Source organism: Humulus lupulus, chromosome 6 (assembly GCF_963169125.1).
Source record: "Humulus lupulus chromosome 6, drHumLupu1.1, whole genome shotgun sequence".
NCBI classification, from domain to species: domain Eukaryota; kingdom Viridiplantae; phylum Streptophyta; class Magnoliopsida; order Rosales; family Cannabaceae; genus Humulus; species Humulus lupulus.
The window spans coordinates 38,807,957-38,952,135 of record NC_084798.1 but is presented as its reverse complement, the minus strand read 5'-3'; the positions used below and the strand labels follow the sequence as shown (position 1 = coordinate 38,952,135).

The 144,179-nt window shown below is 36.0% G+C and overlaps 6 protein-coding genes and 1 long non-coding RNA gene across 15 annotated transcripts; 1 reads left to right on the top strand and 6 right to left on the bottom strand.

Moving 5' to 3' along the window:
- Window positions 1–45,334: 45,334 nt before the first annotated feature.
- Window positions 45,335–46,160, bottom strand: LOC133783969 (uncharacterized). The gene is made up of 2 exons (XR_009871052.1): window positions 45,887–46,160; window positions 45,335–45,565 (listed from the first exon to the last, which is right to left on the bottom strand). It is a non-coding gene; the product is annotated as an uncharacterized LOC133783969 (long non-coding RNA).
- Window positions 46,161–47,825: 1,665 nt separating this feature from the next.
- LOC133783968 (phospholipid-transporting ATPase 2-like) lies at window positions 47,826–49,132 on the bottom strand. Its single transcript, XM_062223535.1, has 3 exons — window positions 48,959–49,132; window positions 48,708–48,882; window positions 47,826–48,111 (listed from the first exon to the last, which is right to left on the bottom strand). The coding sequence occupies exons 1-3, from the start codon at window positions 48,992–48,994 to the stop codon at window positions 47,930–47,932; spliced, it is 393 nt and encodes a 130-aa protein (XP_062079519.1). The 5' UTR covers window positions 48,995–49,132; the 3' UTR covers window positions 47,826–47,929.
- Window positions 49,133–49,690: 558 nt separating this feature from the next.
- On the bottom strand, window positions 49,691–54,356 carry LOC133784992 (phospholipid-transporting ATPase 2-like). The gene is made up of 12 exons (XM_062224253.1): window positions 54,351–54,356; window positions 54,052–54,156; window positions 53,802–53,899; window positions 53,574–53,716; window positions 52,469–52,565; window positions 52,181–52,290; window positions 51,934–52,098; window positions 51,483–51,637; window positions 51,319–51,399; window positions 51,033–51,153; window positions 50,402–50,508; window positions 49,691–49,741 (listed from the first exon to the last, which is right to left on the bottom strand). The coding sequence occupies exons 1-12, from the start codon at window positions 54,354–54,356 to the stop codon at window positions 49,691–49,693; spliced, it is 1,239 nt and encodes a 412-aa protein (XP_062080237.1).
- Window positions 54,357–86,673: 32,317 nt separating this feature from the next.
- Window positions 86,674–87,360, bottom strand: LOC133783967 (uncharacterized). The gene is made up of 2 exons (XM_062223534.1): window positions 87,157–87,360; window positions 86,674–87,073 (listed from the first exon to the last, which is right to left on the bottom strand). The coding sequence occupies exons 1-2, from the start codon at window positions 87,253–87,255 to the stop codon at window positions 86,723–86,725; spliced, it is 450 nt and encodes a 149-aa protein (XP_062079518.1). The 5' UTR covers window positions 87,256–87,360; the 3' UTR covers window positions 86,674–86,722.
- A 213-nt stretch (window positions 87,361–87,573) lies between these two features.
- On the bottom strand, window positions 87,574–89,106 carry LOC133783966 (uncharacterized). The gene is made up of 3 exons (XM_062223533.1): window positions 88,874–89,106; window positions 88,695–88,785; window positions 87,574–88,614 (listed from the first exon to the last, which is right to left on the bottom strand). The coding sequence occupies exons 1-3, from the start codon at window positions 89,074–89,076 to the stop codon at window positions 87,871–87,873; spliced, it is 1,038 nt and encodes a 345-aa protein (XP_062079517.1). The 5' UTR covers window positions 89,077–89,106; the 3' UTR covers window positions 87,574–87,870.
- A 15,621-nt stretch (window positions 89,107–104,727) lies between these two features.
- LOC133782087 (uncharacterized) lies at window positions 104,728–113,060 on the top strand. Of its 4 annotated transcripts, none has more exons than XM_062221274.1 (3): window positions 104,728–105,089; window positions 105,391–105,441; window positions 106,065–106,176. In XM_062221274.1, exons 1-3 carry the CDS (start codon window positions 104,957–104,959, stop codon window positions 106,130–106,132), a joined length of 252 nt encoding a protein of 83 aa, XP_062077258.1. In that variant the 5' UTR covers window positions 104,728–104,956; the 3' UTR covers window positions 106,133–106,176. The 4 variants fall into 4 exon arrangements, 3 of the variants coding, with proteins under 3 accessions (XP_062077258.1, XP_062077259.1, XP_062077260.1); XM_062221275.1 differs by lacking the exon at window positions 106,065–106,176 and adding an exon at window positions 109,716–109,976 and having other exon boundaries at window positions 104,731–105,089; XR_009870334.1 differs by lacking the exon at window positions 106,065–106,176 and adding an exon at window positions 112,796–113,060 and having other exon boundaries at window positions 104,751–105,121.
- Window positions 111,406–114,126, bottom strand: LOC133782085 (mitotic-spindle organizing protein 1B-like). 6 transcript variants are annotated; one of them, XM_062221267.1, is made up of 4 exons: window positions 113,857–114,126; window positions 112,123–112,204; window positions 111,790–112,016; window positions 111,406–111,557 (listed from the first exon to the last, which is right to left on the bottom strand). In XM_062221267.1, the coding sequence occupies exons 1-3, from the start codon at window positions 113,930–113,932 to the stop codon at window positions 111,821–111,823; spliced, it is 354 nt and encodes a 117-aa protein (XP_062077251.1). In that variant the 5' UTR covers window positions 113,933–114,126; the 3' UTR covers window positions 111,406–111,557; window positions 111,790–111,820. The 6 variants fall into 6 exon arrangements, with proteins under 6 accessions (XP_062077251.1, XP_062077254.1, XP_062077255.1 ...); XM_062221270.1 differs by having other exon boundaries at window positions 111,406–111,503; XM_062221271.1 differs by having other exon boundaries at window positions 111,790–111,904.
- Window positions 114,127–144,179: the final 30,053 nt, after the last annotated feature.

The window sequence follows — 144,179 nt, the reverse complement described above, 5'->3', positions numbered from 1 at the left end:
CGCTCCTTCTAGCCATGTGACGATAGGGTCACCAGGGCTTTGATCCCTTCATAAGTTTGATTAGGATAGGTGCATGGTGAATGGTCACCAACATAACCTTCCTCCCGACCCTAGAGTCGTGCAATGGACAGCGTCCCTTGGCCATGTGACAAATAGTCACCGGGGTCATATACCTTGGCCATAAACATCTGGTCATAGACCAGGCAAGCGCTTATAGTTCTCATTGACCTTCCGGTCGGTCCAGCACTAATACCCCATATGAGTCATTCAATGCCGACCTCAATTGGATCCAATCTTTATTTGGCCCAGCGTTTACAACGCACTGCCACCTCTGACCCTTGGGTCGGTAAAGCACGACCAGTGCTCAGCCCGTGGTGAACTTAACTAATAAGTCACGGCTTCACAGATGGATCTGACACCATTGTCGATTCTGACTAATAAGTCAGTGCCATACACAGGTAAGCCATGCCACCAAACATATATCACATGTCCAATATCCATAAACAAGGTATTCAACATGCCTACTTAACAGATATTAGTACAATTAGGACTATGCATTAACACAGAGGCTCAAGCTCTAAACGATATCACACCCAGTATACAAGCATGTCCTAATCACATGTTTCTTATGCATCATATGCAATATATTCAACAATCCAACATGCACCAATCACAGCCATGCATGCACGTTTAATAGTCAGCCTACATGCACCAAGAATAGCCATGCATGTCATACATAATAATCAACCGACATGCATCAATAATAACCATGCATGTCATACCCAGTAATCAACCAACATGCATCATAATAGCCATGCATGTCACATATACACAGGGTGCAGTTTTCTTACCTCAAATCCAAGCTAGAACCAATATAAGAACGACCCTTGAGAACGGTCAACCTTTAAGCCCTTAGCGGTCACCTAATCATAACCAAATATGGAACACAATCAATAACATGATAACCAAAGGTTTTCAAACCAATATCTAGCCTCCAAGAGACCAGTCCAAACTAATCCAAGTAGTAGGGACACTCCCGAGGCCCGTAGCTAAGTTCCCGGGGTCAAAACGAGCAAACGGGGTGAAAACAGGGCAAGGGCTGCGGCCCTAGCACCTTGGGCTGCGGCCCCCAGAATTTCCAAAGGCAAGCGCCGCGGCTCCCCACACAAGGGCCGCGGCGCCCAGCAAAACAGAAAGGCCACCTGCTAACTCGAGCTAGGGCTGTGGCGCCCAAGAACAGGGCCGCGGCGCCCAACCCAGAACCATTCTCCAACGTGTTTTCAACACTTCAAAGTCCCCAAAAACACACCTAAACATTCCCCAATCATCAAAACAAAGTTCCCAAGCTTCCCAATACCTCAAAACCCTCAAAACCCAAGGTTCAAACAAACCGAAAACTCAACGATTCACAAAATCAATTCAAAGCTTAGAAACTCGAAATAACTCAGAACTTAAACTTCAATTACCTTTGATTGGGTTGTTTTCCGTCAAATCCTTCGACTAAGAAGCTTCTATTCTTTCCTAGGATCGCTATGCCTCGACCCTCGCTTGATTCCGACTCCTAGAACTCAAGATATCCTCGAAAACGCTCAAACGGTAAAACGGACCGTCGAGAGAGAGAACGAGAGGTTTCCTAACGTACGTTCTTATCTGACAAGCTACTTCAAGCTTAAGTAACCTCAAATAAAACCTAGTGCTCGGGGTCCCGAAAACACCCCCGGGGACACTATAGTCAAAACTTCCAGAATTCCATCCTGATATCAAATACTCCCAATCTATCACCAAATAAACATTTCTATTACCCCGAAATTGACCCCGTTATGACAAAACCGCTAATCCATTATGTATGACCGCGTCTCATGTCGAATAGCTCGAATATATCTCCATAATAATAAAATCTCATTCACAAATTACGATATGCACCCAATTTACAAATATGCCCTCAACAGGCCAAATTACCAAAATGCCCTCATAACTATAAATACTCCCATATGCATGCATTTAACACCATATAATAATATAATTCACATGAACATGCATATGATTATTAAATAGCATAATAGATCAATTATGGCCCTCCCGACCTCCTAATCAAAGTCCTAAACCTTATTAGGAAATTCGGGGCATTACAGAAACTAGAGTGCCCAACATGCGAATAAAAGCTTGATCCTCCTGCCCAACCACTTTGTTGGTCACAGGATCAAGCTCTAGATCCAATGGTTTCCCAGCTTTTTTCCTTCGTTCTTCAAGAGCATTATTACTAGCAGGGCCACGACATTTTCTTCTCGTCGGCGGGGCTTTAAAATTTATTAACAATAATCAGTATTAGTATTGATGTTATATTTATCTAACAATATAATTTCTAAAAATAATTTTGATATGCAATATTTAACCTGCCTCGCAAGATGATGGTACCCTAGAAGGATCTAGCGGGTCTTGACCCCCACCATCTCCGCCGTGATAAGTAGCTATATCAACTGACATTATACTTCAGTTTAAAATTTATTAGTTAGTAATTAGCATTAAACTAGAAGTATATCACATTGAATTCATAATAATAATAATTACAAAAAAAAATTTATTATATTTAAATATATAGTTTTGTTACACAAATAGAAAAAACTAAACAGAGTAATCACTATCATTACCATCAGTAATCGGAGACACATTTTCATCTTCACAAAGCTCAAATATCTTATATTATAATTACAAAAAAAAACTTCATTATATTTAAATACATAGTTCTGTTACACAAATAGAAAAAACTAATCAGAGTAATCACTATCATTTCCATCAGTAATCGGAGACACATTTTCATCTTCACAAAGCTCAACAACTAATTCATCTTCTGCATCTGCAACGTCCTCATGTTCTGACATATCAGCTTCGTCGTCACCATCTTCATCAGCTCCAACATATGCAGCAGGTTGATCAGATTGCATAATCAACTCACCGAGGTCCACAGTCAACACAAAATTTGATGAACTTGTTTCATGTACAACATCAATAACATCATTAACCTCATCAGAATTTTCCTTAATGTCCCAAATCTGTCGATGATTCACATCTTCTACAACTTTCCAATCACGACCTCTAAGTAAATCATCGAGATAGAAAAATTGCTTAGCTTGAGTAGCAAGTATGTACGACTCATCTTTGTACCATTCACCATTGACGTTTATACTAGTGATACTATTTTCAATGACTGTTTTCTTTATTCTTGGATTTGTATTGAACCATTTGCACTGAAATAATGCCACTGAATATGCACCAGTGAAAGAAAGTATCACTACTTCTTCAAGCGTGCCGTAATAATTAAAACCTTCTGCTTTGGCAACAGACACTCCACTATTCTGTGTGGTGTGCTTTTTGTCTCGATCGTGTGCAATAAATCGAACACCATTGGCTATACAACCTTGGTAAAAGGTTGACAAATGATCTGACCCAGATGCTAAAGCTAACAGTTCATTACCATTTTCCAAAGACACAAGAGTGCAAGTCATATATCTAAATACATAGAATGATATTAGATTCACAAAATATATCATTAATAAAATCACTGTTCAAAGTTCAAAGTTCAAAGCTACCTTTTTATGAAACTACGAACGAAAATTTTTCCTATGCAAACGATCATGATCACCATCTGGGTATTTTGTTTAATCTCTTGTAGGTGTTCGCTGTTAATTAGAATAGTGTTACGATTCTTGATAACAAAAAACTGATAATAACCACACATGTTCTAATTTATAAGAGAATAAACTTACTCTAAATATGGCTCAATTTCAGGAGAATTCTCAAGTATGAACCACTCAGCTATTTCACGAGTATTATGATCGAGAGTCTTCAAAGTTCCCTTTGTGAGTGGACGACATTGAGATTGGAAAACTGTAAGATTCCGTGGGATATAAGTTGCATCTTCATTTCGATCAAGACGGTTAAATCTTGTTTCAATGTCTTTGAAATACATTGAACAAAAGGTCAAAGCCTCATCTGCAACATAGCCTTCGGCGATCGACCCTTCAGGGCGAGCTTTATTTCCCACATAATTCTTTAATTTTTTCATGTACCTTTCAAAAGGATACATCCACCTCATAAATACCGGACCACCCAATATTGCTTCTTCTAGCAAATGTAATACCAAATGAATCATTATGTCAAAAAAAGCTGGAGGAAAAATCAACTCCATCTTGCACAATATCCGAATAAGATCATTTTGTGCTTCCTCCATATCTTTAACATTTAAAGTCCTCGAACATATTTGCCTGAAGAAATTGCACAATTCTGCAATAATGGTCGATATAGATTTTGGAAGAAACTTGCGAACACCGAGAGAAAGTAATCGTTGCATTATCACATGACAATCGTGTGACTTCAACCCAAGAATATTTGTATCATTCTCAGACACTTTCTTCTTCAAATTTGAACAAAAGCCATCTGGAAATCTAACTCCTTTTATAAACTGACAAAATTGTTGCCTCTGCGCTGGAGTTAACACATAAGGAGTGTGCGGCTTCATCAGCTTCCCATTCTCATCTTCATAAATCCACAACGATTCTCTCACACCCATCTTTTTCAAATCATGTCTGGCATTAGTGGTGTCCTTAGATTTATCATTGTCTAAGATGGTGCCAAGGAGACTATCACACACATTCTTCTCAACATGCATGACATCTATATTGTGTTTTAATTTGTTTGTACACCAATACTCAAGCTCGTAAAAAATACTTTTGTTCCTCCAATTACCTTCATCTACTCCTCTTTTACGTTTCACACCCCCAAACTGGACATGTTTTCCTGGAACTTGCGCTGCAAGAGCATTAACTTGTTCTAGTATATCCTCACAAGTAAACCGTCTCGGAGGACGTCTTCTCTCAACTTCTCCATCGAACTCTTTGTCTCTTCTCATTCGATGAGTACTTGGCAAGAATCTTCTGTGACCAACGTAAGATGTCTTACCGATCACTTGGATGGAAGTTGTGTCCTCATTACACGTAGGACAAGCTTTGTATCCCTGACCACTCCATCCAGACAAACTACTGCGAGCTGGAAAATCGTTCACTGTCCACAAAAGGGCTGCCCACATCTTGAACATCCTATTGGTCGTACTATCTCTTGTATCAACTCCGTTAACCCACAGATCCTTCAACTCATCCACCAATGGTCTCAGAAATACATCCATGTCCTTACCGGGTGATTTTGGCCCAGGAATAAGGAGGGTCAACATGAAATAATTGTCTTTTATGCACAACCAAGGTGGCAGATTATAGTTTGCCAACACCACAAGCCACATGCTGTATGCAAGGTTCATGTGGCCAAATGGATTAAATCCATCAGCAGCTAAGCCCAGACGAACATTTATGGGATCCCTTGAAAAATTAGGATGCTTGGCATCAAAGTCCTTCCACGCAGAGCCGTCCACCGAGTGTCGCATCACCCCTTCATCTTTTGATTTCCCGGCATGATGCCATATCATGTGTTTTGTTGTAATCCTTGAACTGTATAATCTTTTCAACCGAGGGGTCAACGGAAAGTAACGCATCACCTTGTGTGGCACTTTTTTTCCTTTCGTCATTTCGGAAGTAATCCATCTACTACTTCCGCATACTGGACATGTCTCTTTAGATGCATGCTCATTGTAAAATAAGCAGCAATCATACTAACACACATGAATGGACTCGTATCCCAACCCTAATTTTTTCAATCTCTTTTTCGCCTCGTAGTACGATCCGGGGATTTTGTTTTCCTTAGGAAATGCAAGCTTTAACAACTTCAGCAATTCATCAAATATGTTGTTAGGCATCTTCCCTCTAACTTTTAAATGCAATAACTTTGTTAAAAAGTTCAGGGATGAAATCCAATCACATCCAGGATACAACTCCACTTCAATCTCCTCAAATAACTCGTCATAATACTGACTCCCACCGGGATCCCTTTCTACTTCCTCAGTTGTCGGTAAAAGGAAGTCTTCCACAACGTGAATCATCTCATCGTCTTCATTCTCATCAACCACCTCATCAGCAACAATTTCTTCCACCTCACCATGAAAAATCCACTTATCATAAGCTTGATGACAACCCCTATCTGTAAAGAACGCCCTAGACTAATACTTACAAAACATTCGCATAACATAGTTTATAAAAGAATACCATTCATTATCAAAGTCTCAGGGGGACTTGTTTAAAACCATGCAAGTTGGCGCCATAAGTTTTAAAATAAAACATAGATTTTTATGCAAAGTTCAAAGAAACCAAAAAATTAAATAACAGAGTCCCATTGATAATTTAGGAAAGTCTCTTAAAAACAAAACATAATTTAAATGGCGTTCTACGTTGATCATTTTTCTGTCCATAGGATTACCCCACGCCATACACCTCATGATGATAGAACTCCTCACGTCACCACGCGTGCCATAAAGAAATCCTATTTGCTACCTGGAAGGAAAGTAAGGGGGTGAGCTAAAAGCTCAGTAAGGAAGTACAAATAAATAAGCAAGTAAGAATACAACAAAAAACAAACACTAACGTTCATCTAAAACATAATCGTAACATATCATCATATCATAACATAATCGTAACATATCATCATATTATAACATAATCGTAACATATTATCATATCATAACATAATCATGACATATCATCATATCACAAACATACAGCATACATGATGAGCATGGATCGCTAGTTGTCCATGTCACCCTATGAGGTAAACAGGAGATCACTGGTCCTTGAATAACCTCGGCGCGTCCGCCCTAGGAGTTACGTCTCAATGTCCTTAGTAACTTGTTCGATGTATCTGACATTGTAATCTGTTTGATGTATCTAACATCGTATTCTATTTGATGTATCTGACATCGTAATTAGTTTGATGTATCTAACATCCATACACATATCACATTCAACATATCATCACGTTATGGCATTCATAATTCATAACAATTCATTCATACAACAGTCTTACAATTAATAGCATAAAATCATAGAATCTATCTAACTTCCTTACCTCAGGTCCAAGCTAAGAAATTTCACAATCTTTCAACGAGCCTATATCATAATCAAAATAACATTTCTTAGGTTCATAAAATTACTATTTTGCCCTTCCACACAACTTATGTGTGCATGGGCCATGCACACGTAATAACAGTTACACAAAACATGCAATTATCGCCATAAAAGAATAATGCTCGTTTTACCCACTTTACTAGCATGATCGTTTTATAAAAACCACATAGTTGAATAATAAACATAATTTTGGACGTAAAAGTGGATTTGCATGTAACATGCATACGTGGGAACATTGTGTAATAGAGACGTTTTCAAAAACGATAATTCTACATTTCTTACTTTTATTATTTTAAAATCAATAGACATATTACATGCTTTATTTTTCTTAAAATTTCTAAGTTGATTAAATTTCTCAAAACATTATTTTATTTTAGCTCAAAAATAAAATATGTGACAAATTTCATTAATTAATCTCAAATTACAAAGAATTAACCAAAAAGCTTTGATTTAATTAAAATGCCTATTTTTTAATATGTTTCTTTAGAAAAATAAATTTTATCATTGTGATACATAAATGATGTAAAAAATATATTTTTAAGTGTGGAAAATATATTTTTATTTAAACTATTTAAGACTTAGTTTTATTTAACAAAAATCCATATGTGACAATTAAATAACAATTTTTAACCTTTTTAAAACAAACTTTCAGCCACCATTTATTTTCTTCAAAAATCACAAATAAATAGAATCTAAATATTTTTCTCAATCAAAATAAAGGAAAAATCATAACTTATCAAAATATGCATTCATACCATTAAAAATACAATTTTTCAATATTACCATAACTTAGGAAAAATAATTTGTTCCAAAAACTCATCACATTCATTTTAGTGAAACTCACTTCATATTTTCTTACAAAAATTCCAGCAACTATTTTTATCATTAAAAATCACCATAATCAATTTAAAAGTTCATATTTTCTCAAAATTCAATAAAAATCCTGTAGGTAATTATTTGAGTCAAATATCATTTTAATGAGACTTAAAATCCCATTTTTAATTTCATAAAATTAACATAACATCAAGGACATTACTTATGCATGCAAATCATCTTTTTATCAACTTTTACCCAATTATTTACAAAAAAACAGCAAGCTTAATTCCTCATGAAACTCATCTTTTATCCCAAAAATTTCACATAAAATCATACATGTCCAAAATCTCATCATACTCTTATTATATACATGATTCTAATATTACTAACATATTCACATGAAATCTTATAAAACTATTTTTTCTATTCCATTGAATCTACACATGAAATCCAACAAAACACTAACAATAACAATAACATACATTAATTCATAAGCACCATATTCACATATGCATTTATATTAACCTAACATGTTTCTATCATTATTTTCATGCATCTTATAATTTACTCATTGACAATATAACATGCATCCTATCAAAATTTCATGGATCCAACTATCAAGATTTCCAATTATCATTTTACCCATATTACATAGGTCATAAAACATGGATCTAATATATTGAAAATCATACAACAACAAACAAAATATCAAGATAATCCTTAGGTATGCCTAGGCCGAAACCCCATATTCGCATTCATAAATTACCACTAATCATTATACATAGAAAAATCAACATCATAACCCTTTTCAAACAAATCATATTCTCAAAAATATACAAATCATAATCATCAATCCTACAATAATCAACCATTAGCATCACCATCCAAAACCTCAAAGATAAACCCATCAAAACCAATATATAGGCTAAGAAAGACCATTACCTCTCTTGATTGTAAAATCAAGAACACTTTAGCAAGAAAACCTTGTCACCTATAGAGGATTTCCAAACACCATATACCCAAAGAAAGAAACCACAAAATTAACCTTAGAGTAGAGAAGAGGAGAAGATCCAAATGCACATATATGAAACACTAGTTGATAGATTCTTACCTAGGGTTCGAAACCCTCTTCTTCTTCTCCTTCTCTTTCATTTCTTCTTCTTCTTCTCTAGACAAATATGGCAGCCCTTGCTTTCCCTCTCTCTAGCTCGCCTCCCTCTCTCTCTATCTCCTCTCTAGGTCACGGCCAAATGGCCTAATCTCTTCTTAATCCCCTTTTTAAATTCTCAATCCCATAAAGCCACTATCAAGAGGAAATGGTAAGTTTCCTTTCTTCCCCATTTTCCTTTAATTCCCTTTCATTTTTCTTTTAATATAATAGATATAAAATAATAAAGGGTGATCACATTCCTATCCCAAAATAACTAGTGTCTTCAAATTTTGATTTTATTACTTAAAAAGAAATAATCCTTTTCCCACTACACACCACACACTACACGTCCACACTAGCCATTTCCTTTATTTATTTATTTATTTATTTTATTAACTAAAATAAATCTCATAAAGGAAAGAGTGTGTAGAAAATCTACACATGTGCACCTCATTACCATGTACTAGCACACACTAAAACACTAGAGTGCATTACTATCTACCATGCACCTTAGTGCATTCAACCATAACTCACATAATTACCTCAATTGTCACATTTATTTAAAATGTAACACTAATAGTAAAATAACACATGTTACACACTATTCACTTATTAAATTAATTAACCAAACAAACAATTAACAAATTTAAATTCCAAAGATTATACCAAACAATTCTAACAATTAAATAAAATAATAAACAATCAAATAAAACAAATAATCAACTACATAAAATAACAACACTTAAATAAAACAATTCATCACACTTAACATTTAAATAAAATAAATCACAAAAATTTAAATAATCAAAAAAAAAATTTGGTGCACTACACTATCAAATACGTGTGCCCGAACTACATCTAAAGATTCAAATCTATTATTATTGCATCTCACACACGGGCACCTAATTCTTCCATCAGAACCTTTATGTTCCGACGCCACCCTTAAAAAAGCTTGCAGACCATTCCAATATTCTTGACAACCACGATTTCTCAATGTTGTCCAAGTCTTGTCAATCGCCATCTAAAGTGTTATAAGAGTGTGAGTTTTAGTAATGTGAATAGAAATGGATAACAAAGAAGATTTGTTATCATTTTTGAAATCTTATGCAATATTATAATATTTTATGCTATTTTATGATTTTTTATTAGATAATGTTATTTATAAATTATTAAAAATTGAACAAAAAATAAATTATTATTTATATAATTATTTATTCATAATTTTTAAAACTTTTATTAAATATAATTATCAATTTCTATATTCACGTAATTTATATTAAATAATGTTATTCAATAAACAAATTAAATTAAATTATTTAATTAAATAATATTATATCAAACTTTTATTATTTAATTAATTAAATTATTAAAAATTAATCAAAAATAAATTATTATTTATTCTTAATTTTTAAAACTTCTATTAAATATAATTATCAATTTCTATATTCATGTAATTTATATTAAATAATGTTATTCAATAAAAAAATTAAATTAAATTATTTAATTAGACAATATTATATCAAACTTTTATTATTTAATTAATTAAATTATTAAAAATTAATCAAAAAATAAATTATTATTTATTCATAATTTTTTTTAAATTTTATTAAATATAATTATCAATTTCTATATTCATGTAATTTATATTAAACAATGTTATTCAATAAACAAATTAAATTAAATTATTTAATTGAATAATATTATATCAAACTTTTATTAATTAATTAATTAAATTATTAAAAATTAATCAAAAAATAAATTATTATTTATATAATTATTTATACTTAATTTTTAAAACTTTTATTAAATATAATTATTTAACTAGACAATATTATATCAAACTTTTATTATTTAATTAATCAAATTAATAAAAAACAATTAAAAATAAATTATTATTTATTCATAATTTTTTAAAATTTTATTAAATATAATTATCAATTAATTTATTAATTTTTCCTCGAGAATCTTAATATATTTATCCATTAATATATTTATTAATTTTTCCATTTAATTGTTTTTTATAAAATAATATATATATAAACATTAGTGAAATAACTATTGTTCATTGAAAACAATTCATCAAATGGTTTCCTATATTCTTATTTTTTTTAAACAAAAAATAAACAACAATATCAAAATGTCTCAAGTCTGTGTAATACATATTGAATATAATTTCTTAGAAATTGTATTACTTACAATTCTCAGAGCACAGAGAATTTTTTTTTTATAAGATCCAACCAATACATAATTGATAAAAGTTCAATTTTAGAATCTAAAAATTATAAAATATAAACATTGAAATTTTGTAATAAAAAATAATAATAAAATTCCTTTGCAACACCCAATTACTAACTGAGAAATAAAAACGAAAAAGAGAGGAAAATGGACAAACAAATCAATTTGACGATACATACATATTATTAACATATATCCTTCATTTCTAGAATGTACTTTATATATATATATATATATATATTATCCTATATCAGATAACACTATAATTAGAGTCAATGTATTTGAAAAATCTGTCAAGAAACGTCCTACCTCGAGAAACTTGAAGTTTGGCTCCAAAGTGAAATAGATGCCCTCTTGAGTCAATAAAGAACGAATAACAAAATAAAATCTCTCTGCCACAGATGACACTAATTTTAACAAGGGCATTATAGAAATAGGAACTATGTAGCAACTGAAAATGAAATTAACTTACGACGAAGGCGGCAACTGTGGGTGTTTCTCGGCGGTTTCGTCTGGTTAGAGAGAGCAGACGGAGAAGAGAGAATGTGAGAGGTGAGGAAGAAGGGATGCGATGAAATTTTAAACTGCTTAAGAGCATTAGCAGCGAGGCTCGCCGCTATTATTAGTCCCCGTGGCTAATATTATTATTAGCGGCGGGTAGTCCGTGGCTAATAACAGTAATTACTTGCCGCTAATGTTATAAGCGGCGGTAAGTCCGGGGCTAATAATAGTAATTACACGCCGCTAATAATAATTAAAAAATTCCTGGGCTTTTTTTATTACGTCTATTGGCGGCGGACTATACGCCACTAATAATCGTATGTCCGTCGCTAATAGATATAAATATAGATATTTTATATTTTTTTAAATACTCAAATATTATTAGCGGCGGACACCCTTGTTCGCCGCTAATAGTCTCTCTAATGGAGGCGGACTGAGCCCGTTGCTAATGACTACGCCGCAAATGCCTATAATTGTTGTAGTGCCAACGCGCCAGTGACTATGTTATTAAAGAACTAAAGCCATTCTTCTAATAATTAGACTTCGATATCTTCTTCTCATATTTCTTAATCTTTCCCTTTTTTTAACTTCTTCTCCCAACGTTATTCGTTTTGGTATGATGGTTTGTCTTTTTCAACTAGATGTTCTTTGAGGTGTAATTAGTCAAACGCAAGTCAATCATTCACTACATCTAAAGCTCATATCTTGTCCATAGCTTAAGGCATTACAAGAAATAAAAAATGATTGTCCTTAGACATGTCCTTAATATGAAACATCAACCTTGAAAACTTCATTATGTATTCTAAAACAGTCCCTAGCAACCTTAAATTTCTCAATTGATGCCAAGCCATGTATGCGACATTCATTAGGAAAAAATATCTTCTCAAATTATTCTTCAATTCATCCCATCTAGCTATGGTGTATCTACCATTTTTTATATCATCGTACTTCATTCTCCATGACACCTTAATTTCCTCAAAGAAGTACATGAAATCTATTGAATCATTACCACTTTCTAAATTGGTCAATATAGCTCTAAAGTAGTACTTCACATCAAAGAAAAAGTTATTTAGCTCTCTAGCATTCCTAGTGTTACATTCATACAAATTATTATGTGATCACGGTGCAAGATGCATGCAAAACAAGACATTTTTTTTATAAATAAATGTGTGGCAACCACCTAGCCAAGAGAAGCTTAGTGACTAGATAATTGTTTGCCAGGAAGTAGCTGGGTGGCATGGTACTTCAAAGTGTTGGGGTTGTTATGAGAAGTTATTTGATAACAGGTACCTCAAAGGTAAGAAGCTGGGTGGAGATTTTCTTGGGAGTGTTGAAGTACATATGCAATTGGGAAGTCAAGTAGGCAATGATATGTGTTTACTGAGTTTTTCAAAAACTAGAAATATAATGAGAAATAAGAGCTAGGAAGAAAGGATTGTAGATCAAAAAACAAAATTTTTACGTGGTTAGGGCATTAATGAGTCTTAGTCCACGAATCTCTTGTATTAGATTTTAGAGAGCTTTTGACAATGGAGTTTTCCGCAAGTTTGAGTAGAGTAATTGCTTACAAGAGAAAATATGGGATCCCCACTACAGTGCACAACTGGTCCTATTTATAGGCAGTCAGGTGCAATGGGCTTAGGTCAGATTAATCCCGACGAAATAGGGATGTAATCATGGTTTACTCGCTAATGGAGTCATAATACAAAAGATATTGCTTAATAAAACATATTAATCAGGGCCCATTGGGCTGGCTTGGGCAGAGCTAAGCCTTACAGCTACCAATAGTATGTAACCTCAGACTGGTCCGTAGGGGCTTCTAAGGGGATCATGGGGACAGGATCTATCAGAGTAATGGTAGTACTGTTTCCTAAGAACAGCATGTGTTCCGTGCGTAACATCTTCTGTAGGTTAGTTAAGGAGACCAACTTCCGTGTGTCTTAGGGACATGTCAGTGTCAGGGAAGATCAAACTTTTCCTATCCGGACGTCTGGTCCGGGTTCCTTTACTAATGTCTTGGTTCATTTACTGGAGTCCTGGTTCGCTCACCAGGATGGGTTCATTCTTGACAAGGTCTATTCCCAGACTTGCGAGCCTACTACCTCTATTGGTATCCCGAAGGATACAGATAGGTTGGGTTCGGGAAGACGAGTTGGGCCTGCATCTTGGTCCCGGTTCCCTTGTTATGGTCGCGCACATCGAATATTGTTGGGCTCATTGACTATTGGGTCGTTAGGACTTTCTTATTCCCTGTTCTTCGGCCTCATGATGAGCCTGGATCTCTTTGAGGGAGCCCATCGACCCATTGCACCATGCCACGTGTCCCGAGGGGAAAATAGGGATAACATTTACCCCCCAAGTCTTTATCCGTGTTTGCATGGTGGAGACTTGTCTCACTCTCCCGGATCAAATCCAAATATCCCGGTTTTTTTCCTAGAAGACGGGTTCATTTACTTGGGGGCCAATTGGGCGATCCCCGTCCCTTTGCATTCACAATGTTTCGCACACGTGTCTACAAGTTGATGGTGCATCGATACCACTTGTGCCTCACAGATCTGGAAAGAATCTTTTGATTGTCCCAGTGACCGATGGATGTCAACGTAATTTCCGAGGCATCCCATGTTGGGGTTTTATGCCCTAATTAAAACACATTTTCTTTGTAATCTCATTTATTATCAATAAAAGAATAGAAATTATTTTTTGACTTGTTCAGTCACTTTGCTCACATGTTTTATTTTCATCAATATTTGTTTATTATAAAATTCTATTAAATCATGAGCATATAGCTAATCATATTTATAGTGACGTAATCACAGTGGAATATAAATATGATTATATGTTCAAAATAAGTTATTCTTAAGATTAGTCAGTGCATAAGATTTACACTAACTTGCCAATCTATGATATGTTCTACTTACAAATCATAGTGTTATGTTCTTTCCATAACATTAGCAAAGTAGATAAGATCGAATGTATTTGTTTATCGGACTGAACCGATATTGACAGTAGATAGGATAAGTAAACATACTGTTATTATCTATTCTAGTCATATCATATAGTTGACCATAGGTCAATTCAATCTCAATTCTGAGTGGCTAATATTCTAACTGGTTGTATAATTTGAGTTATTTGACTTATTCATTACTAGCTTACCCTACGGACTAGCCTATACTTACATCTTGGGAACTCAGTAGTATAATTAAGTGGGAGTGTTAATCATAGATATGAACATCTATACCTTCTGGTGAAGAAGTGAAACGATGGTTTCCTTTTAGTTTGGTTCATCGTGCTAAACGATAGAGATCTCATTTCAGTAATTAATATTAGTTTACTGAAATATCATTTACAAGGAACTAAGTGTTTTAAGGATAAAATACAATTAGGGGTGAAACAGTATTTTAGTCCCATCTCGTTGTAGACCATTTATAGAGGATTGAGTGACAATTGTGGTTGTAACAATGGATAATTAATAACGTATCTATATTGCTTATACAGCATTCTATGAATTCAAGAGTGCAATTCCGAGTCTTTAGTGGAGTCGCGAGGAATTAATAAGTTAGTAAATTTATTTGTTATATTTATGGTTACTCATTAGAGCTTGATTTCATAGGCCCATGGTCCCCACTGTACCTTGGATAAAATCATCTAGATAGTCTCAATTAATTGATTTAATTATCAATTAGAATTATAAAAGTTGACCAAATCAATTTTGGATAGTTTCACAGAGTTGTACAATTTAGAAAAGAAAAGAGAAATTAGGGCAGATTTATTAATTATGATAAATTGGTATCTAAATTATTAAATAAGTTTAAATCAAGGTTCAAATTATAAATAATTAATTTGATTAATGATGTGAACAATCATTTAATTAATTAAATCAATTAAAAATAATACATGCCTTGATTTTAGAAACTGAAGGAATGACTCATTCATTCCGCTGCATATATTGTAAGTGTTCTTATCATTATTTCTCTTTGAACTCAATTTTAGAAACATCTTCTTGGTTGTCTCATATTAACGTGTTTAATATTAGATCTACATGAAAATAAATAAATATCATGTATAAGTTTTCCCCAACAACAGACCTTACAGCCTTTGGTAATCTTTATTTTCATGCATGAACTTGGTAAAATTGAATTATTTGATGTGTTGAGTAATTGGGTGGATTTCATATTTTTTATGATGCATATTGAATTTTATGTGATTATTAGCATATTTGAGTTATTTTGTTGTGTTTTCTTTGCAAATAATTATTATATAAATGCTTTATTTAATGTAATAAATCATGGTTAAAATTATTTTATCAATTTTTTTTTCTCGGGCAGTGGTTACGGCTTGGGTAACAACAACTAGTGGTCGCGGCCACCATGAACCTCTATCCACGACCAGTGCATGAAAAGTGCCCAGAATTATCGTCTTGTGGCTACGGCCACCCACTTTCACTGGCTGCGGCCTCTGTTAATTTTATTTTTCTTAAAATTTGATTTTTGAATATATTTTTAATAGGTTAATACAAAAATATCATATATTTTCTATTATTTTAAAATATCATTTTTGAAATATGATATTTTTGTTGTTTGATCTTATAAAAATAGATATTTTCTATAAAGATTCAAATTCAAATTTAAAATTAAGTTAACTAATTAATTTTAAATATTTAATATATTAAAATATTAGAATTAAGTTATCAGATATTTAAGATATATTTTTTAAATCTGATATTTGAAAATAAAAATATCTAATTATTCTATAGAATTTAATATTTATATTATTTGAAATTTAACAATTTGTTAACTAGATATTTTTATAGACATTTGAATTTGTTTAACTATTTAAGATATTTTTTCAAAAGCAGCAAGTGATATTTTTTAAAAAAATTTATAACTGGTTAGTTTTTTTAAAATACCACGTTTTTCAAACTAATTAATAAAATATTTTTTAATAAATGGGATTTAAATTAACTTTGGTTAATTGTTGATAAATCCTATTTAAATTAAATTAATATTTTTCAAATTAACCTAAACCAAGTTGATTGTTGATAAATAAAATTTAAATTAACTTTTATAAATTTCATTTAAATTGGCTTATTTTTTTGTAAAAATTTAATTAATTCGAATTTTTGTTAAATTCTAGATAATTAATTGTTGTATTTTTGCAAATACAATTAATTGTGGTATTTTTGCATAAATTCATAGACTTGCTCATATAGTAACATGATTAGGCCCATCCAATTACAACATGTCTGTTTGCACTATATGTGATATTTTTGCAATTGGGCTTAGATGCATATAGTGACCCATATGTTTGCTAGATATATAGATTTTTGCCAAATAAAATATTCATAATATGATAGGTTTTATTTGGGCCCATTAGAAAATGTAAAGTTTAAATTCCTCTCTTGTGGGTGATTCCATTTGTGAATGCACATTTGCTTTACATGACTATAGTGGGCCTAATCAATTAATAACAATTAATAAAACAAATGTTTAAATTCCTCTCTTTTGGACCTTGTATGGAAGTAATGGGGCCTTAGTAGTGGGAACGGCATACTGGACCCAGCCCTCCTCCATACAAGCCCAATTGTTAAGGCTCATTTACCTGAATTGGACTTAATTCTATAGGTTCATTATATTAGTTAAACCTAAATATTGATTAGCAACAAATTAATTGAATTTGTTTCAATGTGACACTTTAGAATTGATAGGAAATTATAGGATTTTGGTTTTAAAAATTTAATCTTTTCAAATTTTAGGATAGCCATAGTCATTAATAATAAAAATACTATTTTATAATGAGCTTATTTTATAAGAATAATATTTGATCTCCACCGTTGGCTTAACAAGGTCAATAGCTTAATGGGGTCTCGAGACGCTTTGATTCGTCCCCCTACGGAAGGACTTCATTAGTTATTTTGACAAGGTTAAATTTCGAAAGATAGATAATTATAGGTCAAATTCTACTAGACTCACCCTACAGTGACTACTAGGACTAAAAATACTAATTTAATCTTTTTAAATTTTAGGAGAACCATAGTTCTTAATTTTTTAAAATTAATAATAAAACTAATATTTTATAAGAATAATATTCGATCTCCACTGTTGGTTTAACAAGGTCAATAGCTTAATGGGGCCTCGAGACGCTTTGATTTGTCCCCCTACGGAAGGTATTCATTATTTATTTTAACAAGGTTAAATTTCGAAAGATAGATAATTATAGGTCAAATTCTACTAGACTCACCCTTACAGTGACTACTAGGACTAAATCTATTGATTATCGAAACCGTGGGTCAAGCTCATAAAATAAGAGATTTTATTTTCTTATTTCGATAAATTAGTAGGTTGTTAATAATGGTGTCCATTATTAAATAAGCTTACAACTTTATTTAACTAGTGATACTTTTGACTCTCGTCAACCAGGACAAGGATATCATAGATTATTTAAAAACCTAATAAAATAGAGACATGATTATTTTGGTATTTTTTTCTCATATCTTACATATTTTTGTTATATGTTGTGCTATTTCTTGAAAATTTGTGTGAATAGGAGTTTTATTGAGCAAATGTGATTGATTTCTATTTTATTGATAATCGGTAGTTTTTAGTATGGTTGTGTCTACTCCCATCCTTTCTCAACTTTCGATGGAGAAACTCACTGGAGAAAACTTCCTTAAGTGGAAGAAAAATATCAACATAGAGTTGATTGGTGACAACTCCAAGCTCTTCATGACTAAGGAATCCCCAGAACAAGCACCGTCTTCGCACGTTCGTGATGGCACCGTAAATGCTCGGATAGCACCATCTCCACACGTACATGACTGCACCATGAATGCTCGGATGGCACCATGTCTGCACGTTCATGATCAACTCAACTATGATCTGATGCAGCTCATGAACGAGCTTAAGATTTTTGAGCCTATCATGGGTGGACCTAGTAAGGGAGAAGAAAATAAGACTACTGTTGATGATGCTGATCCAGCTAAGGCTGAAGCTAACCAAGCTTCGTCTTCGAAAGCTGGAAACAAGAGGAAAGGTGGATAAAACAAAAACCCCAAGCCTGCAAAGGCTGCAAAGATGGTGCACAACCAAATGCACAAACACCTAAAGGGATGAACAAGAAAAACAAGAAAGGTAAGGATAAGTGCTTTCACTGCAAAGAGAAAGGGTCTTGGAAACGAGAATGACCCAAGTTTCCAGCAGCGAAAAACAAAGGTAATGATTATAGTTCATTTATTTTAGAAACATGTGTTTTAGAGAATGATAAATCTATTTGGATTATTGATTCTAGATCTAAGAACCATGTTTGCAACTCTTTACAGCTTCTTGAATTATGGAAAGAATTGGACAAAGGCAGCTTAAAGCTTAGAGTTGGGAATGGAGCATTCGTTGCAGTCCAAGCTAGAGGAAGAGCTCGTCTGAAGTTTGGAAATAAATTTTTAATTTTAAATGATGTATTTTTTATTCCAGATTTTAGTATAAATTTAATTTCAGTTTCCATGTTGTAATTAGAACAATTTGTTATGACTTTCACAAGTTCTAATATATCTATTTCCTTCAATGGATCACAATTGTGTATTGCATGTTTAGAAAACGTGCTTTATATTCTGCAACCTAACAAACCCCTCGCTTTTAACAATGATTTATTCAAAGTAGCTAAACCTAGGACCAATAAACGTCAAAAGACCGATAACGATAATATGACGTATTTATGGCACTTGAGACTAGGTCACATTGGTTATGATAGGATTCAAATACTTACAAAGGACAGGACTTTGAGGGAACTCACCTTAGGTGAATTACCTGTCTGTAAATCTTGTATAGAAGGCAAACTAACCAAGCATACATTCTCTGCAAAGGGTGATAGGGCCAAAGAACCACTTAGACTTGTGCATTCAGATGTTTGTGGACCTTTGAATGTACAAGCCAGGGGTGGCTTTGAGTATTTCATCACTTTCATTGACGATTACTCTAGATACTCATGTCTTTACCTAATGCATAGGAAATCATAAACATTTTCAAAGTTTCATGAATTCCTAGAGACGGCTCAAAACCAATTAGGTAAAACGTTAATGATCTTGCGATCTGATAGGGGTGGAGAATATTTTGATATGCAGTTCCGAGATCATTTAACTGAACTTGGGATTTTATCGCAACTTACTGCCCTAGGTACTCCGCAACAGAATGGTGTAGCGGAACATCGAAACAGAACTTTATTGGAAATGGTTTGATGCATGCTTAGTTACTCAACTCTACCAACTTCATTCTGGGGACATGCAATTGAAACCGCTAATGAAATTCTCAAGGTCATGTCATCTAAATCAATCCCCAAAACACCTTTAGAACATTGGAATGGTCATGAACCTAGTTTACGTCATTATAGAATCTGGGGGAGTCCTGCCCACGTCCTAAGGAGAAAGGAAGGAAAGCTAGAAATGTGAACTGAAGTTTGCATGTTTGTTGGATATCCTAAAGGTACACGGGGTGGAATTTTCTATAATCATTCAGAAAAGAAAGTGTTTACTTCTACGATTGCTACTTTTCTGGAAAATGACTATGTCCAAAACTTCAAACCACGCAGCAAAGTAGTTTTAGAGGAGATGGTTAAAGAATTGACTCCAACCAATGTTTCATCATCATCAACGTGATTTGATGATGAAATTCCCACTCTTCATGTTTAACCGATGCAAGTTGATTTAAATGAAGAAAGTACCACTGTTCCTGAGCAAACAGTCATGGAGCCTCGTCGTAGTGGGATGGTTTCTAGGAACCCAATTCTCTATGATTTGGATGGTGAAACCAATATGTTTGTTGGTGACACTAGTGATGATGACTCGTTGTTTTTCAAATAGGCAATGGCTAGCCCTGAAAAGGAACTATAGCTCAAAGCCATGAAACAGGAAATGGAGTCCATGTACTCAAATTCCGTCTGGGATCTTGTGGAAGCATCTAGTGACTTTAGGGCCATTGGGTACAAGTGGATCTACAAGAAGAAATGAGGTGTTGGTGGAAATATCGAGACTTATTAAGCTCGATTGGTGGCAAAGGGTTATACTAAAAGAGAAGGTGTGGATTATGAGGAAACTTTTAGTCCGGTAGCCATGCTCAAGTCCATTCACATCCTCCTATCCATAGCAGTTGCTCTCGACTATGAGATCTGGAAAATGGACGTCAAGATAGCTTTTCTTTTTGGAAAGCTTGATGAAGTCATTTATATGGATCAGCCATAAGGATTTAAAGTAGCTGGACAAGAAGGAAAAGTTTGCAAGTTGATTAGATCCATCTATGGACATAAGAAAGCTTCTCGTTCCTAAAACCTTAGGTTTGAGGAAATAATCAAAACCTATGGCTTTGAAAAAAATATTGATGAACCTTGTGTTTACCAACTGAAAGCAAATCAAGTAGTGGTATTCCTGGTTCTTTATGTAGATGATATCTTACTCATTGGAAACAATGTTAAGAAATTGTCAGATGTGAAGAATTAGTTGAGCACTCAATTATAGATGAAGGATTTGGGTGAAGCAAGTTATGTTCTAGGTATCCAGATCATCAGGGATAGAAAGAACAGACTGTTAGCTATATCTCAAGCAGCTTACATAGATAAAGTGCTTGAACGTTTCTCAATGACAAATTCCAAGAAAGGAGGTTTGTCGTCTCCTCATGGAATTCATCTTTCAAAGAAGTAGTCTCCCCAGACTCCTGAAGAGGAAGATGTAATGAGAAAAGTTCCTTACACATCTACAGTTGGAAGTATGATGTATGCCATGATGTGTACTATACCAAATATCTATTATGCAGTGGGAGTAGTGAGCAGGTATCAGTCAAACCCAGGATTGAAACATTGAATAGCAGTTAAGCATATCTTGAAGTATTCAAGGCAAACTAGGGATTATATGTTAGTCTATAAGGGTGGTGTTCTGAACCATGTAGGCTACATCGATTCATATTTTTAGACTAATGTCGATGACATGAAGTCTACTTCTGGAATGGTGTTTACTCTTGCGGGTGGAGCTATGATATGATGAAGCGTAAAGCAGTCTACAATCTCAGATTCCACCATGGAGGCTGAGTACATATTCGCGTCAGAAGCAGCTAAGGAAATAGTCTGACTAAAGAAGTTCTATTCGAATTTTGGTGTTATTCCAGAAATGGATAAACTGCTTGTGTTGTTTTGTGACAATACAGGAGCGATAGCCAACTCAAAAGAACCTCGTAGTCACAAGAGGAGTAAGCATATAGAAAGGAAGTATCACATAATTCGAGAATATGTGGCCAGGGGAGATGTGAAGGTTATGAAGATTGCATCTGAAAACAATCTTGCAAATCTGCTTACAAAGACATTACCAGAAGCTATATTTGATAAGCATATCAAAGAAATGGGATTAGTAGAGTTAAGGCATTAGTTTCAATTAGTGCAAGTAAGAGTGTTTTGGGATTTTATGCCCTAATTAAAACCATTTTCTTTGTAATCTCATGTATTATTAATAAAAGAATAGAATTCATTTTTTGACTTGGTTAATAACTTTGCTCACATGTTTTATTTTCATGAATATTTATAGTGACGTAATCATAGTGGAATATAAACACTACAACAAATTTGATTAAATATTACAGTAAAATATTACACAATTTGAAAAGCGTTATTATTGATGATTAGCCAAATAGAATAAAACACGGAAGAGAAAAAAGTGGCGCAAATGAATTTTTTTGTTAAAACGCCCGCTTTTACTTTTTCCCCACTCTTAACTCACATTTTCATTCTCTAAAATCATAAAACAAAAGCAAATGCTCTCCCCTCGGTCTCTCTCTCTCTGAAATGGGTTCTCTCTACCCTAACCTTCTCGCCTCACACCTTTCCTCTCAGTCTCTCTCTCTATCCTTTCTCTCTCTCTCTCTCTCTCTCTCTCTCTCTCTCTCTCTCTCTCTCTCTCTCTCTCTCAGATGGCTGGCGGATGAATGGAAGGGTGCAGGGGCTTCTATGTCTCAGTGATGGGCTTCGGATAGGGACTTTATGGCGATATCATTCTTCAGCGATGGTAACTATTTCCCTCTTTGTCTCTCTTTCTCTCTTTGAGATATTCTCTCATTCAACCTTTCTCTCTATTTGTTGCAGGTGTGCTCTAGGGTGGTGGGCTCTTGCAGCTTGAGGCGTGTGACAGGGAGACTCAGCTCGTGGGTTCTATAGGGTGGCTTCCTCGTGGATGCGACATGTTCGACTTCGATGAGGTTGTACTGCAACAAATGGATTTTATGGGTTTGGTAATTGTTTTGAATTTTGTTTTGATTTAGTTTGAGATTGAGTTTGAAGAAAATCAATACAGTTCTAGTTTTTTTCTTCCATTTATCTGGATTTATGACTTGATAGAGATGATAATGGGTTTTAAGTCTCAAATACAGTAATTTTAAGGAAAAACTGAAGTTTAGGTTTATATTTTTGCATTGAATAGTATTTTTATTTTTTTCTATGAAGTTTCAGGAAAGATAAATACAACATTTAAATTTGTGATTAACTTATTTAGTTCTAGTTGGCCAAATTCTTAGACAATTCACAGTTTGTGGTTTGATTTTTAATTTGAAGATATGTATATATATGCTCATGCTTGCTGATTTTTGTTGATTTTGATGTTTGTGGTTATTTTTTATTTAAGATATATATTGGTTTCTTTAACTTTTATTGTGCTTGAATGCATTCTTAATTGAAATCAGAAGTAATTAACTAGCCATTGATTCTCATGGTCTTCTAAAGTAGCATCTTTCTGATTATAATGTAATGTTATGAGAGTCTTTTCTAGTTTCATGGAGAATACTATCATTTATTATTCATTTATAGAATGCTTTTGAAAATAAATTTATTGATGTGGAAGAACTTGCTTGCTTTTGGGTGCATAATATAAATTACAAATGACTTAGACACTTAGCTATGCTTATTTCTTTCTGTTTTGCAGGTGCACCAGTGGCTGTGAGGTTTGATGGTGGCAGGGCTTGGAAAGGCGAGGTGTAGGCTCGATGGTACGCATCTCTTCTAAATCTCTCTCTCTCTCTCTCTTTTGTCTTCTGATTTTGTTTTCCCTCATAGAGAGGAAGGATCCTATGCCATTTGTTCTGATCAATTTCAGGCGATTCAATTGTATAAAGTTGTTTCTGTTGTTTTTTTTGTTTTGGGAGAGCCTTATTTTCTGTTATGTTATTGGTCTCTAGTGTCGTGGTTCATCTTTGACCTATTTCTGAGTATGGTATTTTGATTGTTGTTTGATAATGGTATTTTGGATCATAAGACGTCTTGCCAAAAGTTTTATTATAGTTTTTTCATTAAAAAAATATGATTTATTAAGTATTAATTTCAAGTCTATGTGTCCATGTCACAACGTGAAATTTACTTTGCAGTTGATATTTGAGTTATTTGATTCTCTTTTAATGTGTGCAGATGGAGTTTTTTGACCTCATATGGAATGTCCATCAATTTATTTTATTTTCATGCTTTTTTTGTTAAAGAGTCTTCATTGATTTTTTTTCTTTTTCTTTCTAAATATTATTTTCATGAAATTGTGACTGTTTGATTTGGTTGACTTTTACATTTATAGTTGTCCCGATGTCGATATTTTTACTTTAGCTTTAAAAATTTCATTTTGAGAAACTAACTTTGAAATTTTAAATTCGAATGAGTTCTGATAACATGGGATATGTTGTTAGTTTTATTTGGATTTTAAATTTTATTTGCATAAACTGAGATGGGGAATTGTGGTCTGAATATGAGTTGTGTGCAAATTGGTGTTTGTGTATATTGATTGTGTTCAAATTGGGTATTAATTATGATTTGCATAAATTGATTTGAATCAATGGTCCAACTATATTTTATTTCTTTTACTCTGAGTTTTACTTTTTACTTTTTTTTTTATTTTGAATTTTAAGGTTATTTGTGTTCAATTTGTTAGCATATAAATGGTGTCCATTTCTACATGTATTGATGTTGATGTAGGTTTGGCTTTTGTTATCATTATGTTTTGTATACTGATTCTATAATTTTGTTTTATGTAAAGATGCTTTGTTGGTAGACAAGGTTTTCTAAGATATTAAGATCCGATTGGTTTCATTTGTCTATATAATTTTAGGTTTATAGTATCCATTTCATGTAGATTACATGAAAAGTTTATGTATTTGTGATATAGATAAACCTTATTTGTGGAAGAGTAGCTCATGTTTTTTGACAAGAGCATCTAAATAAGACTGGTTAACCAAAATCAGTACATGTCAAGTAGATCTTTATGCTCAGGCTCCTATTAGTGGCATTTTTTATGCTCTGCAACTAGTTTTGTTTTCTGTTTTTATGCTCTACATTTTGATCACATGATTTTAACCTTTGAAAAATGGCACTACTAAATTTCTTTTTATTTAAGTCTTTTAACTCTAAAGCTAAAATGGTAGCTACAAAAGGGATACCTCCCAAAGACTAGGAGCCTAAGACAATTGTCATCTAATTATGTATCTGAATGCTTTGTCCATTTTCATTGGTACTATTCTATTATGCAATGTCCTATCTTGCTTATACATGACAAATATATTATGCATTAAGAAAGTGAAGAATGTTGCCTAATTTTTTTTTTAAACCTAGGAACTTCTATTTAGTTTTCTGTGTTATGGGATTGGATTTCTTGTGTTTCTTGCGTAACTGTCAATACATATAAATTTAGGAAACCTTCTCTTGATATCTAATTCTTTTGAACTTTAATTCTCTTGATATAACTGTGTTTATTTGAATATGATTGCATTATCCCTTCTGTTCTCATCAAAATAAAGGTGTTGTTTTTGGTAGAATATTTGGTTTGCTCTCTTAGCCACTACATGAAAAATTGTATTAATTTCTGAAAAGCTTGTACATTACAATCAATAATTAATTTTATAATTACTCTTTTGGATTCATAGTCACAATACTTCTTTAGCTTGATCTACTTGCCAACAATGTCTAAAAAAAACAGATTTCATTATAGAGACTTGAGATTCGTGTTTAGCTAGCAAATTGTGCATCTACCTAAAGTTAACCCCACCATATTTTAATTATATAAATATTATCCTTAATTATTATTGATATAATTAGATTTTTTCCCTTCAAACTATAGTTTGATAAACACCAGGTTTTGCCCCATTATAGCACTTCAAACTAATGGGGCCTAACTAGCAGTGTTTGGATGAAGTGCTATAAGAGTTTTTTGATATTTTGATGACCTCCCAAGTTAAATTACTAAACAATTATGTGTTTTGGAAGTTGTAGTCTTTTCCAATGCGGTAAGAAGTTTCCATGCAAATGATTTTTTATATTTTGCCATGTCTTTATCTTTTATGAAAACGAAAATTCCAACTTTTTTCTATTGATTCACCTTCATCTTTTAACATTTTTTCTTTTAAGAATTCAAACTTCATTGATGGTTCTAGTTTTAGTTTTATTCTTCTTTCAAAACACATTATCCAAACTATATTTTAAATGTTATTGCTATTTTCCTTTCTATATTTGGAAGCAAAATGTACAAGTTATTCCAACTGAACTCATAGCAAGAATTTTTTTTCCTAAATAATTTTGTGAAGATGTTTTAACATTTAGTGTTGTATTTATTATTATTATTATTTTATATAAAGTAGTTACCAAGGCATGAGTAAAATAGTGCTTGTTGTCTGTGGACATATTTTTGAATCTAGAAGAGTGAAGCATATAACAAAATTTGGGGACTGGTACTGAGTATATCTTTTCCTTTTACTTGGTGTTCAGTAAATTACAATATTTATAAAAAAAAAATTGTGTATATTGGCTAATATTTCGACCTATACAAAAAATCTAGAATTGAATTATAGTAGAATTTTGATTTCTGAATTCTGTTTTGTTCATATTGATTATAGTCAGTAATGATTTGGATACACACAACTGTAGTTGCTAATATATTAATTAAGATGTGGATTCTCTTGTAATTATTTTTGGGATTAAGATATGGATGAATATGAATCATATAGAATTTTTTGCTGTTATGTTAGTCCAATGGTGGCTAATGTTTATTTTGCTGTACAGGTTAGTCAGCTTGGTGCTGCAGCTCAAAAATATCAAACAGCTACTCAAAATGCTTCTTCCAATCTCTCACTTCCAGATGCAAAATAACTGTAATATGTAGGTTTTTGTACAGTTACCCATATGATAAATATATTTTATTGATCAATGTTAACTTTTGGCAGTTAATGAATAGATTTTGACATTTCTAAATAGGGCAAGTATTCTTAGCGTAGTTTTTGTTTATAGAATAATGCATTTGATAATGTTTTTCTGATTTTTCCCAAGCTCCCTTGGGTATATTACTTAATTCTGTAGTAGGATTATTTATTTTGACATATTTAGGTCTTAATGTGATGTAATTCTTGCTGCTTTCTATATTTTCAGTCTCTGTGTTGCATAATTTTCACACCAATAAGGGTCACATATTTATTTAGATCATTGGTGTTCAATTTGTTACAAATCCTATGCATTATGACTTTAATGATTTGACTTGACTTTAAATGTCCTGACTGGATTTAAATGGAGCTAATTGTATGTTAGGTTTGTGGCATCAGCTCTCCAATTGGCGAAAACTTTGGAGGTGCCGTTGGTGAATGATTTAGGCTATACGAAGAGATACATACGTTGCTTGCAGGTAATTTTTTCTTTAAAGGAAAATGTATATCATTAGTGTTTCAGTTTTTGTTTATGATTATGACATTTAATTATTTGTGGGTGTGTTTTGGGAATCTGCTAGTTTTTGGTGAGATATCATTAAATGTTATCAAGACACAGTGGCAAAAAGTTTCACTTTCACCTTTATGTCATCTTTATAGCACATTAATATTTCAAGTAGTTTCTTTTCACAAGTTTGGAGTGTCCAAACAATATCATATAATATCTCATATCACTTGTATTTTAGTTACAACCATCTTTCCAAATAGGTTTACATTTGTAATACTTTGTGAATGCATATTGAGAAAGATTTAGAAATGTTATAATATATGACCAGACTCAACTCTAAGACAACTTTTACATTAGTAGCTTATTGGTTATTGTTTTATTGATCTTTTGTTCTTTGTTTTTTCCCCTCTCTTTTAAATTCTAATTACATTTATGCTTGCCTTTCAGATTTCTGAAGTAGTTAATAGTTAGAAAGACTTGATTGATTACAGTCGAGAAACAGAGACAGGACCTATGGGTAAGTTTAATGCAATTTAATCCTATTTAGATTTAATTATCTATTATTTTTTTTTGTATGCATAATTTTTTAAAGTTGAGATCTACTTTGGATTACCTTACTCCACTTTTCTTTTTATTTATAAATTAAGCTTATAACAATGTGCAAAGAATTTGGTTGCAGAGTAGAAAGTTTATTATTTATGTTACGTCTGCCATTTGCATGTCACATTTCCTTCTTTTTTTTTTTTTGAAAAATACTGTCCAGGGATTTGTGTGAAAGTTAAATAGCTTGGGAATTTGAGTCAGAAAATGTCCTCGTGAAATTTATCTGTGGTGCATTGATAAGTTTTAGATAACTACTATGGCCAACTCTGTTACACAAATGTTAATGTTAGTTTACAAGTGAAGTTGCACTAGTGGCCAACTCATCAATTTTTTTCTTGGGAAAAATGTCAATTTTTATACTCCAACAAATGATCAACTGAATAATCTATTAGCTGACTATCATGAGTGACTCTCCTCCACATAATTTAATAATAAATAAACAATAAAAATTCATGCAGGCTTCCCTCACAAAACATTAACATGATATTGTAATCTCTCAATGTCTTTTAACAACATGAGCCAACCATGTTCATCCAGTTATTGGATTATATTTCTTATGAGAATATTTTCATTCTTGTTAGCATGTAGTTTTATATTTGCTTCTTATCTTTCTCTATTTATTTTTCAGAGAGTTTGAACAAGTTCCCTAGAAGGACTAGCGCACCATTTGGGGTTCACAGTCAAGCACAACAATCTGAAGAACAGCTACAACAACAGCAACAGCAACAACAGCATCATCCAAACTATAGTTTGAAGTAAAAAATGTTCAAGATTATAAAACTTTTTTATGTTATGCTTTCAAATTTAAGTTAGAACTAAGATCTCATGAAGTAGACACATTCATGGTTTGAATTAGTTATTGTTTAATGTAATACTTATGGTTTATCAATCTATTGAGTATTACATTTTATGATTAATTTTGATTTTGTTTATCAAAATACAATAATGAAAATCTTTTAATTAAAAAAAACCATATAAGTATGCTTATCAAAATAAAATTTAAAATATATTATCCACACTAAAGTAACAAAATTGTATTACTATATGTTATGATTTAAAAACATATTATAAGCGTAACAAATCGTTATGATTTATATAATATAACAAACTAAAAATGTTATCAAAATAATCAAATGTAACAGTTGAAAAGTGTTATGCAAAAAGTATAAGATTAAACTTCAAATTTATAACCAAATACTCTAACTAAATGTTATTATTTGAATATTATAGCAACCAAAAATGTGTTATTGAATAGTTTAAGATAACATCGAACACAACATTCGAATACTGTTATAGAAAAGACAGGACTTTTAATAACAGGGGCTATGTTAGCATTTTCAGAAGCGTTATCAATACTCTCGGTTAGCAGTTTTTAAGTGTTATGAATATTGTTTTTTCTTGTAGTGAATATGATTATATGTTCAAAATAAGTTAGTCCTAAGATTAGTTAGTGCACAGGATTTACACTGACTTGCCAATCTACGATATGTTCGACTTACACATCATAGTGTTATGTTCTTTCCAGAACATTAGCAAAGTAGATAAGATCGGATATATTTGTTACCTTGGACTGAACTGATATTGGCAATAGATAGGATTAGTAAACATACCATTATTATCTATTCTAGTCATATCTTATAGTTGACCATAGGTTAATTCAATCTCAATTCTGAGTGGCTAGTATTTTAACTGATTGTATTATTTGAGTTCTTTGACTTATTCACTACCAGCTTACCCTACGGACTAGCCTATACTTACATCTTGGGAACTTGGTAGTATAATTAAGTGGGAGTGTTAATCATAGATATGAACATCTATAGCTTCTAGTGAAGAAGTGAAACGATGGTTTCCTTTTAGTTTGGTTCAAGGTACTAAATGATAGAGATCTCATTTCAATAATTAATATTAGTTTACTGAAATATCATTTACAATGAACTAAGTGTTTTAAGGATAAAATACAATTAGGGGTGAAATAATATTTTAGTCCCATCTCGTTGTAGACTGTTTATAGAGGATTGAGTGACAATTGTGGTTGTAACAATGAATAATTAATAATGTATCTATATTGCTTATAGAGCGTTCTATGAATTCAATAGTGCAATTCTGAGTCTTTAGTGGAGTTACGAGGAATTAATAAGTTAGTAAATTTATTTGTTAGATTTATAATAACTTATTGGGGCTTGATTTCATATGCCCATTGTCCCCACTGTACCTTGGATAAAATCATCTAGATAGTCTCAATTAATTGATTTAATTATCAATTAGAATTATCAAAGTTGACCAGGTCAATTTTGGATAATTTCACAGAGTTAAACAATTTAGAAAAGAAAAGAGAAATTAGAAAAGATTTATTAATTAAGATAAATTAGTATCTAAATTAATAAATACGTCTAAATCAAGGTTCAAATTATAGATAATTAATTTGATAAAGGATTTGAATAATTATTTAATTAATTAAATCAATAGAAAATAGTACATGCCTTGATTTTAAGTCCAATGGCTTATAATCAAATGGGAAATTTCACGGGCCTAAAGCCCATGATAATTTCGACCTAGGGCTGATTATTGGCTATTATTTTATTTATTTTTAACTTAATAAATGACCTAATTGAGTCTATTAAAGGAATGTTAAGTGAGAGTTGAAAACATAAGTCAAAACACAAGTTTAATCACTGGTTTTCTGATAGTTTTTATATTCTCTCTATAAACATAAGTCTTTTTCTAAGCCTCATTATTCTTTTCTCTTCTTCTTAATGTATCTATCTCATGTGTTGAGAATTGTCCACTCTAGTCTAGGTGATTCTAAGGATACTTTGGTAGGCTGGGAAGAAAATTGTCCACTCTAGACTTCTCGGAGCAGTTTTAGGAGAACCCCTGTACCTTGACAAATATTTTGGGTTTCAGTGCTAACTGCTTGGCTTTTGTTTACTTTATTGCTTGCATGTCCCTAATCATGAGTGGTGGTGTCACTCTTCATCTAGAGGACTTCGTTCAATTGGGCCCCATAGTCTTGGAAGGGCACAAAATTCCCACGGGCAATACATGGAAAATGGATGGGGAGAGGAACGAATTTCGAAACTATCAAATGTTGGATGCCCTGGAGAAACATCTGGGAGTGGAGTCGACTCTAGGGATCTTCTACAATCGACTGGCTTGGAAGGAGGAGAAGGCCCATGCCGACGTGGGTGAATTCAAGGCCTGGACTATAGGCCACATCTGTGCGGGAGCTACTCTTCCGCTCTATAATTACTTTACGCGATTCCTTAAGTTCGTGGGGATTGCGTCATTCCAACTTCTGCCCTAAGCATACAAGCTGCTCGTGGGATGGCGCATCTTCTTCGCGTTGAAGAAGATCTTGGCACCTACCCCTGCAGAGGTGCTATATTTTTACAAGTTGGACCTGTAGTTTAACTCTAAGGACAAGACCCAAGACGAATTTTACAAATTGAAACCTTGTGGTAACTATATGGCTCCATTCAGCACCTGGAAGCACTCGCTGGATGTCAAGCATTATTGGTTTATGACATTTGGGTTCCTCCTGGAGAAGAACCCCACATTGGTGCTGGACTTTCAGCGCATGGGTAAGTCATTTTTCTTCTTTATTTACTTAGTTTTTTAGTTTTGTCTGTTCCCCACTCACGTTCCTAGAAAACAAGCCCGTATGCCCAGACTCTACTCACCAAGTCCATCCTGGACCGCAAGAAATACTACGCCACCCTTAGCGCCGAGGAATTGGACGTAGGAGGCTTCGTGACCACAGACAACCTTCGGCTTGTCGGAATGCTTGCCTCCAACCAGTCAATTTATGCCCCTAGCTTCCGGGGGCTACAATGTGAGAGAGATCCCACCCTGAGGGAGGAGCTGGCCCTGGTTCACATCGAGGTTGTGGAGGTCACGACCAAGGCGGACACGGAGAAGAAGAAGAAAGAGCAGCCCGACAAGCAGAGAGGGCCGCGTCCGAAGAGATGGATGCCCTTCTCGAAGAGAGGCAGGCAAACATTGGAACTCCCAGAGCTAACATTTCAGGGCAAGGTAACTCGCCTCTGATTTTTAACTTATGCTCCTCATTCTGAGAACTTAGTTAGGAATAGGCTATCAGTACCGGGACTATCTGGCCGAGACCATCAATAAAGTGGGGATTCCTTGCCCTATTGTCATAGATTCACTAACCTTCATGTACTCGTCTGGGTTCTTACAACACGGTAACTTTTTGGACCTGGATGACATAGGGGACCGAATTCATTCTTTCTCCTTAGGGGAGTTGAGTCATGCCCGTTCTTTAGATAAGGGTTCGTCCCGGAGGACTTTAGACTAATATTTCCCTTGTTTTTTTTACTTCTATCCTCATTCATATATTTGGCTTATCAGTTTGTTTATCTATTTCAGGTGATTCGGAGATGTTCAACCCTGTGGCCAAGATGAAGGAGATGATCGAAGCCAGGGCAATCGTGGATAAGGCTTCGGCGAAGAAGGCCACCAAGGGCCCGGCCAAGAAAAAGGTGATAGATTTGATCCTTGGGGATTCAAGGACATTCTCGAAAGTTTCTGAGAGGGCTCCAGCTGTGAGTTTTCGCCTGGTAGCACCCGCCAAAACAATCCCGCCCCAAGTTGCTCCTCTCCAGGTTATTAACTTGGAACATGAGCCATCTGAAGGTGGAATGGTAGAGAAAAGGGTAGTGGACTCGGCCATCGTAGAGTCCCCGAAGCGGGCCAAGAAGGTCAGGACCAAGGATCTTGCCTTGGGCGAGGAGCATTCCTAAGGGGAGAGCCTAATCATCATCCAATAGCTCCAGGATGCACCCAGGCTCCTCGTTAACCCAACCCTTCCTAAGTAAGGGGATCTGGTCCCCAGGAGGAGATGATGAAAATGGTGTCCCGGGCTTGGGATGATGGCTGGGACAAACGGGATGAGGCTTACTGGGCCTTGACCATCCGACGAAAGGTGGAGTTTTCCAATCCTTCGGAGGCTTTCAATGCTCCCCAAACCATCATGGACTGATTGGTAGCTGAGACTGAGCTTCAGCCTAAGCTGGGTTAGGACACGACTCTGTTGGCTGCGGATTTGCTGGCCCAGGTGGGAACTACCATGTCCACCCTCCAGTTGAAGCAGTACACTACCTTGGCCAGCTAGGATGCCCTATTTGTCTCCTAGGCCATTCGTCACCAGGCCACGCAGTAAGTCACATGTTCGTATAGAATTTTATTTTACCATACTTATTGCCTGTATATTTTCTAACTTTGGTTTGTTCCAGGACGCCCTGTTGGCCCATAGGAACGTGGATCTGGTGGCTGAAATGGCAATGAAGCTGAAGACAGATCAGATGGAGCTAGAGGGTTCGTTAACCAGCGGGAAGCTGCTAAGGAGGCCTTAGCCAAGGAAGTTGCCCAGATTAAGGCTGACCACGAGGAGGCTGCCCAGGTTCAAGCTCAGCATGAGGAGGCTTTGTCCAGGAAGGACATCGATCATAAGAAGTTGGTGGAAAACCTGGAGGCGGAGCTGCATCATGTTCGTGGCTTCGAGGCATCGATCAAGGCTCTTCTGGAGGCAGCTGAGGCCCAACTTTTCAATGAGCGGGAGAAGGTAGCAAACCTTTAGTCCCGGAACCAAGCCTTGGTTGGCATGGTTCAGTTGGAGATGAAGAAGAGCGAGGAGGCTTGTCAAGCAAATGAGCAGGCAGATTCATTGCTGGAGGCCACCTTTGATAAGGCCATTTACATGGCCTAGCTCTAGGATAAAGACATGAACCTCCGCGTCTATCTGAATCCGGCTGCAAAAAGAGCTGAATTTGAGGCCAAGGAGAAAGCTGATGCGAAGCTTCTTGCTGGGGACGAACTAGATGAGAATACTTCGGGTGTCCTAGGTCTGGGCGAAGCCTAGGCCTGTGCCTTTGTATTTTAATTAGGGCTTTCTTCTTGATTTTTTTGTAATTGTACTAATTTTATGGACGCAGATGCTTCCCAGACAATTTTCTTCATCTGTATTGTTATATATTGACTTTATTTTCCGCATAATGATTTCCCTTTTACATTCATCTGTTTTTACTCGAAATTCACTAAGTATTTTATCACTCTACATGAATCTGGGTCAAATGTTAGGTCCTGGTTCCAACGGCCGGGACCACTAGGGAAATGTTGTAGAAGGTATTTAGCCTGTCCTGAGACCCATGTTCGAGTCTTGACGGCCTGGACCGTTTTAGACTTATCAATATAACTTAACTGATTTACCCTAACTTTATAGTTTAGGCTCCAACGGTCTAGACCGTTAGAGATTTCTTTTAGATATGACTTAATTAGCTAACTCATTCTAAACCTGATGTTTAGGTTCCAACGGCCTGGACCGTTAAGGAGTTAATAACTGTCGTCTAATTTATTTTTCCTAACTCTAGTGTTTAGGTTGCAACAGTCTGGACCATTGGAGATTATTTGATTAGCTTATTTCGAACCTAAGGTTCAGGTTCCAACGGCCTGGGTCGTTTATAAGACTAATTTTAAACAACTTAAACCTAAAACTCATGTTCCAATGGTTATGGGCCATTATAAAGGAAACATGAATAGGGATTTGGTTATTTGAGACAACGTTAGGTCAACCAATTTTTAGGAGTTGTGTTTTGAACCTCCGGACCATATAGGTCTGGGTTAGGGCTGGGCTTTGAGCCTTGCATCCTATTGGGTTTTGAACCCCTTAGACATGTATGTCTGGGTTAGGATCGTGTACGTCCGGGTTAGGACTGGGCTTTGATCCTTGCGTCCCATTGGGTTTTGAACCTTTTGGACCATGTATGTTCGGGTTAGGACTGGGCTTTGAGCCTTGCGTCCTATTGGGTTTTGAACCCTCCGAACCATGTATGTCCGGATTAGGACTGGGCTTTGAGCCTGGTGTCCTATTGGATTTTGAACCCCCCGGACCATGTACGTCTGGGTTAGAACTGGGCTTTTAGCCTTTATCCTATTTTGTTGGGAGTTGGGTTTTGCACCCCAAGTTTATACTAGTCTGGATCAGGACTAAGCTTTGAGCTTTGCATCCTGTTTTGTCTTTATTTCTGGACTTACTTGTATAGATGGTCGTACCCCCCAAGTGATCGAAGAGTGTAGTCTTCGGTCACTTGTTTGTGTAAAAAATTGAGATCGATGTGAACTTTTTCTTTTCTTACAACATTTCTTTATGATGTTTTGTTTACACCATTTTTATTAAATAAGAAATCGCCTTGGGGCATACATTGTTAAAAGGAAGAAAAATTAGGAAGGAAAAACAACAGAATCAGATCCTCCCGATTACTGATAGTACTGGCAGAGGTGTTCTATGTTCTGGCTCCTTGGGACCTCCGTTCCGTCTAGTCGCCTTAAGCGATACGTTCCCGGACATACTTCATTTTGGATTTCATTGGGTCCTTCCCAGTTTGGTCCTAGAACCCCCACTCGTGGATCTTGGGTTGCAGGGAAGACTCCTCTAAGGACTAGATCACTGGTTTTGAATTTCCAACTCCTAACTTTAGAGTTAAAGTGCTTGGCGATCTTTCCCTGGTACAGCTTCAGCTGCACCTGCAATTCTTCCCGGATCTCTTCAATGAGATCTAATGATTTTTGGAGTAAGGCATGGATCTGGGCGGGATCATATGTGTCCCGTCTGTGAGAAGGGACCGTCATTTCTACTGGGATGACCGCTTCACATCCGTACACCATTGAATAGGGACTATGTTCGGTTGACATTCTTTATATGGTTCGGTATGCCCATAGGACACAAGACAGCTCTTCCGGCTACTTGCTCTTGCAAGCTTGTAGCTTTTTTATTTAATGTTCCCTTCAAAATCTTGTTCATGGACTATGTTTGCTTGTTTTCTTGAGGCCTTGTGACTGCGGAGAAGCTTTTGATGATGCCATATCTTTCACAGAAGTCAGTGAAGTGGACGCTGTCAAATTGCTTCCTATTTTCAGAAATGATTTTGTGAGGGAGGCCGTATCGATAAAAATGTTATTGATGACGAAGTCTAGGGATTTTTTTGGAGGTGATGGTGCTCATTGGTTCTACTTCGACCCACTTTGTGTAATAGTCGACGGCCACAATAAAGTGTTTTACTCCACCCTTCTCGGTCAGAAGCGATTTTACAAGATCGATTCCCCATATTGTAAAAGGCTAGGGAATGGTCATCAGGGTTATTTCCGTTGGGGGGGCTCGCAGGATCTTCGCATACCGTTGGCACTGTTCACATTTGTGGATGTAATCAACACAATCCTTCTTCATTGTTGGCCAAAAATATCCTTTCCTTAGGATTTTCTTGGACAAGCTTAGTCTGGCCGTGTGATCTCCACAAAAACCTTCGTGCACTTCGTGCATGATTGCACTCATTTCTGTTCCAGATAAGCATCAAAGATATGGCATGGACAACCCCCTGCGATAGAGTTTTCCATCCATCATGACGTATCTGGGAGCCTGGTACTGAAGTTTCCTTGCGGCAGCCCTATCTGCGGGCAATCCCCCCGTGGTTAGGTACTGGATGAGAGGGCCCATCCATGACGTGGAGTAATCTATGGCATTGATGATTGTGGGGGTTTGAATACTGGGTGCGGGAAGATGGTCGATCTGTAAAACCCGAGAGAGTTCTGCTTCAACATCCATGGCTAATTTTGCTAATGTGTCTGCAAACACATTATGTTCCCTGGGGACTTGGCAGATAAAATATTTCTTGAAGGATTGGAGTAACTCTCGGGTTCGTGTCACGTATGCGGCCATCTTTTCCCCCTTCGTTTGGTATTCCCACAAAATCTGCTTGACCACCAGTTGGGAGTCGTTGTGGACTTCTATATTGGTTGCTCCTACCTCACGGGCCAAGCGTAATCCAGCTAGCATGGCCTCTTGTTTGGCTTCGTTGTTTGACGCTTCGAACTGGAAGCGTAGGGCGCTCTACAACTGATAACCTTAGGAAGATATTAAGATGATCTCGACCCCGGCCTCAGCCCCGGCCCCGACCCCGACCCCAACCCCATTTTCATTAGAGGCTCCATCTACGAAGACTTTCCATAGAGGCATTATGGGGTCGATGGGTTCTTCATCTTCGGTGATCCCGGTGCATTTTAAGATGAAGTCGGCCAGGGCTTGTCCCTTGATAGAAATCTTGGCTAAGCTCCATGGCCCACTTCAAGAGTCTTCCCGAAGATTTGGGTTTTTGTAATACTTGTCGTAGGGGATGGTTCGTCAGTACCTTAATGGCGTGGGCCTGAAAGTAAGGTCTCAGCTTCCTAGAGGCGGTCAGTAAGAAAAATGTCAGCTTTTCGATTAATGGTTAACTAGAATCTGCGCCCAACAACCTTTTCCTCACGTAATAGACCGGGAACTTGACCTTTCCCTCTTCTCGCACTAAAGCGGCACTGATGGTGTGTTCTGACATGGCCAAATATAGGTATAACAACTCCCCATCCACTGGTTTTGACAATATTGGCGCTTGGGCTAGATGCTCCTTTAATTTCAGGAAGGCCTCTTCACACTCGACCGTCCATTCGAACCTCTAGCTTTCGCGAAGTATATTAAAGAAAGGGATGCACTTGTCGGTGGATTTTGAGATGAAGCGGCTTAAAGTCGCTATTCTTCCCATCAAGCTTTGTACACCTTTGTGCTTCCGTGGTGAAGGAATCTCAATCAATGCTCGGATCTTGTCCAGGTTGGCTTCTATTCCCCTTGAACTTACTATGAAGCCCAGGAACTTCCCGGACGCCACGCGAAAGGTGCATTTTTTGGGGTTCAACTTTATCCCATACTTCCGAATGATGGCAAATGCTTCTGCCATATCACTTGCATGTCCATCCGAGGTCTTGGATTTGACCAAGATGTCATCTATGTAGACCTCCATGTCTCCTTCCCAATTGATTCTGAAACATCCTGTTAACCAGCCTCTGATAAGTGGCCCTGATGTTTTTAAGCCCGAAGGGCATGACGATGTAGCAGTACACACCTTTGTCTATCTGGAAGCTGGTGTGTTCCTGATCTGCTACGTTCATTGAGATCTGGTTGTAGCCAAAGTAGGCATCCATGAAACTCAATATCTTATACCTGGATGTACCATCCACCATCTCGTTGATCGGGGGCAGAGGGAAGAAATCTTTCAGCCAGGCTTTGTTAAGGTCGGTGAAGTCAGTGCAAGTTCTCCACGTCCCGTTCGGCTTTGGTACCAAGACCAGATTGTCCAGCCAAACGGGATACAGGGCCTCCCGAATGAAGTTGATCGAGGAAAACTTCTCAAATTCTAATTTGAGGGCCTCTACCCTCTCCACCCCTAAAGGTCTCCGCTTCTGCCGGACCGGAGTTTCATTTACGCCAATGTTCAGGGAGTGACATATGACGTTACGGTCGATCCCGGTCATTTTTGAGTGAGACCAAGCCAAGACATACTGGTTCTCTTTTACCCGGGCAATTATGGCAGCCCTGACCTTCAAGTTCAGGTGCCTCCAAACTCAGATTACTCTGGTTGGGTTGCTGTCACTAATGCACACCTCGTCCACCTCCTCCATGGGTTCTAATTCCCTATCTGCTCCTACCCACAGTCCAATTCGTCCTCATCCCGGATCACCCTCCGTGCTGGCTGTGGGGCTGGAATTGGATCAGCGTTTTCCTCTTCAAGAGGCTCTTGACAAACCATGTTGATTGGTTATGCGGAGATGTGATAGCACTTCCAGGCGCTCTTCTGATCTCCCCGTATAGTCCCCACCCCTCCATTATCGCATGGGAATTTCATGCAGAGGTGGCGGATGGAAGTGATGGCGCTGAAATCAACCAATGCATGACGGCCAAAAATAACATTGTAAGCAGTGGGGTAGTCCACCACTACGAATGTACAAAATTTGAACGAGCCCTGAATCTCATTCCCCAATGTCACGGGTAGTTGAATCTTACCCATCAGGAGCAATGAATCCTCATTGAAGTCATAGATCTGCATTGGGCATGAAGTCAGATCTGCCTCGGTCAAACCAATTGTGGTGAAGGCCAACTTGAACAGTACATTAACGACGCTCCCGTCATCCACCAACACTCAAGATACCATTTTTTTGGAAATTTGGGAATTGATGACCAAGGGATCATGATGCGGGAAATGAACGTTCTGGGCATCCTCTTCCGTGAGCGTGATGGGTAGGTTCATTAACTTCAGGCATTATGCTGGAGTCTAGACCAAGGCGCATACCTCGTGGTCGTGATTGAGTTCGTTGAGGTATCGTTTCTAATTTTTCTGGGATGGCCCTCCTAGATGCGGGCCTTCTGATTTGGTGGCCACGTGGCCATCTACTCGTGAAGGCGCAGTTTCGGGAGGATATGGCATTTCGGGTCCAGGTGCCTGCACTATCGGGGCCCCTTAAGGGGCCTGTTCTCCCGAACTTGTAGCGTGCCCTCCTTGGGGAGGTCGGTACGATTCAAGTGCACCTATGGCCGGAGGTTGTTCGAGAACTGCTGGCAGTCCCGGAACCCCCACTGCCTTTCTGACCCATTGGTGGAGATGTCCCAGCATGATCAGGTTCTCGATCTCGTCCTTCAGTTGACGACACTCTTCAGTCGTATGACCCACATCCTTGTGGTAGGCGCACATTTTGCTGGTGTCCCTCAAATTCTTTCCCCCTTTAAACATGGGGGCTTGCTTTCGGTAGTGGTCTACATTGCCTGTTGCTAGATAGATGTTTCCCCGGGTGTCAACCAAGTTGGTGTACTATGTGTATTGGGGTTCATAACCCCTTTTTCTCTTTTTTGAGGATTCTGACCTTTGCCCGATTTCTTTCCTTGAGAAAGATTTATACTGGCCTCAGCTCCCCCGTTTCGGAGCGATTGGGCACCGCCGGGCGCGACATTGTATTCGGTGGGCGTCGCTCCATACCCAGAGAATGGGGCTGACGAAGACGGAGCATACCCCGTTTTCGTGGGCTCATAGACCATCGGGGTCATGAATGGCATCCCATGGGTACCAGTGGATCCACAAGCCGCCGGGGGTGCCGAATAGAAATTTGTGGGATACTGCATCCCTTATCTGGGGAAGGATTGGGCAGTCGAATGTGTTGTCGGCTGCCACTCGAAGGCTTAGATTCGAGCCTCCTCCCAGTTGATGAAACCTTGTGCCCTCCTGATGAATTCCTCAAGGGTGGCCACCTTGTTGCACTGTATGTTGTCCCAGAGAAGGGATCCAGCTTTGATCCCGGACTGGAGAGCCACCAGGCGTTGTTCGTTGTCCACCTTAGTTTTCAAGGCTTCCTCCATGAAGCGATGTATGTAAGCAATGAGGATCTCAGTGGGATGCTGTTTGACATTGGCCAGCGCGCTGATTTGCATGTCCATTTTCATGGTGGCTAAAAATTTCTTACGAAACGTCGACTGCTATCCGGACCAACATTGAATTGATCCCGGCTTGAGCCTTTTCCACCATTCTTCTGTAGGTCCAGCCAGAGTGATCGAGAAATATAAGCACTTGTCATTATCACAAACATGAGCCACAATCATCAGGCAGTTGTAGCGGGACAAATGGTCCCTGGGGTCCACGTTCCCGGTGTAGGCGGGTAGGTTTGGCATTTTGAACCCCTTTGGTAGTACCACATCTAGGATGTGTTTTGTGCATGGTTCATTTTCCTCCTCTTCGGAATCGGAGCCTCTGCCTTCTTATTTTCGGACCAAGCAGTCTGTCACCTTCTTAAGAGCGACTAATTGTTTCATGAACTGTTTGGCCATTCCATCGTCCAAGGGGACTCTCTCGTTAATCCTGTCATTGAGGTTATTCCTCAAATCGCCTCCTCAGTAGTAAATCTTTACTTTGCAGGCCCGCTCCTTTCGGGCATTAAGGTCGTCACGCAAATCCACTTGGGAAGTATCGTCTCCCAAACTGATGGCTTCCAATTCTTATTCACGTTTGTGCCCTCCGTGATCTTTCTTCACGAAGGCGCTGGTATAGAAGCGCCGTTCCTGCCCGTCCTATCTAGGGACATTCTGGGGCTTAACACCCTGTGGGCGCTTCCTCTGCGGATCGTTCAGATGATCGTGTCCTGGGATAGGATTCATCCGTTCTTTTCTAGGGAATTTCCCTGGGTTAGCCCTGGTTTTTGGAACGGGACGATCTTTCTTCTGGGGGTTTGTTTTTCCCACAAGATCGGCCACTATGGCTTTTCCTTTCTCCTGAGCGGGATTCGACAGGCCGGCTCCGGGATGTTGTCCCAGAGGAGGGATAGGGCTATTGTTGTTAGGTATGTCCATCCTGATAGGTGGGACAAGCGATTGTATTCCTGGAGGCGGAATGACTGAAGGATTGGCTGCCAATCCTTCGGCGGCAATGAAGTCCTGAAGAGCCAGGAAGGACTCTTGCATCTGGCGGGTGGCTTCTTTTTGTTCAATTATCCTGGCTTCTTGATCCAAGACCTACTATCTTAAGTGGACCACCTCTAGATTCTCCTGTTCAGCCTCCATATTCTTTTCTTCAGGATCGACGGGGTTCTCGGCCTCATGATCTTCGTATTCCCCTTCATCTTCATCATAGTAGCCTTCGTCATAATCACCCCCATCCCCGGAGTTCTAGGAGGCATCGGTAGAGGCCCCTAATAAGGTACATTCTCAAGTTGGTCTTGAAGAAATGTTTGATTGGGCAATGGTTCTCCATTGTTTGTTGTTGCTGGAGAGCAGGATCAAACACTGTATGTCTAGTGTTTACCATTTCTGCAGTTGGTTGTGATTGACTCAAGCTTCCTTCAGCTCTTACTGAGTTTTTCAAAAACTAGAAATATAATGAGAAATAAGAGATAGGAAGAAAGGATTGAAGATCAAAAAACATAATTTTTACATGGTTGGGGCGGTAATGAGCCTTAGTCCACGAGTCTCTTGTATTAGATTTTAGAGAGCTTTTGATAATGGAGTTTTCCGCACGTTTGAGAAGAGTAATTGCTTATAAGAGAAAATATGGGATCCCCACTACAGTGCACAACTTGTCCTATTTATAGGCAGTTAGGTGCAATGGGCTTAGGCTAGATTAATCCCGATGCAATAGGGATGTAATCATGGTTTACTCGCTAATGGAGTCATAATACAAAAGATATTGCTTAATAAAACATATTAATCAGGGCCCATTGGGTTGGCTTGGACAGAGCCAAGCCTTACAGCTACCAATAGTACATAACCTTAGACTGGTCCGTAGGGGCTTCTAAGGAGATCATGGGGACAGGATCTGTCAGAGTAATGGTAGTATTGTTTCCTAGGAATAGCATGTGTTTCGTGCGTAACCTCTTCTGCAGGTTAGTTAAGGAGATCAACCTTTGTGTTTCTTGGGGACATGTCAGCATCAGGGAAGATCAAACTTTCCCAATCCGGACGTCTGGTCCAGGTTCCTTTACTAATGTCCTGGTTCATTTTATTGGAGTCCTGGTTCGCTCACCAGGACAGGTTGATTCTTGACAAGGTCTATTCCCAGACTAGCGAGCCTGCTACCTCTATTGGTATCTCAGAGGATACAGATAGGTTGGGGCTGGGAAGATGAGTTGGACTTGCATCTTGGTCCCAGTTCCCTTGTTATGGTAGCACCCATCGAATATTGTTGGGCTCATTGACTATTGGGTCGTTAGGACTTTCTTCTTCCCTATTCCTCGGCCTCATGATGGGTCTGGATCTCTTTGAGGGAGCCTATGGACCTGTTGCGTCATGCCACGTGTCCCGAGGAGAAAACAGGGACAACAATATGCATATGGGTTAGGTCATTTAATGGGATGCTAGCTTCAGCAAGGTAGCTAGGCTAGTAAGTCACATTTGAACCTAGCCAGCAACTTGGTGGCTAATAGGACAATCAACCGGTGGGTGATTTTGCACCATATGATGTTGTGTGTGTGCGACACATGGGGAGTAGCCAACAATTGCTTAGGCAACTTATGGGTGAGAATGCAAGGTTTTTCCTATATATATGAGCAACGCGTCTACCTTATTTTAGAAAGAGAACCACCCATTGCAATTTATTTAATATGATTTGTATGCCTTTTTCATTTTAATATAAATAACTAGTACATTTGTTGAATATTTTTTTCTTTTCTTCAGATTACCTCAAAACCTAAAAAATACACCTATCACATTGGGTAATAATAGATTGATCTTAGTGGAAACACTTAGATTCGGGTGTTTTTAGTACTCTTTAGTACTCAAAGCGTGTTAAATGGTATGAGAGTTGGTAAAAAAAAAGTTTGTGTTGCTTGTGATTATGTCTAGTTCATCTACGACAAAAGTGGCAAAATTTTCAATAAAGAAGAAAGTCGATCTTAAAGATATAGTAACTGGTTTAGACACTGCTCTAAAGACCATGGATATGTATATTAATGGTTTGTACTCTCGCATTGGTGAAGTTGAAACATGGTGTAATAATTTGGAGGCCAAAGATGCGACTATACACAAAAACATCAAGGACCATGTGAAGGGCTAAGGTGATTCAATTCGTGTAAAAGTAGGTACAATACATGACCTTGTAGTCAAGGAATTGTGCACCATGCAAAAGACCCACCAATCTAAACCTATGGCAACGATGGATGAGTTTAAGGAAGTACATGCTGAAGTAGCCTTGTGTAATAAAGCAATGGCCTAGACCACACACTTTCATGAGCATTATAAGTTCAAAAGAAGAATACAACTTTTGTTTTGGGCTCCAACAATACTTTGAGGCAATGGGTGCCATTGATGACATGTTGAAGATCTCAATATTGGCCTTGTACCTCACTAATCTTGCTATACTTTGGTAGAGGTGTAAGCATGCCAATATTAGGTGTCAACTTTGCGTGATGCAAAGCTTTTACGATTTCAAAAGGGAATTGCAAAAGCAATTCTACCTTAAGAATGTTGAGGATGATGCAAAGAGCCAACTATAAAAGTTGAAGCAAGGGGTAGCATAAATGACTACGTGCAAGATTTCATTACTTTAATCCTTAAGATTCATTACCTCTCATACAAAGACTCATTTTACTTTCTTGATGGCTTGCAACCATGGGCTTGATTGGAGCTTTGACGATGGAATGTTAAGGATCTATCATCAATAATTGCTATTTCTGAGAGCTTGATGGACTATTCTAAGGATACAAATTCCTTTATTAGGTAGAAAGCCTATAAACAAGGAGAGAAATATGATGGCATAGCTAGCAGAAGTGGTAGCACTTTAGCATAAGAAATGAGAAGTCGATCTATGCTAGAGGGGGTGCCAAATGCTATGTGATGAGTGTGTGTTTGGGTTTTGAGGTTATTTTAAGCAATGATACACAAACATTCAACAAATGTAATGGTTATTTATATTAAATTGAAAAGGACTTAGAATTCATAAAAAATATATTACAAGGGGTGGTTCTCTCTTAATAAGGTAGAGGTGTTGCCTATATATGTAGAGTAAGCCTTGCATTCTTAGCAAAAAGTTTGTTAATTAGTTATTGGAAACTTCCCATGTGTGGCACATACACAATGCACATATGGTGCAAAAATTCCCACCAGTTGCTCTGGCTAGGTTTGAATGTGACTTGATAGCCTAGCCACCTTGCTAAAGATAGCATCCAATAACTAAGAGATCTTGTCAAATGACCCAACCCATGCGCACATCAATGCCTACTTGAATTCTCACTCATGTGTTCGTCAACACTCTCAAGTAGCTCTCCACCCAGTTTCTTTCCTTTGATGTGAGCTTTCCATAGCATCTCTGTTAGGAACGAGTTTCCTAATACGCAGCAGAATGGTGGTGGGGCACTACTACAAAATTGGGCTTTCCCGACACCCAACCACGACAATCAACTCTATTGACTGTCGTAGTTACTTAGCGGGACTCTACACCGACAGTTAAAATCTGTAGGCATAGAGACCAACGTCGACAGCTAATAACTGTCACCGTTGCTTTTGACTGTCGCTATTGACCCCAACGTCGACAGTTAATTTGCACTACAAGAAAAAATGCTTTTAATAACACCGAAAATGTGTTATCAAAACATACGATAACACTTTCGGATGTGTTAAGACCGACTATGTTATCGTAGGTCAGGGTACTTTACATAACACTTTATCAGTGTTATACAGATGTGTTATTGTACTGTCAACGATAACATAATTTCTGTGTTATTTTAATATATAGATAAGTGTTTAATTATGTTATTTATAGTCGATTATATAACATTTTTTTTGTGTTATACTACACTTTAGTATAACACATTTTTTGTGTTATACTACACTTTAGTATAACACAAGTGTTATATTAGCTTTGAGAAACATAATCTGTTTTTACTTACACAAAACTAAGAAAACATATATGAAAGTTGAAGCCAAATAAGGTAACATAAATAGATTTTTATTAATTACTCAAATGTAATTACAATATTTAGTCTACTAGTCTAGGCTTAAGAAATTATATTACAACATAATTTATGCCCAATTCTGATTCCTTTATCACTAAATACAAAACAAGAAATGTATACAAAAATTAGTGAAATACATTCTTCCATTCTAAAGGCCTCAACTACAAATGTTGTCAAGAATTGCTCCAAAGAAATCATCTCAATATACCTGCACATTGTAAAAAAAAATCCTTTTATTATTAAGAACATAAGACTTAAGCTAGTTTCCACCTGTAAGCATATACAGTTTAAATTAAATTTGTAATAACTCCAAAACTTGATGAAACAGCAGGGTATAGCAAGATGTACTACCATGCAAAACGACTGAAGCAACAAAACATGCAACTTAAAACAATAAGCTAAGAGATGAACGAAGAGAAAATTCCACTGCCAAACAGATTACTCTATCAATACCTAAAACTTAATGAAAATGAAAGAAACATTCAGCAGCATAATTCTAAAGCACAACAGAAGACTTTCTTCTATATACCTTGACAAGGGCTGATGAAAGTCATCTTTTTGTTGGTAGTTCGTCTTCTAACATGGTCATATCAGCCTATTAAGAAAGAAAAATCTAAGCATATGAATTTCCCACAAAACAAACAGTTAAATTCAGAAATGAAAGTGAATGAGAAACTCAGAGAGGATAAAGAATGAATGAACTGAACTTTATTGAAATATATTGAAGTGTTAAATAGAAAAAGAGAATACATCACTTATAATGAGCTAAAAATTAGAGTAAGACTAACAGATTCATAGAAAACCATAACAAATCTAGCAGCTACCACTTAATAGATAAAATTTGTAGTAATAATAACCTCAGAGTAGTCACTATCACAAGATTTCATTCTATAGTTGCTAAAATCATAAATGATGTTAAAGTGGTTACAAGATACTCTACAAAGATTACTTACAAGAGTCTCTATCAATTATGTTTTCATATTAAAAAATATGATTAAAATTGTTTCTTTTGTGTTTTATTTGATCATTTCATGACAATCTGTTTCAATACTTAACTATATATATACACATGTAAGACATGAATTATACTATGGAAAAAATAAAATAAAGGTAATCTGGCTTCAGATTACCCTAGGGATGTCGTCCACTTCCATAGTTATGAAGATTTAAAGTAACAATAGCTCTTACACTAGAGGAACACATAATTACAAAATGAGATTTATAGAATAAGCATTGTGCCTTTTTTCCAGCAGGGTACATTTACATCAAGATACAAATATCCAAATAACAATTTTAGTTCTAAACAATCATTGGTAATAGTCCGTAATCACAAGACTTTTCACATAATAAGATAACAAACCAGACCTTATTAGAAATTGGTCCTTGTGCCAGGTAAGGTTTCTCATTACGTAAATGATGAAAGCCGTAAGCCACCTTAGCATCCATTCCTGTAATATAGATCCAAAAAATAAGGAGGCTTGTGTAGAATGATAAAAAATACAGCCCTGGTCTGCTTCATATAAAACTAAGAGGGAGCGAACCCCACACACACACACATATACTAATACAGAATAATTATCAGCTCTTAGACAAGTCAAAAATCACACAAACATATCTATGCTAAAGTAATTATAAAATACTCCTTCATAACAAGTCTTTTTCTCAGGCAACTCCCCTTCAATCTCCAACCCCTGCATTTAAATACATTTCACCTATTTAGGTTAATTTGTTCACATGAAAATAAATAAATTTAATACTTCACATTTTACAAAGACTAACACAAAACATATTCTAACTTTAATATGCAGCACATCAAAGATTTCAAAACAAAGTTCATTTTCTTACAAGCAATTAAAAAAATAGCTTTAAAAAAAGTTAAATTTTCCATGTTTATATTGTTTTATATATCTTGACGATTAGAATAAATCTCTCTAGATACAAACACTAGAATGAAAACAGGAAAAAAAAACAATTAATTACATCAAAACTTCAAAAATCCCATCAACTAGCCTCTACAATTTTATTTTTCTGCATGAATTATAAGATTCAAAAGAATGATGCACAAGAAATTTCCTAATGTCACATCTAGCATTATACACAATCCAGAGCAGAGCAATAGATTATATGCTATAATGCTATATAGTCCACCTTCTCACTGATTATTCTTACTTAAAAAAAAACTTTTGTGAGGATTGAACAATATGAGAACCTAATATTTCATAGCAGAGCAACAGCACAGATATTAGGCCCAGAACGCAACCTGATCGTTATAACTTCGCTGCTAACATACCTGAATTTGAAACCAGTAACAGTGAATGAAAACGGGCATAGGCAGTGGAAAGAATATATCAGGAGTTAACTAATAACTATATGACAAAAACAGAAAATATAATTTGAACTCAAACAGTAAGAACTCCACTAATCCTATGTGTTGTTGTTACCGGAAGAACTTTATAGCAAGAATCGGACCCATCCCTGCTGCAACTATGAGCTGTAATAAAAAAAAAAGTAAAAATAGTTTCTATTAGAATATAAAACTGCAATGCCAACAATGGCCTTGACTTTGACTTCTCTATAATAGAATTTTCAGGTTACCAACGATCAGATGTTGCATCAAGGAAGAGATTAAATGAACCATAACAACGACAATTTGAAAAACAAATATAGCTCCAGTCAACTTGTCAATCATAGCATCCATAGCTGTAAGCTTTGGTTCAGGTATGCCCCTACTCATACCCAACTTGGTTTCATTGCCTGATAAAAATAAGAATAATTCACTATGTAAACTCGTTGAGATAACATTAATATATACGTATATTATGATATTCTAACATTACAGCATCAATCCTCTGGAAACTTCCATAACTAAAATTGGTCAGATTGCAGAGAAGGTACAAAATTTGTAGGCACTGAAGCCATCAACCACATGACAGCCTTTAAAGAGACATATATGTATAGATAGATAGATAGATAGATAGATAGAGAAAGAGAGAGATAAGAAGTAGAAGAAGAAGCATGACTCACTTAAATTTGTGATATTCCCATCAATCAGAAATACAAGTTTTATCAATTATTATTTCTTCAGATACAGTAGCAATTTTGGGAGGTACTAAGATATTTCCCTTGGCATATTGATGTTGATAATTAATATGAAAGTTGTCGACTTCACCAGCAGATGTCATGATTAAAGTACAAAGTTTCATACTTTATTCATATACTGCATAAGGTCACTTACCATTTATGAGAACTTCCCTGTTCTTATTGCTTCAAAACAAAACAAATATGTGCATGCATGAACAGAGAGGTATGCATTAAAATATGTCCTTGACAACTAGAATAAACAAACTTGCCTGTATAAACAGCTACTCCACATGCCCATTCGGTATTCCGCAAGTAACATGACTGAAGAATTGTGTTTTTAATGGTTAATGGGCACAGATCATTATCAATAAAAGGAGGAAACAACCGTAAATTTACATCAAATCTTCTAATGTCCTTGTCAGGAACAGGGCACTCAATCACACCCTGTAGAGAGAGAGAAATGCATCATCACTTATTAAAGTGAAATAAAACCCGATAGAAATCTTCATGGAAAGCTTACCTTGATTTTGTGCAAGACTTCTAGATCAATCCCCATGCAAGCTGAGGGAATAAACCTGGTCTTTAGATTAGTTTCACCATCTAGAGCAGAAGTCTGGAGGAAGTTACATTATCAAGTTCTTGACATGTTTAAGCAATTGTAAAGGTCAAAAGGAAAATAGTTACAGGATTACAGAAAAAGAAACACAGCCATTGCAATAATTCTATGATATAAGCATGATTATGAATGGAAATTTAATGTACTATAAAGTTTTTGCTTCTTTAGAAATGAATAATCTTCTAAGCATGCAAGCAACACCAAACAATGTCAGAGAAAAGAAACCCCGAAAGTGCAGAGGTTTAGGTACCCCTTGCGGATCAGATGTCCCAATGAAAACCAGATCACATGGCACTTCATCATTCTCTCGGAGCCATACTATATTACCCACATGAATATCCTGTGCTTGAACCTACAAGTGAATACGACCAGTCAGTTTGTCACAATAAAAGAAATGCAACCAAAGAGGAGTAAAGAAAAGAAATGTCTATACATGTTTCTTTATGCCCTGCCTCACAACCCAAACTTCTTTCTCATTCGCTTTCTTGTCTGAAAGAAATCTGTGGTAATCATCCCATGCCTCTTTTGTTGCAGAGATAACAAAAATGAAAATAAGTGGACCCCATGTACTGGCAGGATTTACTGGAGTAATAGGAGACCATAACTGAAGGCATGCTATTAGCAGAAAGTACTGATTCATGAAGCGGCTGAAAACATATTCCTGAACCTATCAATCATGTCATGTTCCTGAACAATAAAAACTTAAAAACACTAACCAACACATAGATACATACTACAAGTTTAGCATAAATAAATTTCTTATAGTTAAGAAAAACAGGAATGCTATAAAGTAAATTATAATAACAATTCAAATCGACTAAATTACCACAACCAATACTATATCAAGCAATCGATAACATCAAATCATAAATCACCTAAATTGTTCCCATAAATTCTTCGGTAGGAAGTTCAACAAATTATATTTTGTGTTCGAAATGCGATTGGCACAATACAGATCATGTGAAGATTCATCATCATTGATGTGGACGTAATGCTTCATTGTTGAATTAGAAGCATGTGACCATGCTCAGCTACTTGTGCCAAGTTAGCAACAAGGATACTAACGGTGTATAGAATCCTGTTACATGCCAAAGTTAGTACACCAGACATTTAAAAAAGAATAATATACAAGATTAGAAGGAATAATGTTTACATGTCAATTATAAAAGATATAAAAATGAAATTATACTTATTAACACACAACAGAGTGAGCTTGAAAGAAACTTAAACTGTCTAGTATAAGTATAACAATGAACTTTTTTCAACATTTTGATACAGCCTAGAATGTTAATAATGGCAAATATAATCTAAAGTTGATTTCTCACAACTAGGAGCTATATAAAATACCTTAGGTTCTGAAGTTGTAATCCTCATTGTAAGTAAAACTCTCTCTAAACTTCTGCTGACTTCATCTTCTGTTTTGCCATTAATTAATAGAAGCTGTCCTTTTGGCTCTGTCAAGTCAGAAAGCATAACATAAAGCAAATAATATATAATGAAAATTGATAATATTAAAGAGAGGGAAGAAACATATCCCTTACAGAGCTATGGAAGGCAACAAACTCAAATCATTAAATTAAGCAATAGAGCCAGGTAGAACACACCATAGCAAGTTAAAGTCATCTCTCTATTTAAGCCACGCAAGTCAATCTTTAGCCCCAATACTTTTTTGTTATTTTACCAATTACATAAAAGGGAATTGCAGAAAGAACTAAAAATTATGAAAGAAAAAAAACAGACACCAAAATAAAAAAATCAATCAAGTGAAAAAATTGATAAAGTATTTGGAGCAAGGTAATTATCTGAAACAACTAGAGACATTAAGGCCAAGTGTCAATCTCATTTCAGATAATCCACTCCATTCTCCTTTGTTCTGCTTCTTCAGTCCAAGAAACAAATTTTTCTGCTTAAATAATTAGGCTGCTTCAAACAATAAAATGAACAAAACACAAGTTAATAATCCAATTAGTTTGACTACCGGGTGAAACAAAATTGCAAGAAAGAGCAATCTGTATTGCAGTATTCTGCTTGTCACCAGTAAGCATCCAAAAATTGATTCCTGCTTTTCTTAATGCCTCTATTGTTTCTGGTACTCCATCCTGACAATTACAGTTTAAAATATCACAACTATCAGTATCTAGTACAATCCAAGCAATAGTATCCCTAATCTAACTATGTTTCCCCTTCTACTGAGCACTCTACAATTAGTAGAAAATATACACACATATATATGTTAGAAAAAAGTAATAAGTGCATTATGTCACCTGTAAACGGTCTTCTATTGCGGTAACCCCAAGGATCACAAGATCATGTTCTAATCTTTGACAGACCTCAGCTAGTCTCCACTGCACAGAGTAGTGAAGTAAAGGGAGTGGATAGACAAAAAACTCATGACATGTGAATGAGTTTGTGTGCTTTAGGTGTTTACCTCTCTATCAACCATTGTACTACTGGCCTCTTTAAACATCGAAGACCATTCCTGATACTCATCTTCCTCCAAAATACACCAAGCAAGACAAAGTGTACGAAGACCTAATTGAGCATATTGTTCCACAGCTTCAATAAATGTCCTTGTCTGCTGCCCTGAGGTACATTGGAAACCATCAAACACCAATACGAGCAATATGCATTAACCATATATTTCTAGACATCTAGTAGCATATATAGCAGTAAATAATTGAGAACTAATATACATGAGCAGATAAAAAGAATCAAAACCTACTCTGTGGGGGCTTATATTAAAATGAATTATAAAAAATCTATTAGTGCGAAGGTTTCAACAAGAAATATATCAATCCCCTGAGCCAAGAAACTCCAACATACTTCACCTTATAGGTGACTAAGAAAGGGAGGTCATTAAAAAGTACAATTAGATTTACCTGAACTTGCATACGGAAGAATTACTTCATCTGCACCCTTTGATAAAAGAATAATATTCCCATTTTGGCAATCCTTAACCACAAATGACATTCTTTTCCTATCCGAAGTAAACTCCAGAGTTTCCAAAACCTCATATCGAAGTGTAGAAGCATTGAACTTGATCTCTGTAATATATTGATCAATATCAAATAGCCAAACCTAAGATCAAAACAAAATATCCAAATAGAAAAGAACAAACCAGCGTACCAAGAATATTTCCACTTTTATTGAAGAAAACCATATGGAATTGAGCAGCAGCTTGGACAAGTGCATCCTCATCCTGGGACTGCGCCTTGTACATGATAGCACCACTTTTGCTACAAAGAGCAAAAGAAATATGCAAAGATCTGAATCCGTAAATAATTGCATTTATTTTTCTTTCATATCTCCTACATGCTATCACAATAAATGGTAGTCTTCTTAATCTATGGGAAAATCAAAAGATTGTAAAACCATCAAAAATAAAAAATAAAATACATATAGAAGCAAAATCACCTCTGTACTGGTATTACTGTATTACATATTGCCATTATTGTAAGGAATTGTATAACATAAGGAGAACCGCTTGCAACAACATTGAGCAACCTTGCATCTTTTTATCATAAAACAAAACTAATCAGAAAATAAAGTTAAATTATAATCCAAAACAGTCCTATAACTGTCAATGATATCAAATGAATGACAGAAATAAATTAGCTAATCACCAAGCCCATTTAAAACAAATACTACATTTTCTTTATTATTTGACTTTGAACCTACATATTAACACATGAGCAATTGAACTATGAACATAATTACATAGCCCAACATTCATAGGTCTTAAACAAATCATTCAGAGGTCCTGTTTGACATGGCTTTGAAACTTTTCCAGAGCCTAAATGTTACTTTTTTAAGTGTTTGGATGAATTTTTTTCTTTTTTTTCTCTTTTTTTTTGAGGAGTGCTTGGATGAATTTTCAAAAGTGTTTTATGAATTTTCAAACTCTACGAGGAAGTAAATGTCCATTAACTTCTTCATAAAGATCTTTTGAATAAATAAGGGAAGTTGTTTTCAGTTTTAATTTTCTTTTTAAAAAAAAAACTTAGATTACATATTTTATCCTTAGTCTAATTAATAAAATAAAATTAAATATAATAAAATATTTGTTGTGATTTAAAAAAAATAAAATAAAATAGACTATCCAAACCGTAATTGAAAAAAAAAAACTTAGGCCTTTTACTTCTCTTCTTCTACTATATAAAAGTAAAAGCAAATGATATGTCAAACGAGCACACTATATACAATAATATATGATCTCCATTACTTTTGCTTCATGCCAGATGCCAAATACAAGGGCATTCAGGCATGGGATGCCACAATAGATAATACCTCTCTAATTCACCAAGAATTGTTTCATCACTATTACTTTCTATAGTAACAATACTGAACATCAAGACCAAGAATCTTTGCAGCAGAATAAACCGCTAGGGCATATACACAAGGGAATTATCCCCAAAATACATTTTTTATGTAAGGTCAAATCAACACCAATTTACAACCCCAAATTTAGTTAATAACTACATAAGTTTAATAGAAATATTTGTTCAGAAAAACACCATACCTTTTAAGGCATCTCCTATCTCATTTCCATAGAAAATGCCACTGATACAGCACCTTCTAAAGATCATCTTATTTTCTGTTAGAGTACCAGTTTTGTCAGTCAAAATGTACTCAACCTGGCCCAAGTCCTCGCTGATTGCTGTACTGCCACATATTATATAAACCTCATATGCATATATTCAAAGGGGGGGGAAGCATTGACAATTACTACAATACCAATTACACTCACTTTGTTGCATGGGCTGGAGTAATAGTCTCATGGTCAATAATTTTATCATCCCAATCAATAAACTTTGCATACAAGCTCTTCACAAGGTCAAGGGACACCTGCCAAAGATATAACAGTTTACACTAGAGACTATCAACCGCTTTCAAACAGAGAAATTCTAACTTTTGTTAACAAAAGCATTGTTGTGTCTTTTATTCTTATAATGATTTATGTACCACAGTTTCTCACACATTTTTATACAGAAGGATACCTTAATTGATATGGGGATCATGTTTGAACAAAGTAGCTCAAAACGAAGTGGAATGACCAACAGTTCATACCATGGACCTTCGTCGGAATACTCGACATACCATTGCTGCAAATTGCATTTATCTAATATTTAGCCTATGTGCTTATAGTATATATACAGAGAGGAGGGGCGGACGGAGAAGGAAACCAATTTGCAGATTATTGAGGGACACTCTAAGAGAAAATTTTGTATTATATGTAAGGAAAATTGGACTGAATAAAATTACATAGAAAAAAATCAAACCATGCTTCAAAATTCACATCCATCTCAATTCGCTATGACCAGTTAATTCAGTCCAAGACACAAAGAAAGAAGAGAGCTGACAGAACCTGTTGGAGGAGTCCCTTCCTGCGCCGTTGCTAGTCAGAGAGAGCAAGCCGAGAGCCTGTTGGAGAAGTCGTCGTCGGTGGGTGCTCTGCTTCCTCCGCTGCTCGGCTTGCTGGACTGTCCGTTGCCGAGAAATATGGAGAGAGAGGGAAACAGAAAATCAAACAACCCATTAGATTTATTCCCAAATTAAGCTCGATTAGCATAAAAAACCAATGACCCAGATCAATAACACCTAAAACTATATATCCTTACCCAGCTTGCCAAGACCAAAGAGGAGTGAAACAACCCAACGAATGGAACCCTACTGACAGAGAGATAGAGAAAGACGAGAGAGAGATGGAGGAGATATGAGGGATGGAGGAGATGTGAGCTCAGATTTGAAGCAGGGATGATGAAACTGAAGATAAAGTTCAGACTTTGCTTAGCCGAAGAAGAAAATGGTGAGTCCGTGTGATTTTTTCTGAAAAAAAATGTATGAGTGGCGGGCTCCCAAAATATTACCGCCTTTTTATTTTGCTACATACATAACATTTACCATAACTCTTTTTCATTTCTATTATATTCATGTGTTATGGAAATGGGTATTTGGTGTAGTGTCGAGACCAATGCCGACAGTTAAAATGTGTCGCTATTGACCCCAACGCCAACAGTTAATTCTAGACCAGTGCTGATAGTTAAAATGTGTCGCTATTGAGCTCAACGCCGACAGTTAATTCGAGATCAATGCCGATAGTTAAAAGATGTCGCTAAACGTCGACAGTTAATTTGAGACCAATGCCGACAGTTAATAGGTGTCGCTATTGACCCCAACGCCGACAGTCATAAAATGTCGCCAAAATTCAAATAAAAAATTATAATTAATGAATAGTATAATTTTAAAAATATAAACTAAATTATGTAAATATATATTTATAAAAATTATGTATTTACTAAAAACTTTTAAAACTAGATTTTTTTGTTTCTAAATTTTTTATTTACTTTTGTATTTATAATCATTTTTATATCAAAATTTAAATTTATTATTCTTTAACATATTTATAAAATTAATTATATTATTAAATATATTATTCTTTAACACATTTATAAAAATTTGTATTAGTTAAAAAAGAGTTGTTTTTATTAATTGGAAAAATATTGTAAAAAATTTAATGAATAGTATAATTTTAAAAATAAACTAAATTATGTAAATATATATTTATAAAAATTATTAAAAACTTTTAAAACTAGATTTTTTTGTTTCTAAATTTTTAATATTATTATTTTTTGTATTTATATAATAATTTTTATATCATATTTAAACTACCCGGGTCGGCCCAGTGTACAAACAAATTTTTTTGTAACATATTTAAATTACCTTTAAATACGCGGATCCATTAATATACATACATTAATCATAAGCAAGTTAATAATAGAAATCATACCTCTTGAAGCCTATCAAGTGTTATTGTTATCTTTTCGTAATAAGAACGATCTTCCTATCCAAGCTGCTCCCAGGTACTCACACCAAGATCTTCCACAGCGTTCTCTGCACCTCAAGAAGTGTGTGGGCACTTAGAGAATGAATGATAATTTATTTGTGATTCTTCTTGATGTACTCAACACATGAGATCAAGAGAATAGGCCTGAGAATTGGTTCTTTATTTTTCAGGGAGAGAAAAGTATCGTTCTATTTTTCACAGAGTGAATTAGACTTAGTTGTCTGAGTTATCTTTATATTTTTTGATTAGTCATACTTAAAAGAAAATATTCAAATTTAAAAAATAAATTTGTAACCAACTTACAATTTATTAATTAATTATTTTATTAATGAAAATATCCAAAAACTAATTTTTTGAATTATCCATTGATTAAGTAATTAAATAAATAAAAATAAAAAGCATATCCCTAAAAAAATAGCAGTACGCGCCACTGTGTGTGCACGTGTACCACTCCTATTTTAGGAATATTTTATTTTTCTATTTTTATTTAATTATTTATATTCAAACTACTTTGTGAGATAAAAATCGAACAACCTGATAACTAATTCAAATTTAAATTAAATATATTTTTAACTAATTATCAAATATAATTAATTATTTAAATAAATATTAATCTTCTAAATTCAAATCCAATTTGAACTTATCAGATTATTATCTCCCACTCAAATAAAGATATTTAATTAATTCTACCAATTAATTAAATCCAATATTTTCGAAAATAAATATTTAATTTATTATAATTTCGAAACTTATAATTAATTAATTATTTAATATAATTTCAAAAATTATACAATAATTAAATATTAATTAATTTTTTTAATTATAACTAATTTGTAATTAATTAATTAATCACTATTATCATATAATTGCATATTTGGCCCGAAGAACAAATTTCTTCTTAAATATGTCTTTAAACTATTTTTCCTTTCATACCAACTCTTACCTTGAATAGTGTTGATAGAGTCGCTGTGGGGACCTATGGACCTATAATTCCAAGCTCCAATAAATTTGAGATTATTAATTAAACTCTTTAATTAAATAATCTTAATTTATTAATCCCATGATTTATTCTACTTTAAAAATGAGACTGCACTCTTGTAATTATAGACATTTCATTTACTGAGTACTTTATAGTTATAAAGCATCCATTGATATAATCATTGCATACAAATTGGCCCTTTAATAATGGTTCATAATTAATTAGGAATAAAATTACTGTTTTACCCTATTAATTATCTCTTGTTTCCTTAAGTACCATTGACTTTACTAGTGAATGTTAATTCATAACTAAATTATGAATTTGAGCTCAATAACCATTCAGTCCCAAAAGTCAACCCTTAAGAGAATCGTTATTCAATCTCTTGCGAGAAGGCATAGATTCCATATCTGTATACTATGTCCCCAGCCATCTACATTAATGAGTTCCCAAAATAAAAGTTTCTAGCCTGATCATTCTGACAGACCCTAACGAGTGAATCAAAGAACTCATATAACATAAACAGGAGTTCATAGTAACTTCAGGATTAAGATCTATTTGTATATGATCATCAATTGATATATTTAATTAATACTTCGAAACGGTATTTAACTAAGTATTAATAAACATATCTGGTTCAGTTCTATATATTCTCTAATATATAAAGCACCTCCACTAAAGTGTCCTACCACACTAGTGATCCGTATCTAGATCACATGTATTCATAATACTAGTGGACCGTACTTGCAGTAACTAATCTAAAGATTCCATAACTTTATTTTACTGCGAACTATTCAAGTTCATTTATCTCAAACACAATCCCCCCGTACCAATACGTGTTTGAGATCACATATATGAACTTAGGAATTTTTCTGTTATTTACATAATATTATCACAGAATAATATAGTCCATAAAATATATGCATAACAAATTCAATTTATTTATTTATTTCATAAAACAATGTCTACTACAAATGCTTTCAGGACACAATTCCCAACAATCTCTCACTTGCCCTAAAGAAAATGAGGCTTCTCTCTCATTCCCATGTTTCTTACATGCTCTTTAAAAGATGTTATGGATGATGTCTTTATGAAAGGATATGCAAGATTATGCTCTGAAGCTATCTTCATAACTGCAACATCTCCTCGATGAACTATCTCTCTAAGCAAATGATACTTCCTCTCGATGTGCTTTCCCCTCTTGTAACTCCATGGTTCATTTGATTTAGCTACTACCCCATTATTGTCACAGTATAGGACTAGTGGCTTATCCACATCTGGTACAACTTCCAGATCGGAATAGAACTTTTTGAGCCACACAACCTCCTTAGCTACTTCACAAGCCGCTATATACTCGACTTCCATGGTGGAATCTGCAATGCTAGTTTGTTTAATACTTTGCTAGACTACCGCTCCTCCTCCAAAAGTAAACACTGGTCCAGAAGTCAATTTCTAACTATCTTTGTCTTATTGAAAATCAGAATCAGTGTAACCAGTGGGGTTCAAGTCTCCACCTGAATATGCAAGCATATAATCTCTAGTATTTCTACGATACTTGAGAATATTCTTCACTACAATCCAATGACTCAGTCCAGGATTGGATTGATAACAGTTGACTATCCCTACTGCATAACAAATATCAAGTCTTGTACACAGCATGGCGTACATCAGACTGCCTACCGCTGAGGCATAGGGATATTGTCTCATGTCTTCCTCTTCCTGGGATGTTTTGGGACACTGCTCCTTGGAAAGGAATACTCTAGAATGGGTTGGAATATCACCTTTTTTGGAGTTTTGCATATTAAAGCGTTCTAGCACCTTATCAATATAAGTTGCTTGAGATAGTGCCAAAGTTTTGTTCTATCTATCTCTAAGAATCTTAATGCCCAAAACATACTTGGCTTCTCCCAAATCTTTCATTTGGAATTGTTCATCTAACCAGTTCTTTACCTTTGATAATTATGTTACGTCATTCCCAATCAGTAATATATCATCAACGTAAAGAATGAGGAATACTACTATACAATGTTTGATCCGTTTATAGACACAAGGTTTGTCAACGTTTTGTTCAAAACCAAACATTTTAATTGTGTCATCAAATCTAAGATTCCAAGATCTAGAAGCTTGTTTGAGTCCATAAATGGACCTAAGAATAGCTTGCAAACCTTTTGCCCTTGACCTTTTAATTCGAACCCTTCAGAAAAGTTGTTTTGACATCCATTTGCCAAATCTCATAATCCATGCACGCAGCTATGGACAAGAGTATACGAATGGATTATAGCATGGCTACAGGAGAAAAGGTTTCTTCATAGTCAACCTCTTCTTTCTGTGTGTAACCTTTGGCTACAAGCCTTGCTTTGAAAGTCTCTACTTTCCCATCCGCTCCTCTTTTCTTCTTGAATATCCACTTGCAACCAATGGGTTTGATATTCTCAGGTGGATCTTCAAGAACCCAGACAGAATTGGAATCATCGATTCCATTTCTTGGTTCATGGCTTCTTGCCATTTGTCCTTGTGAGAATCATTCATTGCATTCTTTAAATGTCAATGGATCATCTTTGTTTGTGTCAAACACAAGCATTTGAACTTCGTTTCACAGCGTTTGGGTTGCTTATTAACCCTCCCACTACGACGAGGTTCTCTATTATTCTGACTAGAACTAGCAGTTTCCTCTTGCCGTTTTTCACTGGTTGTTGCTGGTGACTTTGCAAATTCATTCGAGACCATCTCCTCGAGAACAACCTTACTGCGAGGTTTGTGGTTATTAACATAGTCCTGTTCAAGAAAAGTTGCATTTGTCGATACAAGTGTTTTGTTTTATTTTGGACTATAGAAAATTCCACCTCTAGTGTCTTTGGAATATCCCACAAACATGCACACTTCAGAGCGTGAATCCAACTTTCTGGTCTTTCCTTTAAGCACGTGTGCAAGACACCCCTAAATTCGAAAATGGTGTAAACTAGGTTTATAACCATTCCATAATTCTATGGGTGTCTTTTGGATAGACTTAGATGGAACAATATTCAATATGTATAGAGCACATTGAATCGCATAGCCCCAGAATGATTATGGTAATGATGAGAAACTCATCATTGATCTAACCATATCTAACAACGTTCTGTTCCGTCTTTCTAAAACACCATTTTGTTGTCACGTTCCAGGTGCTGTGAGTTGGGATTGAATGCCATGCTCACGTAGATGGTCCTCAAATTCAAAATCTGAGTACTCTCCTCCTCGATCAGATCGAAGAGCTTTTAGTGATTTACCTAATTGCTTTTCAACCTCTGCTTGAAATTCTTTGAACTTTCCAAAAGTTTCAGATTTTCTTTGCATTAAGTATAGGTAACCATATCTTGAATAATCGTCAATGAAAGTGACGGAGTATTCATAACCTCCTCTTGCTTGTACATTAAGTGGACCGCAAACATCCGTATGTACTAGCTAAAGTGGTTCTATGGCTCTTGAAACTTTAGCAGAGAAAGGTCTCTTGGTCATTTTGCCTTCTAGACAGGATTCGCAAACAGGGGGATATCCAATAGATAGTTCTCTTAAAGGAACATCCTTTACAAGCCTATTTATTATGTCTAGACCAATATGGCCCAATCTCAAGTGCCACAGATATGTTTCACTATCGGAATCAGTCTTTTGTTGTTTAATAGATCTAGGATTAGCTGTTTTAAATAATTCATAATTATAAACAAATTTCTCTTTAACTTGTAGTTTATAAAGCCCATTGATAGATTTTGCAAAAAATATCTTAAAACCATATCTTGAAATAACAATTGAATTATAATTAAAAGAAATTTTAAAATTTTGTTCATGCAACATAGGAACAGAAATTAAGTTTCTAGAAAATCCAGGAATATAATAAACATTTTCTAAAACAAGAAATTTATTCTTCTCAAATTCTAAATGGGCTATTCCAACTGCTGCTGCAGAGACAATCTAACCACTGCCTACCCTCATAGTCACCTCTCCATCAGCAAGCTTTCTTGTCGAACTAAGAATCTGTAGAGAAAACAAGCATGGTTAGTGGCTCCTGAATCTACTATCCAGGATGAGAAATTGTCTTCCACTAAACAAGCTTCTAGCACAAGTAAATCAAATTTACCTTTCTTTTTCTCTTTGAGTTCAGCGAGATACTTTGGACAGTTTCTCTTCCAGTGACCATCTTCTCCACAGTGAAAGCAAGTCCCGTTTGGGGTCTTCTTTTTGGAGTTTTTAGTGTTCTTGTTCTCTTTGCCTTTGGATGAATTTTTAGGCTTCTTTGTATTCTTATCTTTCTCCTTGTCCTTGCCATTTCCATTTTTCCTCTTTTTGGTTTTAACCTTTGAAGAGGATGGGTTAGAATCAGCAACATTTGCTTCTCCCTCTTTCTCAGAACCTTTGTTAAGAGATTCATAAGTTTGCAACTCATTCAACAGTTGTGTCATGTTATATGATAATTTGTTCATGGCATAATTTGTTGTGAAACCTTTAAAAGCTGGGGAAAACGATTCAAGTATAATGCTTACTTGAGCCCTTTCATGATTTCCCCATGGATAATGGCATCATGCATTATATTGATCATGTCTAATACATGTTCTCTCACAAAAACTCCTTTCTTCATTTTCTTGGTCATGTAGGATCTGGTGGCCTCATGCCTACACTGGTCTAACTGCTGTCCAAACATATCTTGAAGGGTATCCCAAATCTCATAATCATTTTCAGTGTTCTCAAACCTCTTTCTGAGCACATTGCTCATACTCGCAAGCATATAACACTTTTCTTTGTTGTTTGATAAGATCCAATTATCAAACTTTTCCCTTGCAGTTTTGGCAGCAGTAGCGGGAGGGACTTCAAGACATTCCTCAGTCAAGACAAATTTGTGGTTCTCACATATCAATACAATGTTCAAGTTTGATATCCATTTCATGTAGTTTTCACCAATCAACTTTTCATTAGCAAGTAAAGAAGATACAGGATTTGAGCTAGACATAATTGCTAAAAATAAATAAATAAACAAAATAAATTTATGCATATACTAAATATCAGTCATTTTTGGAATAGTAAATGTGATGCATGAATGTAAAAATTAAATAACACATAAAAAATAATTACTAATTCAACGATTAATTAATTTGAACATTAATGGACCAGCCTTAGGGTAGGTCAGACTAATTCCAAATTAATTTTGAGACAAGTTCTCAAATTTATAAGTGAAAACTTAAATCAATATTTCTCTTTTGACTTATAAACAACCGATTGTTTGGTCAAGAATACACTAGTCCACTCGAAAGCCTAATGTACATTGTGAGTGTAACCCATTATTTTAGATCAATGACTTAACTCAAGAGTGTGCCTTAGAGTCAGTCAAACTTGCAATACATCATTAAATTCTATTCTTGAAAAAGAAGTTTGCATTGAGAATAACACAGTCGGAAGCCTTCCTTAGGGGGACACAAGCAATGGTGCCACGAGGCCCTCTCCATGCTACCTCGGTTCTAACTAATAATGGAGACCATGGGACTTATTGCCATAACTCCCTCTCCCACTCATTATTTTAAAATGTATTTTCTCAAAACATCCTATGCTTTTTAATTGGTTGTAAAAATAAAGTGATCTATTTTTACCAAATGATATTCTAATAATTACTAATCAAATTAAGCAAAATTAATATTATAGAACTATGCCCTAATTAATTTAATTTAATTTGCTATAATTACTAATAATATCATTTATAATTTAATAAAACAATTTTATTAAATACTAGAAATTAAACAACTTTTAAAATCTATTTCCGCTCTTGAACTAGTTAAAAACTAGATTTATTATTATATGGTTCAGCATATAATCACATATGACAATCCTAAGGCATGTTTCTACTCATATGAGATGCATGCACAATTTTAAATATTGTGTGGGTTATATGTATGGCATGTCAAAAATGCATGATAAAGTATTAAACAATTTAATCACATTCAAATATTTAAATAAATAAATAAATGCGGGTCGGGTGTTTTGAGTATTTCTAGAAAAATTACAACACTTGCAAAATTATACATAAAAATGTAAGAAACTAAATAAGACCTAAAGAGATCTTTATATTTAACTTTGGGCCTTCACAAGTAGTCTTGATCCATTAAGTCACTTATCCATTTAATTTTGAATGAAAATAACTTTTAATTATCTTAAACAAATTTTAAGAATAATTAACTTGGGCTTTAATGCCCGATAAGTTATTAGGCCCAGTTTTGAATTTGGGCTCATACAGTTAATTCAAAATAAAATAATTTTAATTATGGGCAAAAATTAATTAAGCCCATAATTTAAATGGATAAATTTTAGATGCAAGCCCTATGGTTCAGAAACCCTAGGGCGGCTACATATGGTGGCTCGACATGGAGCACAACAGCAGCTTGGAGGTGCAACTGGGGCGCACGGGTAACTGCTGGGTGCACTAGCGAGATGCGCAGGGGCGCGGGCGTGTGGCCGGGCGAGGCTCGGGCTTCGGGGCTCGAACCTTACTGAATTTTTTCAAATAATTTAACGCAAAAACTTAAATTACAAAAAATTCCTATGCCCCAAAATGGCTTAAATTTTTCATCTAGAACTTTAAGAACAATTCCTAAACCCAAAACATCATATAATTAACGACCCTTAAGAATAAACAATAATCATACAACATCCATCCATTAACATATATTACAATAACATAAGAATGCATATTATGCCCACATAGTAATTAATGTATGCAGAGATTAATGACCGCTCTGGTACCAATTGTTAGGAACGAGTTTCCTAATACGCAGCGGAATGGTGGTGGGGTTGGCCCAGTGTACAAAAAAAATTGTAACATATTTAAATTACCTTTAAATACGTGGATCCATTAATATACATACATTAATCATAAGCAAGTTAAGAATAGAAATCATATATCTTGAAGCCTATCAAGTATGATTGTTATCTTTTCGTAACAAGAACAAACTTCCTATCCAAGCTGCTCCCAGGTACTCACACCAATATCTTCCAGAGCGTTCTCTACACCTCAAGAAGTGTGTGGGCACTTAGAGAATGAATGATAGTTTATTTGTAATTCTTCTTGATGTACTCAACACATGAGATCAGGAGAATAGGCCTGAGAGTTGGTTCTTTAATTTTCAGCGAGAGAAAAGTATCATTCTATTTTTCACAGAGCGAATTAGACTTAGTTGTTTGAGTTATCTGTATATTTTCGGATTAGTCATACTTAAAAGAAAATATTCAAATTTAAAAAATAAATTTTTAACCAACTTACAATTTATTAATTAATTATTTTTTTAATGAAAATACCCAAAAACTATTTTTTTGAATTATCCATTAATTAATTAATTAATTAAATAAAAATTAAAATCCTATCCCTGAAAAAATAGCAGTTCACGCCACACACAGTCCATGGACTGTGTGTGCACGTGTACCACCCCTATTTTAGGGATATTTCATTTTTCTATTTTTATTTAATTATTTATTCAAACTACTTTGTCATATAAAAATCTAACAACCTGATAACTAATTCAAATTTGAATTCAAATTTCAATTAAATATCTTTTTAACTAATTATCAAATATAATTAATTATTTGAATAAATATTAATCTTCTAAATTCAAATCCAATTTGAAATTTTCAGATTATTATCTCCCACTCAAATAAAGATAATTAATTAATTCTACCAATTAATTAAATCCAATATTTTTGAAAATAAATATTTAATTTATTATAATTTTAAAAATTATAATTAATTATTTATTTAATTTAATTTAAAAAATTATACAATAATTAAATATTAATTAATTTTGTTGATTACAGCTAATTTGTAATTAATTAATTAATCACTATTATCATATAATTGCATATTTGGCTCGAAGAACAAATTTCTTCTTAAATACGTCTTTCAACTATTTTTCCCTTCATATCATCTCTTACCTTGAATAGTGTTGATAGAGCCGATGTGGGGACCTATGGACCTATTATTCCAAGCTCCAATAAATTTGAGATTATTAATTAAATAATCTTAATTTATTAATCTCATGATTTATTCCACTATAAATATGAGACTGCACTCTTGTAATTATAGACATTTCATTTACTGAGTACTTTATAATTATAAAGTGTCCATTGATATAATCATTGCATACAAATTGACCCTCTGATAATGGTTCATAATTAATCGAGAATAAAATTACCGTTTTACCCTTTTAATTATCTCTTGTTTCCTTAAGTACCATTGACTTTACTAGTGAAGGTTAATTCATAACTAAATTATGAATTTGAGCTCAATAACCTTTCAGTCCCAAAAGTCAACCCTTAAGAGAATCATTATTCAATCTCTTGCGAGAAGGCATAGATTCCATATCTGTATACTATGTCCCCAGCCATCTACATTAATGAGTTCACAAAATAAAAGTTTCTAGCCTGATCATTCTGACAGACCCTATCGAGTGAATCAAAGTACTTATATAACATAAAAAGGAGTTCATAGTAACTTTAGGATTAAGATCTATTTGTATATGATCATCAATTGATATATTTAATTAATACTTCGAAACGGTATTTAACTAAGTATTAATAAACATGTCTAGTCCAGTTCTATATATTCTCTAATATATAAAGCACCTCCACTAAAGTGTCCTACCACACTAGTGATCCGGATCTAGATCACATGTATTCATAATACTAGTGAACCGTGCTTGCAGTAATTAATGTAAAGATTGCATAACTTTATTTTACTGCGAACTATTCTAGTTCATTTATTTCAAACACAATCTTTCCGTACCAATACGTTTTTGAGATCACATATATGAACTTAGGAATTGTTCTGATATTTTCATAGTATTGTCACAAAATAATATAGTCCATAAAATATATGCATAACAAATTCAATTTATTTATTTATTTCATAAAACAATGTCTACTACATATGCTTTTAGTGCACAATTCCCAACAATCTCAACACTCCAAAGCACCACGGCACCTAGCTGCTTCCTTGCCCAACAAGTAGCAGGTCATTAAGCTTCTTTTGGTTGGGTGCTTGGCACACAGCTCTTGCCAAGCAGCCACTTATTCGAAAAAAGGACTTGTTTGCATGCCTCTTGCATCGTGATCGCATCTACTTGCATATGGATGTAACACTATGCCCCGAGGCTCGACCCTTGGATGCTTAATTCGTAGTAAAGGCTCTACGAGTTGAGTGGGGAAGGGTGTTTTGTCCCTATGCAAGTTGACATGCTCACTTGAATGATGGAAATAAAACTATTAATTAAAAAAAAAATAGATGCAACAACAATTCTAACATACATATAAAGCATAAAACAAACATATATATAAATTATAACACTACAAGAATTAGGGATATTGGCGGCGGGCAGGTCTGCCGCTAATAAGATTAGGGTCCGCCGCTAATTTGCAATAGCAGCGGGGCTCCACCACTAATGCTCTGCCGCCAATTATTAGTCGCTAATAAGGAGAATTAGCAGTGGACTGACACACCCGCCGCTAATGCTACATTATTACCGACAGAGACTAGCGGTGGAACCCGCCGCTAATACCTGTGTTAGAGGCGATATTATTTGTCGCGAGGTTCGCCGCTAATAATGTTTTTATGATACATTTTAATAATTAATGTTAAATAAATTAATATTTATTAAATTTAAATATTTTTTAAAATAATTCATAATAAATTTTAACAAAATAACCAATTAATTAATTTAAACATAACTAACATTAAAATTAATTTATAGTTTTAATATTTATCAAACTAGCTAATATCACTATTATCATTAAAAATAAATACATTGTTAATTTAATCAAAATACATAAACTATTAACTAAATAAAATCGTTAAGGTTAATATTGTAATTATCCTCATCTTCAACATTTTGCTCTAGCTGTGGCGGTGACAGTGACGGTGAGGGCGGCGGTTGTGTCTGTGGCGGTGAAGGAATATAAGGCTGCTGTGAAGATCGTCCAAGCGTGAGGTCTCCAAACTGATCCTGAGGATGTGGATGTATCGGGGTGGATGAAAAATATTGCAGCTGTGACGAACCTCCAACCTCCCCATACCTAACATTAGGTAGCGGATGCTGCATCAATCCTCCTTGAAAATCGGTAAAGTTAAAATATAGTGGAGGAGACTGGGAAGAGCGTCCAAACATGTATTGATTTTGATACTGTGGAGGTTGTTGCAATGAAACATGTGGCAAATACTAAGGAGGAGGATGATACTACTGCTGTGGTGGTGTATGAAGGTCAGAATGGGCAGTGTTACTCTGAGAATACGTACCACCTTTAGATTGTGATGGCAAATACCTCTGTAGAAAACTGTCAAACCGTGGGTCATACAGATTACTGGGCTGCTGAGGTACCACCATCTGAATCATCTCACGCATTGCCTTCATCATCAGAGCCATAGTAGTCATATCTTCATTAGGCGTAGGAGCAGTATGTGCTCGGGACTGACTTTGATCTGTAGAGCTGGAGGTTGTCTTTCTCGCTTTCCCTTTCACCCTATAACCCAGTCCTCTTTGGTAGTAAAATCTCTCCCTGAGTACATTACTTAGTATTTCGTATGGATCGACCGAGGACGAATCAATGCCAGATACATTAAGAGACCCCTCACTCTAATGTTGAGTCTGCCTATCAAGTTGTGACCTCTGAAGCTCTGCCACCATTTTTTCTTGTATAAAGATAATATTATAAACAAAATTTAGAAACATTGGAAACATTAGAAACAAGAAAACAATACTATTCACTTACATAATCTTGTTGAGCGGCCTCGTTGACAAAAGTTTTTGTCAATTTTTTCATATGAACATCTCTCCAAGTCTCAACAACATGCGCATCTGGGTTCTCCTATACAAATGTAAACAAAATTTTTTAGAATGTGTGTTATTTTATAAAATTAAATTAACATTTTGACTTACATATTCGTGACGCTTAGCTGCCAACGATTTTGTGCCTTGTGTTGTTACATACTTCATTTGTTTTCTGTTTGCTTGGTTTTTAGCGGAACGAGCCAAAAATCTTTTGCTCAAAAACAACTCACAAATATTTTTCCATGTCTCCTTAGTGCAATGGTCAGGTGGCTTAGAGAGGAAATTCTCCCAATCTTCTCGTCCAGTGTAATGATTTTTGAAGTGTTTATGTCTGATGTTCTTTCTCTAGCGATATATTTCGCCCATCTCCTTATAAACAATTGCCAGAACTGACTCACATTTTGGATGACCGTCTATATTATAGTAATACTTCATTAAGAAAAAAAATTATATGACTATGTAAATAATAGAAATAAATAATGTAAAGTATAAGATTTGTAATTTTTTTACCCTCATACGATCAAGCACTTGATCCTTAAACTGTTGAAGTAAATCAGCAAAATCCAAGTAATGTCCCGGACACAAAATTGTAACTTGAGTGCCCAATATGCAAATAAAATCTTGGTCCTCCTGCCCAACCACTTTGTTTGTCACAGGATCAAGCTCTAGATCCAATGGTTTACCGGCTTTTTTCCTTCGTTCTTCAAGAACATTATTACTAGCAAGGCCACGACCTTTTTTTCTCGTCGGCGGGGCTTTAAAATTTATTAACAATAACCAATATTAGTATTGTTTTTATATTTATCTAACAATATGATTTCCAAAAATAATTTTGATATGAAATATTTAACCTGACTCGCAAGATGACGGTACCCTAGAAGGATTTAGCGGGTCTCGACCACCACCACCTCCGCCGTGATAGGTTGTTATATAAGCTGACATTATACTTCAATTTATAAATTATTAGTTAGTAATTAGCATCAAATTAAATTAGAGGTATACTAGTTAATATCACATTCAATTCGTATTAATAATAATTACAAAAAACTTTATTATATTTCAATATATAGTTATGTTACACAAATAGAAAAACTAAATAGAGTAATCACTTTCATTTCCATTAGTAATCGGAGACACATTTTGATCTTCACAAAGCTCAACTAGCAATTTATCCTCTGCATTTGCGACTTCCTCATGTTCTGGCATATCACATTCTTCGTCGCCCACTTCATATGCCCCAACATATGCAGCAGGTCGATCAGATTGCATAATCAACTCTCTGAGGTCCACAGTCAACACAAAATTTGATGAGCTTGTTTTATGTACAACATCAATAGCATCATTAACCTCATTAGAATTGTCCTTAATGTCCCAAAATTATCGATGATTCACATCTTCTACAACTTTCCAAATAAATATATCATATTAATAAATAAATAAAAATAGTACAAATCATCATCAGTATAAACAATTGGAAAAATTACAAATATATAACTTTTTTTGCACATCAACACTATACCACTATACCATCCAAAAACCAAAGAAAATAATTGGAAAAAATAAAATAAATTTACTTACTTTGTTATTGGGAGGAGTTGTGGCCGTGTATAGGGCACCCGTACGAGATTTTGCGGAGGAGTGGAGGAGTGTTGTGGTCACATATAGGGCACCCGTACCACTGCACCACCCAAAAGCAAAAAAAATAAAAAAAAATAAAAATCGAAATGAAAGAAAGATGAAGAGACGCAGACAAGAACATGTAAACATACCTATTTTTTTAGAACTGTAAATTTCTTTTAGAAAGAGAAGAGACGCGGTCGGAGAAGAGAAGAGAAGAGACGCGGACAAGGGGCTGTGCAATTTTTTTAACATATGCATAAGTATTAGCGGCGGAACCCGCTGCTATTAGTATTCTCCCGCCGCTAATAATAGTATTAGTGGCGGATAGTCCGCCTCTATTAAAAGTGATTATCCGCCGCTAATAAAACTTAAAAAAAATCCCTCAGTTTCCCAGGCATTTCATCTGGTGTCTGCCGCTAATATATATTATTATATTTTTTAAAGTAACCGCACATTATTAGCGATGGAGACCCTAGTCCGCCGCTAATAGCTTATACAATACCGGTAGACTGAGTCCGTCACTAATACTTACGCCGCAAATGGCATTAATTCTTGTAGTGTAAGCTAACAAAAATTGGAGATATAGCCAAACTCAATCTTGTGTATCACACAATCTATTTAAAGTAGTTTCGTCTCCTCACTTAGTGTTTGAGGAATGCTAAGGTATCTATCTCCGAGGATAAATGGTCAGTATGAATAGTAACTAAGAAGCTTTGTTGATGTTTCTGACGAACTAAGTGTACATAAATTCTATTACCTAGGTTACGAATAATAGGGACTAGGAGAGCTAAGCCAACAAAAACATTGATCTCGAAAAGAGACTTAATTAACCAATAACTATCAATCCTAACTACCATGGAGCACTAAGGGAAAAGAGGAATTAAAAAAAAATTGGATTTTTGAAGTGTGTATGTTAGAATTGCTCAAATGCTCAAAGGACAATAACGGCTATTATTGGACATCATAATGGAATTTTTCAAATTTCTGTTATGACAGTTGGCACTCGGGTTCAGGGAGCTACACTAGTTGTTCACCCTATGTATACAAGTCTCAAATTTCCATTCATTTAATACATACTATTCCATACTAATTGTAAGAGAGAGACTAACTAAAGAGAGAGAAGCCTAGCAAGAACTTATGTACCACTGTTGAGAGATGATTCTTGGAGCAGGACTCCATTGATGTACAGAATTGAGAACTCAAGTTAATAAAGAGATTACATAGCCCTTGTTGCTGGTTTGGCCGTAGAGTAGAGTGGTGTCTAGCCAACACTTACTTAAACCACGTATGTTCATTGTGTTCTTTATGTTTTTCATTCTGTTTTGGTGTTGATTCCTTGATTAAAACCAATTTATGTTTATGCTTGATAATTGATATTTGATCAATTGTTTTCTGGTTTGTTGTGTGTTTTTGTTCTTGTTTGAGGTTGTGCTTTCAACGGTGTAAAGTAAGGTGAAGAAGCACAACTTTTATAGGCTTCAAGGGAACAAGACATTCAAGTTTTTAATGAATAAAACTCAAAATTATTTTGGGAGTTCCATGCATTAACCATGGATGTTACAGGCATTTTATGAGGATGTTACAAACCATCAAGTGGTTGTTAGAAAGGCCAAAAATCGTTCGCCTGTTACATACGCTATTCTGGAACATTATTTGCGTCTTTTTGAGATTATAAAAAAAATACTAGGTTGCTAATGAAGCCCATTATGTAATGCACTGATTTGGCCAATATTCGTGCGCAATCCATGATTGACACTCTCCCTACACATGCAATAGAGAGCCTCCTTGATGAACACTTACCAATCTATGAAAAATAAGTTTTATGTATACACCTTCGGGAAAGTGCTTCTTTGTACATGTTAGATTCTAACAAATGTCATATTTTCATTTTTCTCATTTAGTTTACTTCAGGTGATAATTTAACATTCACCCCAAATCTATTTTAGAGCAAATAAATATTCGATTTTAATATGTTGACGGAGTTCATGAAGAATAACACAAATTTAGAAAGATCTTTTAATAATTAATAGTGAGTCTCACTAAAAGCAATATGCCTTAAAATATCTCAGTTAAAAGACACCCTTTTTTTTTTCCTTACGGATAATGACAGAATAAAGATAAGGATGTTGGGTTGTTGGCATGACAACACTAGTGTTAAGATTTGGTGGGGATTCTTGGAAAATGGGGCAATTTTAACTCATGATCGCATGGAGCATAGAACTTTGATGATCAAAAGCTGCATAGGACACTAATGTGATGGTGTGTCGATTAAGAAAAAAATGAAGTGTGGATAAGAAAAATGAATTTTGGATAACCATGACTAAGTCTAGATATACAATAAAATTTAAATATATATATAGAATATTTTATATTTTAGAAAATTGATTAAATTCATCTATCTTTATCAAAAAAATATGTAAATAATTAAATAGCTTACTATGTACTAATATACCACTTAATGCAATTCAAGAACAATTTATGTCATTATCATTAAAATATTAGGGAATTGAAGAAAATATTTTAATAGGTAACTTTATGAGTTAAAGCGATTCTTATATTAAAGTTTTATATATCGATTTAATTTAGGGTTTATATTTTTTTGAACATTGTGTCTTGTCTCATTATCTGTTTGGACCTCGTGTTTTGTAAATTCATTCAAATACATTCCGAAAGTTGATTTTGGTCAAAGTTTTTTGAACTAAAATCACAAATAATTCATCAAATTTATAATTCACAACAAAAGTACAATAATTCAGCTGAATAACTGTGTTGTCATATTCAATTTTTTCTTCATCAAAATTGGGTTTAGAGATCTATTTGAACTATTTTGCAAAATACATAGTCCAAAATATAATTTGTCAAAATATAAAGTACATACAGGTAATGAAATGAAACACAAGGTCCAAAAAAATATAAACAACTTGTACTAATTTATTACAATTACACTTTCTCTCCAAAATTTATTTCATCATAATTGACTATTAGATAAACATGAAAGTGTATTAGGTTTGGTGCTAATTGCATTTGGATTATATTTTATGCTACGGGGAAAAGGAAAAGAAATGAAGAACAAAGTTCAAGGAACATTGCCACAAAGCCTTGGACATCAACCAAAATCAATCAACATTGATGTACTTGGCCCTACCATCGACAACAAGAAAATTAGTAGCATTAACAATGTTAGCATATAGCAATAGTTGCTTCTAATGATTTGTCAAATTTCGATAGCTTTTTTTGACAAGAATCATCTGTTTCTTTTTCATTTTTTTAAAAGATAAATAAAATATTCATTAATAAGTCAATCGGACTAGGGGTGATCAACAATTTGTTTTCTATACTTTAAAAATCTAAAATTTTATTTTCAGTGTACACAATATCAATCCAAAAACCGACCTACCAGTAAAATTTAATAGAAAACTGAACATTCTAAAACCATGGTTTTGGCAGTTTAAACCGCTCAAACTGTTTTGTTTTTTTATTTATTGTTTATTTTTTTTATTACCGTCAGTAACATAAAAATTAGTAAGAATTCAAAACAGCAAGGATCGTTGGAATCAATTTTTTATCATTTTCAAATTGGAAAAGCCTTCATGTGTGCACAATGACAATAAATATATATATATATACATTATACATATATATCATATAATTAAGCAAAGTCAACCATCTAGATGAGATTTTAGTATCACAACTTCACATGTGTTAGTTAAGTACATATGAAAGGACTATGTTTATTATGATAATTTTTTAATATCCCTTATTTATTAGTAGTAATGGACTTGGGACAAACTTTTTTCCCATTTCTTAAAAATTCCAAAATATTTCTACTGTCTCAAAAAATAAAAGTCTAAAAATACTGCAATATTACGGACCCAATCTTTACACTACTATATACTTACTAGAATTTACAGGGACGAATAGATGGAAGGAGCTTTAGCTCTTGGTCACTAGGTTGGTGTTGCCGTCGGTCCTATGGCCTACAACAACGACACAAGCTTTCGAGTAGGGAGGAACCATGTTGTTGATCTTGTGATGCAGCGAGCAAACTAAACTGAAGATGCAGAGTTGGCATGCTGTCGCTTTGTTTGGTGCTTGTTGTAGTGAGAATGATAGTGAGTGAGGAAGAGATGAGATAGAGAGGAAAAATAACCAGTGCCCTAGGAAAATTAAGTGGGAGAAAGAAGTAAATTTTTCATTTTAATACTTTATTTTTGTTTAATAATATTAAATTATATAATATATCATATATATCATGTAAATATAAAGTGAAACTATACAGTATATGGATATAGCATAATAAGTCGGTTTCAGTGTTTCGAGACGATGTGTCTAAGAATTTCAAACCGACCAATTAAGGTTGATTTTAATCGTTGGCAGTTTTTTTTATGTTCGATTTTAATTGTTTGGGTTTTATTGGTGTTCGCCAGGTCGGTGTGCATGTTTTTTTTTTTTTTTTGGTTTTTTTGGATTTCTTGCTCAGTCCTAAATCCAAAAAAGTCCATTACAAGAATATATAGTTCATAGAACAAAATCAACTAGGATATCAAGCTATTTACAATAAAAAAGGAAAGAAAATTCTAACAACCACTTCAACTATAGGTCCAATAAGGCACAAGCAGTCAAGCACAAAGAGTGAGAAGTGAACTAGATTTCCTCTCCAAAATGAGCATTTGACAGATCAATCCTATCAATGACTACCAACCAATGACCTTCCAATAAGAATTGGATAAAAACACACCTATAGCGACGACAGGTCATTACCTATAGCGACGACATGTATTCGCTATAGGTCACAATGATATAACCCCCAGACAGAGGCTTTCTTCCTCATTATGCTCGGTTTTCTTAAAAAAAAAAAAACCTGAGAGTTTCTCTATTTTTCTCCACCTCCCAGTGCCGCCCAACGCCGCCTAACCCCGTTTTAGCCAATTTCTCCCAAGTTTTGGTAGTCTAAACCCACTATCTTGCTATTATATCCTTTAATATGTATTTTTTTTTCTTAATATATGTGTGTATTTTGTATGTAACGCCGTGATAACCAAGATCGTTACACTGTGTGTTTAAAATAGTGCATGACTTGCTAATCAAGTCATTTAAATGAAAATGTGATCCTAAAGTCATGAACAAGTAAGGTTTAAAACATTTTGGTCATAAACAGTAACTTTCATTAAAACAAATATTTAGTACATGGGATCCCAAAAACAGGGTTTAAGGGACAAATTTACAAAATTTCCAAAAGTTATATACAATCAAAGCCACTCTAATGGCAAAATACACATTTTAGGTTTCTATCCCTATACAATCCCTCAATTGTGGCGGACGAGCAGCTGACAATGTACACCTCGCCCCCAGAGCTCTCCAACTCATGGTTGAACCATCTTACCCTTGCCTTTACCTGCACCACGTAGCACCCGTGAGTCGAGGCCCAGCAAGAAAACCATAACATCATAACATAGTCAATAAAGAGAATCAAATAATTCATAAGACATTAACCAGATATTCAGCAGGCCATAACAGGCACAAAAATCAATGACGACCATCAAGGAATCATCAGTCTATCATTCAAGTATTCAACAAGCCAGAAGCATCAGATTAACAACAGTAAACTCATCCATAATCAATAGTTTATCACAATCATCATACAATACTCAAGGTCAACGCCCTTAGGCCGCACCCTCAGTTTAACCCACTGACTCCGGCTCGCTTAGGCTGAGCTGAGTGACTATTTAGCTAACCTCAACTCTCAGTGGTCGAGTCGCGTCCTGTGTGGAAATATCAGTCCCGACACTCTTAGGTCATTTATTTCATGCTCACATGGCATAGCATAATCATACAACATTAATATTCAAATATAGAGAACCTTAGTCCCAACACAGCCACACAAAAGGGTGCAGTTTTCTTACCTCAGGTTTGAGTACTTCGGTTAATAAGAATGACCCTCAAGCACGATCCTGCTCTGAGCCCTAGCAAACACCTAGTCACAATCTATAAATGGTTCTTTGATGAGTTTAAATTCCAAAGAAAAATTTCAGGACCAATACCGCGCTCACGAGACCTCTAATTCCACCAAACAGGGTGGTGAAATTGTAATGCCCCGAATTCTCTTATGTGTTTAACGGCGTGAATAGTAGGGCGGGAGGGCCATACTTGCTTAATTATGTTATTAATTGATAAGATGCATGTATATGTGGATTATATTATGATATGATGTGAAATGCATGCATGTGTGTCCATATTTCTAATTACATGGGTGTGATGGTAATTTGGCTCGTTGAGGGTAAATTGCATTTTTGTATGCATGTTGGTGATATATATTGAGACCACATTATAATGTGGGTTTGTTCGAGCCATTCGGCATGAGACGATCATGGTGTGTTAATTATCGGTTTGGTCATAACAGGTTAAGCTCGGGGCTCGGGGCTCGGGGTGAGTCTCGGGGTGTTTTTAATGATTAGAATGTTACCGGGCTTTAAAGGGTAACGAGATGTGAATTATTGGTGTTTGAGAGTATTGAGATTAGCGGGAATTGGGAAGCGTTAATTATGATTAATGGGATAAGTGGAAAGTACCAATTTTACCCTTGAAATGATTTTAGAAGCCTTAAATGACCTAGGGGCATTTAGGTCATTTGGTTTGGATATATGTGAAGCTTTAGATGGCTGTAGAAAATAGAACAAAAATAGGGCTTTACTTCTCCTTCCCGTACATCATTCTCCTCCATTTCTTCTTTGGAGTTTTTGAGCTCAAAGTGAGGTTTCAAGCTAGGAAATCAAGGGGCTGAGTTTGTAGACTTGGTTTATCCATTGAAGAGGGTTTGATCTCGAATTTGAGGTGAGTTTCAGCCATAACTTTCTAGTTTATCTCTGTTTTAGCTTTGAGTTTTTAGCTTGTAATTCTTTGGTGGATAGTTGGAATTAATGGGAGTTAGGTTGATGTTTTACTTAGGTTTTGATGAGGGTGAGTTATAGATGAAGTTTAGGGGTTAAATTGAGTGTTAGGTTGGTCTTTTGGATTGGTTTGAAGGGCTGGTTTCAAGGGAAAATGCAGAGGAAGTCGAGCTGGTGCGTGTTGCATTTTAGGCTGAATAGGGTAATGAGCCGCGGCATGGCATAGGTGAGCCGCGGCCCATGGTGCTTATCAGGGTAAGGCCGCCTCTGTTTGGGGGCGCGCCGCGGCGCAGCTGGGGAGGGTCGCGGCCCTTAGTGGCTTTTTGGCCAGAAAAGTGTTTTTAGCTTGGGGATTCAAGCCTTAGGCCTCGGGGTCGAACCTACTACCCGGTTGAGTAGTGTTTGATGTCTTGGAGGCTAGGTTTTGGTTTGGGAACCTTTTATGATTTATTTTATTGATGGAATCCCATAATTGGTTATGACCAGGTAACCGCTAAAGGACCAAAAGGTTGATCGTTCTCAAGGGTTGTTCTTTTATTCATTCTAGCTCGAACCAGAGGTAAGAAAACTGCACCCCAAATGTGACATGCATGGTTATTCATGAGGCATGTTAGTTTTATAAATGTGGACATGAATTGATTATGGAATACTTAGCAAATGTTGCTCACTTGTGCATGGAATTGACTCATTAGTCAGATTTGGCAAAGGTGTTAGTATCAACTGTGAAGCTGTGACTTATTAGTCAGGTTCGACAGTGGTACTGAGCACTGGTCACGTTGCACTGACTCATTAGTCAGAACGGCCTTAGCGTGTTAACGCAAGCCAACAAAGATTAGATCTAATCGATTATCTGCATTGAATGAATCAAAGAGCATTAATGTCGGACTGACCTCAAGGTCGATGAACAATATAAGCGCTTGAAGGTTAGTGGCTTAACTAACAGCCACTCTTCCATTTGATCTAGTGACTCGCTTGTCGATCACTCAGTATGGTTTACCAGAACCTATTGAAGGCTAGTGGCTTACCTAGCAGCCACTCTTCCACTTGAATTAGTGACTTGCTTGTCAGTCACTCAGTATGGTTTATCAGGACCTCAAGTGATATTCACTCATTCGTTTGAAAGCTTTGTGCTCAAGTGTGATTATAATGATAATCATTTGATAATGTTTACACATAATGTTATGTTTTCTTGCTGGGCTTTGGCTCATGGGTGCTATGTGGTGCAGGTAAAGGAAAAGAAAAGCTCACCCAGCCTTGAGTGGAGAGCTTAGGTGGTGATGTGTACATATGCGGCTGCTTGACCACCACGGCCAAGGAGTTCTCAGAGGAACTAGGGGGTTACCCTATTTTTGCCGCTTAGGTCGGCGAGTTTATAATTTTGGAACAGTAGTGACCTTTTTGAGTTGTAAATAAATTGTAAATGTTCCTGTGGGCCCATGAATAGTTTTATGTATCAATAAAGCATATCCTTTCCTTTTTATTGGTTTTCACCTTAACCTGTTAATAACACCTAGAACACGTTTTTTACCGAAGGACTCAGGCAATGAGTCAAATTTCTGGTTCACCGTTCACCATAACTATTCTGGCGTTACAGAAATCGTCTCCCGAGCCTCTGAGAAAAAACCCTAAAAAGTACCCAAAAAACAAGTTTTGAAAGCTGAGTAATGCTACCTATTGGGCGCTACAGAGCTAGAGTCAGAGACTCTAACCCCAAAATCGCAGCCTAGCATTGTAGCACTCCCAACCTAGCCCTACAACACTGACACCAGAATTATGAAATTTTGGGTTTTCTCTTCAAATTTCCCCAAGACAAAGCTCCAAAAATCCACCCCTCAAGACCTCCAAACCCATAATTGACCATAGAAATCAACTCTACTCATCAAAAGGCAACAAAACCTAAACAAGTTTTTTCCAAAACTCCAACAAATCCCCAACAATAAAACAAGAACCAACACTCCAATACAGACACAAGAATCACAAAAATATCCACTGAAATTTCTTATTCATAGTATCAGCCAAAACATAACTAATCAACACCTATAATTCCATCTAAACAGCCAGAAACTTTAAAGATAAAGTTCTAGAGTCTTACCTCAATTCACAGCTCAATCCTCCAATATCTAAGCTGAATCCCCTGGGGTGTGTGCTTCAATTCATCAAGGCTTTCTCCCCAAAGTTTCTCTAAGTTTCCTCAGCTTGAACCCACTTAATTTCTAGCTTAAACTCCAAGTTGATCACCTCCACTTCCTTCAAAGAACCCAACCCAAAGCTTAACTTCTGTCCCTTTCTTCTTTTCCCTTAGCTTTAATCCAAAATGAGAGCAAGTGAGAGAGAGACACACACGTGAGAGTGATGCGTGGGAGTGAGCTGAGAAATCTTCTTTCTTCCCTTGAATTAATCTACCACCTTTTGTTTTGTTCTAAAAATTATGAGTGTAACATTTAAACAAAAGACCCTATTGCCCCCCAACCTTGTCAAACTTTCAAGGGTGTCTAAAGGGTATTTTAGTCATTTTGCTTCCAGTTCCCGCTAATTCCTCAAGTGTTCCTAACATTTACCTATTAATCCCATCATCCAATTAATTACCAATTATTTACCCAATGTCTAATAATCCTCGATATATTTTCTAAATTCCCAAAAATACCACAGGCTCCCCTGAGCCGAGTATAAATCTCCGTCGTGACTATTTCGCCAATCCGCTCACTAGGACTGTCTCGAGCCATATATTGTGAATATATTCACATAATAATGTGGTCTCAAAAATTTATCACATATAATTACATTTATGCCATCAACGGGTCAAAATTATAAATATGCCATTATAAGCTAAACAAGGTCCACATGCATATTTAATACTCATAAACATGCATTTAATCATATCCATATAATCATGCATGCCACAAAACCATGCATTTAATCATTTATTCACATATATACCAATTATGCCCTCCAAGCATACTAATCAAGGCCCTTAAGCCTTATTAGCAATTTTGGGTCGTTACATTGTATTTGGTGGAAATGAGTTTTGAAATTTTTTTTTTAATTCTTTTTCAGATTTGGGTATTGGATCATCATCTCGAGCCTTTGCCTTTGGATAATCCCCCTATAACATCCCAAATTTCCTAATGTGGCTTAGTGCCTGGATTAGGGGGCCGGGAGGCAATAATTGAGTTATTATGTGAATTATATTATAATATAATTATGTTAGCATGTTAGAGATAGTAAATATGTGTATGAGGGCCCGTTTCTTATAAGAAGGGTATTTTAGTAATTTGACCCTTTCGGGGAAATAAATGCAAATATGTGTTTGTGTGATTGAGACCACATTATTATGTAGATATATTTGAGTTACTCGATGAGAGGCGATCCCGATGAGCAAGTTAGCGGAAAAGTCACAATGGGGTCTTAATACCCGACTCGGGATGAGCTTAGGGGTATTTTAGTAATTTAGTACATTATCGGGAATTAGTGGGTAATGGGAATTTATTGGTAACCGAGTGAGAATATTGAAAGAAGCGGGAATTATAGAATGTATATTATGGATAGCGGGATTTAAGGCAAAGGACGAAATTGCCCTTGTGAACATTTGAGGAATAAGCTAAGGGCAAGGGGCAATTTAGTCATTTCCACTCTAGTTTAGGATTTAGCTGGCTGGGAAATTATCAGAAGGTTTGAGAAACTAAAGGAAAAAGGAACTCAGCAGCTCCCTTTCTCTCTCTCTCTCGTTTTCTCTATGTGCCATGGAAGTTTGAGGATTTTTCTTGGGAAGTTGAAGAGTAAAGTCTAGGAATCAAGGTGTTAGGCTTTGGGAAAGCAGAGGTTTATCTCAATTGGTTCAACTCAGCTGAGGTAAGAGCTCTGAACTGAAAGTTGTTATGGTTAATTATGCTGAATAATTTAGAACTATGGTGTTTATGCATGTTAGATAGTTGGAAGGTTGAGTTTGTGGATTTTGATAAGTTTTATTATGATATATGGCTGGGTTTTGTTTTTGGAAAGGGTTGTGATAATTATGGGAACTGAATTGGAAGGTTAGGGTGGAATTAGATGGGTTTTAGTTGGGTTCGACTGAAGAAAAACCCAGAAAATTATGGGTTCGTGGGGCTGGGCTGCAGCTCTTTTATGGTGAGCCGCAGCTTGCGAAGATAATTTTGAGCTAGCAGAGCTTGGAGGCAAGGACGGGCCGCGGCGCCTCAGGGGCGCGTCGCGGTGCATGTTGGTTTCTAAGGAGGCTGAGCCTTTGGAATTAGAGGTGGGCCACGGCTCGGGTGTGAGGGGCCGCGACCCTTAAGGGGAATTTTGGCATAAAAGAGATTTTTAGATTGGGAACCTAACTATTTGGGCTCGGGATCGATTCTACTTCCTTGTTAAGTGGAATTCGATGTCCCGGAGGCTAAGAGTTGGTCTGGAAGTTGTTATTTACCTGTTATTGATGGGAAATTCCTTATTACGGTTGTGACTAGGTTTTCGCTCAGGGCTTGAATCGGGGATCGTACTCAAAGGGTCGTCGCTAATAACCTGCATACGGACTGAAGGTAAGAAAACTGCACCTGTTATGTGAATGCATGATTGGAGCTTAGTTAAGGTGATGAACATGATTATAATTATGTTTGCGAATATCTGATTAGGTACACTGTAACGTGCATAACTATGATTATGCTTATGACTGCTGTATGAATGTATTATAATGCATTGTGTGATTACTGATAGGTATGCTATGTGAAACATGTGACTGTCTGTTATGACTGTGAAGCTTGGTTTATAAACTAAAGGATTATTAGGGTGTTAAGTGGGGATCAACTTATTAGTTGAGAATATATTAAACTCTGGGAGACTCGCCTTATAAGTTGAGAGTCCCAAAGCTTCAACTTATAAGTTGGAGGCACGTGGTGGCTTGACTTACAAGTCAAGGGCTTAAAGAACTTAGTTTATAAGCTAAGTTTGGCATAATGCACGTGGAGTGCAGGCCACCATGGCTGGGCCACCCTGGGAGTGCGACATGCACTTGACTGGCTCGGATGCCAACAACCTGAAAGAAAGTGCAACATGCACTTGTGTGACTCTATGGTCTCCACGGCACTTGTGCCTCCTATCTATCTTTTTAATTTTTATAGTTGACGGCACTTGTGCCTCCTATCTATCCTTTTAATTTTTATAGTTTATGGCACTTGTGCCTCCTAATTTTGTTATAATTTATCTTTTTGTTATTTTTATTTTATTTTTGCAAGTTACTAGTTGATGGCAATTTTGCCTCCTAGTATTTTATCTTATGTTTTAGTTGATGGCACTTGTGCCTCCTAATTTTTACCTTATTTTTGTTATGGTTGATGGCATGCTATGTCTCCCTACTCTTGCTTAAATTTGGATAGTCTTATTTAATTTTGCCTTATTTCTCTTTATCCTTTATCATTTTATTGTGAAAAAAAATATATACTTGAAAAGAAAACTTGAAAAAAATATATATATTCTTGAAAAGAAAAAAAAAAGAACTTAAATCTTGTCCTAGCTCTTGTTTTCATTTCTTAACATTGTTTTTTGTTATCTTAATTTTTATTTTCTTGTTCTTTTTTTTTCCCTTAATTGTCATCTTTAAAAAAAAAAATAGTTTGTCATTTAGTTTCTTCCATATGGATCATTTTAATTATAGTTGGAATTCTGAGTACAACTATTATGAGCATTCAAATTTAAATTATGGAGAAACTAATAATATGTATGATATGCATGAATCATTTGATATCTCATTTGCCCCCACCTATAATCCAAATTTTTCATGGAGTCATACCCAATCTCCAATAGAGCATGAATTCAACATACCTAATCAAAATCATGCCCAATCCGACCTATCATATCCCATTGAACAAGAAACGAGCCCATCTTTAGAGGATACCCTACAACAGTTCATGAAATCAACCTACCAAATCTTACTAGCCCAGTCTCATTCAATCTCAAAAATTGAAACAATAGTAGGACAACTTGCAACTGTTATAGAGTCGGAAAAACAAGTTTATCCCAACCAACCCATTCCCAATCCAAATAGTCAAATTCAAAGTGAAAAAGAGAATGAAGTAGTTGAAGAACTTGTAATATGCATCCAACCCCCTAATGAAACAAAAGAGTTGGATGAAATAATTTTTGAGGCTCATGAGGAAAATGAAAAAGATATAATTATATCTCAAGAGCCCATAATTGAACAAATTTGTATATTTACTCAAAATGAAAAGGCGTCTAATATAGATATGCAATTTTCTTATTTTATTGATATTCCATTAAAATTGCATATTTCTAATTTTCATGTAGGTATGATGTTATCAATTATTATTTATGGCATTTGCATCAAAGTCATAACTCACCCTACTAATGAAATTTTACACCATCGATTGGGTGTAGGCTAAAAGAAAAAAAAAACTATAGTCGAGCTAAAGACTATAAACTAAAGCGCTTTGTGGGAGGCAACCCATACTTTAATGTTTCATTTTATATTTCACTTGTTGTTGTGTGTTTTTTGTTTCATGTTTTTCAAATTCCAAAAAGCTCGAAGGAAACTTCTTGCCCATAAAGAGAAGAGATAACAAAAGAGCCAAATCAAGGAAGCATTCATCAAAGGGAGTATTTCTTAATTTTTTCTATTTTATTAAACATTGAGGACAATGTTTCATTTAAGTTTGGGGGTAGTGTGTATGTATTTTTCTGTGTGTTTATGTGTTTATGCATGTTTTTCATTTGTTGTAAAATTAAAAAAAAAATTATTTATTTTTCTTTTTGTTTTTATGTGATTTTCATTTGTTATATAATGTTAAAAAAAATTATTTTCTTTGTTTTATTTGAAAAGAAAATGGTGATTTTCATTTTCTAATGATAAAAATTATGATTGAAATTGTTCTTAGTTTTTAGAAAAATATAAATAATTATTAAGCTTTACTTTTAATTTTTAAATTAGTTTTGTTTAAATATATATTTTTCATTATATGACACTTTTTCTATTCCATTTGAATTATTGTGATATTTGGATAAAGTTTATTTAAACATTAAATTCTTTAAATCTCTAAAAAAAAAATTGAAAAATCTTAGAATTTGCTTGATTATCTCTTGAGATTTAATTTATGTTTGTTTGCATAAACTTGTCTAAATGTTCACATGATGATTTGATATTTTTATTTGCATGTTAAATATTTATTTTGAAACAATTTTAACTTTTCAAATTAATTACGTAAGCTTTGCTTTTATTTGTGATTTTCTTTGAACTATTTGCATTATGTAATTTTTGAGTTAAACATTTGACATCACCAATTAAAAAAAAATATGTGTTTTTAATTTTTCTTTTGCTTGAGGACTAGCAAAATATGAAGTTTGGGGGTGTGATAACTCTATAAAATAGAGTTATTTTACCACTTTTTATGTGCTAATTGTTGCTTAATTCTTAAGTTTTTAATTGATTTATTAAGTTTTTAAGTAATTTTGAATTTATTAGTCTTATTTTGATTTTATAGATTTTTGTGTGTTTTTATAGTTATTTTGTTGTAAAATATTGTAGTTAATTATTTGAATTATTGTGGTTTAGTTTGAGGTAAAAATGTTGTATTATTGAAATTAAATGTTAAATATAAATTAAGTTATAATTAATATTTTCAAAGAATTAAATTGATTTATTTTATAATTGAAAATATTAATTATAACTTAATTTATATTTAACATTTAATTTCAATAATACAACATTTTTACCTCAAACTAAACCACAATAATTCAAATAATTAACTACAATATTTTACAACAAAATAACTATAAAAACACACAAAAATCTATAAAATCAAAATAAGACTAATAAATTCAAAATTACTTAAAAACTTAATAAATCAATTAAAAACTCAAGAATTAAGCAACAATTAGCACATAAAAAGTGGTAAAATAACTCTATTTTATAGAGTTATCATGCAACATGCACTTGTGTGACTCTATGGTCTCCAGTTTGGTTTAATGAATGCATCAATTTCAGTTATTACTGCTTGATAATCGTTTTATTCTGTAAGCTGTTGAATATGTTTTCTTGCTGAGTCTTCTGGCTCACAGGTGCTTTGTGGTGCAGGTAAAGGTAAAGAGAAGATCAACCAGCCATGAGTCGGAGGCATTAGCAGTGGTATGTACATATGCAGTCCGCTCGACCACCACGGCCGAGATGCTTAGGGGAACTAGGGCCAAACCCAGCTTTTGTCGCCTAGGTCGGCTTATTATGTAACCTGAGAGTTGTAATTGACTTTTAAACTGATGTTTTTGGGATTCCATGTAAAGAACATGTTTTTAACTTAATGGAAATGTTTATGAGTTAACCAAAAGTTTTAATACCTAAACCTTTAGTGGCATAATCACATGTTTAGTCCAAATGACTTGTTTAGCAAGTCCAGCACTGGTTTTAAACACACTTGGTAATGGACCCTATTTAGTAGGGCGTTACACCCCCAGCCCGAGCCTTGGGTAATTTTTTAAAAAATATATTTTGTGATTGATTAATGGTTAAATTATGTTTTTAATTGTGTAATTGGTTATTTTAGATTGTGTTGAATTTTGTTTTTCATTTTAGGGATTTGTATTGTTAATTTAATTATATTTGTGATTTTTAATTTTGTTTTATGTTAATTTAATTTATTTAAATGTTATGTTATAAAAAATGTATGATAGGGTTAGATATATGTATAAGTATATGTATATAAATGTGATTATGTGAATATGTTTATATGTATATAAATGTGAATGTGAAATATATTTATAAATTGTGTGGTAGGTTAGATTAATATGATTAGATGTTTATTATAATTTTTTGTTTTTGGTTGTATATATGTTAGGTTAAATAATTTTTTTGTTTTGAATTATATATAAGTTAGGTTATATAAATAATACGTTGATTTGTGAATATGTTTATAATATGTTTTTGTTGTTTATTTGTGAATTCAAATGATTGCACTACAACAAATTTCATTATTAGCGGCGGGGGACTCCGCCGCTAATAAATGCCACGTCCGCCGCTAATACCCCGCGCCTAAAAAAGTGTCGCTAATAATGATTATTAGCGGCGGACTGACACACCCGCTGCTAATAAGCAATTATTAGCAGCGGACATTAGCGGCGGGTTCCGCCGCTAATAACTATGTCCGAGGCATTAATATTAGCCCGTCCGCCGCTATTATTGTATTTATAATTTTTTTTAAATTAAATTTTAAATAAATTAATAAATTAATATTTATTAAATTTAATTATTTTTAAAAATAATTTATAATATAATTTAATAAAAATAAACATTTAATTAATTTAAACATAACTAACATTAAAATTAATATAAATAGTTTTAATATTTATCAACCTAGTAAATATCACTATAGTCATTAAAAATAAATAAAGTATTAATTCAGTCCAAATATATAAACTAGTAACTAAAGAAAGTCATTAAGATTAATATTGAAATTGTCCTCATCTTCAACATTTTGGTCTGGCTGTGAGGATGATGGCTGTGACGATGGCGGTGGCGGTGGCTGTGGCGGTGAAGGAATATATGGTGGTTGTGATGATCGTCCGAGCGTGAGGTCCCCAAACAGATCTCGAGGCTGTGGCTGTGGCGGAGGCTGCATCGATCCTCCTGGAAAATCGGTAAAACTAAAATATTGTGGAGGAGACTGAGAATGGGGTCCAAAAATGTATTGGTTTTGATACTGAGGAGGTTGTTGCGACGACATATGTGGCGGATACATTGGATGAGGCTGGTACAGCTGCTGCGGCGGATACTGTGAAGGAGGCTGGAACTGCTGCTGTGAAGGAGGCTGATACTGCTGATGTGAAGGAGGCTGATACTGCTGTGAAGGAGGCTGATACTGCTGTGACGGAGGCTGATACTGCTGTGACGGAGACTGAGAAGAAGAAGCACCTTCGGATTGTGGTGGCAAATGCCTCTGCAGAAAACTGTCAAACATTGGGTTATACAGTTTACTGGGATGCACAGTTGTCGAAGTCTCAAACGTCTCACGAATTGCCTTCACCAGCAAAGCCATAACTCTCATATCTTCATTAGGCGAAGCAGCAGTATTTGCTTGGGACTGACTTTGATCTGTAGAGCTAGAGGATGTCCTTTTTGCCTTCCCTTTCGCCCTATAACCCACTCCTCTTTGGTAGTCAGATCTCTCCCCGAGTACTTTACTTAGAATCTCGTATTGATCGACCAGGGACGAATCAACACCAGATACATTTAGAGATGCCTCACTCTGCTGTTGACTTTGCCTCTCATTCTGTGACCTCTCAACCTCAGGCGCCATTTTTTCCTGTATAAAGATAACATTATAAACAAAAATTAGAAACATTATAAACATTAGAAACAAGAAAACAATACTATTCACTTACATAATCTTGTTGAGCTGCCTCATTGACAAAATATTTTGTCGATTTTCTCATATGAGCATCCCTCCAAGTATCAACAACATGCGCATGCGGGTTCTCCTATACAAATGTAAACAAAATGTTTCAGAATGTGTTATTTTATAAAATTAAATTAACATCTTCACTTACATATTCGTGACGCTTAGCTGCCAACGACTTTGTGCCTTGTGTTGTTACATACTTCATTTGTCTTCTGTTTGCTTGATTTTTAGCGGAACGAGCCAAAAATCTTTCGCTCAAAAACATTTCACAAATAAGCTGCCAAGCCTCCTTAGTGCAATGGTTAGGTGGCTTAGAGAGGACATTCTCCAAATCTTCTGGTCCAGCATAATGATTTTTGAAGTGTCTATGTCTATAGTTCTTTCTCTCGCGATATCTTTCCCCCATCTCCTTGTTGAGAGTTGCCAGAACTGACTCACGTTGTGGATGACCGTCTATATTATAGTAATACTGCATTAGGAAAAAAAAATATTAGATAACTTGTAAATAATGGAATTAAATAATGAAAAGTACAAGATTTGTAATTTTTTTACCCTCATACGATCAAGCACTTGATCCTTAAACTGTTGAGGTACATCAGCAAAATCCAAATAATGCCCCGGACACAACATGGAAACTAGAGTTCCCAACATGCGAATAAAAGCTTGATCCTCCTGCCCAACCACTTTGTTGGTCACAGGATCAAGCTCTAGATCCAATGGTTTCCCAGCTTTTTTCCTTCGTTCTTCTAGAACATTATTACTAGCAGGGCCACGACCTTTTCTTCTCGTCGACGGGGCTTTAAAATTTATTAACAATAATCAGTATTAGTATTGATGTTATATTTATCTAACAATATAATTTCTAAAAATAATTTTGATATGCAATATTTAACCTGACTCGCAAGATGTTGGTACCCTAGAAGGATCTGGCGGGTCTTGACCCCCACCATCTCCGCCATGATAAGTAGCTATATCAGCTGACATTATACTTCAGTTTAAAATTTATTAGTTAGTAATTAGCATTAAATAGAAGTATATCACATTGAATTCATAATAATAATAATTACAAAAAAAAACTTCATTATATTTAAATATATAGTTCTGTTACACAAATAGAAAAAACTAAACAGAGTAATCACTATCATTTCCATCAGTAATCGGAGATACATTTTCATCTTCACAAAGCTCAAATATCTTATATTATAATTACAAAAAAACACTTCATTATATTTAAATACATAGTTCTGTTACACAAATAGAAAAAAACTAAACAGAGTAATCACTATCATTTCCATCAGTAATCGGAGACACATTTTCATCTTCACAAAGTTCAACAACCAATTCATCTTCTGCATCTGCAACGTCCTCATGTTCTGACATATCAGCTTCGTCGTCACCATCTTCATCAGCTCCAACATATGCAGCAGGTTGATCAGATTGCATAATCAACTCTCCGAGGTCCACAGTCAACAAAAAATTTGATGAACTTGTTTCATGTACAACATCAATAACATCATTAACCTCATCAGAATTTTCCTTAATGTCCCAAATCTGTCGATGATTCACATCTTCTACAACTTTCCAATCACGACCTCTAAGTAAATCATCGAGATAGAAAACTTGCTTAGCTTGAGTAGCAAGTATGTACGGCTCATCTTTGTACCATTCACCATTGACGTTTATACTGGTGACATTATTTTCAATGACTGTTTTCTTCATTCTTGGATTTGTATTAAACCATTTGCACTGAAATAATGCCACTGAATATGCACCAGTGAAAGAAAGTATCACCACTTCTTCAAGCGTGCCGTAAAAATTAAAACCTTCTGTTCCGGCAGCAGACACTCCACTATTCTGTGTGGTGCGCTTTTTGTCTCGATCGTGTGCAATAAATCGAACACCATTGACTATACAACCTTGGTAAAAGGTTGACAAATGATCTGACCCAGATGCTAAAGCTAACAGTTCATCACCGTTATCCAAAGACCCAAGCTTGTGCAGGTCATATATCTAAATACATAGAATGATATTAGATTCACAAAATATATCATTAATAAAATCACTGTTCAAAGTTCAAAGTTCAAAGCTACCTTTTTATGAAACCACGAACGGAAATTTTTCCTATGCAAACGATCATGATCACCATCTGGGTATTTTTGTTTAATCTCTTGTAGGTGTTCGCTGTTAATTAGAATAGTGTTACGATTCTTGATAACAAAAAAAATGATAATAACCACACATGTTCTAATTTATAAGAGAATAAACTTACTCTAAATAAGGCTCAATTTCAGGAGAATTCTCAAGTATGAACCACTCAGCTATTTCACGAGTCTTATGATCGAGAGTCTTCAAAGTTCCCTTTGTGAGTGGACGACATTGAGATTGGAAAACTGCAAGATTTCGTGGGATATAAGTTGCATCTTCATTTCGATCAAGACGGTTAAATCTTGTTTCAATGCCTTTGAAATACATTGAACAAAAGGTCAAAGCCTCGTCTGCAACATAGCCTACGGCGATCGACCCTTCAGGGCGAGCTTTATTTCCCACATAATTCTTTATTTTTTTCATGTATCTTTCAAAAGGATACATCCACCTCATAAATACCGGACCACCCAATATTTCTTCTTCTGGCAAATGCAATACCAAATGAATCATTATGTCAAAAAAAGCTGGAGGAAAAATGAACTCCATCTTGCACAATATCTGAATAAGATCATTTTGTGCTTCCTCCATATCTTTAACATTTAAAGTCCTCGAACATATTTGCCTGAAGAAATTGCACAATTCTGCAATAGTGGTCGATATAGATTTTGGAAGAAACTTACGAACACCGAGAGAAAGTAATCGTTGCATTATCACATGACAATCGTGTGACTTCAACCCAAGAATATTTGTATCATTCTCGGACACTTTCTTCTTCAAATTTGAACAAAAACCATCTAGAAATCTAACTCCTTTTATAAACTGACAAAACGGTTGCCTCTGCACCGGAGTTAACACATAAGGAGCGTGCGGCTTCATCAGCTTCCCATTCTCATCTTCATAAATCCACAATGATTCTCTCACACCCATCTTTTTCAAATCATGTCTGGCATTAGTGGTGTCCTTAGATTTATCACTGCCTAAGATGGTGCCAAGGAGACTATCACACACATTCTTCTCAACATGCATGACATCTATATTGTGTTTTAATTTGTTTGTACACCAATACTCAAGCTCGTAAAAAATACTTTTTTTCCTCCAATTACCTTCATCTACTCCTCTTTTACGTTTCACACCCCCAAACTGGACATGTTTTCCTAGAACTTGCGCTGCAAGAGCATTAACTTGTTCTAGTATATCCTCACAAGTAAACCGTCTCGAAGGACGTCTTCTCTCAACTTCTCCATTGAACTCTTTGTCTCTTCTCATTCGATGAGTACTTGGCAAGAATCTTCTGTGACCAACGTAAGAAGTCTTACTGATCACTCGGATGGAAGTTGTGTCCTCATTACACGTAGGACAAGCTTTGTATCCCTGACCACTCCATCCAGACAAACTACTACGAGCTAGAAAATCGTTCACTGTCCACAAAAGAGCTGCCTGCATCTTGAACATCCTGTTGGTCGTACTATCTCTTGTATCAACTCCGTTAATCCACAGATCCTTCAACTCATCGACCAATGGTCTCAGAAATACATCCATGTCCTTACCGGGTGATTTTGGCCCAGGAATAAGGAGGGTCAACATGAAATAATTGTCTTTCATGCACAACCAAGGTGGCAGATTATAGTTTGCCAACACCACAGGCCACATGCTGTATGCAAGATTCATGTTGCCAAATGGATTAAATCCATCAGCAGCCTAGCCCAGACGAACATTTCTGGGATCCCTTGAAAAATCAGGATGCTTGGCATCAAAGTCCTTCCACGCAGAGCCGTCCACCGGGTGTCGCATCACCCCTTCATCTTTTGATTTCCCGGCGTGATGCCATATCATGTGTTTTATTGTAATCCTTGAACTGTATAATCTTTTCAACCGAGGGGTCAATGGAAAGTAACGCATCACCTTGTGTGGCACTTTTTTTCCTTTCGTCATTTCGGAAGTAATCCATCTACTACTTCCGCATACTGGACATGTCTCTTTAGATGCATGCTCATTGTAAAATAAGCAGCAATCATACTGACACACATGAATGGACTCGTATCCCAACCCTAATTTTTTCAATCTCTTTTTCGCCTCGTAGTACGATCCGGGGATTTTGTTCTCCTTAGGAAATGCAAGCTTTAACAACTTCAGCAATTCATCAAATATGTTGTTAGGCATCTTCCCTCTAACTTTTAGATGCAATAACTTTGCTAAAAAGTTCAGGGATGAAATCCAATCACAGCCAGGATACAACTCCGCTTCAATCTCCTCAAATAACTCGTCATAATACTGACTCCCACCGGAATCCCTTTCTACTTCCTCAGTTGTCGGTAAAAGGAAGTCTTCCACAACTTGAATCATCTCATCGTCTTCATTCTCATCAACCACCTCATCAGCAACAATTTCTTCCACCTCACCATGAAAAATCCACTTATCATAAGCTTGATGAAAACCCCTATCGAATACATGTGCCCGAACTACATCCAAAGATTCAAATCTATTATTATTGCATCTTACTCACGGGCACCTAATTCTTCCATTAGAATCTTTATGTTTCGACGCCATCCTCAAAAAAGCTTGCAGACCATTCCAATATTCTTGACAACCATGATTTCTCAATGTTGTCCAAGTCTTGTCAATCGCCATCTAAAGTGTTATAAGAGTGTGAGTTTTAGTAATGTGAATAGAAATGGATAACAAAGGAGATTTGTTATCATTTTTGAAATCTTATGCAATATTATAATATCTTATGCTATTTTATGATGTTTTATTTGATAATGTTATTTATAAACAAATTAATTTTTTTTTCCTAAACTAATTTATTATTTATTAAAATTTTATTAAATATTATATCTAACTTTTATTATCTAATTAATTACATCATTATAAATTAATTAAAAAATAAATTATTATTTATTCTTAATTTTTTAAACTTTTATTAAATATAATTATCAATTTCTATATTCATGTAATTTATAAATTATTATTTATTCATAATTTTTTAATTTGTAATAATAATAATAATAATTTTATAAATTAATTATTATTTGACTTTAAGACTAATTTATATTTTTAAATAATTAGATAAATTTTATTAATAATATTTTTAACTTATCATTTATGTGCCGATATCCATGTAATTGATGGTTGTAGTCAACAACCATCAATCACAAACATACCGAGACTAAGAAAATAAATTAACTACTAATTAATTTTTTTGTTCTATTTTTACAAATTATAATAATAATAATAATAATAATAATATATGTTCAAGCAAAAAGGAGAAAAAAGAACAAAATAACATGATAATATGCACTTATTGTTGTTTTTTTTTTCTATACTCACTTTTTTTATTAAATAAGCTATCTTAAATTTGTTTCAAAAAATTTCACAATCTAAACAAAATTAGTTTCCCTATTAAAAATATCAAGTTGCGGTGAAAATTAGTTAGTAGTATAAAAGCTTTCACTTATTTGACTAAATACATTTTTTTTTTGACAAAAATTAATAAGTAGTTCAAAAAATTTGGTGTGGCCGCTAATAATGGCAATGGAGTAACACAGACGTGATATAATTAGTTTGTTTCAATTTTAATTTAAAAAATAATTACAAATTTTTTTAAAATAAAAAATAATTCAAAATTTATTACTAGAATTTAAAAATGATTCAAACATTAAAAAAATATTTTAAATTAATTTTAATTGAATTTGTATATTTTTCTAGCACTTAGTTTAATTAATATTATATAATTAAGAAAATGGTGATAAAGAAAATATGGGTGCTAATAATCTGATTGATCAAGTTTAAATCTTCTTTATTCAATATTAACAAAAACACTATATTTTACTTAATAATAAATCATCTATTATTATATTTTATAAATTAATTTAAATTATCACTTAAATTTTGTTTTTAACCAAAACAGTCCTATAATTATTTACATACCAAGATTAAAAAATAAAGTAAGAACAAACACATATATCTTAACAATAGATGTCAAGATTTACATACCAAGGATACTAACTAAAGGACTCAAAACTCAAATATTATACACTAAACAAATACAAAATAAATTATTCAAAAAATACAAAAGATATTAATTACAAAAAATATATCCACACCTGTTGAGGGTGTGCCAAGGTCGTGTGTGTGTCGGGGTCGTGGGTGTGTCGCTGTCCTGATAAAAAAAAAATTAATACCAAAAGATACACGAAAAAAATTCAAACCAAAATAATATAAAACTAAGTATAAAAAAAATGCAATATGTTGGTTAGGCATTACATTGCAAATAAGTATAAAATACACCATTGAAGATGATTAAAGTAGAGAGCACAAAAGTAGCTAGAATAAAACAAGTGTTTCTATACCACTTACAACAATGACATACACAAGTATATTTATTTTAGTCAATTTATTAATCTAACTTTTGCAAGTGCTTAAAATGCATGCACTTGTTTGATTTAAATTAAAATAATAAAATCAATTACATTGAGTAACTAAATTCTAGGAATTAAGTTTATGAAAGTATAAAATATGATATGGATAAGTTACATAAAAAAATTATAAAGAAATTTATTATTGTTGATATAAATGAAAGCTACCAACAAATATATGAAATAAAAACTTGACATGAATAGAAATTAAATTAAACAAATTAAATTAAATTATTTATTTAGATAATATTATATCAAACTTTTATTATTGAATTCATTAAATTATTAAACATTAATGAAAATTAAATTATTATTTAAATAATTATTTATTCTTAATTTTTTCTACTTTTATTAAATATTATTATCAATTTCTATATTCATGTAATTTATATTTAACAATATTATTCAATAAAAAAATTAAATTAAATTATTTATTTAGATAATATTATATCAAACTTTTATTATTTAATTCATTAAATTATTAAAAATTAATCAAAAAATAAGTTATTATTTATATAATTATTTATTCATAATTTTTTATACTTTTATTAAATATAATTATCAATTTCTATATTCATGTAATTTATAACTATTTAGTATTGGATAATGTTATTCAATAAACAAATTAAATTATATAATTTAATTAGATATTATTTAATTAATTAAATTAATAAAAAATAATTAAAAATAAATTATTATTTATTCATAATTTTTTATAATTTTATTAAATATAATTATCAATTTTTATATTAATGTAATTTATATTAAACAATATTATTCAATAAACAAATTAAATTAAATTATTTAATTAAATAATAATATATCAAACTTTTATAATTTAATAAATTAAATTATGAAAAATTAATCAAAAATTAAATTATTATTTATATAATTATTTATTCTTAATTTTTTTATACTTTTATTAAATATTATTATCAATTTCTATATTCATGTAATTTATATTTAACAATATTATTCAATAAACAAATTAAATTAAATTATTTATTTAGATAATATTATATCAAACTTTTATTATTTAATTCATTAAATTATTAAAAATTAATCAACAAATAATTTATTATATATATAATTATTTATTCTTAGTTTTTTATACTTTTATGAAATATAATTATCAATTTCTATATTTATTCTTAATTTTTTATACTTTTATGAAATATAATTAATATTTCCACAATACAATATTTAAAACCTTATACACAAAATTTACAGATAATAATCTAATGCACTTAAAGTCTAAAATAGAAGAAACAAATAACTTTCATCTATATTCTTCATTTTTCTCTTTTTCAATTTCTTGGTCTTCAATGAAACCTTCCATGTCATGTATGGATGCAAAATAAAAAAAATCACAAACTTAAACAAATAAAGCATAAAATCAAGTCACAAACTTAAACAACTAATTGCTAAATTTTTAAATAATTTGACACAGTTACATAGTTAAAAAATTATCTACAATCACAAAATAAAATTAATGTCATAAAAAATCATTACATTATATTTTCTGTATAAAACAAGTTCAATACAGAGACTCAGAAAATTGCTACAAAAAATTGCCTCAACCCCAACCGCGAACCCTACCAACCTCATCACTCAGCCACAACCCCAACCTCGAAACCTTCTGACATCACAACCCCAAACCCATGCCCCCGGTCCACCCATAATCTCAATCCCCCGACCTTAAACAACACACACAATCTCAATCCAAAAGCTTTTTTTTTTTCCTGTCTTCTTTTTGTAAATATAGTGCAAGAGATAGGAGAATAAGACCTTTCCTAAATCTCTCAATAGCTGTCTCACTAACATATATGAGCAAAATTTTAAAAAAAATCTAAGAAGCACCAAATAAAAAATCTAACACTAATACGTGGAACAAGAAATATGAACGTAAAAAGTAGGCAAATATCAACACATTTTCCATGGCAAAAGCAATCATTATTAATAATATCAATCAATATTAGCATTTTTTACAAATAATAATAATAATAAAAAAATCTGTTCAAATAATAATCTCAGAGATTTAAAATATAAATTAACAAATTAATCTGAGAATTAGAATATGAAAATGGAGTTTGCTTGCTTACCTTTGTAGAAAGCAGCTAAACCAGAGAGAATCAGATTGCAGTGCAAGCAGAGAGCCTTGAGCCTGGACATATTTGACAGAGAAAGCAAGAACAGAGACAATGAGACTAAGAATGATTAAGAGAAGATGTAAGATTCAGAATCATATTGAAGAACTCAACGAAGAAGAAAATGGTTTAAGTTTTCTCAAGAAACTTACTTGTCTCGGATGTTTTTCTCTGCAACTGTGAAGAAACGTTGGAGATGAAGAAGAGAGAACGGTTGAAGAAGGATGCGAGACGCGAGGAAGAAGAAGGGATGCATGGAAAATTTAAACTGCTCAAGAGCATTAGCGGCGGGGCCCGCCGCTATTATTAGTCCCCGCAGCTAATATTATTATTAGCGGCGGGTAGTCCGCGGCTAATAACAGTAATTACCCGCCGCTAATATTATTAGCGGTGGGCCGTCCGCGGCTAATATTATTAGCGGCGGGTAGTCCGCGGCTAATAATAGTGATTATCCGCCGCTAATAATAAATGAAAAATTCCCGGGCTTTTTTATTATGGGTATTGGCGGCGGACTGTCCGCCGCTAATAATCGTATATCCGTCGCTAATAAAATATAAATATCCATATTTATATTTTACTTTTATTAAATATTATTAGCGGCGGAATATCCTAGTCTGTCGCTAATAACCTCTACAATGGCGGCGGACTAAGCCCGCCGCCAATGACCTCGCCGCAACTACCTGCATTTGTTGTAGTGTTGTATTAAATTTTATATATGTTATGTGACTGGTTTATATGTTTTTATGAAGATTTTAAAATTTGGGATAGACTAGATTACAACCGTTATGCTGCCGAAATTTTTGTAGATTTAAAAAAACTAAACATTACAAAATATTTTTAAAGTTAGTGTGATTTAATTAATAAATTTTAAAGCAATTAATTAAAATTAATTAAAAAACTATAAAGTATAAATTAAAATAATAATTTTACAAGTATAAAACTTTATTAATATTTTTTTTATAAAATAAGTAGGAATTGAAATAATAATTTTTAATGGTAAATTAATAAATTTATAATTAAATATTTTTTTATTTAATTAATTTTATAATATATTCATAAAATTTGATAATATATGTAGAGAAAATAGGTAATTAAGTTAACTTTGCTCTCAAAATTAAGTTAAATTTAAAATAATAAAACTTTATTGTTATTTTTTTTTAAAAAAATAAGAAGTGAAAATTATAATAAGAATTTGATAATTATGAAAGAGCATAATAATAATTATAATGAAATATTTGTTTATATAATGAAACTTTACGATATATTCATAACTAAAAATAGTATATATTCATAAAATTTGATAATATATATTCATAAAATTTCACAATTTACTTGAAAAAATTAGTGTTTTGGTGGTAAAAAAAAATTATTACCAAATATATGCAGCTTTTTATGATTATCACATTGTGATAGTTTATTTTCTACTTGAATCAGTTATGACGATTGACAAGAGTTGGATAACTAATAGACTACGTAACTCTGATGAGTTTTGGAATGATCTTCAAACATTTATACAAATGGCCAAGAATCATGTGAATGCTTCGGGAGAAGTTAGATGCCCATGCGTTCAGTGTGTCAATATGCTGAACTAGAAACTTGATATGGTGGAGGCTCACATACACATATATGGATTTCTACAGTGATACATGAAGTGGACCTACCACGGTGAAGTTGATATGCCTCCAATAGTGGATGACGAGGCTTCAGTGACTGATGAGATGATTGACATCATCAATGATGTTATTGGTGAACAAGACACTAATGAAGAAGGCATAAATGAAGGAATTTGAGATGGTGGTGACAATAGTGCAGAGAACCAATTTGATGACATGTTTTAAGAGGTCAAAGCTGAGTTATACTCCGGTGGTACTTGATTGTCTTCCTTGAAATTTTTGGCAAAGATGATGCACATGAAGATTATGAATAAATGGACAAATAGTTCATTTGATGAACTTTTGAAGTTTATGAAATTTGCATTCTCGAAGGAGAATAAGATTCCAGCTTCATTCTTGAGTCTAAGAAAAAAATGAGGAAGTTAGGGTTAGGTTATCAATCAATTCATTCTTGCAAGTACCACTGTTGTTTGTTCTGGAAGGAGATTCCCAAAAACAGAGTTGTCCTGTATGTGGTGAGAGCCAATGGGTTGACAAAGACACAAAGGGAAAAAAGTCACCCACAAAGTATTGTGGTACTTCTATTTGACTTCTAGGCTGAAGCATCTTTATGGTTCAAGGCATACAGCAAATGATATGACCTGGCATAGTACGAGACGGTCGAAAGAAGATGGTGTGATGCACCATCTTGTTGATGGGGGTGCTTGGAAACAATTTGATTCCAGATATCCTGATTTTTTCCAAAGAACCCAGAAACGTTCGATTGGGTTTGATTGTTGATTATTTTAATCAATTTGGTAACATGAGTCTATCTTATAGGATGTATGCAGTAATATTCTGCACGTACAATATGTCTCCTTGATTGTGCATGAAAGAGTCATCATCATGCTGACCTTATTGATTCCCTGTCCGAAATCACCTGGGAAGGACATGGATGTCTTTTTTAGGCCTGTGGTAGACGAATTGAAGGAGTTGTGGGATGAAGGAGTTCAAACTAGAGACTTACAATGAACAATGTATTCATAATGCATGCAGCACTATTATGGATTGTCAATGATTTTCTGGCCCATAGTAGTTTGTCTGGTTGGAGTGGCCAAGAATATATGACATGTCCTTCATGCAACGAAGACACTCATTCATGTCAGGTAATTGGGAAGACGACTTGTGTTGGTCATAGAAGATTCTTCTCTTCTACACATAAGTGGAAGGTAATAGAAGAAGTCAATCATCGAAAGTTCTGGGATCATCCAAGTATCGATGAAGATAACGAGGTTGATGCCGTGCATGATAGCACTTCATCAAATTTTGTACTCACTGTGGAATTAAGAGAGTTGAAGATTATGCATTTGGATCGACCTGTTCACACCAGCATAGTTGGGGAAATGTCTCGATCTGTTTCGGATGTGGATGATGATTTCATCAATGACAATGATGATGTAGGAATCGACATTGATGAGGAATAATATTTTCTTATGCATATTCATATTTTTATGTTTTAATTTCAAGACTTTTCAATCGATATATGGCTTTTCTCAACAATGTTTGTTTTTTCAATAGTTTCAAATGCATTACCGAAATTAGTTAAGTTATGTAATTAACCTCCAACTATAACTTATTTTAAGTTAGTAATTATTTAAACTACAAAGATATGTCTGATGCTATTGCTCATTCTCATGGCGGTGATGGAGTGGGTGATCCTCCTCCAGATCCCACGCGAGTTCCTACTTCTTATGAGATAGGTAATATACTATAATTAGTCTATCTTTTATCAATAAATAACAAATTGTTATTATTTTATTCAATTTAATTTTATTGTTTAATTAACATATGCAGCGGCTACTGCAAAAAGAAGAGGTCGACCTCGATCCAAAATTTGTAGTAACTCATCAACGACAATAAATGTCCGTTGGCTCTACAATTTGATCTGGATGAGGGAACCTACAAATAAATTGGTGATTTTGGGACATTGTTCACGAGACTTATTGGTAACCTTATTGGTCACCATGTCCCGTTTTATTATGACTCGTGGCAGAGTGTTCCAGATAAGCACAAGACAGGATTAATGAAAAAACTTGAGGTAAATTTATCAACTTATTCACATGTAATATTTTTTTATATATAATTTTAAAAATCTCACCATTTTTTTTTTGAAGGAATTTTTCATTCTTCCCCAAGCTCTCCCTGAGTGGAGACTGATAGAGACTGGGATTGAACGAGAGTTTCAGGATCGCTACAAGGATAGAAAAGGTCGCAAGAAAAGACACTTCGATGAACATGGAGGGTATGATGATATCGAGACAGCCAGAAAGAATCCACCAGAGGACATAGACAGCGAGAGTTGGCAGAAGTTGGTTGACCTTTTCACCACTCCACAATTCATGGCACGCTCAAAGGCAAATGCTGCCAACAGAGCAAAACAAAAGTATCCAAGTCTCCATGGATCGACCTTTTATGCTTCTGCTCGATTTAAGAAGGTAAATAAAAATATATAGATAATTTGAAATATTTTAAGTTATCTTAATAATGATTTCAATATTTAACTAAGATTTTGTTAGATTTTTTTTTCTAAAGATGAATCTTCAGACTAAGGAACTACCCAACATTATCGATACGTTCCATGACATGCACAATCATCTGACACGTGGATAGGTGAACACGAATGCTAAGGATGCATATGTAAGTAACTTTCTAAGTTTTGTATATATGTATATTATTCAATTATATTATGTATTAATTGTCTTGTTTCTAAAATGCAGGATGCCTTGCAGCAAGAAGCCCAGACACAATCCCAATCCCAATCTCAATCTGAATCTGAAGCAGGAAGTGCCATTGTCAATGAGACACAAGTCGTCTCACAGGTACTTGGTCAACGTCGTGGCCACAACCGAGGTATTGGACGCAAGTTGAAGGGCACTAGTACCTTTGCCTCAAGCGTCACTGGATCCTCTTCACAATCAGTGGCATCACCGTTTTCGTCCACCACAGTCGGCCCTCCAATGGTACCACCTGAGGCTTTCCAATCCATGATTCAACACTTCAGTCAAGCCTTTATGACCTAGAACAACAACTTCCAACAAATGCAACAATTTTTGCAAGCAACAAATCTGAACATCCAAGCTCCACAATTTCAGCCTATCAACTTGGACATGAATATGATACAGTCCATGATGGTAAACTTTCAACCACAACACCACAACCACCACAACAACCCAATGATAATGACTTTGGAATTGATTTTTATGACATTTAGTTTTATTATATTAATATTTTGTCTTTTTTTTTTAAATTTTGGAGACAATACTACTTATTTTTTGTTTTTTACATTTTGGAGACTATGGATATAGTTAAATTGCTTTTATTATTTAATTAATAAATTGGTTTTATTATTTAATTAAATAAATTGGTTTTATTTATATAATTAATATTTATTATTTTATTAAATAAATTTTAATCAATAAAATACTAATTTTTTTTTTTAAAACAAATTGTATACCTACAGCGATGACATGTCGTCGTCGTAGGGTGCTCGCTGGACATGAAAATCTGAGATTTCGTGACACTACGACGACGACATGTCCTCACTGAAGGCATATAAACCCACATACTCTTCAGCGACGACATATCGTCGCTGTAGATGGGGCGATCGACGGACCTACAACGACCACATGTCGTCGTTGTAGGAGTTTTTGAAATTCAAATTTTCAAATTTTGCAACCACCTACAGCGATGATATGTCGTCGCAATTCGTAGTCCAACCGAAAAAAAGATTCCCTACTGCGACCACTGCGTTTTGTCGTCGCTGTAGGTTGCTACACATACAGATCTACAACAACAACAAAAGTCATCGCTGTAGAGTCTTTTTCTTGTAGTGAATAAGAAATAAGGAAAATAAAACAGCGACTAAACTAAGTTCTAGAAATTTGACCCTAGAGAGCGGGATACCATGAAACAAAGAGTCAATAGTGATTGGGGCCACCAAGATATCATCCACAACCGGATCGCAAAGAAAATTGGCCAAGAACAACCAAAGATAATCACGTCAATCAGGGTAATCTCTGCCAATAACACCACTAATACCAAGAACAAAATACATATAGAGCCTCCGAAGAAACGAGGAGGATCACTCGACACTAGGAAGCAGTACGATCACCCACCTGCACATCAACATGATCTCTCGGTCGAAGCCTTGCCTGAGCTTGGTGGTAGCCTAACGAAGCTCCGACAGAGAGGAGAATCAAGGGACAGTTGTAAGGTTATTCCTTAACTTTAAGCGAGTGAAATTCTTTGCATGTTTCTTTAAGTAGTGCTAATATGCTTGTATATGTATATATTTTATTTTAATTGTAAATGGACACTAAATTATTAATCTTGAGTGCCTATTAAAGTTTCCAAATTATGGTTCGAGTTCTTCTATCTACACTCCATTTTTTTCTCTGTGTACCTTTTTTATTCAAACATTTTATAAAAAAATTTAAAAATTATTTCCACACCCCTTTACAAAATAATTAAGTACACAATTATTGGTTAGTAAATATTTTATTTTTATCTTTTTCACCTTAATGATTTTTTTTAAAAAAATCTGACACTTTTTATTAGGAAATTGTAATTGTTTAAAGAACAAATACTTAATCACACTTTTTATTTTATTTTTAAACTCAAAATAATAATAAATATAAAAATAAAAAATTTATATCATTAAATTTAAAATTATTAGTAAAATCAAAATATTCATTTTTTTTACAAGGAAATTCATTTATAAAATCAATAATCCCCACTAACTTAGAGATCAATACAACATTCAATAACATCATAAGATAACATCATAAGATAGACGATAGAAATCAAAATATTAATTTTCAATGCTTCTAATAATTATAGTATGAAAATTTATTTTATTAAAAATGATAAACATAATAATATATAAGTGATATATCAATTATTTTGGAGGTATCCTAGAAAATAAAGTTGTATTATATCTTAGTTAAAATTATCTTTTATTTTTTAGGAAAAAAAATTAATGTTAATTTCCAAGATTAGAAACTTAAGTATAAAATAGAGTAGAAGTTGGGAACTTTTGTTCCATAACTCTAGTTTGACATAAAAATTGAATGAAAACTTGAGAGGAGTAACCAAAGCAAGATATTTTAAAATTAGGGACGTAAATGTAAAAAGTTGATTAATTTTGTCTTTTCTAACTATGCCTTAAAAATACAATCAAGTCACAATGACATTTTAGATAAAAATATATAAATAATTATATATTAGATGAGAAAATTAATAAATAATAATGTAGAATGTGGAGAATTTATTTTTTAATATTTATTCTTGTACTTGTTGAAAATTTAAAAGGGGTACCAAAATAAATTGTTATAATGTTAAAAGGTGTGTAAATAGAAAGACGTTTTAGAAGAGAAAGCCTAAAGTGTGAGTATGCCTGAAAATTACATTAAAGTCCCAATGGCATTTTCGTAGTAGCACACCAAGATCATGGGCATTTTCGTACTCCAATCCCTTATAAAAAAGGTAATGAGAGTTGATAAACATAAGAGCAGTAAAATCACTTTCGAAAAAGGAAAAAGAAAATGATGAAGAAAGCAGTGGTTATGGCTATGATTATGTTCTTGGTGTTTTCTTACACAGAAACAGTAGCAGCCGACGCATTCGACTGCTACGACTCTTGCTCTACTGGCTGCGTTCAACCCGACAGTAAGTTCTACTCTCTTATTACACTAATTTCCAAACTGGGTCTGAAACTTTGATCTATATATACCCAAATATTGATGCTTCCAATTCTGTTTTGTGATAATTTATAGGAAATTTTATATGTATGCTAATTTCCAGAATAACCAAAAACTGAAAACAAAATCTTGTTTTTGAAAAAGGGAACAAGCTATTTGAAGCTGATACATCGTTTTGGTTTGTAGAATATTCTGATAATTTGTTTTCTGAGAATCAATCACACTAGATCTGAAGTATTCAATTTTATGTCATTGCAGCTAGATTGATGGCCCGCTGTGACAGGAAGTGCCAGATTAGATGCGGTCCAGGTAATTTTTTTCTTGCAAGTTGGGTCCTCATTTTTTTGCTGAGATTCTATGCATACAATTTAAAGTTGGCCGACATATGCGACTTCCTCGATTATTTTTTAAAGAGGAGAAAAATAACAATTACAAGGCACAATATGATATTTTTCAATTTGTGCATTTTAAATATGGTACGTTTCAAAAACCAATATTTAAAACATTCACCTTTTAGAACCCAAAGTAGTAATCATCATTTACTATATTAGCTATCACCAGTAACTATTTCTCATTTTTGTTTACTATATATACAGGCCATTGTATATTTAGAAGTTACAGTACACTGAAATAATTTATCATGTTTTAAAAAAAACATCACAATTTATATCATGCTCAATAAAGAATATCAGGGGACCAAATAAGTGATTCATGGACTGTGTGTCATCCAATCCCTCAAAACTCCATACTAAGAACATATTTGAGCATAGTAAAAACTGGTTAACTTGGGTTGTGTTGTGGTTATTGATTGGTGCAGATTCTGCAGTAAAGGAGGATGTTAATGCAGTCATAAAAGGGTAGAGTGGATGTAGTAATGGGAAGGAGTCATCACCATCAAACTCATAAATAAACAATAATGACTATAGATGAGCTTGGCTAGATGTGTATAAGCACTACTCCTCTAAAATAGTGTTCTTTACTGATAGATAAGGTACAAGTATTTGATAGTTCATGCGACAAGCAAATAATATCTATTTAATATATATATATATATATATTTATGGCGAAGCTTGAATATTCATGAATGAATAAATTTTATAATCATACCTCTCTTGAATTAGTTGAATGTTTTTTAATTAAAATACACAAATTTATCATCAATAAGCGATGATATCTTCCAAATTCACCTAAAAATAACATTAACTTTAATATATTAACTAAACAATCAACAAAATATAATTTCCAAAATCATATATTAGTACACTAAAAAAATAGCAATAGACAATTTTTTTAATAAGAAAATTAGGACAAAAAAACCAATTTTTTGTATAAATTTCAACAACAATTTTTTATAATTAATTTCATTTACAATTGTTTTATTATGCTACTTTTTGCCAAAAGTTAAAAAAATTAAGAGGAAAAAAATATGAAAAATAGTCAAAAAAAAGTTTTAAATCAATTTACAAAACTCAGTTATTGTTTATGAACATCGCCCAATATATTTTGATTATAAAATATAGAAAGAAAAACAACTTACATTTAAAAATTAAAACATTTTTCTCCAAATAATTAAAAAAAAAAGTTAAAAAAAAGTCAGAAACCATTTTTCCATGCTGATCATGCTTTGTATGAAGATTACCTACAAGATTTTGAACCTAATATATATGATAATTTTTTTTATAGGGGTTTCACTTTAAGCCCTACCGGTAGAATTCTCAGTGTTTTTCGACATGTGAATAGTATTTGTGCAATTTTTTTATGACCGTATATATTGTAGTTATTTAAAGCCTCCTGCAAATTTTCAGAAAATTTTGAATGGTTTACAGTACCGAAAACTAGGTTCAAACATGTTGTTTTCCACACACATAAAAAAAATTTAGTCATGAGTACAACAACATGTTTGAACCTAGTTTTCGGTACTATAAATTATTTGGAATTTTTTGAAAATTTACACTTTATATAGCTACAATATACACGGTCATAAAAAAAAATTGCGTCAAAAACTGTTCACGAGGTGAGAACACTAAGAGCTCCACCAACAGGGCTTAAAATGAAGCTCCTATAGAAAAATTATCATATATATATTTTGGTGTAAATATAGTTTCCATTCATTTCATTTTTTTTTTCAAAAATGCCTTAAAAATACAATAAGTCCCAATGGCATTTTCGTAGTAGCACAGTAAGATTATGGGCTTATTCGTACTTCGAACTCTTATAAAAGTATACAGAGAAACTCCTTGCTATATTAGTACACTGATAACAAGCAAAATAATTTCCAAAAAAGGAAGAAAAAAATGATGAAGAAAACAGTGGTTGCGGTTATGATTATGTTCTTGGTGTTTTCTTACTCTGAACGAGTAGCAGCCGACGCATTCGATTGTCTCGACGGTTGCATAACTGGCTGCGTTTCTCAACATTTCCGCGACAGTAAGTTCTACTCTCCTACATAGCCATATTGGGTCAGAAACTTTGATCTATATTGATGCTTTAAGTTCCGTTTTGTGATGATTTATAGGAGATTTTTATATTTATGCTAATTTCCAGAATCTTGTTTTTGACAAAGGGTACAACTACTTGAATCTAACACACCCGTCTTGTTTTATTGAATATTCTGATATTTTTTTCCTGAGAATCAATCACACTAGATCTGAAGCTGAAGGAATAAGGATTCAATTTTTATGTTTATTTTAGTTTTTAATGTAATATCTCAAAATTTTATTTAATGCAGCTAGATTGGGGGTCCGCTGTGACAGGAAGTGTGAGATAAGATGCGGTCCAGGTAATCGTCACCCTTGGAAAGTAGTATATAGCATGTATTTACTGCTTTTTCTTGCAAGTTGGCATGCTTTTTTTGCTGAGATTCAATGCATAATTAACCATTACGAATCAATAATTTATGCTGGTAAAATTTTTGTTTTTAAATTTTTTAAACTTAAAAATAAAAGTATATTTTTGTTTTATGTTTTTTTTATTTTTATAAAATAAAAATGCATTTCGTAACTTTTATTTTTATTTCTTGTTTAAAAAATAAAAAACATGTTTATATCTCTCAATAACACAAAATCAATAAAATCTACGTGATAAAATAAAAATGCATGAACTCATAATTGTTCAAATTTAAAGAAAAATATTAAAAAAGTCATAATAATCAACTAATGTCTATCGTCGATTAGCTCTCTATATATGATCAACAATTTCATCACGAACATGAGTTATTTTACGAGTTATGGAAATACTGAACTCTACACTATCAATCGAAGTTCCATCCGTGTTTTGTAAAGTAGTAGCCTGTACTTCAGAATTTCATTCACCTCCATCAAAATATACATATGCTTCTACATTAGTCTTTATAAAATTGTGAATCCCACAACAAGCAATGACAATGTACTTTTGTATTCTTAGAACATAAGAATGCATTTGCTTTAGGATTGGAAAGTGCGCCTTCAACACGTCGAAACACCGCTCAATGAAATTTCTCAAAGAAGAGTGTCCATAATTGAAAATCTCTTTCTTTTTTTTTCCCTATGGGATTAATGGTGTATTTGTCCCAAATGATACCTTGTTGAACCGAGCAACATTTAAAGACATTTTATCCTGATATTGGAAAAACATTTAAATTTTATATTCAATATATAAAAATATATATACACTCAAAGTCAAAGTCATTGTAACGCTCTAGTTAGCCAAGACCATTACATTGTCTATTTTAAATAGTACTTAACTCGCTAAACGAGTCATTAGGTCATAAACGTGCATCTAAGTGTGATTAATGAGCCAGGGTTAAAATCTCGAACAAAAGGAATGAATATTTTATTAAAACTGTTAGACTGTACATACATGGGATCCCATAATAACGTTTACAAAGTTGTTTACAGTACGAAATGGTCATTACAATTCAAAAATTACAATTCGCCGACCTAAGTGACAAAAATAGGGTTAAACCCTAGTTTCCTTAAGAAAACTTGGCCGTGGTGGTCAAGCGGCCGCATATGTACACGTCGCAACCTAAGCTCTCCACTCAAGGCTAGGTAAGTTTTTCCTTCCCTTTACTTGCACCACATAGCACCCGTGAGCCAAGGCTCAACAAAAAAACTTATTACTGCATGCATACCAGTACCAATAAATGATTATGGAATCATTCTGGGGCCTGCAGCCACAATCAAATGACTATGGAATCATCCTAGGGTCATGTGCCCTGAATAGACAACGATGGAGTCAGCCTGGGGTCCTTTGCCCTGAATAAATGACCATGGAGTCATCATGGGGTCCTTTGCCCTGAATAGATGACCATGGAGTCATCCTGGGGTCCTTTGCCCTGAATAGATGACCATGGAGTCATCCTGGGGTCCTTTGCCCTAGCCATGTGAGCATCAAGTCACCTTGGGCCTTCTAGCCCTAGCTCTGAGTAACTAGCCATAGAACTAGTCAAGCGCTTTAGTTTTCTTCGACCACAAGGTCGGACGAGCGTGTAACGCTTTGTTGATTAGATGTAATCATATCGACCAGCGCTCGATGCACTATTGCCACTCTTGACTCATAAGTCAATGTCATATGACCAGCATTGAGCACTATTGCCGCTCCCGACTGATAAGTCAGTGCTTTACGACCAGCTCTCAGCACTATTGTTGTTTTTGACTGATAAGTCAATGCCATTCTCAAGTAAACAATGCAACCAAGCATTCATAATGCAACATATATCCATATATAGAGTACTCAACATGCTTCATCAATAATCATGTATTTCACATAAAGGGTGCAGTTTTCTTATCTCAGGTTTGAGCGTAAAATAAATTAAGAATGACTCTTGAGAACGATCCTGACCTTGAGCCCTTAGCGGTAACCTAATCATAACAAAATATGAAATCCCATAAAAAATGAGTAATTAAAGGTTAGTAGATTCAATCTCGAGCCTTAAAGTTTGAAACCCCGAGCTTAAAACCAAACCTGGCTGAAAAGAATCAGGGGGGCCACAACCTGCCCCAAGGGTCGCGGTGTGTCTCCTAGACAGATAGGCCCCTGTCTAGGTGCCAGGGGAGGGCCGCGACTTGCCCTTGAGGGTCGCAGCGCGCCATCAGAACAGAGCCCCATCTTGGCTCTAGGGTTCACATAGGTCGCGACGCCCAATAACACAGCCGCGACTTGCCCCAGCGAACCCAACACCCTTGTTTTCCTTAGCTCAAAACTCACCACAAAACACTTCCAAACAATCCCATTATCAAAACTATAACTCAAAACAACATTACCACCAAACAAGCTATAAAACCAAAGCTTTATAATACTTAAAACACTACCAAATACCCAAATCCATAACTAAGCTTCCAAACTTAAAAAAACAACTAAAACCATATGGAAAACCAATCAAAAATAGAATTGAAAACCTCACCTCAGCTATGAATCAATACCTCCAAGCTAGTGATGCACACGGGGCGGGGAATTGGCGGGGAGTGCTCCCCCGTCCCCGTCCCCATTTATATTTCTAATCCCCGTCCCCACCCTATCCCCGCTTATTCCCTGTTGGGGACGAGGTGGGGAATCCCCACGGGGAACTCATTTATTTATAAAAATATTTAAATAAAAATCGTAAATTAAAATATTGTACAATATTTATTATTTAAAATATTAAACACTATCCTAAATAAAATTTAAAATATTAAAAAAGTTACTACTATACTACAAAAACACATAAAGAAAGATATAAAATACATATAAAATATATAAAAATTTAAACGGGGCCCCGTTAGGGTAGGGAGTACTATCTCCGTCCCCGCCTCATTTAACATTCGGGGATTGAAAGTTATCCCCGTCCCTACCACGTTCCCCATTTAGACGGGGATTCCCCGCCCCATTAGGGGCGGGTCCCCATGGGGAAAATGTGCATCCCTACTCCTAGCTGCAACAATTCAATCTTATACCCCAAGCCTTAGATCCTCAAGCTTGAATCCTTAACCTTAGCCTCAAAAGAGAGAGAGAGAGAGAGAGAGGGAGAGAGGAGGAGGAGCCCTATTTTCCTTTGGTTCTTTCTACAGCCTTCCCTTGGCTAAGTCACCTAATTAACCTTAAATGACTAAAATGCCCCTAGGGCCAACCTCCTCCCTCAAAGTCCCTCTAGGGCAATTTCGTCATTACCACCTACCCCGTTAATCATAATTAACGTCTCTCAATTCCTGTTACTTCCAATATCCTCAAATAATTATCAAATCAGTTCCCATTACTCGCTCATTCTCGGTAATGTACTAAGTACCAAATTACCCGTAGGCTCACCCTGAGCCCGGTAATTGACCCCTTATGACTAAACCCCTAACTTGCTTCCTAGGATCGTCTCATGCCGAATAGCTCAAATATAATCACATAATAACGTGATCTCACCCATATATCACATACATGTACATAAATATACAAATATGCCCTCAACAGGCCAAAATTACGAAAATACTCTTTTTATAAAAAACGACCCCATATATATGCAAATACAGCCATATAATAAAACAACACACATAATCGTATAATAACACATTAAATCAATGATTGTCCTCTTGGCCCCCTAATCCAAGCACTAAGCCATATTAGGGAATTTGGGACGTTACAGTCATCATGTGAATAACTAAACAGAATCCAACTCAAACCATTTAAATATATAAACATTTATATTTGTGCACTTACAAAATCCAACTCAAACCATAAAACAAAATAAGCTAAACAAATTATCCAGTCAATATCTAAACAAAGTCATCCAGTCAATAGCTAACAAAGTCTTCCAGTCAATAGCTAAACAAAGCCATCTAGTCAATAGCCAAACAAAGTCATCTAGTTCATAGCTAAACAATGTCTAAAATTTTCACCTCAAATTCAGCAACCAATCTATTATTCTATGCTCTGGTATCTTTAGAAACAGTGCTATGGACACCTCGTTTTCAAACTTCTCAGTAGCTTTTGCGTATAATTCTCCACTATTTCCATCAATTTGATTAAGAGTTTCAACACTCTCATCCAATAAGTAATGCAATGTAGATGTTGCCCTTGATCTCTCTATTAATTATGTCTTTCTCTTTGCAGTTTCATTATATGTTGCCAGTGCATCTGTCAAAGCTGATGATAATTTTGCTCTTTTTACTAATTGAGAGTTCGAAGTGGCAGTTTATTTACCTCTTCTTTTGCTATCATCCTCATCAATACCACTTTCTTCATTCCTAGTTGAAGGACTTATCGACGTTGCATCATCATCATCATTATCTCCATCATTAGAAGGACTTCGAGTTGAAGGATCAACATTGGAACCAGTTGCAGTAGTATCACCAAAGATAGTGCATAATTTCTGTTAGCAGACTTGTTAACTTACATGAAATGAAATTATAATGATAAAATATACCAATACCTATAAAAATAAAACAAGCATAAAATCCATTTAAAATATTTTTACCCGAATAAGTTTATCCTAAACTTCATCAGTCGCACTAACTTGTAAAGTCATTGCATTGTATCCCATACTAGTCTGTTTCAGTAAAGACTTAAAATCCTTATGGTTTTGCTTTAATTAATTGTATTTGTTCCTTAGTTGCATATCACTATAATTTCTTTTTGCTCGTGCAGAGCTCTTCCTTTATATGTTTCCATGATTTCTCTGTAAAGGTTGTGGTATTCCTATTTCCCTTTAAAACCTCTTCTATAAGTTCAATGAAAATTTCTTCATGCCTTTGAGTCCAAACAGAAGTCTCATCATTCTCAATGATAAGAACTTCGTTATCACCTGCCATCTATGTAAGACCTAAGAATTCTAAATGTAAATACAAGACTATTCCTAAAGAAAAACAAAGTAATCATCCAATTAAATAACAAGCTACAAACTACTTCCAAAAAAATAGGCAAAGAAACAGAGAGACAAAAAAAAGAGCAAGGATCAAGCCTATACTAACTTTAGTTTCATAGCACCAACAGTTGTGTAACTAGCACTCATTGAATTGGACTTTAGAACATCACTGGTCACTAATTCTCTCACATAATCGAACTCTTTTCTGAATCAAAATCCATGTGAGAATAACTAAAATGCTAATTAAAAAGACAATACCAATATCACACTTTTGAAAAACTAAAGATGGTTAACAATGCCTACATCATTAGATTAACTGTATACAACTGGAGAAATATTTGTGAAAGAGCTATTAAATTGATTTACATGTTGAGTAGAAGGGCTATCATCAATAGCAAGCACAAATACTACTGTACAATCAATTACCCATGTGAAATCTAGTGATAACTATAGACAAATTTAAAACTAAGATACAATTTCCTTTTATTTTGATATTTCTTTGTAATAAAACCATGGCTTACTTTCGCTTTAACTTTAACTGGGTACTAGCATAAATCAAATTTTGCTTCAGAATATTATCAATATCTCCAACTATTGAGAACTCAACTAATACAGTGCCACAAAAGCATTTTTTCTCTGCAACATGACCATGTAGTCTCACACTATTAACCTATATACCATATAAGAATAATCAATAATCTCAATTCTCACATACAAAAACACAAAACGATACAACCATTAGGGTTTTGAGGGACTGATTTTCTGAGAAAAATATTAAATTGACAGAACTCGTATGATAGTATATGTAGAAAAATAAAGATGAATACATAGCCAACTTGAGCAAAATCAATATAAACTTACAACCCTAAATCAACAAACCAAGAGAAACAGAGGCCAAAATATAAAGAGAACATGAAAATAATCCAAAGCTTGTGATACCTGAGTTGTGTTGATCAAGCTCATCTATTAGCAAAAACATTCCACCTTGAATAATTACCTGGCTAAATAAATCAACTAAACACATCAAGGATTTTCTTCTGCATCCCCAATATTTTGGATTAATTCATGGAATGGAACATAAAATATAGTGGCTGAAGAAAAAAAGAAAAAAAAAACATCAAGATCAAAATATAATTTTCAAATATAATCAGTTTCCACTGCCCCTATTATTTAGTAGATACTAAATACCATATCAACACAATAATAGAAAACAAACAAAATTTAGATAAGCAACTAGTCGTCTTATGACTCAATTGGAACTAAAATCCATTTTTCCTGATTATACTTCACAAATAACTTAATTGAACACAAAATTCGACGTACGCAAAAAGGGAAATGAAGAACATGTTCAGGTCTATGATGACAAAGGAGCGGCAACTGGTGGCACCGATGAGGACATGATTTCTCTTCGGAGTTCCTTGACAACAGCAGCCAAAGCCTTAGGATTGAGACCCAAATCACAAAGAGCAATGAGCGTAGAGAGGGTATGACAATCAAACACCGTGTCAAGTATATTGGACAAGAGAGAAAGTGAAGGAAAACCATAAACCCTAATCCCAAACAAAATTAGAAAGAGATTGAGAAAAAAAAATCATATGAGGGAGAAATCATGAAAGAAATCAGAGAAATAAGAGAGGAAATGAGATAGTGGTGCACCCGAAGAAATCTTGGAGAGAGCTACGAGAAGCCATTGATGCATGAGAAAGCTTAGAAGTCATTGATGCTTGAGAATAGTGGGCTAAAAAAATTAAAGTATGAAAATCTTGTTTTCAAAATTTCATAAATTTTAATTAAAATTTTAAAAATTAAAAAAATAAATTAACTTACCGAACAAGTTTTCATGGATTGTTCTCAAAGTTTTAATTATTTAATAAACAAATGATTTATTTAAGGGTTACCGAACGGGCCCTATGTTTTTCAAATTAAGACATAATGGTTACCCTTATAAAACCGAAATAGTAAAACATCATTGACTATAAGTTACCACCAATAACTAATTCCTATTTTTGTTTTTATATGTATATGCCATTGTACATTTAGAAGTTGTGGTGAATTGAACCAGTTTATGAAGTTTCATATAAACACCACAACTTATATCCTGCTCTATAAAAAGATCATCAGATGACACCATAAGTGATTCATAGTGACCAAATGCATGGGTAACCATGAATAACTTGATCGTTAGATTTCATGTATGAGACCTCAGAAACTCATAGCTAGACAGTGGGTCATTTAAATCCTCAAAACTCCATAGTAAGAACATATTTGAGCATAGTAAGATGTAAAAACTATTTGACTTGGCTTGTGTTGTGGTAATTTGTTGGTGCAGATTCTACAATTAAAGAGGATGTTAATGCAGCCACAAAAGGGTAAAGAGCACCTAGTAATGTGAAGGAGGTGCATCATCACCATCATCAAGCTCATGAATAAACAATAATGACTATAGATGAGCTTGGCCAGTTGTGTATAAGCCCTACTCCTTAAAAATAGTGTTCTCTACTGATTGATAAGGTACAAGTATTTGTATGGTAGCCTCAAAACCAAGACTCACAAGTTTGGTGAAGCTTGAATTAATTTGATATGCCTTGCTTGAATTCGTAAGATTTAAAAAAAAAATGCATATATTTATCTATATGCGATAACACCTCCCGAATTCATCTATAAAAAAATAAAATTAATTTTTTGGGAAATATTAACTAAACAATTAACAAAATATAAATCAAAGAGTAGTGCTAACAGTATGCAAAATTTAAACAAAAATAAGCTCAAAACAACAATTTTTTTATATAACAACACAAAGTTTAATTAATATACAATGCATTTACAACATTCAACAAAAAAAAAAAAAACTATCTTATTGTACTAATTTTCAGCCAAAGATTAAAAAATTGATACAAAAAATAAAAAATTAGTTTATGAGCATTGCCAAATATATTTTCAGCCAATTTACAAAGCTTATATTATTGTTTATGAGCATTGCCAAATATATTTAACTCTAAAATATAGAAATAAAAACTTGTATTTAAAAATTAAAGCATTTTCATCCAAATAATTTGTAAATTTTCTCTAAAAAGCTCTAAATCAATCTTCGAGGCTCCTCTTACGTTGTATGAAGATTTCCCAGGCATGGTTTTTTTTCAAATTATTTTAAAATTTTGTGCCAGCTATATTAGCAGGAAAATATAGGCCCACAGAGATAGGAGTGTCGAGATTGCCTAATTTTCTTGTAGTGAACTGAAATGAAAGAACTTAAATTTTGAACAAATAAAATAAAAAAAATCAGATCTTAAACAAATAAAATCAAACTAAAAAATAATCTAATCTCTTTAAACTCAAATATATGAATAAACAATTGTAAAAGTCTATGTTCCATTCTTTGCTCGAACTCACCATCCACATGAAGCCATTGCCCTTTGCCAGGTCCTCCACCTTCTCTGCAACCCTGCCTCCCCTTTACAACAAACATGGTGAGCCAATTTGATGGTTGTAGAGGTGGTGGTCTTTGTCTACAGAGGTCATGATCACCATATGGCCACCAAGAACTTCATCATTCTTCACATTTTAACCATGGGCTTCAATCTTATGAAAAGAAAACAAAGAAAGAAGAAAGAGGAGGATGAGAGGAAGTGTTGAGGAAGAAGAAGTAGAAGGAGGAGGAGGAGGCGGTTTGGGCGGTTTTTTTATAACATAAAATCCAGAATTCGATTTTCGGTCCGGATTGGTGCAATCCAAAAGCCGACCGACCAAACCAGTTAAAAGAAAAAACCGACCGTTTTGGACCGCGGTTTGGTCGGTTAAACCGACCAAACCGAATTTCTTATTTTTTTTAATTTAATTTTTTTTTTAAGTTCTAGTTAAAAAACTAAAATTTTTGGATTGTTGGAATTCATTTTTGTGCATTTTTAAAACATAAAATATATAGAATATAATTTCATATTATTTTATTTTTATTTAATAATTTTAATAATTAATAATTATATAATATTATATTATATAATATTATATTGTTCGGTCGGTTTCGGTTTCGGTTTCGCCGGTCGGTCCGGACAAAATTTTCAAACCGACCGAACAGTGGCGATTTTTTTTGTGTTCGGTTTAATCGGTTTCGATTTTTTCGGTGTTCGGAAGGTCGGTGTATACGATTTTTTCGGTTTTTCGGATTTTATGCTCAACCCTAGGATGAGGAGGAAGAGGAAGAAGTGTAGGGGAAGAAGAGGAAGAAAGAAACAAAATAGGGTTAAATTAATATATTTGGTTTTGAATTTTTTTTTATTTTTTAAAATATATTTTTAATTATTTTTTATTTAATATTTAAAAAAAAAATAAGTATGACACAGATAGGTTGACACTTGTCTGCCTGGTTAGCTCATCAAACAATGCCTAAAGATTTAGTGGTAATGACAATATTATTTTATTAATGTTGAGTAGTTTATTGTACAAAAAATGAGTATAAAAAGATAACAATTCGAAAATTACAAACATTTATACTGCAAATACAAAGCGAAAAAAATTAAAATTTTAATTTTAAAAAAGAGACAACTATTCGTTTGTCATGTGCTGGGTCCGACGTAGCGTCCTTTAACTACTTGTCGAATTGTGGGTCATAACTGGGACCAGGTGGGTTAGACTGGATCTAGATATCTTTATGTTTTGATTCTAAATTTTTTTAGAAGCTTTTGATTCTTTAAATCTATATGCATGTGCTTCTATGGGTTTATAGAAGCATATCATCACAAATGTATATAAAAAAGAATCCCAAGAATTCTAGCTTTCAATGATTGTCATCAGGGCCGGCCATGGGCATAGGCGGGCTAGGCCCGTGCCTAGGGCCCACCCCTACCCAGGGCCCATTTTATTTAAAATTAGTTTAATTTTATTAGTTTAATTTTATATTACTAAATATTAGTTTAATTTTATTTAAAATTACATAAAAAAATGACATATACAAAATGGTCCATTTTTTTCAAATTTATTAAAACCGTCTTAGGCCCACTTTTTTTCAGGACCGGCCCTGATTGTCATGTTGCGTCCACCCCATTTAGTGGACCTTGGACCAAATAAGGGCTTTGAGCCAAAAAGAAAAAGAAAAGGAAGGAGTAAAGAAAAGAAAAAAAAAGGCTGGTGTCATGTGAAAGAACCTAGCCATGAAACATAGAAGAAAAAGAGAGGGAAAAGTGAGAGAAAAGCTAGAGAATGAGGCTTGACATTTTGACTTGAAGATTGAGTGGTTGATTCTCTTCCATTTTAGCTTAAATTTTGGGTGGTGAATCCTTGTAAGGTGCTCTACAAATCTATCAGTCTCAGTTTGGTGTTTGTATCTCTAAGGTGCTTTCCCACTATATCCATTTGGTGAGACTCAAACTTTTTCTTTGATGTATCCATCTTTATAGATAATGACTATTTATATTGTTGATCCAAGATTATAATCTTGATGTTGTTGTGAGCCTCTAGTTATGCTAGAGAAGAATATTGTAACCCCATTATTGAACTTTGGTAATAGTGGATGATTTAAGCGGACTGCGATCCCCGTATTTTTTTGGGTTTCCACGTAAAAATCTTGGTGTCCCATTTTTATGGTTGATTTGTGTTTTCTACATCTTGTGGTGCTTTGATTGATATATTGATATTGATAATTGTGGTCTTTGATAATTAATCTCATTTTTGACATATAAAAAGGGAAAATATTGTGATTATTGCAATAGGTTTTCCCAACATGTTGTTTTTTATTTATTTATTTTTTTATAAAATATATATCTACAAGGGGTGTGTCTACGTAGTACTATGTAGATTTGATATAATCTTATATAATATAAATGAATTTTTTGTTTCAAGTAGAAAAAGAAAAAGAAAACAAAAATAGTATGACATGTACAAATTAAGGGATGTTGTGATTTATATTTTCAAAGTCTCACATGTATCTATTACCCATTACGTCAAAAAGAAAAGCAATGTCATGCATGGACTACTGGTGATTTTGGCAATGTCAGAATGGGAAACAATGGTGCATCAAAGATTGTGGGAGTTGGAGATATTTGCTTGGAAACTAATGTTGGGAGAAAATTGATTCTCAAGGATTTTAGGCATGTTCCAGACATTCGCCTTAACTTGATATCTACTAGCAAACTTGAGGATGAGGGGTTCACAAACTGGTTTGGTAAAAGGAAATGGAAGTTAACCAAATGTTCTCTTGTAGTGGTGAGAGGAAAGAAAATGAATACTATGTTTGTCATGGAAGCTAAGCTACACAAAGGAAAGATTAATGCAGTTCAGAAAGATGCAAGCATTGATCTTTGGCACCAGAGGCTCGGTCATTTCATCAAGAAAGGACTTCAAACTCTTGCTAGAAAGCAATTCTTACCGAATTTGCAAGGTACACCTCTTAAAACTTGTGAACATTACTTAGCTAGAAAAACACATAGAGTTACTTTTGTTACATGTCCACCATCTAGCGGATCAAATGTTATTGATTTGATTCACACTGATGTCTATACTATACAAACTAAAACTCTTGGAGGTGTACTTTATTTTGTTACTTTTATTGATGACCATTATAAAAAAGTTTGGGGTTTTACTTTGAAATCTAAAGATTAGGTGCTTGATGTCTTCAAAGAACTTCATGCCAGAATTGAAAGGAAAACTGGAAGAAATTTAAAGTGCTTTTGAGTAGATAATGGTGATGAGCACAGGGGTCCATTTGAGAAGTATTGCAGACTCCATGATAGCGGGCTTGAGAAGACAGTTCCAAAAACTCTTCAGCATAACGATGTGGTTGAAAGAATGAACAGAACCATTGAAGAAATGATTAGGTGTATGCTATCCCATGTCAAGCTACCTAAGTCATTTTGGGGGGAGGCTATGAGAACTGCAGTTGAATTAATTAACCTTTCTCCTTCAGTTCCTCTGAACGGTGATGTACCTGAGAGAGTATGGAAAGGGAAATATGTCTCATATGATCATCTGAGACTCTTTGGGTGCAGATCATTTGTTCATATTCCTAAAGATGAGAGGGTCAAGCTTAATGATAAGGAAAAATCGTGTGTTTTCTTGGGGTATGGTCATGAAGAGTTTGGGTACAAATTATGGGATCCGGTGAACAAGAAGATAATTAGAAGCAGGGATATGCTGTTTCTTAAAGATCAAATGTTTGAAGACAATGACAAAGTTCAAAAGCATAATTCCTTGTTGATGTTCCTGTGAGTACTAGCTCAACTCCTCCACCTATAGTACACGATGATCATGGGGGAGATGAACATGAAAACCATGAAGATCATACCAATGAAGAGGTAGATGAACAAGAAGATCGTGGTGAGAATTTCAATGAAGATGGTCTTATAGTTGATGATGATTATGATGTTTAGCCAAGTGATTAACATGTTGAACAAGCACCTCAACCACCACCAATTTATACTTTAGTGAGAAGATCCACAAGAAAGTGTAAATCATATTCAAGATACACTCCTCGTGAGTATGTATGCTTACTGATGGGGGAGAACCAAAAACTTACGAAGAAGCTGTTTAACACGAGCACAAGAGTGAGTGGGTTAAAGTCATGCTAGAGGAGGTGAGATCCTTGCTTGAGAACCACACATATGACTTGGTGAAGTTTCCTAAAGGGAAGAAGGCTCTCAAGAGCTAATGGGTTTACAGGTTGAAGACTGAAAACAATAGCTCACAACAACGATACAAGGCACGATTGGTTGTAAAAGGATTCAGTCAGAAGAAAGGTATTGATTTTGAAGAAATTTTTTCTCTTGTTGTGAAAATTTCCTCTATCAGAGTTGTTCTTTGTTTAGTTGCTCGCTTGAATTTAGATGTTAAAAAACTTGATGTTAAAAATGAATTTCTTCACAGTGATTTGGAAGAATTAATTTACATGGAGTGGCCAGATGGTTTCAAAGTCAAGGGAAAGGAGAATATTGTGTGCAAGCTCAGAAAAAGCTTATCTGGACTGAAACAGGCACCTAGACAGTGGTACAAGAAGTTCGATTCCTTTATGTTAGGCCATGGGTATAACATAACTACTTCTGATCATTGTCTTTCCACAAAGAATTTTTTTGATGATGATTTTATTATTCTCCTGTTGTATGTTGGTGATATGCTGATTGTTGGCTATGATGCTAAAAAATTTGAAAAGATAAAAAAAGAGTTGGGCAAGTCTTTTGCTATGAAAGACTTGGAATCAATGAAACAGATACTTGAATGAATATTTCTCATGACAAGAAGAATGAGAAACTTTGGCTATCTCAAGAAACTTATGTTGAAAAAGTTCTTGAAAGATTCAACATGAGCAATGCTAAAGCCTTTAGTCCTCCACTTGCAGACCATTTCAAGCTTAGTTCCCAGCAATGTCCTACAAGTGAGAAAGATACAGACGAAATGATCAAAGTGCCTTACTTTTCAATGGTAGGTAGTTTGATGTATGCTATGGTCTGTACTAGGCCAGATATTTCTCATGTAGTTGGAGTTGTTAGCCGATTTCTCTCTAATCCTGGTAAGGATCACTAGGAAGCAGTGAAATGGATGTTGAGATATCTACGAGGAACTTCCAAGTGGCGTTTATGCTTTGCCAATGGTGAACAAATGCTTGATGGGTACAAAGATGTAGACATGACAAATGATTATGATTCCAAGAAATCCACTTAAGGATTCTTGATGACATTTGGAGGGACAACAATTTAATGGAAATCAAGGTTATAGAAATGTGTTGCTTTGTCTACTACTGAAGTTGAATACATAGCTGTGATTGAAGCTATTGTAAAGAAACTTTATGGATGAAAAAGTTTCTACAAGAATTGGTCGTGGCAGATTTGTAATATCCATAATTTGGGTGGTCAAATGTCAAACTTTGACCCTTGTTGGAAAATAGTCTTTATAAATGATCATTTAATTTATATTAAATCGTACTATAATTATAAGTTAAAATAATGAAATAACTCATATAATTATATATAAAAATATTAGTGATAAAAGTATGATCATTTATCATTATACATAAAACAATAATATTCTCACAGTTATGTAATCACCAAATAGTTAAATTTAATAAGTCATAAACACCCAAAATAATACTTAGCATCCACCATTCCTCATCCCTAACTATTTCATAGCTCATTCAGATATACCGATCATTAAATTCGAAGTCGAATACATATCTAATCCTCAAAAGATAAGACAATGGCACGAAATAGAAATAGGTTAAACACATTGGCTCCATCGATAATTTATCTTTTCCACGCTCGCGTCACCCGGCTCCTGGAATGGGAGAGATAGGGGTGAGCTTATAAAGCCCAGTAGGAAAACAACTAATAACATAGGACCCAAAAGTTTAATACAACCCCTGCATGGTTAGCTTTGAAAACAAAACATACATCGTCATGTATAAAACCAAAATAGAGAAACCACAAATAATCATAAGAGCGTAGCTACAAGTGCACATCACACCGTCCACTAGATCCCTAGTTCCAGTTACCCACCTGTACGCCCTGTTTTTCCCACAGGCTGATTAGCGAGCCGAGCTGCGGCCTAATCATGATTATCTCGTGGACGTCCCACAGACTGGAGCTTCTGTCATTAGGTCGTACCTACTTAGCTCGAGGAGAATCAAGGGTTCGCTAAGATTGCACAAGACTTGACCCCGAATTCTGAAGGCCTATGGTCGAGTTAGGTATCCAGCTCGCGATACGAACTGAGTATGAAGGCTATGACCCTTTGTAAATTCAACACACACAAGGTAAACGTGCATATATCAGACATCACGTGTCTGATATGCCCCTGACTTCTCAGACACGCAGCAGGAACGTGCGTATTCAGACACCCACGACTGGGTTGGGCCGTGCGGCCCATTATCTCCTTACCTATCGATTTGACCATACTTATGTGTCAGGTTTAGGACTTAATCATGAATGTCACAGAGTTGATGCGATAGATAAGAGGGTCACGGGATGACCTTCTTACCAACTCCCAGGTGCCTTCTCCTATAAATATGGAGACCCTAGGACTTAATAAGGGTTGGATTCTCTATTGTAAAGAAAGCCCTGTAATCAAATATCCAGTATAGAGCAATAATACTGACTAGTGGAGTAGAAGGATTTTAACCTTTGAACCACTCAAAAAACTTGTCTTGTGTCACCTCTTTCCTTTTCTAAGATCTTGTATCTGTTTCGGTTCACATTTAGCACTAATCCCTTTCTCTTCATTTCTTAATTACCTGTTGGCGAAGAACCGCGTCAACAGTTTGGTGCTTTCATTGAGAGCAAGTCCGATTCAGTGCTGTCGCAAACATCCGACTATGGTGACAACTCAATCCAGGCACAGCAACGAGGCAGAGCAACATGATGGGCAGGAGGCTCATCATACTGCCACCCCTGGTGAACAAGTTCCTGAAGTCCAGCAGCGGCCAGGAAAATAGCTGACGGGCCAAGATGATACTAGAAGTTCGGCACCTCGGCCGCCTAACCCGAACCCATGTTATTACACTGCGGTGGAAATGGAGAATGCTCAGCTGAGGAGCCAGCTAGCAGTAGCTAGTCATCAGATCAAGGATGTGCTAGCCCGACTACCCCCTCTCACAACCGACGTTAACGTTGGAGAGAGGCAAGGTGAGGCTTCTAAGTCTCGCCGGGGTAACCGGTCCAGGCATAGCCGTTCGGACAGACTTCCAGCAGCCAACTCCACCCCTTCATCACACCATCGAGAGGCAGACTTCGGAGGAATGCCTAGAGTCGAACAACAGCAATACAGCCGTTCGGTCAGGACGTCGACTCCTAGCTCCCAACCATCCTCGAGGACGCCCAGAGGAGCTCAAGGAAATTCTCGAAGGAGATCCGGAGCGGGCTCACGACATCAGCCCGTTCCCAACAACCATCCTGCGCCTCGTCCAGATCGCCAGGCGCGGGACCAGCAGGTTGGCAGGGCCGAAAGGCCCCCACCAAACTTGATCTGTCCTGACGGAACTAGGATAGCCTCTCCAGTTAGGCATCCTCCTTCTCCAATCAGATATCTATCTCCTCCTCGGCCCGTCCGAGACATCCCAGCCTATGGGAGTAGTAGGAGAAATCTGCCATCGGCAGGACCTTCCCGGCGTAGCAGGGCGCCGAGGGAAAACCCAGATCCTTAGCACCAGAGGCGAACTACAAGCCTATCTAGCAGGAACCATTGGACCGGCAGTCGCTGGAGTGATCTCTCTGGGGGAGACCTGCGCCAGCGTCTGAGTTCGGCGCAAAGTCATCAAACTACCCAGGGAGGCGACCTGCGAGATCGCCTCAACTCTAATAGAGGGGAACAAGCAGGAGTCGATGACCATGCTCGCTCAAGGGGGGCTCTGTCCGAAGTACGTAACGGAGGGAATGTCCCAAATAACCTATCTCAAGATAGGAGGGGCAATAACCCACCAAATATGTACAATGGATCCGGAGCTGTTGAACAGCCCCGAAATAACCAAGGACATCAGGACCAGACCCTCGAGCGCTTGACTCAGATGGAGGAGCTGATGAGGAAGCTCCTGTCAGAAAAAGAAAAAAGACGAATATGATTCAGGGGACGAGATGGAACTCTTCGCCCAAAGTATAGCAGCAACGGCGTACCCATTTGGTTTTCGTATGCCTCGCTTGTCAAAGTTCAATGGGGACGGAGACCCATCGGACCATCTAGGGATGTTCAACACCCTGATGATGGCCCACAACATTGGCCCCGAGCTGAGATGTTTAATCTTCCCTTCCACACTGACTGGACCTGCCAGGCAGTGGTTCAACCAAAGCAAAAGACAGTCAATCAGTTCCTGGAAGACCTTCTCAGCTGACTTCAAAAGGGCATTCCGAGCCTCCCAGGCCGCCCGTGTTTAGGCCGACTCCCTGGCTAACGTGAGGCAGCAGCCCAGTGAGACTCTGAAGGCCTACCTGAGAAGATTCGCGAACGTTGCTGCTCGAGCCAGAGACGCGGATGATAGCTCCAAGCTCATGGCCATGAGAACTGGAATCCTCGTTGGAGGAGACCTCTGGAAGGATATACAAAGGAAAGGATTCGGCTCGGTTAACGAATTCCTTAACAGGGCCCAAGAATGGATAAACTTGGAGGAAGCCGAAGCTTCAGCTACGGGAACCAGCCAGGTCCCCGAGCAGCCCGCGGGAGTGGGGACGGAGGTCGTAGCAACGACCCAAAACGTCACACAGAACAATCAGCCCGGTGGAGGCAAAAGAAAGGGAAATGGCGAAAACAGTCCGCATGGCCAAAAGAAGAACAAAGCCATAAACAAGTTTAAGCCCGTCTTCGCGACTTATACCGAGCTAACCTAGTCTAGGGAGAATATCTTCCTAGCCAACTCTACTCGAGTCCCTTGGAAGAGGCCGGAGCCATTAAAGCACCACAAGGGGAAGAGAGACACTTCTAAGTTTTGCCGTTTTCATAACGACGTCGGCCACAATACCGACGATTGCAGACATCTAAAAGACGAGATCGAGACTCTCATTCGAGCCGGCCCCTTGGTTCAATATGCACGGAACAGGGTTCCAGCAAGCCGACCTGCTCCGGAAGCCCCGGTCAATCAGCCCGGGTCTCGGGTAGACCAGGATGTTCCTCCTCCTGTGGTAGGAGGAGAGATATCCACCATCTCTGGAGGTCCGCACATGGCCGGCACGAGCAGAGGCACCCAGAAGAGATACGTGAACGGACTAAAGGCTCATAACGGTGTGGAGTTCGTTTCGGAACATCCTCAATCAAAGCAACAGAGATTGGAAAGGAAACCAATCATTTTTACGAAGGAAGACGCGGGCCATGTCCAATTCCCTCACAATGATCCTCTGGTCGTAGCAGTCCAGCTCGCCAACCGGAGGGTGAGGAGGGTACTGATAGACAATGGGAGTTCGGTGAACCTCCTATTCCGATCCACCCTAGAGAAGATGGGTTTGACTGTCGCCGAGCTGAAGGCAACCTCCATGATGTTGTATGGTTTTTCGGGAGAAGGATCAGCAGCGATAGGGACGATCGAGTTAGTGATCACCCTAGGTGAAGGGTCTCGGACAGTCTCCAAACTCCTCGAGTTCATGGTCATTGACTGCTCCGCTGCCTACAATGCTATTTTGGGCCGACCTATGCTCATAGCTTTCGAGGCCGTCACGTCCATTCGCCACCTCGTGATGAAGTTCCCTACTTCAACGGGAATCTGTGCTATCCTTGGTGATCAGCTCGCTGCCAGGGATTGCTACAACATTTCTATGAAGGGAAAATCTAAACCCGGGCAGCTGGCGATGGCCGTTCAAGGTGAAGAGAAATCTCAGGAACCCTTAGCTGATCCTGAGATTGAAAAACCTCGAAGCGCCGAGGGGGAAAATATCGTCTTAAGTGAGGACATTGACCCCCGAATAAGCGAGGACAGATCCGAGCTCCAGGCTATTGAGGAGCTCGAGGAGGTGAGTATCGATCCACATAACACTTGTTGGAAGGTCAAGCTCGGGAAAAACCTCTGTAGCAAGAGGAAGGCGGAGCTGACTACGTTTCTGCAGGATAACTTGGACGTATTCGCATGGTCGCATGAGGACATGGTGGGAATTAGCTCGAGCGTCATCATGCACACACTTCATCTGGATAAAAGCGTTCCTGCCAAGTCCCAGAAGCAAAGGCGTTTAGGAACAACTCGAGCTGAAGCCCTAAAGGAAGAGGTAGCCTGGCTCAAGAAATGCGGCTTTATCTGTGAAGCCAAGTTTCCAATATGGGTTGCCAACCCCGTGCTGGTCCCAAAGCCTAACGGGAAATGGCGGACCTGCATCGATTTCTCCAACCTGAAGAAAGCCTGCCCCAAGGATTGCTTTCCATTGCCCATGATCGACCAGTTGGTGGATGCCACGGCAGGGCACGAGCTCATGTCCTTTATGGACGCGTACTCAGGCTACAATCAGATCGCGATGAATCCGGCGGACCAAGAACACACCAGCTTTATGACCTCGACGAACGTCTATTGTTACAAGGTCATGCCGTTTGGTCTGAAGAACGCCAGAGCTACCTACCAAAGGCTAGTAAATAGAATGTTCGCGGACCAGTTCAGAAAAAACATGGAAGTGTACATTGATGACATGCTAGTCAAGTCGAAGACTGTCCATAACCATGTCTCCGACCTGGAAGAATGTTTTAAGATACTACGGGAATATGGCATGAGGCTCAATCCACAGAAATGCACTTTTGGAGTCGCGTCAGGGAAATTCCTGGGGTTCATAGTCAATACCCGAGGAATCGAGGAGAACCCCGACAAGATCAGATCATTGCTCGAGCTTCCCTCACCTAGGTCGCGAAAAGATGTCCAAGGCCTTACGGGAAAAGTGGCAGCCCTCAACCAGTTTATCTCGAAGTCTACCGACAAATGCCTGCCATTCTACAACCTGCTCCGAGGGAACAAGAAGTTCGAATGGAAAGTAGAATGCGAAAGCGCATTCCTCGACCTGAAGGCACATCTGGCTGAGCCGCCCGTGCTATCCAAACCCAAGGCAGGAGAGCCTCTTTTTCTCTACCTGGCTGACACTGAGGACGTAGCTAGTGCCGTACTGGTGCGAGAAGAGGGCCAAGTTCAGAAGCCAGTCTACTACATCAGCAGGAGATTTCTCGGGGCTGAATCCCGATACCCGCTGATGGAGAAATTGGCGTTCTGCCTTGTCACGGCTTCGCAAAAGCTCAGGCCGTACTTCTAGTCCCACTCGATTCACGTCATGACCGATCAACCCTTAAGGCAGGTTTTGCAAAAGCCTGAAGCATTGGGACGTCTATTAAAATGGGCAATCGAACTCAGTCAGTTCGAAATTCTTTACACTCCGCGAACTGCTATAAAAATTCAGGCCCTGGCCGATTTCGTAGTGGAGTGTGCGGGATTCCAGGAGGATCCAGCAGAGGACTCACCCCGGGTCACCTCGCCCCAATCGTTGTGGAGGATCTTTGTGGATGGTTAATCCAACGAGGGCGGCTCCAGAGCTGGAATCATTTTGATATCCCCCGAGGGACATAGATTCCACTCGGCACTGAGATTCGGATTCAGAGCCTCCAACAACGAAGCCGAATACGAAGCTTTGCTGGCAGGACTGAGGATAGCCCATGAGCTGAAGGCGAGCTCCGTCCAGTGCTTCAGTGATTCCCAGCTCGTGGTAAACTAAGTTCTGGGCGAATATCAAGCACGGGGACCCAAGATGGCCGCCAATCTGGCAAAGGTGAAATCTGAGCTATTCGCGTTTGAACGAGGCTCGATCGAGCAGATACCTCGGGAGTAGAACGCAATGCAGACGCTCTTGCCAAGCTCGCCACCTCTGGGGAAACGGAGACATTGGGGCTAGTACCAGTCGAATTCTTGGAGAAACCAAGCGTAGAAGATGTCAGGATGGAGGTCGAGATGATCGATGCCAGGCCGACCTGGATGACCCCCATCATTGAATATCTCGTTGAAGGCAAGCTGCCTGAAGGACGTAACGATGCACGGCGAGTCCTGTATCAAGCTCCTCGGTATGCGATAGTCGATGGGGTGTTGTACCGACGTGGGCACTCCCTACCTCTCCTCCGGTGTGTTCTTCCAGGCGAAGAAAAGGTCATCTTGCAGGAAGTGCACGAAGGATTTTGCGGAGACCACACTGGGGGGCAGAGCTTGGCCTTAAAGGTCCTGAGGTAGGGGTATTACTGGCCAACTCTATCCAAAGACTCGATCTCATACGTGAAGAAGTGCGACAAGTGCCAGCGATTTGCTGCAGTTGCCCGAGCTCCTCCAGTCGAGCTGAAGATGATCTCATCCCCATGGCCATTTTCAATTTGGGGAATAGACTTGGTTGGCGCCTTCCTCACTGGAAAGGGCGGGGTTCGTTACGCCGTAGTAGCCATCGACTACTTCACTAAGTGGGCTGAGGCAGAACCTTTGGCAACGATAACGTCCAAAAAGGTGCTGGACTTCGTGGTTAAGAGCATCGTCTGTCGGTTCGGCCTGCCTAGGAAGATCATTTCTGACAATGGCACTCAGTTCGACAGTGACCTATTCACCGAGTTTTGTGAAAGATACGGAATCGTAAAAAGTTTATCCTCCGTGGCTTATCCTCAGGCTAATGGCCAGGTCGAAACTGTCAACAAGACCCTGAAGACGAGCCTCAAGAAGAGATTGGATGAAGCGAAGGGGGTCTGGCCAGAACAGCTCCCCCATGTCCTATGGGCGTACCGGACCTCACATCGGACTCCTACGGGTCATACTCCCTTTTCCCTAACCTTTGGGAGTGAGGCGGTCCTCCCCGTGGAAATTAAGGTGCTTTCGCATAGAGTCCAGTCTTACGACCAAAATTGAAACCACGAGCTCCTGTGAAATTCCCTCGACCTAGTTGATGAAAGGCGAGAAGATTCGCAACTCCAGCTATTTAAATTCCAAAGTCAAAAAACGCGCCTTTAGCGTTGGCGACCTGGTCCTAAGAAGAGTTTTTCTGGCCGGGAAAGATCCCAAAGATGGAGTTTTGGGACCAAACTGGGAAGGACCATACCAGGTCATCGAAATCATTAAGGAGGGAACTTATAAGTTAGCCCGACTTAATGGAGGGGCAGTCCCACGGACTTGGAACACCATCCATTTAAAGAAGTATTATCAATGATTCACTTGTAAGGCTTGGAAGGCCATTTTTTTTTGTGTATGAAGCAATGAGAATCAACTTTTTGTTTATATTTGTACGTGTTTTCAAGTGTAATCTAAAGTAACCACGAAAGACCCTTTCCCAGATACTTGGGGGGCATATGGTACCTGGATATAACCAGGTCTCCTTAATGACTTAGAAGTTGAATCATATCGATTGACCGTTGTTTTTCTTAAAAAACGCGAGATATTGATAAGGATTAATGCTAACTAAGTCCTATCCTGGATATAACCGGGTCATAAAACTTAGAAGTTGATTTAAATCTATTGATCGTTGTTCTTCTTAAAGAGCTCGAGATATGGATAAAAGTTAATGCGAACTAGTTTTCAAATTAAGTTCCTGGTCTTAACCGGGTCATAAAACTTAGAAGTTGATTTAAATCTATTGATCGTTGTTCTTCTTAGAGAGCTCGAGATATGGATAAAAGTTGACGCGAACTAAGTTTTCAAACTAAGTTCCTGGTCCTAACCGGGTCATAAAACTTAGAAGTTGGATTAAATCTATGGATCGTTGTTCTCCCTAAAGAGCTCGAGATATGGATAAAGATCAGCATAAACTATGTTTTTCAAGAAATTATAGCCGAAATGCGTAAAGGCAAAAAAAAAAAGAGAAGATCAATTAAAAGCGTTAAAGCAAATTGTCTCGAGGTGAAAGCACCTCATGCAAAGGTTACATAAAAATTTAAAAAATATTGGGGGGCACAAGAAAAGAAACGCCCTGAGCTCCGCCAGGTGGTCCCTTGGATGTCGCCGTCTCGCCTCGCTCAGCTGTGCCAGAACCATCCCCGGTCTCCGAGGGCGCCTCTTTATCAAGTCGAGCTTGGAACTTCACCAGCAAGCGCTCCCAGAGGCTCGCTGACATAAAGGAGAAGTCCGCATTTGGATTGTAGGCCCAGCAGTGGTAGAACAGATCTTCCATGGACTTTTCCGAGGTTGTCCGCTCGGCCTCTAGGGCAGCCTGGGCCACCTGGACCTCAGTCTTCGCAGCGTCTAGGTCCGTCCTCGAGGTGGCAAGGGAGGTCTTGAGCTCTTGGACCTTTGAACGAGTTTTCTCCAGCTCGACCTACGAGGTCGCCAGGGCATCCTTGGCCGCTTGCAGGGTAGTCTGATGCTCGTCCCTCATGTCCCCAAGCTGAGTTTTGGTCCTGATGATGCTCCGATGAAGGGCGACAACGCTCTGCGAGGACGGAAAGACAATTGCCTTAGAAAAAATCAGGGCAAAGTATAACAATGTAAAAAACCACAAAAAGGTTAAGGTTATCTTACCGTCATGGCCATGCCTAGTGAAGACTCCAGCACGCCCACCGGGCTCATTGTCTCGATGGCCCAGAGCTCTTTCTTGGTGAACTTGTATATGTGGCTGACGGCGTAGTTCGCCGACTCATACACCGTTCCCCGAAAGGCCTCGGGGATCTTCTCCAGGTCCTGGGGATTGACTGGGATGCGTACATCGGAAGGTACGATGGCCGATGTCCCGACCTCCGTTCCTGTGTCCCGGGTAGCGAGTGGAGCTCGCGGAGCTGGTGAAGGCATATTGCTTCCCCCTGCAGCAGGAAGGGCCACTCCCGCGACCTGTGCAGCTGGGGCTTGATCCTTCTCATTCGCAGGAGACTTGGTGGGGGTCTCGGTGACGTTCTTGGACGTCCGGAGCCTCTTCGCTCTTGGCCCCGCGGCAGCGTTCCCTCCATAGGCCGTACCTCGCAGACTCTCCTCTGGCTGAGACATCTCTTCTGCCAAAGCAAACACATGGTTAGTACGAGAATTAATGATCACGCAAAAACAAAAGCGAAGGGGTAAAGAAAAATTCAAGTATGTGTACTAAGGGAATCCTACCCCCCGAGCTAGTAGAAGAATCTAAGTCGATTACTTCCCGAGCTGGCATAAGTTCTGGGTCCGGGTCTGACTCAGGGCTAGATTCCTCTACGTATTGCCTAATCCTTAGGGCTACGACACCCCTCCAGAGTGATGGCCATGTGCGAAGGTTGGTCCCATACTCCTCGAATAGGATCGACCTAAAGGCTAGGGTGTTATCTACTACTACGGTACCCCTAGGCCGGCTATCTTGGTAGTCCAGCACAAGCCGATCGACGCAATGGAGCAGGGTTGTGTTCAGGTCCGGATCACTTCGGTGACGATGGACGAGCTGCCTAGGATTGAATCTAGACTCCTAAACATATAAGGGTTACCTTGGCCAGAAGGACCCGCGGCTGCTCCGGATTAGATCCTCTCCTCGCCCGTCCCCGGGACAACCTCCAAGGCCCGCTTCCTATTCCTCACAAGGGGAACTTCGTCACCCTCGTCCTCCTCATCCTCGTCTTCCACGACCTCCTCCACGATGATGGGTCTGGTGTCACAAGCTGGGGGAAGCCCCCGGGGCCTCTTGAGGTTCAAAGTCTGATTTGGGAAAATCAGCTTGCAGGCCACCATCGTCTCGTCCGTTACGAGCGCGCGGTAATCTTTCTCACTGGGGGGCAAGCCCGCCAGTGTCTCATATTGGGCCCCGAGGGTCACCGATTTCTCTGTCCTCGCAAAGATGGCTGCATGATTGGTCTAAGTCAGAAAAGGATGTGGGAGGAGCAAAAACGACACTTAACTTCCGAGCTAAGGATAAAAAAAAACAACACACTTACGAGGGTGATTGAAGTAGTGGAGCTCGCAGTTTCTGAACCCCGTCGACATGAAGAACTGGTCCTTGAAGTCATTGGGGTGGCTGGGCAGCTCGATGACCGCAGCCGTATTGGGAAATCGGGTTAAGTAGTAAAACCCGTCACCTCGCCCCCGCTGATCCGGGCTGGCCTTGAGGTAGAAAAAGTATAAGATGTCCGCAGGAGTGGGGACCTCCCACTCGTGCTTCTGAAACAAGTATTTCAACCCCGCCAGCAAGCGATAGGAGTTGGGGGGGAGCTGAAATGGGGCCAACCCCACGTAATTAAGAAAATCAGCAAAATACTGATCCAGCGGGAGGAAGGCCCCCGCCTTAAAATGTTCGCCGCTCCAAGCCACGAACGATTCGTCGAGCGGCGCGCAGCTCCGCTCGCCCTTTGTGGTAGGTCGGGCCACCACGGATGCTCTCCCCAGGGCGATGTTGTGGGAGAGAAATATTTTTTTGATCTTCGTCTGGTTGGTGACCTTCGAGATGATCTTCTCCGCCTCAAAGAAGGCGTCGGGGGCGACCTCGACCTCCTGCTCCACCGCCGGCCCAAAGTTGGGGATTGGGGAGTCCGGCATCACCGCCTTTCCTTTGTCCTGTTGTGAGGCTGAGTTGCTGACGGTCTTCTTGGGAGCGTTCCTTTTTGGTGCCATCTGGTCGCCTAACGAACAAAAGAAAACATTTCAGAAAAGGCGACCCAAGCACGAGGAAAAATCAAATGTTATTTGCACGAGCTGAGGTAAGCCCAGCCCGTGGAGAGTGGGACCACGCGGTTCGATGAACACGCGCCTGTGCTCCCAACAGATCCCTGATTACTCAGAATTCATGTGTCAGGAAGGTCAAGATAGAATTTTCCTTGGGGGGAAAGTTTCAGTAGGAAAAAATTACAAAACTACCTGTGAAGCGTGTTCCCTAAGCTACCTGGTTTTGCACCCAAAAGTTCCAAAACTCCTACCCAGAAATTTTCCCCAGAAAAAACATCCTGTAAACCATACTCTTAAATGATTTCCTACAGCAAAAATACCCTAGCCTAAAAAGGGGCTCTCACCCTCCATATCCAAAAAACCCAGTAAAACCATGCATGCGGCTACAGTAAAATATTTACCTAAGCTACAGTGAAATATATTTTCAAAACACACATGGTCAGGAAACTTACAGTGTTTGACTGGGAGATGGATGAAGGTATTGCCTGGGTGAAAGCTTCATCGGAGTACCGGCTTCCAAAGCTTTGAAGAAATCTTGACGTCTGAGCCTCTTGAACGCTGAGTACAGCAGTCACAGAGAAGAGGGTTTTTTCGTCTGAGATGAAGAGAGAAGAAGAAAAGAAATTTGGAAAAATTTCAAATGAAAGGGTGGCCCGTGCATAGGGTGGCCACCCCTTTTTATATACATGAAGGGTCACGTATAGAGGGCCGTTGGATGGCCCTGATGAGGGATTCGAGGCCCTCCAGTTGAAATATGGAACGACGGCTGAGCATAGGCTAGGCCATTAAATGCGGTTCTCGTAAGACGTACCGTCACCAACCACGATGTTCCACGTATCAGGCGCCTGCGAAGAGGTGGAATATGAAGAGTTCATGGGGAAGCCTAAAAGCCCCTACTGTGGTCTTACCCGACGTGGAATACCATGAGCAAGGGCTTGGGGGGCAGATGTATGCCCTGTTTTTCCCACGGGATGATTAGCGAGCCGAGCTGCGGCCTAATCATGATTATCTCGTGGACGTCCCACAGACCGGAGCTTCTGTCATTAGGTCGTACCTACTTAGCTCGAGGAGACTCAAGGGTTTGCTAAGATTGCACAAGACTTGACCCCGAATTCTGAAGGCCTATGGTCGAGTTAGGTATCCAGCTCGCGGTACGAACTGAGTATGAAGGCTATGACCCTTTGTAAAGTCAACACACGCAAGGTAAACGTGCATATATCAGACATCACGTGTCTGATATGCCCCTAACTTCTCGGAAACGCAGCAGGAACGTGCGTATTCAGACACCCACGACTGGGTTGGGCCGTGCGGCCCATTATCTCCTTACCTATCGATTTGACCATACTTATGTGTCAGGTTTAGGAATTAATCATGAATGTCACAGAGTTGATGCGATAGATAAGAGGGTCACAGGATGACCTTCTTACCAACTCCCAGGTGCCTTCTCCTATAAATATGGAGACCCTGGGACTTAATAAGGGTTGGATTCTCTATTGTAAAGAAGGCCCTGTAATCAAATATCCAGTATAGAGCAATAATACTGACTAGTGGAGTAGAAGGATTTTAACCTTTGAACCACTCAAAAAACGTGTCTTGTGTCGCCTCTTTCCTTTTCTAAGATCTTGTATCTGTTTCGGTTCACATTTAGCACTAATCCCTTTCTCTTCATTTCTTAATTACCTGTTGCCAAAGAACCGCGTCAACACCATCATAGAAAATCTGACATCCCTAACCGGGTAGCCGGACCTGATAACCACCACAAGGGGGAGGCTCTAAACACTTCCTATATACAAATGCTGGGTCTTTACACCTACAGGTGAGTGGACACCTGATTTATCTATGATGACACAGAGACTAGGTCGTGAAACAACAACGTGCACCAATCATGATCACTATGGCTCTCACTGGTATAACCAAATGCAGGTAAACATGAAAAGAAAGAAACATATTCCCTTTTTATTTTAGAAAATTGGGCAGTATAACAGCTACATTTGAATAAACCCAAAATCATAACCTGCATAAATAAGTGAACAAAAATATATATTTTGCACTCAGTGCCCTCAAAACAGACCAGAAAACATGCAGGTTAAGTTTTCAATTTTTCAAACATTTTATAAATATCAAAATTGGAATATGTTGAATGCAATTTAATACAAGTAAAATAAGTCAAATAGTCTAGTTGAGTCCCTACCTCTTTAGATACCTCTTTAGAATTTAATCCGAGCCCAAAGCGACGCTCCTAAGCTTAACGATGATCTTAGAGTGATTTAGTCTGATTTTTATATCACATTTTTCCTACGTGTATCAAATGAGCAAACGATTATCATCATTGCATTCCTTATTCAAAATTGTGTCCAACGACATATAATATGACCATATTTAAAATTTCAAGTTTCCGAACCTCACCCAAGCGGTGCACAGCAGCAGTTTGTGGCGGTACCGGAAATATCGACGAATATATGCATGGCATATATCAAAACGATCCTCTTGATGAATACATCATGGAAGTACAGGTCCTTTGCTCAAATGACCTCCGGTGTTGCCGGAAAATGCTTCAAAAGGGGCGGAGATACCTAAAATCTCGCCGGAGAAAAACGGTGAGTTGACCGAAATGACTTTGTGGGCAACGTTCCTCTCTTCATGCTGGTTCCAATGGTACCAACCATTCCCTGAGTGGTGCTCGGAGTTGGTCGGAAAATGCATTTAAAGTTTGAATGGCGAAACTTTGATTTGCCACTCCGAACAAACTCCGGCGAGTAAGAGGCTATCCTTTGGTGGCAAGCTTCTTCGGCAGCTGTTGAACACTTCTGGGCGGCGCGTGGCTAGAAGGTCTTCGTCCATGGTGGCAGCAATGGATGGTTTTCTTTGGGAGTTGGCTGCGCTTTAAGAGATGAAGAAGAAGGAAGAAAGGATGAGAGAGAACAGGGAAGTTAACGGGGGAAATGGGAAGAGAATAAGACAAATGTATATAAAATGTCTCTTTCACCTAGTCAACTTAATTATAATATATATATATATATAAAGTATGGGTTTTACATTCTTCCATCCTTAAAGAAATTTCGTCCCGAAATTTAGCATTACAACCCCCAGCTGAAAATTCAAACAAGCAAAGACACTTCCGATAAGAATACACCTCTGTCTTCTACTCCAACTCCCAATCATTCCTGTTATTTCTATGGATTCGCCAGAAACTCTAATTACTGGAATCTCCCTGTTCTTTTATACATTTACTCGCTTATAAAAATTCTAGTTCTTCGTAAAGCATATACTTTAGATGATGGACAACATCTTATCCAATAATGTGCAATGGTCTAGATTATACTCCCTCAACATTGACACAAGGAACTCATTTTGAATGTCCCGAACTGCGCTAGAAAATTGAACCCGTAAGCGATCTCCCCAAACCTTCTCGATAACCTTGAAAATTTTAGCATACATTAGAGCTAGCTTACCCTTTACTCTAGATATCATTATGCCATACATGAGAGTAACTTCCAGTAAGACATAGTCACCAACCTCAAACTCTCAATTTTTCATTGATGAAGATCAAATAACTATTTTGATGTCTTTGAACAGCCTTGAGTCCTTGTATGGTCTTGGTATTGATTACTATGTTAGCGAAAATCTAATGTACAGAGGTGACCTACTCGTCCATTTATGTCCAATAGAAGGGCGATATGCATGGTCTCCCATATAGATCCTCGTAGGAAGTCATGATGATGTTGTATACAGATCATCGATAATTTTTTTTTTCCAAGTAACTCCACTTGCAAGAAGTGATTCCAAGTAACGTCAAAAATTTAAGATACAAGAACGAAGCATGACCTCCAAGCTTTGGATGGTCCTCTCAGACTGTTCTTCTATCTGAGGGTGGTGAGCGGTGCTCAAGTTAAGTTCAGTTCCTAAAGAAATTTGTAATGCTCGCAAAAACCTTGATGTAAACCGAGGATCTCTATCAGAGATAATGCTGGAAGGTAACCCATGTAGTCGAAGTATATTATCCACATAAAGTCGAGCTAGTTTAGAAACCTTATAATCCTTCCTAATTGGAATGAAATGAGTAGATTTGATTAAACGATCAACAATCACCCCGACAGTGTCATGCTTTAATGGTGTTAACAACAATCCTGTCACAAAGTCCATCGTGATCTTGTCCCACTTCCATTCTGGTATAGGTAAAGGTTGAAGCAACCCTGAAGGTCTTTAATGCTGAGCTTTAACCTGTTGGCAAACCATACACTTAGCTACAAAGTTAGTCACGTCTCTCTTCATACCTTCCCACCAATATTGTCTTTTCAAATCTTGGTACATCTTTGTGCTTCCAGGATGTACAACAAACTTAGACCTATGGGCCTCAATCATAGCAGACTCTCTAAGATCAGGGATATTTGCAACGACTAATCTTCCTTTATGGTATAAGAATCCTTCAGCATTTACTGTCCATCCATCTAACTGCTCACCGTTTTGGATTCGATTCTAGATAAGTCTCAATTTCTCATCTTGCCACTGACATTGCTTAACTTGTTGAAGTAGCACTGTGTAGCAATCACATTTTCTTTTCCATGATGATATTTCAAAGTGAAATCATAATTTTCCATGTACTCGACCTGTCTTCTTTGCCTCAAATTCAAGTCTCTTTGAGTAAAGAGATACTTTAAACTTTTATGATCAGATTATAATTCAAACTTTTCCCCATATTAGTAACATCTCCAAATTTTTAAGGCAAAAATCACTGCTGCAAGTTCCAAGTCATGTGTGGGGTAGTTATTCTCATGTGTCTTCAATTGGCGTGAAACATAGGCAACAACCTTTCCATTTGGCATGAGAACTCCACCTAAACCAGTACCAGAAGCATCAGTGAATACCACAAACGGTTCATCACTATTAGGCACAGCAAGAATAGTCGCCGTAGTCAATCTTGGCTTAAGTTCTCTGAAAGCTTCTTCGCAACTGTCATCCCACACGAACTTTAAATCCTTTCTTGTTAGCTTTGTCAAAGGCATAACAATTCGAGAAAAAATATCCACAAAGCGACGATAGTAACCTGCTAACCCAAGAAAACTTTGAATCTCAGTAACGTTCTTTGATATTTCCCATTGCAAGATAGAATCTATCTTCACATGAATCCACAGTAATGTCCTCTTGATATTTTACATGCCCTAAGAATTTGACCTCAGTCATCCAGAAGTCACATTTCTCTTTCTTAGCATATAATCGATGGTCTCTCAAAGTTTGCAACACAATTGCTAAATGTTCTACATGGTCCTCAGGTGTCTTGGAATACACCAAAAATGTCATCAATAAAAACAACCACAAACTTATCCAAATAGGGTCTAAAGATTCTATTCATGAGGTCCATAAATGTTGTAGGTGCATTCGTCAATCCAAATGGCATCACCAAAAACTCAAAGTGTCCATAACGCGTTCTGAAATTAGTTTTAGGAATATCCTCTTCCTAAATCCTCAATTGATGATAGCCTGACCTTAAGTCAATCTTGGAAAAATACTTTGAACATATGAGCTGACCAAGCAACTCATATATCATTGGCAATTGATACTTGTTCTTAATTGTCATCTGAATTAATTTCTTATAATCGACGCACAATCACAAGGATCCATAAGATTTCTTGGGAAACAAAACTGGAGCTCCCCATGGGGAAGTACTGTTCCTGATGTACCTTATCCATTAGATCACCAAATTGCTTTTTCAATTCATCCCACTCTGCAGGTGCCATGTGATAAGGGGTAGTAAAAACTGGTTGAGTCCCGAGAATCAAATCAATGAAAAACTTGGTCTCTCTATCAGGTGGTAGTCCTGGCATATCCTTAGGAAACACCTCTGGAAAGCCACTAACCACTGATATCCAAGGAAACTTGTCTAGAAGCCTAGACTCATCCTCAATTGCAAATAGACTCCCATAACACTCTAAGTTTCTTTTCCCACCTAAACATGCCTTAAGGATAGGATCCTACCTTACTTCATTCATGTTGGCTCGATATACAATGAAATCTCCACCTGGAGTTAAAAGAGTCACCCTTTTTCGTGAGCAATCAACAATGGCTTGGTACTTAGACAACCAATCCATGCCAAGAATCACATCAAATTGTCCTATAGGTAACACCATCAGGTTTCCTAATAAATTATGCCATTCAAACACAATACAACCGATTTGCAGATGGTTGATATTTCACCATGCCCTCCCATAGGTACACTCAACTGCAATGTAGGACTAAAAGTTTTCCAACTCAAACCCAACATGCCAGCAAACATTTATGATATAAATGAATGTGATGCACCAATATCAAATAATACATGAGCCCAAGAGTGTGAGATAAGAAACATACCATCCATAACTCATTCGCATGTTCCTCCTTGCACATCACCACCACCAAGAGCATAGGCTTGGCCAGAGGCTTTTTCCTCTGCTTTCCCTTTTCCTTGACTAGGATGGTTTGTGCTTGCACTAGAACTTCCTCCTTCATTGAACCCTCTTTGACTCCCAGTAGAAATAAGAGTTTGGAAACTCTGTGAGTACCCCTGGTTGAATCCTGAACCTTGGGGCTTGAACTGATGTTGATATTGGGATTGTTGCCCTGGTGCGGGTGTGAAACCATAGGATGAAGTCTGAGACTGGTTACTCTTAGTTTGTCATGTGAAAGGAGTAGACCTAGCATAACTCCCTAAGGGTCCTCCATGTGATGGTTGGAACCTCTGTTGTTGTTGTGGGCAATCTTTCTTCTTATGACCATGTTGGCCACAACTGAAACACCCATATGACCCAATTCGAGTCTTTCCTGAAGATCCGCTACTATTGCTACCCCCACTATGTTGTTGTCCTTGGGATAACCATCTCCCTTGGTTCTTCTTGTTCATTTTCCTATCACTCCTCTTTCTCAGGCCGGATTCTTTCTTTCAATTCCTTCTTGATCTTTCTTTCAATTCCTTCTTGATGAGCCTCAGTCCGTAAGGCTGCTGTTACACACTCGTTCAAATTTCCAAAGGTCATAGGGGCAAGTGGACCCAATATTGAAGGGTTTAAGCGACGGAGGAACTGCTCAATCAAAAGATGTTGATCGACCGTACCAGCATAAGCATAGGAAGATAATTTTACAAACTTCATGTAGAGCTCATTTACTGTCATGTTCCCCTGTCGTAAGTTGTCAAATGACCCAAATAAAGTCCTCCGGTGAGATGGGTTAAAATGTTGCTCTTTGAAAACCCTTCTCAAAATTTCCTCAAGTGATCCCATCATTTCCTCTCATTCTACTTAAGGCTTTCTACCAATCCGACGCTCCTTACCAACTTGGACACATTAAAATTAACATGATACTCGTCAGGTGTTCCCATAATGTTAAAGCTCTTCTTTATCTCCCTCGACCATTTTTCAGCAACCATGAAATCTTTTCCACCATTAGACTTAGGCATTCAAATCAGATGGAAGATCTAGAAGTGATTGCTCTGTCGAGCAGCTGGATCCATCAGTTGGGCAGTAATGCCTCTCAGCCTCAAGAATGGCGTTCACAGGGAATGGAACTGGCGGAGAGGGAACCTCAGCCTCAAGGACATCATCTGCAGGGCCTTCTCCTTGTTGTTCTTCCTTTCGGAGGAATTTTCTTAGGTCAGTAAATCAAAAGCTAACTAGTTAGTGAGGAATGGATGCTATCTATATACATACGCCTTTATAGATCAAAATACTTTATTTTAAAATAAATTTAATCTATTTGGTGACACACTCCGAGGTATTTAAACCCGGTGCTCTGATACCATTTTTTCTCTCACGACCCGAGCCCTAGATTGTGGCAGATTTGTAATATCCATAATTTGGGTGGTCAAAGGTCAAACTTTGACCCTTGTTGGAAAATAGTATTTATAAATGATCATTTAATTTATATTAAATCGTACTATAATTATAAGTTAAAATAATGAAATAACTCATATACTTATATATATAAAAATATTAGTGATAAAAGTATGATCATTTATCATTATACATAAAACAATAATATTCCCACAGTTATGTAATCACTAAATAGTTAAATTTAATAAGTTATAAACACCCAAAATAATACTTAGCATCCACCATTCCTCATCCCTAACTATTTCATAGCTCATTCAGATATACCGATCACTAAATTCGAAGTCGAATACATATATAATCCTCAAAAGATAAGACAATGACACGAAATAGAAATATGTTACACAAATTGGCTCCATCGATAATTCATCTTTTCTACGTTCGCGTCACTAGGCTCCTGTAATGGGAGAGATAGGGGTGAGCTTATAAAGCCCAGTAGGAAAACAACTAATAACATAGGACCCAAAAGTTTAATACAACCCCTGCATGGTTAGCTTTGAAAACAAAACATACATCGTCATGTATAAACCAAAATAGAGAAATCATAAATAATCATAAGAGCATAGCTACAAGTGCACATCACACCGTCCACTAGATCCCTAGTTCCCGTTACCCACCATAGAAAATCCGACATCCTAAACCGGGTAGCCGGACCTGATAACCACCACAAGGGGGAGGCTCTGAACACTTCCTGTATACAAATGCTAGGTATTTACACCTACAGGTGAGTGGACACCTGATTTACCTATGATGACATAGAGACTAGGTCGTGAAACAACAACGTGCACCAATCATGATCACTATGGCTCTCACCGGTATAACCAAATGCAGGTAAACATGAAAAGAAAGAAACATATTCCCTTTTTATTTTAGAAAATTGGGCAGCATAATAGTTAAATTTGACTAAACCCAAAAATCACAACATGCATAAATAAGTGAACAAAAATATATATTTGGCACTCAGTGCCCTCAAAATAGATCAGAAAACATGCATGTTAAGTTTTCAAATTTTCAAACATTTTATAAATATCAAAATTGGAATATGTTGAATGCAATTTAATACAAGTAAAATAAGTCAAATAGTCTAGTTGAGTCCCTACCTCTTTAGATACCTCTTTAGAATTTAATCCGAGCCCAAAGCGACGCTCCTAAGCTTAACGATGATCTTAGAGTGATTTAGTTTGATTTTTATATCACGTTTTCCCTACGTGTATCAAATGAGCAAACGATTATCATCAGTGCATTCTTTATTCAAAATCGTGTCCAACGACATATAATATGACCGTATTTAAAATTTCAAGTTTCGAAACCTCACCAAAGTAGTGCACAGTAGCAGTTGGGGGCGGTACCGGAAACGTCGACGAATATATGCATGGCATATATCAAAATGATCCTCTCGATGAGTACATCACGGAAGTACAGGTCCTTTGCTCAAATGACCTCCAGTGTCGCCATAAAATGCTTCCAAAGGGGCGGAGATACCCAAAATCTTGCCGGAGAAAACAGTGAATGGACCGAAATGACTTTGTAGGGAACGTTCCTCTCTTCACTCTGGTTCTAATGGTACCAACCATTCCCTGAGTGGTGCTTGGAGTTGGCCGGAAAATGCATTTAAAGTTTGATTGTCGAAACTTTGATTTGCCACTCCGGGCAAACTCTGGCGAGTAAGAGGCTATCCTTTGTTGGCAAGCTTCTTCGGCAACTGTTGAGCACTTCTGGGCGGCGCGTGGCTAGAAGGTCTTCATCCATGGTGGCGGCAATGGATGGTTTTCTTTGGGAGTTGGCTGTGTTTTAAGAGACGAAGAAGAAGGAAGAAAGGATGAGAGAGAAGGGGAAGTTAACGGGGGAAATGGGAAGAGAATAAGACAAATGTATATATAATGTCTCTTTCACCCAGTCAACTTAATTATAATATATATATATATATATAAAGTATGGGTTTTACAGACTCGAAATTTAACTCTTGAATTCATAGAACCTATTTTCCAAACCACAAATACGTTATCCATTGTTATAACCATTATAGTTAGTCAATCCCCTATCGATGATTTACTAACAAGCTGGGTGCAAATTACCATTTTACCCCTCATTAGTATTTTATCCTTAACTCCCACTAAGTTCTATATAAATGATATTTCCGTGAACTTAATCACATAAATGAGATCTCAATCATTTAACCTTTTGAACAAAGAAATTAAGGAAATCATATTTTTACTTCTCGTACATATGTTATAGATTTCATATCTATGAATAATACTCAAACTCTATTACACTACTAAATCTCCAAGATGTAAGTAGGGTAAGCTGGTAACGAACAAGTCAAAAGATTGAAATAATATAATTAGCAGAATATTATCACTCAGAATTAAGATCGACTTGACCTATAGTTAACATTGTGACATTGATTAGATTTGATAACAACGATACTTATTTATCTATCAATAATCAATATCAGTCCTATTCTGATGTGACCAAATACATCTGATCTTATCTACTTAGTCAATGCCTTAGACAAGACATCACACCCCGAATGTGTAAGTAGAACATATCGTAGATTTCCAAATCAGTGAAAATTCAATGCATTGATCTAATCTCAAGATTTGTTCTTTTGAACATATAATTACAACAATAATCCATTGTGATCTAGTCACTATAATTGTAACCATCCATATGTTTGAGATTTTATAAATGTTTGTATTATTTCAATAATCATGTAATAAAACAAGCAAGCAACACAGTTGTCAAACTAAATGATTTCTACTAGTTTTATTGACTATATAAAATTGTGTTGCATGTCCAACATGGTTTTATATGTTATATTATTTTATAATATAATGTAATATTATATTATATTATATTATAATATAATGTTTTAGATTAAATAAATGTGACAAAGAGTGTCACATATTGTAACATATAATAGAGAGTTACAATATTTAGATATATGAGATATATCCAAATAATGTAACATATTTGGTGTTACAAATTTGTAACTTCCAAATATTACCCTTGATTGAGTAAATTTTTTGTTACACAATATCGAGATGAATTTCATAAAGCCATATGTGAAATGGCTATTAGAGATATGGTTTTAACCCTAATAATGTGTTTTCGGAGTTACAAAATCATTTGGGAGGGTTTGGAACCGTTTGGAAAAATAACACATTTTTAAGTGCTGAAATTGGTTGGTGGCCGCGGCCTGTGGGACAGAGACTAGTGGCCGCGGCCATAGGCCAAAAACTGACCAATTTTTTAGTTTTTCAATCTTTGTTGAACGACTCAAAAAACCCAAATAACTCCCAAATCTCATTTTTTATTCCATATTAATCCAATTAAACATTGGTAACAGCCATGGGGGTTGGTGGAATTTGAAATTCAAAGGGTGTCTCTAAACTCTATAAATAGGAGCCTATAACTCACTTGTAAGACACAACATTTTTCTATCCATTAGAGCACTTGGCTAGAAACACCTTGAGGTTTGATAATTCCAGAAAGCATTTCCTATAATCTGTGAGAGATCCCTTAATGCTTGAGTTAAGGGGAAATAAGCTTTTGGACAAAGTTTTCAAACCTTGTTCAAGTTGGTGATCCCCAACACTCTTCACTTTGGTAGTGTGAGTGAGAGTTGTTTATCTTTTGTTTCTTGTTCCTTTCTTTTATTCTATTGCTTTTCATCTTTATATTCTTCTTCTCTATTTACTTCTATTTCTTGTTTAAGAGTTGTAATATTTTCTTTTCTTTTGTTTCACACACTTTACTTTATATGTAACCTTTTGCTTAGAGTGGTATTTTACTATTCTCTTCTTCTTCTTCTTCTTCTTTTGTTCATTTGTATTTTCAGTTATAGAGTTGTAACACTTTATTTAATCAATCCTTGTCTATTGGAATATTTTGCATAGAGTTGTAATTATTCTTACCTATTTCCATTGAGGCAATCTATTTTTTCCTAACATTCAAAAGCTTAACCCTTTGTTTGTTTCAATGGAAGGTGAGACCATCAAAATCATGAATCAAGACCTAGTGAGGTTGGACAGGTTTGATGGGTCCAATTTCACTAGGTGGCAAGACAAGGTGAGATTCCTTTTGACCACTCTCAAAATTGCCTACATTCTAGAATCCACTCTAGAACCTCTCCCAACGCCATCCGACAAGGATACTTCTGAGGAGGTGGAGGAGAGAAAGAAGAGGGACGAGGACAATCTCCTTTGTAGGGGTCATATCCTTAATGCCCTTCCCGATAGGCTCTATGACCTCTACACCGAAACCAAATTGGCCAAGGAGATATGGGATGCACTTGAGAAAAAGTTTAAGGCGGAAGAGGAAGGTACCAAAAAGTTTTTGATATCTCAATACTTCGATTTCAAATTTTTTGGTGATAAGCCTATTCTTCCTCAAATACATGAATTGTAAATAATTTTTGACAAATTGAAAGTGTTAAAGATTGAGCTTCCTGAGGCCTTTCAAGTTGGTACTATTGTGGCTAAATTACCACCAACTTGGAAGAGCTATAGGAAAAGAATCCTTCATAAAAATGAGGATTATTCTTTGGAGGAAATCCAAAAACATATTTGAATCGAAGAGTAATCGATATGTAGAGATAAAATTGTGGAGGGGTCTAATGGAGAGACTTTCAAAGAAAATGCAGTGTCACAACCAAAACATCCCAAAAACAAAGGGAAAAAGGGTAACGAGAAACCTTTGGGTCCAAAAACCAACCCAAACAAGTTTAAGGGCAGGAAATGTCCTAGCTTTGTGCGTGGGAAAAATGGTCACTATGCTAGAGAGTGTAGGCATAGAAAATACCAACAAGGACCTGAGGTGAACACAACTCAAGAGGAAAACATAGTTGCTACCCTTAGTGAGGTGATGCGGTCCAAGGCAAGGTGAAAGGGTGGTGGTATGATACATGTGCCACCGTCCATGTCACCTATGACAAATCATTGTTCAAGACCTTTGAAGAGTCAAAGGGCAGCCATGAGATTCAAATGGGCAATGAGGGAAAATCCAAGGTACTTGGCAAAGGTACCATTGAAGTCTTTTTCACCTCTGGCAAGAAAGTTACCTTAGTGAATGTACTTTATGTTCCCGAAATGAGTAGAAACTTGGTAAGTGGTGATTTGCTTGGCAAGCCCGGCATTAAAGCCGTTTTTGAGCCCGATAAACTTATACTTACCAAATCAAATGTATTTTTGGGAAAGGGGTACCTTGTGAGGGTATGGTTAAATTGTGCACCAATGATGTAAAAATGCTAATTCCGCCTATATTGTTGAGTATGATTCTTTATTTTTTTGGCATCTTAGACTATCCCATATAGGTTTTTCAACCATGAAAAGAGTAGTAAAATGTGGTATGATTGCATGCAATATTAAAAACTATGGTAAATGTGAAACATGTGTTAAGGAAAAAATGATTAAGAAACCATTTCCTAGTATAGAAAGATCATCTAATTTACTAGATTTAATCCATAGTGATCTTTGTGAATTAAATGGTGTTTTAACTAGAGGTGGTAAAATGTATTTTCTTACTTTTATAGATGATTTTAGTAGATATACCTATGTGTTTCTTTTAAAGCATAAAGATGAAACTTTTGATGCTTTTAAATTATATAAATTAGAAGTTGAAAATCAACTAAAAAAAAAGATTAAGGTGCTAAGAAGTGATAGAGGAGGAGAGTACATCTCTAATGAATTCAATACATTTTGTGAAGAAAATGGTATAATTCATGAGTGCACTGCACCTTATACACCACAACACAATGGTGTTGCCGAAAGGAAAAATAGGACTTATCTAGAGATGATAAATTCTATGTTGGTGTTTTCTAAGTTGAACTTCAACTTATGGGGTGAAGCGCTTTTAACCGCTTGTCGCATTCTTAA

Coding starts and splice junctions, on each gene's coding strand:
- LOC133782085 (XM_062221268.1), bottom strand. CDS start 113,932: ATGTTTGTTGTAAAGGGGAGGCAGGGTTGCAGAGAAGGTGGAGGACCT. Junction 112,205..113,856: donor GCAATGGCTTCATGTGGATG/GTGAGTTCGAGC, acceptor TAATTTTTTTAG/CCCACTATTCTCAAGCATCA. Junction 112,017..112,122: donor TCTCTCCAAGATTTCTTCGG/GTGCACCACTAT, acceptor GTTTGGGATTAG/GGTTTATGGTTTTCCTTCAC.
- LOC133782087 (XM_062221274.1), top strand. CDS start 104,957: ATGATGAAGAAAACAGTGGTTGCGGTTATGATTATGTTCTTGGTGTTT. Junction 105,090..105,390: donor TTCTCAACATTTCCGCGACA/GTAAGTTCTACT, acceptor TATTTAATGCAG/CTAGATTGGGGGTCCGCTGT. Junction 105,442..106,064: donor TGAGATAAGATGCGGTCCAG/GTAATCGTCACC, acceptor TTGTATTCTTAG/AACATAAGAATGCATTTGCT.
- LOC133783966 (XM_062223533.1), bottom strand. CDS start 89,076: ATGTATTTCAAAGGCATTGAAACAAGATTTAACCGTCTTGATCGAAAT. Junction 88,786..88,873: donor GAAATTGAGCCTTATTTAGA/GTAAGTTTATTC, acceptor TCTAATTAACAG/CGAACACCTACAAGAGATTA. Junction 88,615..88,694: donor GTTCGTGGTTTCATAAAAAG/GTAGCTTTGAAC, acceptor CTATGTATTTAG/ATATATGACCTGCACAAGCT.
- LOC133783967 (XM_062223534.1), bottom strand. CDS start 87,255: ATGTTGGGAACTCTAGTTTCCATGTTGTGTCCGGGGCATTATTTGGAT. Junction 87,074..87,156: donor AAGTGCTTGATCGTATGAGG/GTAAAAAAATTA, acceptor TTCCTAATGCAG/TATTACTATAATATAGACGG.
- LOC133783968 (XM_062223535.1), bottom strand. CDS start 48,994: ATGGGGATTGATCTAGAAGTCTTGCACAAAATCAAG. Junction 48,883..48,958: donor AAGTCTTGCACAAAATCAAG/GTAAGCTTTCCA, acceptor CTCTCTCTACAG/GGTGTGATTGAGTGCCCTGT. Junction 48,112..48,707: donor TGGAGTAGCTGTTTATACAG/GCAAGTTTGTTT, acceptor TATTTTTATCAG/GCAATGAAACCAAGTTGGGT.
- LOC133784992 (XM_062224253.1), bottom strand. Junction 52,566..53,573: donor GATAGGAGATGCCTTAAAAG/GTATGGTGTTTT, acceptor TATGATAAAAAG/ATGCAAGGTTGCTCAATGTT. Junction 52,291..52,468: donor ACAGTAATACCAGTACAGAG/GTGATTTTGCTT, acceptor TGCTCTTTGTAG/CAAAAGTGGTGCTATCATGT.